Source organism: Ornithorhynchus anatinus, chromosome X5 (assembly GCF_004115215.2).
Source record: "Ornithorhynchus anatinus isolate Pmale09 chromosome X5, mOrnAna1.pri.v4, whole genome shotgun sequence".
NCBI lineage: Eukaryota > Metazoa > Chordata > Mammalia > Monotremata > Ornithorhynchidae > Ornithorhynchus > Ornithorhynchus anatinus.
This window is the reverse complement of record NC_041753.1, coordinates 40,429,594-40,549,276: the sequence shown is the minus strand read 5'-3', so window position 1 is coordinate 40,549,276 and position 119,683 is coordinate 40,429,594. Positions and strand designations below refer to the sequence as shown.

The window sequence follows — 119,683 nt, the reverse complement described above, 5'->3', positions numbered from 1 at the left end:
ATCCTGTATACGCAATTACCTTACTCAGTTACTTCTTATATGTAATATACTTTCGTATCTTACACCTCCACCCCACCCCCCACCCATTGTAAACTCCCTTAGATCAGGGGTCATGTGTACTAATTCTATTCTATTGTACTTTCCCATGTGATTAGTACAATAGTCTGCATACAATAGGTGCTCAATAAATACATTTGATTGCCTAACTGAGAGTATCCTAGTTCACCTGACTTGAATGTCCTGTTCTTATCCCCAGAAAATACTTAAAGAAGCAATCTTCATGTTTCTGCTTCCTAATATTTATTAAAAAAAACCACTTCGGGCCATGGTCAGGGCCAGCAAAAACCTATTCCCAGCTACAACGGGGAGAATGGTGAAAAGCCCATTTCCACCCTTGGCTAGAACTGGAAAAGAAGCATTTCCCAGCCTCAGTCCAGGACAGGAAAGACCAGTATCCCCACCACTTCAGAACTAGGCAGCAAGAAAAAGGGAGACTATCTTGGCCTTAGGGCTGTATGGTTCTTGTGCAGAAGAGAGAGCTTCAATCAATCCACAGTATGGAGTGCCTACTGAGTGACAAACACTACACTAAGTGCATGGAAGAGTATAACACGAGCAAGGTATATATTCTCTAGCCTCAAGAGCTTGACCTCAACCTAGATTGTGGGAGGGTGGGATGCCCCCTCCGTCACTGAGTTTGAGCTAGTGGCAGATAGCCTGTGCCTCCTGAAGCCAGTGGCATAGAGAGTTAAGATCTGTTGAGCCCCTTGAGTCAACCAAAAAGAGGTGGTGAGAGGAGAGCCCTCTCTCAGGGTCACATGGGAGGGAAAGTCAAGCAGAGGCCTATCCATTCCATTCCTAGCTTGGCCAGTGGCTAGCCAGTGGATGGCAATCTGCTACAAGTCAAAACTCACCCATGCTGGGCAGCAGCGGCACGGGAGAGTCGAGGGTGGAGACTCAAGTGTACTGCACGGAAGGAGGCAATGGTAAACCATTTCCTTATTTTTACCAAGAAAACTCTATGGATACACTACCAGAACGATTGCAGATGGAGAGCGGGGCGTTCTGGGAGAGAAGTGTCCATGGTGTCGCTATGGGTCGCAAACGACTCGGCCACGTAAGACAAGACAGGAGAGCATTCTACCATGAAGCCTGAAGACTCCATTAGTGGTGACTTGGGTTGCCTCTCAGCAGTGGGTCACTCAAATGGAGTGCAGCTTCATGGAAAAGGGCTTGGAGGGAACTGAAAGTCGTCCTCACATGGGAGAGAAAAAAGAAAATAGAGGAGAGAAAAAGACGTGAAGCCAATTAGGAGAGTGGTGGATGGAAGGAGAGAATCTTCTGCTCGTCAAGTTCTCACTTCAAGTGTTCATGCAGGGATTTCTGGGTGAAGTTTCTGAGCTAGCCTGGCCCTGCCGATCAGGTAGAACCTGGGTCAAGGTAGCTATCAACTCTGTTATAATGTACTCTCCCAAGCACTTATTACAGTGCTCTGCACACAGTAAGTGCTCAATAAATGACTGACTGACTTGAGGAGCAGAGGTGTATTTTTGCCACGTTGTCAATGGCACAGGTGATACTGATTGTCCTAGTGCCAGTTGTCCATCCAGAAATGACCAGGATTTAGGTTCTTCTGGGCATTCACTAATCCCTCTTTTTATTATCAATTTAACTTTTAGATGTTTAAGTCTTAGAGTCATTCCTTAATCTGTGTTTTGGAATTGTCCTTGTTTGCTCAGTACAGTGCTCTGCACATAGTAAGTGCTCAATAAATACAGTTGATTGATTGGAGTGAACATTTGTCTGATCTGTCTGTAGAGGCAGCCCAAATTCTCCCGGTGTGTTAAAAATAAAATGTTATGCTTATTTCCTAAAAGAGTTAATAGATCTTCCAAAAGGAAGCCATTTATGAGAGTAATTTTTCCTGTCTGGACCACCCAAATTTGACCCAGCAGAGTCTGAAGGGTAAGGGAGGAGCGAGAGTTGGGAGAACTGGAAGATAGGAATTGCTGGCAAGGAAGTGAATTTTGATATTAAATGAGTGATAAGAAAAATGTAAACAAACCTGGCAATAAAGCACAGGCCTGAGAGTCAGAAGGACCTGGATTCTAATATTGGCTCTGCCACATGTCTGCTGTGTGACCTTGGGCAAGTCACTTAACTTCTCTGTACCTCAGTTACCTCATTCTGTAAAATGGGGATTAAGACTGTGTGCTCCATCTGGGACAGGGACTATGCCCACCCTGATTAACTTGTATCTATCCCAGTGCTTGGCACATAGTAAGCACTTAACAAGTATTATTATCATTAGTAGTAGTAAAACATATGACAAGAATTATAAAATACCGGAATCCTAGAACTGGAAGGAGACCCCTGACAATTCATTACCTTAGGAGTGGAGAACACCAAAGGCACAGTTTTTCAGGTCTTGTTTTGGGATTATTTTGTTTTTGGTAGAATTAAATTTTTTTTTTGACATTTTCTCTAAGGAACTGCCATCCTGGAGGAAATCTGTAGAGAAAACCTCTGAGAAGCAACATTAATTTTTTTCCAAAAAAGCAGAAGGCCACCTCTCCCCTCTGCCTTTCTATGAATAATTCCAAATTTAACTTATCTTTTCTGGACTAAACAGTTGATATTCATAGAATCACAGACAATGTATGTTTTTCAGTCACTCCTTCCTGTGAGGGGGACAGGAGGGAAGTTTTGCAGGAACCGTCTTTAATCATATACTCCCAGTGCATAATTTCCTCCCTGGAGGTGAACTAGGCATTTTGAGAGTGGCATTAATTCTTTCAGCCCAGCAGGGCACCATTTAGTGCACAGCAGCAGTAATTCTTAAAATGGTATTATAGGGGGATTAAAACGAGCTAATATATCTCCCCAAACTCCTTTCTCCTAGGGCGAAAGTAGGGAGTCTAGCTCTATATACCTTAATGTCCATCAATTTTATCACACATGCAAGGCAAGAATAAAAGCATTGAAAGTCACAAGCCCCACACACTTGAGCCCACCATACCCATAACAAACTACTGTAGAATTGGAATGGAAAAAAAAGTTCACAAAGAAAGCCAACTTCCAATTCAAATTTTTTAATTAAAATTGACATTTAAAGAGTATAGCAGAATGGGAGGTTTGCGATTCCAAATGTTTTCAGTTCAAAAGCATTACCATCTCTCACCCTTATGTTTTGTGGAGCCTGCTGGATTATCGTGGGCTAGAAGAATACCTCTTCATTCTTTCAAATCCTGGGGAAACTGCAAATGATTAGTAATTAAGGGCTATTTACCTGGAGAGGTGGAAAGTCTGAGAATTGTCCCTTCCAAGTTCCTTATGTATACTGAGCTATCATTGTGGTTTTGCCTTGTTGACTATTTCTCCTTGTTGTAACAGTTGTTAACCATTATCTTTATTTGTCTACCTCCACTTAGATTTTGAGCCTCATGTGAGACACACAGGGACTCTATCAGATATGTTATATTTGTATCTACCTCAGGGCTTAGCTTTTTTTTTTTTTTTTTAACATTACACACTTACTAGATGTCAAACACTGTTCTAAGAGCTGAGGCAGGTACAAGTTCGTTAGGTTCCATGCAATCCCTGTCCCGGATGGGGCTCACAGTCTAAGTAGGAGGGAGAACAGGTATTGAATCCCCATTTTACAGTTGAGGAAACTGCGGCACAGATAAGTTACATGTCTTGACCAAGGCTACACAGCAAGTATTTGGCAGAGCCAAGGTTGGAACCCGAGTTCTCTGACTCTCAGGCCCAATGTCTTTCCACTAGGCCACACTCAGTGCTTAGCTCAGTGCTTAGAAATACTATAATCAATCAATTAATGGTATTTATTTAGTGCTTACATTGTGCAGAGTACAGTGCTAAACACTTGGGAGAGTACAATAAAGTAGACATGATCCCTGCTCTCAAGGACTTTACCTGAGGAGACAGACATTTAAAGAGGTACATTAAAATATACTACAGACTCCATCCAAACTACTACCTTGCTGGTACAATCTCTCATAATATCCCGACTGGATTATCGCATCAGCCTCCTCTCTGATCTCCCATCCTCCTGTTCCTCCCCCCTTCAGTCTATACTTCACTCTGCTGCCCAGATTATCTTTCTCCAGAAACGTTCTGGGCATGTCACTCCCCCCCTCAAAAATCTCCAGTGGCTGCCTATCAACCTTTGCATGAAGCAAAAACTCCTCACTCTTAGCTTCAAAGCTCTCCATCACCTTGCCCCCTCCTACCTCACCTCCCTTCTCTCCTTCTACAGCCCACCCCGTACACTCCGCTGCTCTGCCGCTAACCTCCTCAATGTGCCTCGTTCTCGCCTGTCCCGTCGTCGATCCCTGACCCATGCCCTACCATTAATCTAGAATGCCCTCCCTCTTCACATCCACCATACTAACTCTCTTCCCCTTTTCAAAGCCCTACTGAGAGCTCACCTCCTCCAGGAGGCCTTCCCAGACTGAGCCCTCCCTTTCCACCTGCCCCTCCTCCCCTCCCCATCGCCCCTACTCCCTCCCTCTGCTCTACCCCCTTCCCCTCCCCACAGCATTTGTGTATATTTGTATATATTATTTCTTATTACTCTATTTTATTAATGATGTGTATATATCTATGATTCTATTTATCTATTTTCATGGTATTGATGCCTATTTGTTTTGTTTTGCTGTCCGTCTTCCCCTCTTAGACTGTGAGCCCGTTGTTGGACAGGGATTGTCTCTATCTGTTGCCAAAATGTACATTCCAAGCGCTTAGTACAGTGCTCTGCACACAGTAAGCACTCAATAAATATGATTGAATGAATGAATGAATAGGGGAAGCAACTGATTGTGAAGATATATACGTAAATGCTGTAGTGGTGGGGAATGGGGGTTCGTATCTAAATGCTTAGGGAGTCAGGACTCAAGTATATTGCATCTAGCACATATTCTCCAAAACAAAAGAAGAATTCAGAAACGGAGCTCCTCAAAGATGGACAATAAGACAGAATATATCCGAGTGAGAGAGAGAAAGAGAGTATATCTATCTGGATCTGGTCTTTTAATTTCCTGCTCTTTCAAGTATCACAGTAGTAACAGAAAGCTAAGTAAACTAATTTTAATAATATGTTAATCCATGGTATTTACTGAGCAGTTACTGATTGAATTAATGAATTAAAGTGTGTAGAGTACTGTAAGTAGTGTTTTCATTCATTCATTCATTCATTCATTCATTCAATCGTATTTATTGAGCGCTTGCTGTGTGCAGAGAACTGGACTAAGTGCTTGGAATGTACAATTTGGCAACAGAAAGAGACAATCCCTGCCCAACAGCGGGCTCACAGTCTAAAAGGGGGAGACAGACAACAAAACAAAACAAGTAGTCAGGCATCAATATCATCAAGATAAATAGAATCATAGATATATACACATCACTAATAAAATAGAGTAATAAATAATATAAGCAAATATGCACAAGTGCTGTGGGGAGGGGAAGGGGATAGAGCAGAGGGAGGGAGTAGGAGGAATGGGGAGGGGAGGAAGGGCAGAGGGAAAGGGAGGGAAAGTCTGGGAAGGCCTCCTGGCGGAAGTGAGCTCTCAGTAGGGCTTTGAAGAGGGGAAGAGAGTTAGTTTGGCGGATGTGAGGAGGGAGGGCATTCCAGGTCAGCAGTAGGACGTGGGCCAGGGGTCGACGGCGGGACAGGTGAGAACGAGGCACCGTGAGGAGGTTACCGGCAGAGGAGTTTGAGTGTAGGGGGTGGGCTGTAGAAGGAGAGAAGGGAGGTGAGTTAGGAGGGGCCAAGGTGATGGAGAGCTTTGAAGCCAAGAGTGAGAAGTTTTTGCTTCACGCGAAAGGTTAATAGGCAACCACTGGAGGTTTAGGAGGAGGGGAGCATTTCTGGAGAAAGATAATCTGGGCAGCGGAATGAAGAATAGACTGGAGCGGGGAGAGACAGGAGGATGGGAGATCACAAAGGAGGCTGATCCAGTCGGGATTTGATGAGAGATTGTACCAGCAAGGTAGCAGTTTGGATGGAGAGGAATGGGCGGATCTCGGCAATGTTGTGAAGGTGAGACCGGCAGGTTTTGGGGACGTATTGGATGTGTAGAGTGAATGAGAGAGCAGTCAAGGATGACACCAAGGTTGTGTGCCTGTGAGACGAGAAGGATGGTAGTGCTATCCACAGGAAAGTCAGAGAGAGGACAGGGTTTGGGAGGGAAGATAAGGAGCTCAGTGCTTGGGAGAGCACAGTACAACAGAGCTGATAGACATGTTCCAAGCACACAAGGGGCTTACAGTTTAGAGCACTTACAGTTAAGTGCTTAATGTGTGTCAAGAATTATACCAAGTGCTGCGGTAGATACAGGATAATCAGTTCAGATACAATCCCTATTCCACATGGAGAATAGGTATTTAATCCCCATTTTGCAGATGAGGAAACAAATTCACAGAGAAGTTAAGTGGTTTGCCTTAAGTCACCAGCAGAAAAGTGGCAGAGCTGGGATTAGAACCCTACCCCTCTGACTTCCAGTCCTGTGCTCTTTCCACTAGATTTTATTTTGCATTTTCATTATAAATCATGAAAATTCATAAAAACATTATTTAAAGAAAACTTGTTAGTTATTTTCAAAATAAATAAATAATGATACAGAACTGTGGTTTGCTCAGTCTGGGGTTGTATTTAGCATTTTCATTATTACATCTTGAAAATCCATGAAAAACTATTAAGAAAACTCGTAAGGCATCATTTCCAAAATAAATAGATACAGAACTGTGATAACACGACCAGTTGTTGCCCTCTGGTGGTTGATATCTGTTAACGTCTTGTTTATAAAAACCAAATGTTTGGAAGAGGAGATGTTATTTCATTTATGCATTCCTTTCCCCTTACCCAGATGATTTCTTTGAGAGTTTCTAGGAAAATGAATTGCTTTAACATCACCCCAGTCTCGTCATTCAGAAAGATAACATGGATGAATAAATTGGCTTGACCCTGGCAGAGCACACATCCACAACCTCTCCCAAATTTGTCTCATTATTTCTACGACTATGAAAGAGAAGATTTACATAGAGGTGGAGAGAGGGCAAGTTGGGTCATGTGTCACCTCTAGCGTATTGAGACTAAAATACCATGTCAGTTGCCATTTTCTGGTTCTCAGTACTCCAGGTGCCCACCCCTAGAAGGTCCGAGGTGCAAATGATCTTATCAATAATCACTCTCAGTTTCACAGGCCTTCCACAAATGAGCTTCCCTCCCCTCATTCTCCCACTTTAAGCCCTTAGGCCCTTTTGAGTTAGGTGTTATTAAAATACTTAATGAGATCCTTGTAACCCTTGAAACTCCCCTCAGTCAATCAATCATAGTATTTATTGAGTATTGAGTATTCATAGTTGAGAGAGGGAGTTTATCATTGTGAGCCTCCTGAGGGCCAGGGCAGTGTCTAATTCCCACCTGTGTATTCTTTCCCAGTGCTCAATACAGTGCTCTACACACAGTAAGCGCTTAATAAATTGCATGACATAGTGGAAAGAGGATGGGCCTGGGTGTCCGAGGACCTGGTTTCTAATATGACTCCACCATGTGTCAGCTGTGTGACCTTGGGCAACTCATTTCATTCCTCTATGCTTCAGTTACCTTACCTATAAAATGGGGTCATGTGAGCCCTACTGCTATGACTACTATTACTTGGGAGAGCAATAAGGGTATTTGTTAAGAGTTTACTTTATGCAAAGCGCTGGGATTGATGCAATATAAGTAGATCAGACACAATCCCTCTCCTGCATAGGCTCATAGTCTAATGGGGAGAGAGAACAGGTACTGTAGTCCCATTTTACAGGTGTCAAAACTGAGACAAAGAGAAGTTAAGTGACTTGCCCAAGGTCATACAACAGGCAAGTGGTGGAGTCAGGATTAGAACCCAGGTCCTCTGATGCCAGAGCTCGTGCTCTTTCCACTAGGACACATTATAATACTGTATTGTATCGTGCAATACTATAGAATCAGTGGATAGTATCCCTGCCTTCAAGGAGCTTACAATCTAGCAGGAGACAGACACTGACATAAGTTACAGGTAGGAAGAAGCAATAGAGTGTAAGTATAATAATGTTGGCATTTGTTAAGCGCTTACTATGTGCCGAGCACTGTTCTAAGCGCTGGGGTAGACATAGGGGAATCAGGTTGTCCCACATGGGGCTCACAGTCTTAATCCCCATTTTACAGATGAGGGAACTGAGGCACAGAGAAGTTAAGTGACTTGCCCACAGTCACACAGCCGACAAGTGGCAGAGCTGGGATTTGAACTCATGAGCCCTGACTCCAAAGCCCGTGCTCTTTCCACTGAGCCACGCTGCTTCTCTATCTGTTACATAAGAGCCATGGTAAGCTCAATGAGTACTCAAATGCTTATATGATGAAGAAGTGCAGAAGTGGCAGTTGCAGGGAGGAAATAAGGGGCGGAGAGAAGAGATTAATCAGTGAAGGCCTCCTGGAGGAGGTGTGATTTCAGAAGAGCCTGGAAGATGGGGAGGCCAGTGGTCTGCCAGATGTGAAGGGGGAAGAAGTTCTTGTCAGAAGGGAGGGTGTGAGCAAGATGTCAGTGGCAAGAGAGATGAGAATGAGACACCTTGAGTAGGTCGGTATGAGAGGAGAGAAGAATGCAAACTGGGGTGTGGTGAAAGAGGAGTGGGGGCAAGTTAAAGGAAGAGTAATGACAGTTGCTGCAACCATGGTCAAGGGGCATGGCTGCTTAGAGAAGGAGAAACTATGCTCACCACATGTAGGGGATAATTACTATATCTCTTCTGCCCCAGCTAGAGTGGAAGTGCCTTGGAATCAGTGAAAACTGATTGCTTCTGAATGGTTGTAAGATTAAGGAGGATTTTGAAATAATCCAGGGTTTAATGGACACAAGATTACTTCAGAAACCGATTTATCTAACTATGGAAGAAACGAGTAGCTTGAAATGATAGTAATTAAAAAAAACCACTGAAAATAAGAAAAGTTAGGAAGTAATGGGGTGGTTGAAAATGTAAACAAGAAAGAGAGGACCAGTATTAAAATGAATGGTGACTTTAGGAGGTAAAGTGCCAAAGCAAAGAGGAAAATGGTAAGGAAAATAGTTCTGAAGTAAACATAGAATAGCATGGTAATGATCAAACATTCTTGAAATAGAGTACTGCATAAATTAGAAGGCAATTAGAAACAAGCTGACATTTTAACTTCAAAATGATTCAGAAATGCAAAAAACCTCTTGCCCCATTTTATGTAAGCAATAAGAATGGGCTGGAAATGCATTTGGGGGCACTTATAACATGCCTTATTTCTGCTACCAGGTATGATAAGGCCAAAGATTGTCCAAAATTAATCACCTAATAATGTATTGCCTAAAGCATTTAATCTCTAGAAGATAATGAAGTGAAGATAAAAGCAGTTATGAGCAGTTTTCCAAATTGTATAAAGCACTTGAAAGCCTGAGAGTCACTACTTCTTCAAACACAAATCAAAATTCCTTTGATTAAGAACACATTACAAAAAGGAGAAGCCTAAATTAAAATTGGGGTTTCCAGGTGAGCCCAAAGAAGGGGGCTCCCCTTAATAGGACCTTGGAATGAAAAGGTGCCATTCCTTACATTTCCCATGTTCTGGAATGCTGTTTTGCCACTTACAATGCTGTTCTATAAAAATATCCCAGAAGCCCTGATGATTGAGGGAACTGGCACTTTGAAACCACTGTCCATCAAATGTGCAGGGAAGGGGGTAGGACTAAACATTGAACCCTCTTCTTCCTCCCCGCCCCCCCCCCCCCCCCCCAACTCACACACACGCACAGACTATGGGAACTGCTTGTTTGGACCACCACTTCAGTGGATATTGAGCTATGCTGTCAAACCCCTTGTTGGGGGATGAGGTAAGGAACTAAAAGGAAGAGGAGTTTGGACCAAAAGCTAACATTTTCCAAAAGGCACAAGGCTATTTCTAGTCTGGTTCCTATGTAAGAAACAGAAATAGCAAGCTCTCCCAGAAGACCTTTCCCTATACTTTTTGGGATGGGAAGTTTAAAAATTGCTCCTTGGAATCATTTCAATCAGTTGATCAATCAGTCAGCCAATCAATAGTATGTATTGAGTGCTTACTCTGTAGAGCATCATTTCTTCCTCTTCTTGTTGCTAGCATCTTGGCAATTGATTTATTGATTGATTGACTCTCTGCAGTTGTTCAGCCTTTGTCCCTGACAACAGGCCTCTTAATAGTCCCCATCCACTTGGTAAATGTTCCTTTAACCACCTTGATCAATTGGTGATATTTTGTGGGCAATCCTAAAATGAGCAAACAAAGGTTTGAACTTTCTGTGCATTTCTTCCTTGTCTCTATTAATTCCAGTCCTCCTCTTATTAAATGATTGCTTGTGAATCTCGTACAGGAAACCATCCTCTTGAAATGCATGCTGGGATGTTTAATTCTCCTATAGAGCAAATCCCGGAGCCTTTAAGAGATCTGTTAATGTTCATTTTTCCTAGATTGATTTTCACTTGGGACACTGAAACAAGATCATCTGATCCAAACAGAGGGAAGGTGGGACTTCAGATCCCCTGTTGCTTGGGATGGGAAGGACAGGGAGCCTCATTGACCAGGTTTTTCACAGTCCTCAATAGCTTTACTGGGGAAGGAGGCTTAGGTTGTGTGATGTCGATTAGACTGTAAGCCCATCGATTAGACTGTAAGCCCGTCGATTAGACTGTAAACCCGTCAAACGGCAGGGGCTGTCTCTATCTGTTGCCGACTTGTTCATTCCAAGCGCTTAATACAGTGCTCTGCACATAGTAAGCGCTCAATAAATACTATTGAATGAACTTATGTGGGCCTTAATCACAGCCTTAATTCCCATTTTACAGATGAAGTAACTGAGGCACAGAAAAGTGAAGTGATTTGCCCAAGGTCACAGGGAAGACAAAGAGCTGAGCGGGATTTGAACCTAGGTCCTTCTGACTCCCAGGCCCATGCTCTATCCACTAGGCCATACTGCTTCTCAACATTCTGCTTCACCCACATCCATATTGGGACCACACTACTGAGGAGGGGTGGAGAGATCCGCCTCTGGGGAAGAGCTATCAGCCCTCTTGGAGAGTAGACCCAGATAAGAGAATCAGTCAGGACTTTTCAGCAGGCTATGACATTAAATTACAGGATGATGGTGGCAATATTTCTGAGTGATCTTGGGATGCTTCACCTGAGAAGCATTCCTGAAGTAATGTAGAAGGCCAAGGTTCTTGTCATTTTAATAAACACTGATTGTTCTGGTCAGGCTCTGGTCTGGCTGGGGCAGGTGGGGAAAAAGCCTTGGCACAAAGCAAATGACCCCTTTGAGGAGTTTCTAACACAGAAAACTTTAGCAGTGTATTCCAGATGTCACATATGCCACCCTGAACTTCCAAATCTTTGCCTACTGAAGTTAATAGAGCTTTATGTTCAATGGTTGCCGAATCAGACCCACAAACTAGTACCCTCTTTCCAGGGAAACCTGATTGACATTGTTGTAGGTTACCTTCTGGCATCTGCAGGCCAATAGCTGCACTGACCTAGAAGTGAGGAACGGTAGGACTATTGCTAACATAGTCTCTAATGGTAGCCTCTCAATGTCTCAATTTTCCCACGTGTAAAATAGGGGCAATATTTTCTGCATAGGGACCCGGTAAAAGTATAATGTTTCCTGGGATTTCTCTGGGTTATTTAGATAAAATACATGCTAGTAACAGTGGATAGCAGTGACAATGGAATTACAAATATCTGCCCTTCTGTGCATCACACGTTCAAAAACTACTTTTGAAAATTTAATCATGTCAGAAAAATCACATATGCAAAAAGTCTCCAGAAGGACAGCTGTATCAAGGGTGAAGCTTGTGAACAAATTCCCCTTGGAAGAACGGGGCAAGTGGAAATGCCCCTGCTACTTGGCCTAGTGGTCAGAGCAGAGGCCTGGGAGTCAGAAGGATCTGGGTTCAAATCCCGCATCCGCCACATGTTTGCTATGTGACCTTGGGCAAGTCACTTAAATTCTCTGTGCCCCAGTTACTTCATCTGTAAAATGGGGATTAAGACCGTGAACCCCATGTGGGACATGTACTGTATCCAACCTGGTTAACTTGTATCTATCCCAGTGCTTAGTACAGTGACTGGCACACAGTAGGCATGTAACAAGTAACATGTAATGAGCTTACAGTCTAGGGACCAGATTCAACATCAAATGACAACAGGACAAAATTAAAAATTACTAACAATGAGGTCTTGGAATGCAATCAACTCACCAGCATTAAGGCATTCCTCACAACAATTCAGGACCAATGGGTAAAACATGTGAGGAGAGCAGATATAAATAGGATACCCAAGCAACTGCTCTAGGGGTAACCAAAGGGTTACCGGGAAGACAAACAGGCAAACGGAAGGTGGAACCAAATTGTCTGCTAACTCTATTATACAATGCTCTGTGCAGACTAAGTGCTCAATAAATATTACCAATTTATCCATTAATTGAAGACTGAAACACAATCTCAAAAATATGATATAAAGGTGGACTGTTGTGAGATCAGAGTGACAGACAATAACTGGGGAAAGGGTGGCTCTCCTTTAGCAAAGACTTCCAAAATTGGGATACTGTTGTCTCTGGAAATGGAGGGGGCGATCACATCAGTACAGCCAATAGCCACCTTTACATGCACACAAGGTAGCCTTTTCAGCCACATTCACATGTATGGACAGGATATTACCCTCAGTAATATCATCTTTGAGAACGAAGGATTGATATATGTTTATGTCTAGGCTGCAATTGGAGTTACCTGCTTGCTTTTGAATAAATGTCCATGCTCTATCAAACAGTCTTGCATTTGGCTTCCCTCAGCTAAGGTCCTTGTGTAGTTATTGAAAAGGTGCTAGGGCTAGAGCTGTGTGGTTTTGGCATTACCTCATTAGGCACCACCTTTTGCTCTCCATCTGTATCTCAAAATATACTTTTCCCTCGCCTCCATCCTTGAGTTCAGGGCATTTGAATGACTGGAGCCCCCGGAAATTTGATAGGACATATTGAAACTCTTGTCCAGCATTACTGGTATTTCAAAGAATGACTTTCCTTTGTGTGAAATTAAACCCAGAGAACTGTCTTTCTTTGAGAGAACAACTTAATTCGGTTTCAGTCAGAATCATTCTCAAACATCTGGCATACGGTAGTTTTGCAGACTGGGTTTTACATTTCACAGCCCACACATTTCTTGAAGGCCTTAAACATTTTCAGTAATCCTTCCTGCACTTCCTGGTGTCACAGCAAAGATACTATCAAACACAGCAAGCATCACGCTGAAGATGTTAGAGAAGCAGTGCTGCTTAGTGGATAGAGCATGTGCCTGGATGTCAGAAGGGCCTGGGTTCTAATCCTGGCTCTGCCACGAGTCTGCTGTGTGATCTTGGGCAAGTCACTTAACATCCCTGGGCCTCAGTTACCTCATCTGTAAGATGGGGATTAAGAGTGTGAGCCCCCTGTGGGGCAGGGACTGTGTCCAACCTGATTATATTGTATCTACCCCAGCGCTTAGAACAAGTGCTTGGGACACAGTAAGCACTTAACAAGGACCATTATTAATACTATGTACAGTTCCTCACCCAAAGGGCACCCAAAGACTTAATGAGCTTCCCATTAATGGAGACTTAGCCACTGGGGAGCCTCACTCACGTTTTATATTTTATAGCTAATCATTTTCACATCGAGAGGCTTTGAATTGATCTTAGATTAGGGAATGCATTACTCCTTGCTTGCATCGCAAAATAGCCTAACTTTTGATTGGCAAAAATCTGTGGGAATAACCTGCTTGTTGTCACACATTAACTTGAAATTATTCCTGAAGCAATTCATTTATTTTTATAGCAGATTTTAACTGAGCTCTCTGAATGGCTTCTGAGCAGAGCCATGACAATATAATATTGTCTGATATAAACAGAGTTCTTCATGTGCAGACATTGAATATTCCATTTGTCAGGGTTGAGGTAGCACAAATCACTTGTGTCTTCTTAACTTAAGAGTTATTTAGTCATCCCTATCTCATGGAATTAAAGGGCATATTCAATCTCTCCACCTGGACTACTTTGTATTTATCTACATAAAATTCCTCGTATACAGATACATTCATTTATGAGCTTCCAATTCCCCAGTCGGAAGCCTGAGAAAGTACCTTTGAAAGAGGAATGAAGAGAAGTTTTGAAGTATGTGTTTTCTTTACTCTAAAAACAGAAAAGCAATTGACAGCAATTTGATCAACTGAGGGGCTCAGTCTTTTGAGGCTCTTTTACTTCAAGGTCATTGGTGTGAATCCTTTCCAGGTAATGACCCAAAACAGTTACCACTAGGTGGTGGTTAAGTGGCCTATCTGAAATGAGTCCCCTTCCAGTTGTTAGCAGACAGATGTCCCCACCCCACAAGCCACCATTATTTACCTTCTTGGCAGCCTCAACAGGGAATGGTTTGCAGTGTTTCATTTGCCTGTTCTCTCGCCTCGTTTCTGAAACACTCACAATCCAACAAAACCAAATTACACACACGAACCCCAAACAACACCTACCAAAGACTCGTAGTGGAAAACAGAAATACTTCTCACTGAGTGCATAGAAATTCCTTCCCTACGAATGCCCTTGAGAAATATGCCCTCAACCACCTTGCGAATGGTTTCGAAAGTCATCAGGTCCCACTGCCCCCTCTCCCCCCCAACTCCTAAGGAGTTCATAAAATTGGCATCAGTCCTCCCAACAGTTGCTAATGTGCCTTACCTCCTACCCTGGACATCTTCACTTCCTTTTAATGTCCTCTCATATCACTTGACTGAAGATCAGGCGGCAAAGCAAAAATAGTGTCAGATGCTGCAAACAACAAACGCGACAGGAGCGCAAAACACAGTGTATGTGTGTGCAAAAAATGATGGGGATGGTGGTCTCGCATTGGCCTTTTCAGCCACATGTGCATCTGTAAAAGAATTTCACCATCAGTGATATCTCTGAGTATTTAATTTAATGTTGCTATTTGCTAAGCGCTTACTATGTGCCGAGTACTGTTCCAAGTGCTGGGGTAGATACAAGGTAATCAGGTTGTCCCATCTGAGGCTCACAGTCTTAATCCCCATTTTACGGTAACTGAGGCACCGAGAAGGTAAGTGACTGGCCCGAAGTCACACAGCTGACAGGTGGTGGAGCAGGGATTAGAACCCATAACCGCTGATTCCTAAATTAGTGTGTTACAGTAGCCTCTCAATAAATACTATTGATTGATTGATTGTTGGACTGTTATAGAGAGTACATTGCCTAGGTTAAAATTAGACTGTATGCTGTAAGGCAACCTTAGCCGCAGCCATGCCTGGTGGTTTCGGGATTGGCCTAGTGGATAGAACATGGGCCTGAGAGTCAGAAGGACCTGGGTTCCAAGTCCCAGCTTTTTCATTTGTCTGCTGAGGCACTGAAAAATGCCTCAGTTACCTTTTCTGTGCCTCAATTACCCCATCTGTAAAATGGGGATTAGGACTGTGAGCCCCATGTGGGACAGGGACTGCGTCCAACCCGATCACCTTGTACCTACCCCACCACTTAGAACAGTGTTTGGCAGAGAGTAAGCACTTAAATAACATGATTACTACTTTAGCTGGCCTTAGGGTTTGCTTTCTGCTCCCAGGCCTTGAATTGAAATCACTAGAAATATTCTTGAGATCTTTAACATTCTATTAAAGTTAATTCTTTATCATTGCTAGAAGTCATTTATTAAGCTTTGTGTGCTCTGAACTAAACAGAACAGTATAAAAAGATTGTGGTTTGACCTTATGGGAGTAAATTGTATTATGAATGGCTAAAGCATAGAATAAATTGTCTAAGGTCTTCCTAAGTTACCCAAACACTCTACTCAATTCCAATCGAAACATGGTATGGGAATGCCAGTCTGCCTTCTTTAATCAAAGATGCTAGAACCAGAAATATAAACAAAGCTCATCAATCTGGAAGAGTCAATCATTTTTTCCACTTATTTATGTTTGTTTGCCACTGAAGGTAGAAAGGTTAATAAGATATTTTTAATGCATAGGAGATGGTTAATTATTCATTTTGAAAAATTTTCAGAGCCCTATTGGAAAAATTTCAATCACGATCACCAGAGCACTGGAGCTCTGGGAGCTATTTGTTGCAATATATTCCACGCAGTATTCATTCACACCATAAGGTGGAGCAATTGTTCTTCTTAATGTAAAAATAGGGGCTGCGACATTTCTACAAGGAATTTATGAGAATTGTGGTAAAGCAGAAAATGTATTTATCTAATAATGAAAGGATGAAGCATGAAAACTGGGTTACTTATAAAGTTTAACAACAAATGCCATGAACAGAAGGCAGAAACATTAGTAATTCCATCTTCCCTTCTAATGATGATGATAATGATAACAAAAATTATTTCATTGTTTGTTAAGCACTGACTATGTGCCAAATACCATACTGAGTGTTGGGTAGATACAATACAATCATATTGGATACAGTCCCTGTTCCACAAGGGGCCCACAGTATAAGAGGGAAGGAGAACAGGAATATCTGTCTTTCTGTTTTCATACTGACTTAGTACTTTAAAAAACAACCCCTAAACTCCAGGAAACTGAACCCCAGAGTTTTGGAGGTTTATTTATTCATTTTATATATTATATTTATTAAGCACTTACTATGTGCTGAGCACCATATTAAATACTGGGGTAAATACAAGATTATCAGATGAGAGAGTAGCTCACAAACTAAGAGGTAGTGAAAGTGGATATTTTATTCCCATTTTACACATGAGGGAACTAAGGCACAGAACAGTGTAGTGACTTGCCCAAAATCATAGAGAATGGCAGTGGAAGAGCTGGGATTAGAACAAGAAGCAGTGTGACCTGGCAGTCAGAGGAACTAGGTTCTGATCCCATCTCTGTCACTTTTATTATCATCGTTATTATTTTTATTGCATTTAGTGTGCACTTACTATGTGTCAAGCACTGTTCTAAGTGCTGGGGTAGATGCCAATAAATAGGTTGGACACATGGGGCTCAAAGTCTTAGTAGGAGAGAGAACAGGTTCTGAATCTACATTTTACAGTTGAGGAAACTGAGGCAAGTTAAGTGACCTGCTCAAGGTCACACAGCAGGCAAGTGGCAGAGTCAGAATTAGAATCCAGATCCTCTGTCTCCCAAAGCTGGGCTTTTTCCACCAGGCCAGGCTGTTTCTTGTCTTATCTGCTGTGTGACCTTAGGCAAGTCACTTAACTTCTCTGTGCCTCAGTTACTTCATCTGTAAAATGGGGATTAGGATTTTGAGTCCTATGAGTCACAGGCACTGTGTCTAAGCTTATTATTTTGTATCTACCCCAACTCTTAGTTCAGTACCTGGCACATAGTAAAAGCTTTACAAATACCATTGAAAAAAAAGAAAAAAAATTTGGGTGTCTGACTCCCAGCCATACATTAAATACTTTTTTCCCCACATATAAAGTCTCTGAAATAGGATTATTCTCAATCAATCAGTGATATTTATTGAGCACTTACTGAGTGCAGGGCATTGTACTAAGTGCTTGAGATAGTAGTAATAATAATAAGCATGGTATTTATTAAGTATTTACTCTGTACCAGGGGCTGTACAAAGCATTGGAACAGATACAAGGTAATCAGTTCCCACATGGGGCTCACAGTCTAAATAAGAGGGAGAACAGGTATTGAATTCCCATTTTTCAGATAAGTGAACTGAGGCAAAGAGAAATTAAGTGACTTGCCCAAGGTCACACAGCAGGTAAGTGGCAGAACTGGGATTAGAACCCAGGTCCTCTGACTTCCAGACCTGTACTCTTACCACTAGGTCATGCTGCTTCTCTACATTACAATATGAAAGTACAGTAGAGTTGGTAGACATGTTCTCTGACCACAAGGATTTTGCAGTCTAGAGGGGGAGACAAGCATTCATATAAAACATATATTTTCAGATCAATCAATCAGCCAATAGTATTTATTGACAATATTATGCACATAAGTGCTGTGGGGCCGAGGGTGGGGTGAATATCAAGAGCTTAAAGTGCTTGAAGTGTTTATAAGTGCTTGCCTCTTGGAGGAGATGTGGCTTTGAAGGTGGGGAGAGTGTTGGTCTGTCATATATGATGGGGGAAGAAGTTCCAAGCCAGAGGGAGGACATGGGAGAGAAGTCCGTGGCAGTATAGGTGAGATCAAGGTACATCGAGTAAATTGGCATTTATTCTCCTCACCATGATTTGCTTTAAACTAGTTTTGATGATGAATGCTTATTCTCAGGTGAACTTTGAGAGGCAGTAGGGAGTGTTAGTAGCCCTGGATTCTATTTCTTTGATTTGTGTGTACTTGGGCAAGCCAAGGAATCACAAGAAGCAAAGGGCTGGAAATAACTTTAAGCTCATTCCTCTGCCTCAGAGCTTCAACTAGATTGTATTTTCTAGGAATGGAGATTCGGTATAGTTTTTATATTGGTGCAAGGTATAGGTGGGGGGGTCTCCTCTCAGGGTTGCACCTGGAGAGTTTCCAGTAGTCTACCAGTCTCGACTAGCGGAGGAAGAGTCAAGCAGAGGCATATCCATTCCATTCCTAGCTTGGGCAGTGGCTAGCAAGCGGAAGGCAAGCTGCTACAAGTCAAAACTCACCTGTGCTGGGCAGCAGCAGCATGGCAGAAAGTCGAGGGTGGAGTCTCAAGTTTACTGCGCTGAAGGAGGCAATGGAAAAACACCTCTGTATTTTTACCAAGAGAACTCTATGGCTCCACTACCAGAATGATTGTTTTAATGAGATGTTCATCCCCTCGATTCTATTTATTGCTATTGTTCTTGTCTGTCTCCCCCGATTAGACTGTAAGCTCGTCAAAGGGCAGGGACTGTCTCTTTCTGTTACCGATTTGTACATTTCAAGCGCTTAGTACAGTGCTCTGCACATAGTAAGCGCTCAATAAATACTATTGAATCAATGAATGAAGATGGAGGTGGGGCATTCCATGGCGTCGCTATTGATCGGAGATGACTCGACGGCATAAGACAAGACAATAGGTGGGGGTAAGTTATGCACTTAGGCATTGGAAGAAGATGATAAAGGAAACTAATTTCTGTCAACTAAAGCATTACTCTCATTGAAAATGTCAGCATCTCTCCAAGCCTTAGTTTATTCTCTCCAAGCCTTTCCCTTTTTGTAAAACTGAGGGTGAGTATTGTATGGATGAATGATATTTTGAGTTCCTTGAAGTTTTGAAATTGCTCTGTCAGCCCAGATGGGGCTGGGATCCTCCAATCCTATCCACAGAGGGATTTAGTCTCCTTGAATTCAGCCCCTGCTCTGCAAGGTCCCCCTCCCCCCCATAACTCCTACTCCCAACCCCCAATCACCTGTTAGTGGACCATGGAGCCCTGGGACTGATAAGAGCAACCTCATACCAGAGCTGAGTTGTCTTCCTCCACCTTATTACTCCTCAGATGGATGCCTATGGCCACTATCTTGGTAGCCATATATTTTAGGCAGCCCTCAGTGGAGAGCATATCTTTAAGATGTCTGCCAGAGTGAATGCTCTGGAAAGAGGTTCTTTTTGGGTTCAGTGTATTCCATTAACAATTTTCAAAGAAATTATTGACCCTGAATATTGCAGCCACAAATGGGTCCTTTAACAAGTATTCTGTCAGGAATAATATGTGGCTTTTAGTCTGCAAGTCCATCCTCTTAATGCATCAGTTCTCTTAAGAAGTATTTATTTGAGAGGTTTCCACTGTGTTAAGATTTGGGAAATAATTTCCTCCCCTTCAGCTTTAGGAAACAGGTTAAAAGGATTTTAGAGTTCACATCTCTTTACAGCTGATGGTAGCATTTTCAAATACATTCCCTGAACCCTTGACTCCTCACCACCTTCCCAAATCACCGAGGCTTCTTTGGCGTTTTTCTCCCTACGCTCATTTTTCGTAACCCATACACTTGACTTCAAATGAGATATTTGTATCCTGACAGATTTTGCATGTTCCTGTCATCATGCAGAAAATCATGCAAATGCTTTCCTAGCAGTATGTAAGAGCTCAACATGAAGTGGAGTTGCACAACTATCATTTACTCTCAAGTTGAAGACTGAGTCCAAAGACCAGGCATCAAAGCTATTTAATTCCATCTTTTCAAACAGTATCCTCCGTGAGATGTCCGTGTAGCGCCAAGGTGTATGAAATCAGAGCTCAACAGAACTGTCAGAAGAGAGGCTAGTGTCAGACGATTCTTGAAAGCAAACCCAGCCAGCAGCAGAGAGCATGTAATCAATAGCTCATCTCTTAATTTCCTGTTCACCCCTCCCACCACTTCCAGATTTGAAAACGCAGTGTGTCTGCTCAACTTAAGCAAACCAGCTCCACAGTTCTGCCTTCAGGACATTAAGTGGATTTTGATTGCCAAGTCCCAATAGGTGACCTCTTGGGTATTTTTTTCTTCCCCAACCAGGTCTGTCTTTCTTTAGAAAATAAAGAAGGGGATTTTAAGTGTCATTATGGTCAGAAAAATGGTCCTTTAAAATGGATTGTTATTTCTGTCAGGATCTGCTTCCTGGAGGTCCTCTGAGCCAGAGCGGCTCATATTTCGGATGAAGGAGAAAAAAAAATCTACTTATACTGAAAATCAAGCCTTTTTTCTAGTTTCACTGCGGAGGCAGTACAGCCAGTGCTGAGGGAATTAGATTCCAAGCTGCCCCTTTTATTGCCCATCAAATTGACATAAAATTCTGATTCCCAAATCTGTGTTAGTGGTGTCAGTACAATAAAAGCTCAGTTTCCAAGTAGCATGTTGGGCTACAATGAAAATACTCCAAATGCCCTATCTTATGTCAGGAAGCTAATGATATCTGACTCCAGATGGTACCTGAAGGATATATAACAATCTTTCTGTACCACATTATTTGCATTTCCATTAGCAGAGTATAATCGGCTGTGATGCGAAATGCTGGCCGAGAGACTTATGTGAAAGATACTTTATCGTAGCAATAGTGACTAGGTTTTAGTTGTATGCTGAGCAGTTGTGACATGGGAGTCATCCAGAGAGAATGTATATGGATTGAAAGTGAGGAAAATGGCATTAAAATTGGTGGGGATAATGAAGAAAGAGAAACAAGTAAATTTATTCAATTACGGTTCCATTTTACAATCACATGGATTTGCATATTCAATGACATATCGAACCTACACAGTTGCTCCTCAGGTATAGCTGTCCTTCATTTTCACAAGTGATGCTACTGATGGTGAGGTCCTATCCATGCGTGTGAGTGTGTCTGAAAAGACTGATGCTTGACTCACAGACCCTTAATAATAATAATAATGTTGGTATTTGTTAAGCGCTTACTATGTGCCGAGCACTGTTCTAAGCGCTGGGGTAGACATAGGGGAATCAGGTTGTCCCACGTGGGGCTCACAGTCTTAATCCCCATTTTACAGATGAGGGAACTGAGGCACGGAGAAGTTAAGTGACTTGCCCACAGTCACACAGCCGACAAGTGGCAGAGCTGGGATTCGAACTCATGAGCCCTGACTCCAAAGCCCGTGCTCTTTCCACTGAGCCACACTGCCAATGGGCCCAGGTAAAGACCCAGATCTCTGTCGTATTAATGGGTTTGACCCATTCAGGGCCTGCTTCTTGACATCATTAGCAGAAGAGAAGCAGTATGGCCTTGTGGAAAGAGCATGGGCCTAGGAGCTAGAGGACCTGGGTTCAAATCCTGGCCCCACCACTTGTCTGCTGTGTGACCTTGGGCAAGTAACTTCACTTCTCGGTAACTCAGTTACCTCTGTAAAATGGATATTAAGACTGTGAGCCCTATGTGGGACAGGAACCGTGTCCAACTTGATTTGCTTATATCTACTCCAGTGCTTAGTACAGTGCCTGGCACAAATACCATAAAAAAAATCCTGATTTTCACAAAGCCTGTGCTTGAAGAGAGTGCTTTGCACACAATTAGCGCTCAATAAATGCGATCGAATGAACTTCCTGTCCAATTGTCGCCCACAAGGCTGGTCTGTCTGCTGCAAGTAGTATCTAGCAGTCTCCTATGTCAGTTTGTTTGAGAATGTGCTTCACTATATATTTAAATAATTAATACTGCCTTCATGCCTTGAATGTGCCCACTTTCCCTTTAGCAATCAGCAGCCAGACTGCTCCCATTCATTCTCCTCACATACCCCACCCAGTGTAGATGCGTTGCTATGAACATTGCTCCAGTGCTGAGGAGGAGAAGCAGGGTGGCTCAGTGGATAGAGCATAAGTCTGGGAGTCAAGAGACCTGGGTTCTAACCCTGGGTCTACCACCTGCCTGCTATATGACCACAGCCAAGTCACTTCAACTTCTCTAGGCCTCAGTTTCCTCATCTGTAAAACGGAGATTAGATAACAATCCTCCCCTGCCCTGAGAACTTTAAGCACATGTGGGACAGCAGTATCTGACTGTGCTGTATCTACCAAAGTGGTTGGCACATAGTAAACGCTCAATAAATACCACAGTAATTATCATTATCATTGGTGAGCTGACAACCTCATTGCTAGTAAACTTCTTCTGCATATTGATGTTGAGTAGGGTTCATACTCTGCACTGGTGAAACTGCTCTAACAGTTGGATGTTCTAGTCCTGGTTCAGCCCTTACCTGCCTAACATGGGTGAAGATATGCACTTTGCAACACGCTGCATTCCTGTCCACCTGTTCACTCACTGTAGTCCATGGCCCCAATGGAAATGTGTCTGGCAATGACAAAAGAGTGTGAGTCCATCTTTGATGACACCCATGGCCATTGTCCTCGCTAGTTGTTCCAGACATTTTTCCTCAAACTCCCTATCCTCCTACTTCCCCCATCTCTTGCTCCCGATGACCGGGCCACCTACTTTATTCAGAAAATTGAAACTAGCAGGTGTGATTTCCCTAAAATCTCCAGTCCCTCCTTCCCCCTTCCCTCCTTGGTCAACTCTCCCATCTTTCCCAGCAGTAGCTCAAGAGAAGATGTCCTGTCTTCTCTCAAAATCCACCCCCTCCAGCTGTGCATCTGATCCCATCCTTTTGCATCTTATCAAAACTCTTGCCCCTTCCCTTCTTTCCTCTCTGACCACCATCTTCAACTGTTCACTCTCCAAGGGCTTCTTCTCCATTGCTTTTAAATATGCCCATGTCTTCCCTATCCTAAAAATACCCTCCCTTGACTCCACCGCTCCCTCCATTTATCTCTGTATCTCCCTCCTACAATTCCTCTCTAAACTCCTTGAGTGAGTTGTCTACACCCGCTGTTTCAAATTCCTCTCCTCCAATTCTCTCCTTGACCCTCTCCAGTCTGGTTTCCATCCCCTTCCCTCCACGGAAACCACCCGCTCAAAGGTCACAAATGATTTTCTTGCCAAATTCAATGGCCTCTACTCCATTCCTAATCTTCCTCGACCTCTCAGCTGCCTTGACACTGTTGACCACCTCCTTCTCCTGGAAACATTACCCAATCTCAGCTTCCCTGACACTGTCCTTTCCTGGTTCTCCTCCTACCTCTCTGGCCACTCAGTCTCTTTCACGGGCTCCTCCTCTGCCTTCTACCCCCTAACTGTAGGGGTTCCTCAAGGTTCAGTTCTGGATCCCCTTCTATTCTTCATTTACATCTGCTCCCTTGGAGAACTCATTCACTCCTGTGGCTTCAACTACCACCTCAATGCAGATGATGCCCAAATCTCCATCTCCAGCCCTGATCTCTCTCTCCCTCTCTGTAGTCTCACATTTCCTCCTGTCTTCAAGACATCTCTGATTGGCTGTCCTTCCTTCACCTCAAATTTAACATGTCCAAAACAGAACTCCTTATCTTCCCACCCAAACCCTGCCCTCCCCCTGGCTTTCCCATCACTGTAGACAGCACCACCATCCTTTCTGTCTCACAAGCCTTTAACCTTCAAGTTATCCTTGACATTTCTCTTTCATTCAATCCTCATTTTTCAATCTATCATTAAATCCTGTTGGTTCAACTTTCACAGTATTGTTAAGCACTTACTGAGTGCCAGGTGCTGTACCAAGCACTGGGGTAGATGCAAGCTAATTAGATTGGACACAGCCCATGGCCCACATGAGGCTCACAGTCTTAATCTCCATTTTACAGATGAAGTAACTGAGGCACAGAGAAGTTAAGTGACTTGCCCAAGATCACACAGCAGACAAGCTGGGGATCCAGGATTAGAACCCAGGTCCTTCTGACTCTCAGGCCTGGGCTCTATCCTCTAGGCCATGCTGCTTCTCAAGCGTTTATCCCTTTTAACTAATTTCTAATTATGTGGCAGTTCTGATAAGAAATGGCTGTTAGCTAAATTAGTCTTCCAGGTGGTTCACTGGCGCAGCTGCTGTGGACTGGTAAATGTGAGAAGGAAACTGGTCATACATATGAACTCCCTGTGGATAGCTGACAATTCTGAAAACAAGGATTTGTTAGTGGAGCAGTGTTTTCTAAGGAGTCCAGTCTGAAATGGAAGGTGTCACACTGTATTTCATTGTGTCTCCCCGGGCACACTAATTAGTGTTGTGTGCTACGTGGCACCCAATGCGAGTTGGTGTTTTATTTTTTTCTGGTGTGGTAGCGGGAGTCCAATCTGAACTGATGCTAGAAGGATAGGAGTGATAGGAGTGATAGGAGGATAGAAGTGAGTGAATAGTTAGGTGCCTGCTGTGTTTGGGAACTGCTATTAACTGCAGTTTAGGAATTCACTCAAATTGTGTTTTGCTTTGGCATTTTTTTGACTTTGGGCAGGAATTCAGTATCTTTCATGCTGCCAAAGGCTGAGCATGTAATACAGACATCATGCAGTTCACGAAAGATTGAGCTGCCCTGGAACTAATAAAATATAAACATTCTCATTGTAAAACTAAGAGCTGTTTTATTTTTTCATCACAGTGCTAATATTCCAAGTCAGATGTTTTGTCCAGGAAATGTTCTGGGCCATGTTCTACCCACAGTTGATTCTCAAGAGGCCAGATCTTCTTAAGTGTAAAGTGGGATAGGGCAAGGCTTTAAGACAACAAAGACAATGGCCTAAGATATTGTGGGGAGGAGAGGTGGATCTGTCATTTTGCCTCCCATAGGCACTAAGTATAGGCACTTTGGGATTTTTTAAAAAACATTCCTCCATGTACACTGCTATGCCACTTGTTCTAAGCTCAATCCTCATTTGTGCAAGGAATCCTGCCACAATGTGCCCTATGAATGATCATGTTGCAATGTGCTCAGAATAATTTGTAGGGTTCATGGTACAGTTGACAAAAACTATTTATAAATACCTTATAATAGTATAAAAGATTTTAGCTTTGTTTTTTGTTCCCTGTAAATTACTACCTTCCTCCTCTCTTTCCCCACTAATTCGCCACTCTCTTTCCCCACTAACTCACTGTACCTCATTCTCTCCTCTCCCTCCACCAACCTCTTGCTCGTGCCCTCCCTTCTGCCTGGAACTTCCTTCCCCTTGTACTCTCCCAAACACTTAGTGCAATTTTATGCACACAATAAGTGCTCAATAAATACTATTGATCGGTTGATTCATTGTGGACTGCAGTCTAAATTGTTCAGTCTAGACTCCCTCTAGACTGGAAATTCATTGTGTGCAGGGAATGTGTCTCTCAACTCTGTTATATTTACTCTTCCAAGCTCTTAGTAGAGTGCCCTGCACCCAGTAAGTGCTCAATAAATGGGATCGATTGATTGATTGGATAATTTGCTACTGACAAGGGAGCAAGAGGGAGGAAAAGGAGATGGGGTGAAGGGAGGAGCAAAGAGACCCAGAGACCCACAGAAAAGGAGACACAGACTCATAGAGTGAAGTCGCAGTGAAATACAGGAGACAGAGATACAAAATTGTATACCATTACTAAGCTGATACATTTAATTACCACATTCATTCCATCAAGATGGTTGCACTGTGAACATTTGCTCACTTCTGTAGTAGCACTGATTCTTTAAAGATTAATAGTATATTACAGAAACACACAGTTTGATAGGAATGTTAACTCCTGACATCTTTTGAAATTTTATTCTGTAGTCCATTTAGAAAGCATGACTTATTACAAACGATTGCCTCTGAGCATTTTGAGTCACTGAAAATCTGAAACAAAAATGTGGAGAGCAGGTGTAAATGTTTCAAGAAAATTTGAATTTTTGTTATTCTTTGCATTTTCTTCAGGTCCATCTCAGCTGGATGATTGATCTAAATAATCCCCCACATGCACCATATTTGCCTTTCCTTCTCCGAGGGAGAAGCAGGAACCATCGGAGAACCCGAGAGGCAGAGAAAACACCACGACAAAAAGTGTAGCAGCATTCCAAGTATAATGGCCGCAACCTGGAATTGAGCTTGCCTCAGGAGGGTGGTGGTTGCATACACAAGACTTCTTTGTTTTTGTCTGTAAGAGAAGCAGTGCTGCCTAGTGGAAAGAGCATGGGCTTGGGAGTCAGAGGACCTGGTTTCTAATTCCGGCTCTGCCACTTGTATGCTGTGTGACCTTGGGCATTTCACTTAACTTTTCAGTATTTCAGTTCCCTCATCTGCAAAATGGGGATTCAACATCTGTTCTCCCTCCTACTTAGACTGTGAGCTCCACATGGGGCCTGATGATCTTATATCTAGTTCAGTGCTTGGTACATAGTAAATGTTTAACAAATAGCACAATTATTATTATTGTTATATAGTTTAAGAATTAGTGATCAGTACAATTCAATATAAAATAACTTCATTAAATCATTTTAAAAACTAGCTAAAGAAAAATGTGATTGAAGATATGTTGTGAAGGATGTATTGTCATTAATCTCTTATGATGTCATTGATTCCTTTGCTGCAAGGAAAGCTTAAACTGTAAGCTCTTTGTGGGCAGGGAACAGGTCTACCTACTCTGTTGTATTTACTCTCCCAAGTGCTGAGTACAGTGCTCTGCTCACAATAAGTGCTCAATACTTACCATTGAAGGAAGGTGAAATGCTGAGCTGTGTAAATTAAAAATAAATGATAATCATGGTATTTGTTAAGTCCTTACTATGTACCAGGGACTCTACTAAGCACTAGGGTAGATACAAGATTATTATATCAGACACAGGCCCTATTCCCCAAGGGGCTTATAGCCAAAGTAGAAAGGTCAACAGATACTGAATCTCCATTTTACAGATGAGGGAATGGAGTCACAGAGAAGTGAAATGACTTACTCAAGGTCATACAGCAGGCAAGTGGCAGAGCTGGGATTAGAACCCAGGTCCCCTGACTCCAAGGCCTGTGTTCTATCCACATTATATAATCCACATAATATAATGAAAACAAATTTATAATCATCTAAATTTTAGAATTAATAACCCAGAGGCCACAATAAGCTTAACGCCTATGGTGGCAAAATGATATATCTACCCCAGCAGGTGAGCAAACATATGGATGCCTTTTGACTACCAAGAAATCAACCTACTCTTGTTGTGAAAGATGAAGTTTTATAAAGTTCTTTGCAAAGAGTCACAGAATAATAATAATAATGATGACAATGGTATTTTTAAGTGCTTACTATGTGCCAAGCACTGTTCTGAGTAAATAGCCAACAGCAGAATAGAGAACTGGCCCTGGCCCCTCAGTGTCTGTATAGGTTGGGGCATTTTGCCCTTTTTTTAAATGGTATTTGTTAAGTGTGGTGAGCCCACAACAACTGCCTTTTCAATGACTGTTTGTGATCCTGCGAACAACAAGAAGGAAGAGACTGGCAAAGGCACTGATGGGCTATACCTGAGAACAGATGATTGCTGGCCTGTGGGGGTGGAGCATGGAGGGAGGCGTGGCTTTCTCTCCCTGTTCTACCCGGTAACAGGCCTGGACCAATCAATGGCTGCTACATATAGGCACAGCTGTGATGCTTAAGGCAGATAAAAGGTGGTGGATTGTTGGGTTTTTTTTTTTTTTTTAAAGCATACACAGAGTAAGAGAAGGTATGCTGATGTAGTATTGAGGTACCTGGAGCAGCAGAAGGGAGCAGTATGCGGCAGCAGTTGGCAGCAGTTGGCAGCAGAAAGAAGAAGCATTGATAGAACAGGCTCCCTTGACCAGCATACTGGTATTGGACTTTGGTTGAGTGAGTGTGTGTGTATGTATATCATCCCCTTGCATGATGGTAAAATTAAGTAAAAAACTTTCCACAGTAAACTTGGAGATCAGAGGTGTGGTTGACTTTAATATGTGTCACTGAGGCTTTCCTGGTCCAGGAGGGTCCTGGTTGGTATGAACTGGGGGCCCATTATGTTAAGCACTTACAATGTGCTAGGCACTGTACTAAGTGCTGGGACATATACAAGCTAATCAGGTTCCACACAGGGCTTGCAGTCTTAATCCTCATTTTGCAGATGAGGTAACTGAGGCACAGAGAAATGAAGTGGCTTGCAGAAGATCTCACATATACCAGATAAGTGGTGGGCCTGAGATTAGAGCTCAGGTCCTCTTACTCCCAGGCCTGGGCTCTTTCCACTAGGCCACACTGCTTCCCTCCCCACCTGTTCAAGCCCTGCAAAATGGTGTGTTCTTCACAGAAGTTCTACTGCCACTCAAAAAGGACAATCCCCTGATTGCTGACCCATGGGAACAATTGGCTCTGGAACCTGTTGATTTCTAAGAGTTGACCAAAGTCACAACTTCTCTGTGCCTAAGCTTCCTCAACTGTATCGTATCATGGAGATACCTGTTCTCCCTCCTACTTAGACTGTGAGCCCCATTAGAGACAGGGACTAATTAATTTGTACCTACACCAGTGCTTAGAAAACTGTTTGACCTGGGGTAAGTGCTTAACAAATATCATTAATGTTAAAAAAAAAAAAAAGGCAAGAGACTGGCTTTTCTGTGAAAAGATCATTTTGGTTGTCTTTGAACCTTAGACCGGTACCTGTTTTAGCTCTCCCTAATAGAGATAAAACTCTTGTGTTCCATCAGGACCACACAAAGCCATTGTGCTGCTCTTTCAGTCCTATCAACCTTTCTAAAATTAAAGGATCAAAAGCTTCTAGCTTGATTTGCTTGATAAGTTTACTTTTTCACTGTTTTCATCAATAACGTATTATGCCCTTTCAGTGTTGTACTTTAAAGCATGTACTTCTGAGGGAATTGGCAGAACTACTCCTGATCTGAGTGGTTGGTGGAAATTGACTCTCATTTTTAGTCATCTCTTGAGAGGTAATGTGCATTCTCATTCATGATGCACACCGAGTTAAGAACACTTAGCATTTCCCTTAGGACAACTATTTAACTCCTTGTTTTAGAGCAAGTGCCTAGTCTGCTAGGCTCTGTTCCAAAATTTACCTGAATCCCTCTTTTCCACACCCCTGCTAATCTTCTATTCCCACCTAATCCCATTTATGCCCAAAGACAATATTTAGTTTTTCTGGGACAGGGCTCAAGAGGTCTCCAGTTGATGCCACTTGTTGAATGAGTTCTGGAAAGCAGACTAAGGAGAGAAGGCCAATTATACTTTAAGCGTACATGATTTAACTTAGAAATTTACACTTAAGCAAATGAAAGCCACTACTAGGATAGTGTACCAGAAGAGGCTGTTTAATGCCTTGAAGTAATTAATGCACTTCCAAATGGGGTGTGTTGGTGTGTGTGTGTGTGTGTGTGGGGGGAATGAACCCCCTACTCCACTGATCAGGTCTCTTATCTGTAAACTCACATTTTTTGGGGTTTTTTTTTTCCTCAGGGACCTAGAAAGCTGGCCCTGGTAATTTGCCCTTGGAACAAAATTGGCCTTTTGATGACCAGAGGTGATTTTCAAGCTATAAATCAGGCTATCTGCTGCACACACAGAGGCAAATTAATGATGACATAAATCTAATGGGTTGTATAGCTCCAGCAGCAGTAGAAGTCAGAAAACCATGACAATAACAGATGTAGTAGTCGATGATATGAAATAGACTTAACATTTGGCAAAGATAGGTTGAAAAAATGATGTGTGCCAGACAGGCCAGAAGTGTTCACTGACAACCCCATACAATTCTCCCTTTTTCTCTAAATTGAAAGGACACTGGTTAGCATAGGCCAATAGCAGGAGGCAACAGTGATGCTAAGGTGGGCAGAAGCTAGGAACCACATGGTTTCCATACCCCTGAGGCACCAGGTTCTATGTCAGACCTTTTGATTACTGGGGGCATCCTCCTTCTTCCTGTCTGCCACCCTGGTGGTTAAAGCCTCATACCCTGTAGGAAGGAATCAGATGAGCAGGAGCTACAACCCACCCAGCCCGGAGCCTCTAGGCCACTGTGGTTCTTTGGACAGACTTCAGCAACTTTTAAAATTTGGAGATTGTTGAAACAGTTGCTTACTGAGGACAGTTGGACAAGAAGGATATAGTACCCGAAGACCCTCCAAGTATAGGCAGTTCTGGATTTAAGACGTTTCAAATGAATGACACATGTATTTCAGTTGTTTCAATCACTTGTATTTACTGAGCACTTACTGTGTGCAGAGCACTGTACTAAGCTCTTGAGAGAGTACACCACCACAATATAACAGACGCATTCCCTGCACACAATGAATTTACAGTCCAGAGGGGGGAACAAGATTAATATATATAAATAAATTACAGATATGTAAGTGCTGTGAAGCTGGAGGGGCAGGAGTGGGGGGTGGTGAATAAAGGGAGTGGGAAAAGAAGAAATGAAGGCTTGGGGAAGGCCTGTTGGGGGAGCTGTGCCTTCAATAAGGCTTTGAAGGTGGGGAGAGTAAATTTCAAATTTAGAACACATCGACTTTGACTTTACAATACTAGTCCCATTCAAGAACCTCTAATGGTTGCCCACCCACCTCTGCATCAAACAGAAACTTCTTACTATCAGCTTTAAAACACTCAATCACCTTGGCCCTCCTACCTCACCTTGCTAATCTCCTAATAGAACCCAGCCCACACACTTCACTCCTCTAATGCCAATCTACTCACTGTAACCCGATTTCATCTATCTCACTGCAGACCTTTCTCCCACATCTTTCCTATGGCCTGGAACACCCTCCCTCTTCATATCTGAAAGACAATTACTCTTCCCACCTTCAAAGCTTTATGGAAGGCACAGCTCCAAGAGCCTTCTCTGACTAAACCTTCATTTCCTTTTCTCCCACTCCCTTCTACGTCATCCTGACTTGCTTCCTTCATTCATTTCCCTCCTCCAGCCCCTTGGGACTTACGCACATATCCATAATTTATTTATTTATTTTAATGTTTGTCTCTCCCTCTAGACTGTAAGCTCACTGAGGGCAGGGAATGTGTCTGTTATATTGTTGCGTTGTAGTCTCCCAAGAGCTTAGTACAGTGCTCTGTACACAGTAAGTGCTCAAAAAATATGATTGAAAAATCATCTACCCTATCATGGAACTTCTCTGACTCAATACAAATAAACTCATGTAGCTATATTACGTGCCTGCAGTTTATTGAGAACATAATTCTGGGTAATTTTGGTTACAAACAAGATAATCAATGGGTTTAAGAACTTCTCCCCCATTTGTAGCATTGTTTCCCTGAGCTAACTGGTTCTGACTTATGTTTTGGTATAATCAATGGTTTTTCTTGAGCACTTACTGTGTGCAGACAACTGTACTAAGCACTTGAGAGGGTAATAATAATGATGTTGGTATTTAAGTGCTTACTATGTGCAGAGCACTGTTCTAAGTGCTGGGGTAGATACAGGGTAATCAGGTTGTTCCACATGAGGCTCACAGTCTTCATCCCCATTTTACAGATGGGCACAGAGAATTAAAGTGACTTGCCCACAGTCACAGAGCTGACAGGTGGCAGAGCTGGGATTTGAACCCATGACCTCTGGCTCCCAAGCCCCTGCTCTTTCCACTGAGCCACGTTGCTTCTCTACAATACAATGGAGTTAGTAGGCAAAATCCCCATCTTCAAGGAGTTTGCAATTTAGATAGGGAAACAGACATGAAAATAAATTACAGGTGGGGAAGTTGCAGACTATAAGGATATGAACGTAAGTGCTGCGGAATTGGGGTTGGGGAGTAGCGGGGATAGGATATCAAAGTGCTTTAAGGTTATGGATCCAAGTGCAGAGGTGATACAGGAGGGAAGGAGAATAGGATTTAAGAAAAAAAAAAAAGGTTAGTTAAGGGATTAAGGGAAGGCCTCCTGGAGGAGATATGATCTTAATAGGTTTTGAAGATTGGAGGAGAGTGGTGGTTGGTCTGATATGAATATATGAATAGGGAGGGAGTTCCAGGCCAGAGGGAGGATGTGGATAAGGGGCCGGTGGTGAGATAGGTGAGATCGAGGTACAGCTTTCAAGAGCTCATTATATTGTTCATCTGAGGACTGCCTGTACTGATTACCTTACACATTAGTATTGGACTCATATTTTATGGTTGATAGTTGGACTGAATTTTGACTTGTTGATTAGATTGTTACTCTTCTACTGTTCTCCTCCCCCACTAAGATTGTGAGCCCCTTGTGGTGCCAGAGACCATGTCTTAATTGATTTTTATGCAATTACTCCAGGGCTTAGTTCAGGTCTTTGCATATTGAAAATGCTTAATAAATGTAAGTAATATAATATTTAAATGTCTATTCAATTCTTCCATTACAAATGCTGTTTTTTTCATGAGTTCTAAATTCTGTAGTAAAAGTCACTAGGGCTCTAAAGTCTACTCTTCAGAGGGTTCCTCAGGAGCCTTTGGAAAATTTTCAAGGTAAAGGTATTAACAATTTCCTTTAAGCTACCTGTCATTTTCTGGAGAGAGCAAAGTGTTTTACAGATGTCAAATCAGATTCTTCCAGGGGAAAGTTATGTCCCCTTTTTAAAGTGCCACTATCAGATAATGGTACAATCAATGAGATGACATTGTTTAGACCTTGGAGGCATCCATGATGTCTTTCTTTTTTATGGGAGGCAGAATATAGTGTTTGTTGATAATGAGCTCATGTCTGGCATATTCACTGAGCAGAAGTAGAAGATTGTCATTTAGTTTTCCAACCCCAGAGTTCTGATGACTTTGTTCCAGATTTCAGCATTTTCTACCCCGCTATGCATTGAAATCCTCCATGATCATCAGCTTGTCAGATTTCAGAACCTCTGTAATGAGTCTCTCCAGATTCTTGTAAGATTTTTCTTTTTCTTCATTATTTGTCAATTGGTGGGGTGAGGACTATTCACTCATTCATTCATTCAGTCATATTTATTGAGTGCTTACTGTATGCAAAGCACTGTACTATGTGCCCATGACAGAAGAAAGTACTTTGGCTTTTAGAGGCAGGCATAGGTTGGTGAGTTTGGTCACTTTTATGATGCTTGGCAGGCTTCAAAGGCCAGAGGCTAAGGATTATCAGATTGCAAACTCAGCATGCAGTGATGGTACTTAAAAAGGAAAGACCTCTCCAGGAGAAAGGATGCCCAGCCCCTGTCTCAACCTTCTGGTTATAGTCATTGCAAGTGCCTCACTCAAGAATGACCTGTTGACTGATCAGACAAGTCCCTTTAGAGTGTGAACCCCGTGGGGGACAGGGACTGTGTCCGACCTGATTATCTTGAATCTCTGCCAGCACTTAGTACAGTTCTTGACCCCTAGCAAGCGCTTAACAAATACCACAGTTCTTAGTATTATGATTAAACCCGAGCTATCAATGCACCTAATGTATCAGAAAGTGGCATCCAAGCCACTGAGGCTAAGGTTTTTGACTTATGGGGTGGGAGGGAGTGACAGGGGTGAGGATGAGGGAAGCAGGTGGCCTAATGAAAAGAGCATGGGCCCAGATCTGCCACTTGCCAGTGGACCATAGGGAAGTGAGAAGCAGCATGGCCTAATGAATAGGGAACGGGCCTGGGAGTCAGAAGGACCTGGATTCTAATCCTGGCTCCACCTTTTGTCTGCTCCCTGATCTTAGGCAAATCACTTCACTTGTCTGGGCCTCAGTTAACTTATATGTAAATGGGGGTTAAGATTGTGAGTCCCATGTAGGACAGGGACTGTGTCCAACCTGGTTAGCTTGTACCTACTCCAGTGCTTAGTACAGTGCCTGGCACATAGTAAGCGCTTAACAAATACCATTAAACCCCCCCCCCAAGAGTTGAGCTGTAAGCTCGTTGTGGGTAGGGAGACTTTCTACTACCTCTGTTATAGTGTACTCTCCCAAGCGCTTAATACAGTGCTCTGCAAACAAGCACTTAATACGATCGATAAAAAGGAAAGTACATATTGGACCTGTTCCACTTAGGGAGCTGAATGGGTTTGGATGGGAGAGATAAAAACTGAAAGGAGACATGAAAGACTGGTGAGGGAGACACTTCAGACTTGGGCAGAATATTTTTTAAAAAATATAAACTAAGGGCGTCCGAAGCAAAACCCTCGAGAGCGCCCCCCCCCCCACCTTTTTTTGTGAGCGAGAAAGGGGTGGCAGCTAGAAGATGAAAATACCAGTTTGGATTTCTCCTGGAGATGGAAATAGAAAGCTAGGGGTGTTAGAAGGAAAAACCCTAAGAGACCAATTTGCGTGGGAGAATGAGGCAGCAAGGATACTTCAGACATCAAACAGCCAGAAGTGTGCATGGCTTTGGGCAAGAAACCAAAACAACAACGCTCACAGGAAAATCACTGGAAGAATCTGCTCAGGTGAGAGATGAGACAAAAACCTGAAAGGAAAGAGAGAATACTAGAGAGAGGGTAGTTTGGATTTCTGCAGAAAATGGAAAAGCGCATGAGGATGGGGGACAGAAGCTTTGTATGGGAGTAGGGGTTGGGGGAAGGTGAGTAGGGCAGATGGGGGCGGGGAAGATATGAGCAGGGAAGGTATGGAAGACTGGAGAACGAGTGTAAAGAGGAGATTGGGAAAGGAGAGGAGTACAGATTATGGAACGATGAGAAGATATCCTCTGGGTGTTTCAAGGTCTCAGCTAGTACTTACTGCAAAGTGATCGGAGCTAGTGCCCTAAAGATGATCTATTCAGAGTAGAGCTGCTACTTGGGAAAAGGATCACAGTTCTGCTGCAACAGCTGGATAAAGACAGGAGTGCTATTTGTCTAAGCAACACGTGATTGGGTTATGGATGTGCCTGGGAGCTCCTACCTGATCTACCTCCACCTAGTTCAGAGGGTTGATTTTCCATTTACTGAGCTTCCTCCTCTGATTAGTTGCTAATCCTTCCTGGAACTCCCTGGGCTTCGTTGACACGTTTTAGTGGGGCTGCACCAGTGCGTAGGAGGGGTAATCTTTCCCTAACTGTGGTATTTATTAAGAGCTTACTATGTGCCAAGCACTGTACTAAGCACTGGGTTAGGTACAAGGTAATCAGGTCTCACATGAGGTAATCAGGTCTCACATGGGCTTCTCAGTCTAATAATAATAATGGTGGTATTTGTTAATCGCTTACTATGGGCAAAGCACTGTTCTAAGCGCTGGGGGGATACAAGGTGATCAGGTTGTCTCACGTGGGGCTCACAGTTTTTAATCCCCATTTGACAGATGAGGTAACTGAGGCACAGAGAAGTGAAGTGACTTGCCCAAAGTCACACAGCTGACAAGTGGCGGGGCTGGGATTTGAATCCATGACCTCTGACTCCCAAGCCCGGGCTCTTTCCACTCAGCCAACTGCTTCTTGGAGGGAGACCAGGTAATGATAATTGTGGTATCTGTTGAGTGCTTACTATGTGCCAGGCACTGTATTAAGCTCTGGGGTGAATACAAGCAAATCAGGTTGGACACAGTCCCTGTCTCATGTGGGGCTCACAGTCTCAATCCCCATTTTACAGTTTGAGGTAACTGTGGCACAGAGAAGTGAAGTGACTTGCCCCAGGTCACACCGCAAACAGGTGGCAGAGCCGTGATTAGAACCCAGGTCTTCTGACTCCCCAGCCCATGCTCTTGTTAAAGGACACACAAGCATCTTTATGTGTTGGCATGTAAACCCACTCCCTCTGTGCTTGGGGAGACATGGGACCAAATGGCATTTAAATTAATTGTCATTGTCTCTTTACAACACACTCCCATCACACACATGGAGTCCTTGACTTCTAGACAGCTTTATAGCAGAGGAGTAATAGTTGATTGTCTCCAAAATAGCTGTTCCCACCTTAAATGGAGGAAGCCTTGGTAGCTCCTGGTTGCAGGGTAGCCTCCAGCTGGCTGTGTTGTCAATATTTCTCTGGCTGCCAGACAACTCAGGATGAGATAAGATTGCAAGTGCTTCTCAGGTTATAGCCAGAATTTACAGCCTTGACAGCTCTGTGCAGGCAGAAGACCCAACAGCTCTGTGTACATTTAAATAATGCGAGGGACCAAGTGATATTGCCTCCCGAAGGACCTTTCAAAATGTTACAGTAATGCAATGGACAAGAAGCACTGAGACTAAGTGTGGCAATCTTCCGGTACAGCACCTCCAGGGACTGTCAATGAATGGAAGAATAGGAAGAGAACAATTACGTGTGATGTTAAAATCGGGGAAAATGTTGAAACAACAAACCAAAATCCAAGTAGAAAGGGGAACAGTCTGCAGAAATTCCACCTCCATTAAGGGCTGGTCCCTTTAACCCACTCTTCTCCCACTCCCTTCTGCGTTGCCCTGACTTGCTCCCTTTATTCATTCATTCCCACCTCCCAGCCCCATTACACTTATGTACATGTCTGTAATTATTTATATCAATGTCCGTCTCCCCGTCTAGACTGGAAGCTTGTTGTGGGCAGGGAATGTCTGTTTATTGTTATACTGTACTCTCCCAAGTGCTAAGTACAGGGCTCTGCACACAGTAAGTGCTCAATAAATACGATTGAATGAATGAATGAAGAACCATCTGATTGGGGTTTGACATAAGTGTTGGTTTTTTTATGGTTCATTCATTCATTCATTCAATAGTATTTATTGAGCGCTTACTATGTGCAGAGCACTGTACTAAGCGCTTGGGATGAACAAGTCGGCAACAGATAGAGACAGTCCCTGCCATTTGACGGGCTTACAGTCTAATCGGGGGAGACGGACAGACAAGAACAATGGCACTAAACAGCGTCAAGGGGAAGAACATCTCGTAAAAACAATGGCAACTAAATAGAATCAAGGCGATGTACAATTCATTAACAAAATAAATAGGGTAACGAAAATATATACAGTTGAGCGGACGGGTACAGTGCTGTGGGGATGGGAAGGGAGAGGTGGAGGAGCAGAGGGAAAAGGGGAAAATGAGGCTTTAGCTGCGGAGAGGTAAAGGGGGGATGGCAGAGGGAGTAGAGGGGGAAGAGGAGCTCAGTCTGGGAAGGCCTCTTGGAGGAGGTGATTTTTAAGTAAGGTTTTGAAGAGGGAAAGAGAATCAGTTTGGCGGAGGTGAGGAGGGAGGGCGTTCCAGGACCGCGGGAGGACGTGACCCAGGGGTCGACGGCGGGATAGGCGAGACCGAGGGACGGCGAGGAGGTGGGCGGCAGAGGAGCGGAGCGTGCGGGGTGGGCGGTAGAAAGAGAGAAGGGAGGAGAGGTAGGAAGGGGCAAGGTGATGGAGAGCCTTGAAGCCTAGAGTGAGGAGTTTTTGTTTGGAGCGGAGGTCGATAGGCAACCACTGGAGTTGTTTAAGAAGGGGAGCGACATGCCCAGATCGTTTCTGCAGGAAGGTGAGCCGGGCAGCGGAGTGAAGAATAGACCGGAGCGGGGCGAGAGAGGAGGAAGGGAGGTCAGAGAGAAGGCTGACACAGTAGTCTAGCCGGGATATAACGAGAGCCCGTAATAGTAAGGTAGCCGTTTGGGTGGAGAGGAAAGTATTTGTTGGGCGCTTACTATGTGTCAAACACTGTTCTAAGCACTGTGGTAGGTACATGTTAATTAGGTTGGACACAATCCCTGTCCCTCATGGGGCTTCCAGTCTAAGTAAGAGAGAGAACAAGTACTTAATATCCATTTTACAGATAAGGAAACTGAGTCATAAAGAAGTTAAGTGACTTGCCCAAAGTCACATAGCTGGCAAGTGGTAGAGCTAGGATTAAAACTCAGGTCCTCTGACTCCCAGCCCCTGCTCTTTCCATTTGGGGGGCTTGTTCTAACCTGAGGCTGAAGTCTGGCAGATGCTTTAGATTTTCATAGCATTTCTTGAAAGCTATAATCTCATTGCATGTATCTGGTAGAATGAAAATTTTTTACTTCTCTATGACTGAACCTGCCATCTCCACTGTCTGTAATTTGTTTCAGTGCCCTTAAGTTGCTTGAGGGCAGGGATCATGTCGACCAATTTTATTGTACTGTATTCTCCCAAGCACTTGGTATGGTGCTCTGCAAGCAATTCTCAGTAAGTTTGATTGATTATTGAACCTCCAATGACTTTAGTTTTGGACATCAGTATGTAGTGCCAAGTGAAACTTGCAGAGCACATCTTATAACTTGCAAAGGGAACAGACCAGCTTATGTCCTCAGTTTCTAATCAACCCTATTGCCTGTGGGATTTGCAGTATCTCTCCTGAAGTTGTAATAAAATTTCATATGACATGAGATTAAATGAAATCTCTCCCATTTGAACACTTAACTCTCCCTATCCCCCTTGCAGTTTTGACCAGGTGCCTCTAGAGTAATGATTAAGTAGTTCTTCCTTAAGTGACGTTTCTGAGCAAGTATTCCTCTTCACAACAGCATGATTTAAAAAAAATCTCCAGCAAATAGAAATCCAGATTGATTACCAGGATCAAAACCCAGGGAAACAGAAATGGTGCTTGAGCCCACACCTACACTTCCCTTCACTGAACCATTCCTCATCATAATCATGAGAAATCATTTTCAAAGAAAAGAGTAAAGCAGCTAAACTTTGCCAAGGTGTTACATGTACCATCAGATTCCTGAGTTAAGGGAGATTAGGGAAAATTACTCTCTTACAGGAGCTGTGAACTGGGGACTGGATCAGTGCTGCCCTAGATAATTGCTTGGAGCAATTAGAAGATCAGCTGATGGAAGTAGCAGACTTTCCACTTTTTAACCTTTCCCCAACTCTAAAACATTCAGACTGGGTTTTCCTGGCAGTGAATTTTGGAACCAGCCTGGCCCTGGTTCTCTCCTGCCCACCCAGGGCCAATTAGAGCTTGATTAAGATTACTGCTCTGTGTCACAACCAAAATGGGTAGAAAGCTCCAAAAAAAAAGATGAAGTATGATTTGGACCAGAACTCTTAAATCATCAATACCTCGGTTCAAGTGCCCACCCCTTATTAAAGTAAGTTAAACTCCACATACCATGGAAAAAGTACTCCAACCTCCTGCAGGAATGATAAGATCAGGGCATGCTCTAAGGGTGCTTTTAAGGGGGCAGTGACTGGTGATGGGGAAGCAGGTATGGTTGCTTTTGCAATAAGATTATCAACATAACCAGCTCTGCTCCATTTCCCTTATGTCCTCTTCTTGACGTGACTCAGGCAAGTGCATTGGAAAGAAGCAGTAAAAGTAAGTGTGGTATTTGTTAAGCTCTTACTTCATGCCAACCACGGTAATAAGCACTGGGGAAGATATGAAATAATCAGATTGGACTCAGTCCCTGGTCCACATGGGGCTCACAGTCTAAGAAGGTGGGAGAACAGATATTGAATCCCCCTTTTACAGATAAGGAAACTGAAGCACAGTGAAGTGACTTGCCCGAGGTCACATAGGAGCAAATGGCAGAGCTGGAATTAGAATCCAGGTCCTCTGATTCCCAAGGTCTGTACACTTCACTAGGCCATGCTGTTTTTCTGTGATTACATGCCTGAAGTAGGTGCATTACTGCTACAAGTAGAGAAAAAGGCATAGAAGATGGGGTGTGGGTTCTGTTTTTCCTTCCAGTGCTTGTCGAGGGTGTTGTTCTGCCTCTGGAGTTGTAAGCAGGAACATTTCAGCTTAATATTACTTGGTATATTGCCAGAACAACCTTTAAATACCAGGCATATGGGACTTCCATCCCTTCTGTAAATGCTTTCCACTCTTAACTCTGGTGGGATGAGGGGAAGGAAAGGGGAAAGGAGGAGAGCCTGAATGAATGCTCTAAAAGGAACACTAATTCTGTCCAGCAAATATTGAACACTGTGGTTAAAAGTGGTAAAACCAAGGCTGGATTAATGTAGGGGTGCAAGGTGTTGAAGCCCTAGGCCATCAACCAATCAGTGGTATCAAAGCACTTATTGTGTACAGAGCACTGCCCTAAACACTTGTAACAGAGTTGGTAGACACGGTCCCTGTCCACAGCAAGCTTACAATCAAGAGGGGGATTCAGAGGAGGAGCAGGGGCTGGGCCCTAGGCTAATGAGGACCCCTAAACATTCCACAGTGTTGATCTTTAAGCTGCGGTTCCTGCAGAAATTACCCTCAAGAACAACCAGATAGAGCATGTTTTCCTCCCCAATCATTCCCCCTTCCCTGGTGTAACTCCACCCCCTCTCTGCAGCAGAACCTGCTTTTGGGCTCAATCCCAGCATATGATTGGAAGCTGGAATGGCCCTGTCTCAGGTGAAAAGATGTGGGTGGGGCAAATGAGGGATGGTAGCTACAGAAAGTGCAGAAGCTGCAGGGAACCAGGAGCACTGTTGGTGTGTATCTCTTTCAGTGAGTTGAGTATGATTCCAGCCAGTGGAGGCTACTACGAGGTGGGTGGAGGGAGGAAGAGAGGTCAGCATCCTCACTTGAAAAGCCTGAGATTGTTGGGAGAGGTGGCTGGAGGTAATGCCATTTGAGGAGGGCAGGTTGCATGCACTGTGCTCTGTAGCTCTCCTTGCACTGTCCATTTCAGCCTTGTCCCTCAGTTCTGGCCTAGCCCCCTGCCCAGCCACCCAGGTACTGAACCCACTGGCAATCCCCAGCCCTCACCCCTCCCCGAGGCTGGAGACGACACTCTTTCTGTGATGGAAGTGACGGCTGCCAACTTACTCCTGCCTCTCTCCTTCCCTCCCGTCACTGCTGCAACTAGGGTGCTTGAGGAGGAAACTGGGGGAGGAGGTCTCAGGGCAGAAGAGATTGGAGAATTTCCTGTGGGGGCTGGGAGACAGGTGGGAGAAGGAGGGAGGAAGTGGCTCTGAGACTCGTGGAGCTGTCACTCAGGAACTCCTGCTTTGGTTCAAAACCAGAGTGGCCTGCCAAGCCCTATAGTCCTAATGAGACCTGGGCTGTGGCCGCTTTCTGTATGGATATTGTGGTCCCTTCCTGAGAGGTGCTGTCCCATGATAGACAGGTAGGTGTCCGGGGTGGGGTTGGAGGGCCCCGACTTCCTCCTCCCACCCCTGCTTCATCTCACACTGCCATTTCAATTTGGGGCCTTGTGATAATCCAATCCAGCTCATGACATCATCGCGTTACACTGTGTGCCTGAGGTAAAGCGTGTGGTGTCATGGGAGTATAGTTTAAAAAAGTTTTACTAACTTTGCCCCTTTGAATAATACAGCTGTTGCAATCATTATTGAGATGTGTAAATAATCTTTACACATTAAATATCCCTCAATCATATTATTGAGATATGTACTAAGTGCTTGGAGAACATACAGAAAAAATAAAAGAAATGCGTAAGAGAAGCAGTGTGACCTAGTGGAAAGGGCACAGGACCTGGGTTCTAATTCTGACTCTGCAATTTACTTGCCGTGTGACCTTGGGCAAGTCACTTAACATTTCTGTGCCTCAGGTCCCTCATCTGTAAAATGGGGATTATATACCTGTTCTCCCTCCTGCTTAGACCTGTAATCCCCATATGGGACAGGGACTGTGGCAGACCTGATTATCTTGTATTTACCCCAGTGTTTAGCACAAGATAAGCACTTAACAAATACCACAATTATTTTTTATTGTCCCTGGAGTTCATCATTGATCAGTTGGTAAATGCGGTCTCAAAATCAAAGGAACTCTTAAAAGTGCTGGAGGAGACTTTCTAAAATGATGTGTGTATGTAGAAGTATGGTGCTCTAGTGGAAAGAGCCTGGGTCTGGGAGACAGGAGGACCTGGGTTCTAAACCCAGTTCTGCCAATTTCTTGCTCTGTCACCTTGGGCAAGTCACTTAACTTCTCTGTGCCTCAGTTTCCTCAACTATAAAATGGGGATAACTGCTCTCCCGCCTACTTAGACTCTGAGCCCCGTGCGGGACAGGGACTGTGTCTGACCTAATTAATTTTGTGCCTACCCCAGTGCTTAGAACAACATTTGATACATAGTAAGCCCTTAACAAATACCATAAAAAAGCCATAAGAAATTAGTCTTGGTGTGCATTACCATTTAAGCAGGAAACCTTGCAATCAACTCTTTGCTGGAGTAGCAGATGGCTAAGTTACAACCTTCGCAGCTATAAGGCTTAATAGAGACCATGATCAACTTCAGTAATGGACTTGCCTCGTAGCATAAATTGGTGCTTTTATTGTGGTTTGATGGGCATGTCATGCATTCTGCCTCTCTGTTAATGGTAACAAAAATCACCATAATTATGCATATTATACATTATATTGATGGCCAATATCCTTTGGATATGATTTGTGCCACCATAACCTCCTCTGAGTGTGACTTGCATGACTGAAAATCAGAAAGATAAATAAAAGTATCTCTGGCCAAACCAGAGGATTTCCAAATAAGCACTCCTTTTTATGAAGTGGATTCTAATAGACTGCAATAAGACAACTAGAAATTCTAGCAGAATTCTTCATGCTCTGTAAAGCTCTTTTGTGCCCTGCTAGTCAAGAATGCCGTGGAATTCTGGCTACTCCAAACATATAGATTTTGCTCCTACATGTTTTAATTTATACCTTGCCTATTGCTAATAGGCCTATTACGGATGTGGCAGGGCAGTGATGTCATTATCAACTCGATTTCCTCATGCAGAAGTTATAGATCCCAGGAGCTGCATATTTCATTTCAAACACTTCCTGGATGGAAAGCCTGCTGACATACTCTAAATGAATGACTGCATCGTCAATGAGAAGTGCATGCGATTAATAGAAAAGCCTGCATTTTGTCAACTAAGCTATTATAATCAGGAAGATGAAAGTTTTCGCTTTAATGCGGCTTCTACTTCCAAGACATGGCAATTAAGGTGCTGGTCAGAGGATGGGGGCATGAGTAATGGTGTAGCACAGCATTAACAAAACACTCCATTCATCACTGCTGAAGGGCAAAGCACTGACCTCAAAAGCAATGCCTCAAAAGGAGGGAAAATGAGAGAATGCTGTAATCACATCAGCAAAGAGGCTCCCTATTATCCACTCAGCACAAGATGTTCCTCTCTGTAAACTGGAAAGGAGGGGATCTATCTGCCCATTAATATACACTGCAGTTATGTATAACAAGTACCGTTGTGGGGTGCTACTTAGCAACATGATAGAAAGAGGTATCGACATTTCAGCTGCTGGGGATTTTTATCACATACTCGGTACATATTCAGCAAGTGCTGAAAGTAAAGGAAAGGACTAGGTATTCAGACGCTTTTTGTTCAATGCATCATTTTCTTTCTTGCTTTAATTTTCCTTTTGAGGAGGGATTACCACCTAATGCTATTAGCATATGCTGTGGCCCAGGATGAGGGCACAGTGACTCTGGCTTTTACTGTGTGTTTTCCCTTTAGCAAGATCATTCTTGAATGTGATAAGCATGGGAGGAGCTGGGAGAACTCTCATACTTCATAATAGGTTTAGAAAACCTCAGCCTTGATTTTTTAAAGATGTTATTTGGGATCCGATTCCCCTGACATAATTCGGAACTCAGATAATTCCAAAAAAGTGGTCCTGTGCTAAATGTCCCCAGATACCTGCCCTCGACTTCTGCTTCAGACATGTTGGCTGTAGAAGACAGGGAAATGTATTTTAAAAACCTGCTCACTTGGTGTGAGTCTAGCCGGCACATCTCCTCTGAAGTCGGGAATTGTGATAGATACATGATCCTCAAATGCCATGTAATCAATCCTCAGCTGTTTGAGGAATCAACTGATCAATAAATCTATAGTACTGAACAATGGCCTATGTTGTGCAGAGCACTGTGCTAAGCACTTGGAAGAGAACCAGAGAGTTAGTAAACACCATCCCTACCTTCCTGGAGCTTGCGATCTAGTGGGGAGACAGACACAAAATAATTTACAGTTAGAAGGCATAGGAAAACTGGATCTATAGATGAGGAAGTGCTTATGTAGTAGGTTCTAGAGTAGCAGCATGCCCTAATGGAAAGAGCATGGGCCTGGGAGTCAGAGGACCTGGGTTCTAATCCCAGCTCTGCCACTTACCTGCTGTGTGATCTTGAGCAAGTAGCTTTACTTCTCTATGCCTCGGATTCCTCATCTGCAAAATGGGGATTCAGTATCTGTTCTCCCTCCTACTTAGACTGTGAGCCCCATGTGAGATCTACCTCAGTGTTTAATACCATGCTTGGCACCAAGTTAAGTGCTTTACAAATACTACAATTATTATTTATAAGTCGATATGTACAGAAAAGCTACGGGTGGGTGGAAGTTGATAATGGAATTGGGATGGGAATGCTGAGGTGGTAGTTGGAGATATGACCTGGGATTTGGGCCAGGTTTTATTTTCCCCATTTTACTGACTAGGACCCTCAGAAAAAGAGAGAATAAATGTCACCTCATTAGAGCAATGTTGGGAATGGAACCTTGGATTCCTTTGCCTTACGGTGCATTATTCTCTGGAGAACACTCCCTTACTCCCTGTGAGCCATGGGGCCAAGGGGACTAGAAGTCACAGCAGGAAGAAAGCCCTTTATCTCAGCTAGTGTCCCAAAATCTAAAGGATATTGCTGAGATACCGCTTGCCTGTTGGGCTGCCAGATTTTCCCAGCATCGGTCAATCAATGGCATTTATTGAGCATTTACTCTGTGCAGAACACCATGCTAAGCACTTGGGAAAGTACAGTATAACAGAGTTGGTAGACACGTTCCCTGCCCACAAGGAGCTTACAGTCTAGAGGGCTGCAGTAGTGCTAGACAGCATCTAGCACTTCCCCAGGGTGTGGTACTTCATGAATATTAAATATTATTCATATATCATGGGGCAATTCACCTGTCCTATGAGCAGTCATTTTTTTTTATAGTATTAAGCACTTACATGTGCCAGGCACCATACTAAGTGCTGGGGTAAATACAAGCTAATCAGTTGGACACAGTCCATGTCCCACATGTGGCTCACAGTCTTAATCCCCATTTTCCAGATGAGGTAACTGAGGCACAGAAAAGCAAAGTGACTTGCCCAAGGTCACACAGTGGACAAGTGGTGGAGCCAGGATTAGAACCCAGGCCCTTCCGACACCTAATGCCATACTGTTATCTGCATCCTCCTAGAAGCAGTTTTCTTCTGCATGTAACTTTCGGGGAAGCTCTAGGAGATGAACAGCTGTGGAAAAGAGAAATCACAAGCGCACATAAACTTGGCTGCTCATGTTAACAGAATGCATCTATAGCTTCCTCTGCAGAGTTCTTTGGCATGTGCCTGGCCTGAAGTAGACGGGTGTTCCACTTTCGGATCAATAGTCTTGGGATATGGAAGGGCTCCAGGAAGGTGCGGAGTTTGCCGGGAATTCATTACCATGCCCCATATTAGAGCAATTCATTCACGTGGTTTCCTCTTTTCCTTCTGATATCCTCTTCTTGCCTCGAGTTATCCTAGAGGACTGTTTGGTGCTGATTCAACTGTAGGGAGGAGTGGGTCTCCAGGCAGCCTGGGCACCTTCCCAACAATAGCTGGCTGGAAATTGTCAAACATATTTTCTGATTCAATCTCCCTTTAGGCATGTGGTGACTTGAATGAACCCATCCCAAGAGGTACACCCTTTTGGATTCACTGTGGTTAAAATGATATGCAAACTGCATTTGTGGGCCAAGCCTGGAAATCACTCATTTTCCTTTGCAAATCTGCCTCTTACCGCCTGCGTTACAGAGCACTCTCCCTGCCATCGTGACGCAGCGTGGCTTAGTGGAAAGAGCACAGGCTTGGGAGTCAGAGGACGTGGGTTCTAATCTCGGCTCCTCTGCTTGTCTGCTGTGTGACCTTGGGCAAGTCACTTCATTTCTCGGTGCCTCAATTACCTCATCTGTAAAATGATGATTAAGACTGTGAGCCCCATGAGGGACAACCTGATAACCTTGCATCTACCCCGGTGCTTAGAACAGTGCTTGGCATATAGTAAGCGCTTAACAAATACCATCATTATTATTATATGTATTGATTTATTGGCAACTCTCTGATCCCATCAAAAAGAAAGATGCATTGTGTTAACTCTTAATATTTTAGGAGTGTCTTAGTTTGAATAACTGACTGCCTGCAGAAGATGGTTTGCAGCAAGTCTTCTGGCTTCTCAGTGCTTTGGGGGGAGGGTTTCATCTGAATCAGATTTCTCCTTTTCTTTGTCTTTCCTGCTCCGTTTGTAGGTCTGTCTGCCTGCATGCCTGTGTATGTTTGTGTCTGTCTCTCTTCCTCCCTTTGTCTCCAAGCTCTCAGTGCATTTTCCCTTCTGTCCACATGCTTCATTCCTTTGCTTCTATTGTCAACAAACAAATGCTCTTGCCCTAGAAGTCCAAAATGCTGTTTGGGTGTGCATTGGGATAATATATTTGTAATAGAGGAATGTTCTGTAAAACACAGGAAGTCCTGGGGCAGAGGGGAGAGAACCGAGCACAGACTATAAGCTGCAGAGCAAAGCTTGTAAATAGTCTTATCTTATAATGTTGTATTTCCTAAAACCGGCAGTGACTGGATTTCTTCTCAGGAAGACATATAACAATGAGTCCCCTAGGTTTTGGATTGGGATAGGTCAGGATTCTTTCCCAGAAATATTTTTGCAAAGGAAATTCAGATAATGAAATATTTTTACCCTTTCAAGGGGCTCTTGGGACTCTCTTTTGATTTTCATGTTGTTTTAAAAAATATAACCAAAGCCTAATGACCTCTGTTGAAAATATTTAATCTTAATACTTGCAACCATTTACAGCTCATTACTTTATGATTGATAGTTCCACCCGCTGTCTCTGAACACTGACCTGAGCTTGTATAATATGTTCCGGGAGTATATGGGGTCTCCTAGACCCTTCCCCTGCCCTCACCCCCATGAAGTTTGATTTACTTCCACAGGTCCATCGGGGTGAGTGGGTTGGAGGCTGCAGAGGGAGAAGGGAGGGGAATGCTGAGAGAAGGAGAGGAGGGCCTAGAAGGTCAGGGGAAACACAGGGGAGACTGGGAGGAACAAGAAGACAGAGGGGAAAAGAGGGAATAAGAACAGGAGGAGAAAAGAAAACCCTAAATTCACAAATTTATCACAGTTCCCAACTAGTAATCGGTCATCCCTGCCAATGAAACCGAGCCTCATGATGCAGTCTGTGGCTCCTGGGCCCAGAAATGCACTCCAGGAGCTACAGAGAGCAGAGAGCACATTCTCTCCACCCCCTCCCAGCTTCTCTGGTTTAAGCGGGTCATGAGTGTGTCAATGAGAAAAACCTTTTGGCTCCCACTCTGCTGCATTACCTCCCAGCAAAGCTGAACTGCCATCAGCATGTGGCAGCCACCCTGCACCCAGTCTGCCTGGAGGCATCCCTTTCCAACAATCCTAGTTGCCATCAGGGGAAGAAACTCTGTGTGGCTTCTTTGGTGACAGGGACTAGGGGAGGGAGATAATCTACTTCCTGCCACATGATACCACAGAGCTGTCCCTCTTAGGCTTACAATAGTCTGTTTACCAACTCAGCAGGAGAGGAAGTCTAGTTGAATGGGCCTAATTTTAGCTATAAGAGAGAGAGGGTAAATAATTCTTCTCCTGGGTACATTAACCTTTTCAGGCCAATGGGGGTGCCATTAGGGGAAAGTCCTCTCCCAGGACATAAATGTAGCTGTCTGGCCTGACGAGTGAGGATGCTTCCAATGTATTTCCTTCTCCCTGGTAAGGATCGAGTCCATCATGATCACTGTGGATGTAAGGAGATCACTGTTACAGACCAGCCTGCCAAGCAGAAATCAGGAGACTGGTTGCTCTTCTAGAACAAAGGCTTCTTAAGAGAGGAATGCAAGGAAGCAGAGTTGCAAACAAACGGGACCCCTGTTGGCACAGGTAACAATAATAATGATAATTGTGGCATTTGTTAAGTGCTTACTACGTCCCGGGTATTGTACCAAGCACTGGGGTGTATACACAGTCCCTGTCCCAAGTGGGGCTCACAGTCTCAATCTCCACTTTACAAACGAAGTAACTGAGGCACAGAGAAGTGAAATGATTAGCCCAAGGTCACACAGCAGACAAGTGGCAGAGCCGGGATTAGAACCCATGACCTTCTGACTCCCAGGCCTGTGCTCTATCCACTATGCAATGCTGCTTCTCAATAGTAATAATGGTAACTGTTAAGTACTTACTATGTGCCAAGCACTGTTCTAAGCACTAGGGTAGAAACAAGATAATTGGGTTGGACACAGTTCCTGTTTCACATAAGGCTTACAGTCTAAATCCCCATTTTACAAATGAGGGAATTGAGGCACAGAGAAGTTAAGTGACTTGCCCAAGTTGACATAGACTAGTGGCAGAGTCGGGATTAGAACCCAAGTCCTTCTGACTTCCAGGCACAACAAGGATCTAGCCTTTCCTGTCAACCGGGCATGAAGATATCTTTTCACATGCAAGGATAGGATCTGACCAACTGTAGTTTTCTTTGAAAATGAAGAGCAATGATATATAATATCAAATAAATGGTAATGTAGAAAGCCTTACTGATTTGTGTATATATATATATATATATATATATATAAAATATAATTACCAATCAATGGTATTGAGAGCTTGTGTGCAGAGCACTGTAGTTAGCACTTGGGAGAGTACCATACAACAGAGTTGGTAGACATGTTCCGTGTTCACAATGAGTTTGCAGTCTAAAGGGAAAGTTTATGGCCTAGAGATTACAGTCTAATTATGTATATTATTTGGAGTGACACCAGAATGAATAATTCCAAGAATAAGTATCAACAAAGGAGTATTTAGAGAGTCCAGAAAAATAAACTTAAAAACTCCTAAAAGAATTCCAATTTTCCCCATCTCCTCTCCCCCAACCCACTTCATTGGCTTTCTTGTATTTTTTTATGGTATTTGAGTGTTTACAACCTGCCAAGCACTGTACTAAGCGCTGGGGTAGATACAAGATAATCGGGTTGGACCCAGCCCCTGCCCCACATGGGACTCTCAGTCATAATCCCCATTTTAAAGATGAGGGAACTGAGGCATAGAGAAGTGAAATGACTTGCTCATGGTCATACAGCAAAGAAGTGGCAGAGCTGGGGTTAGAACCCAGGTCCTTCTGACTCCCATGCCCCTGCTCTAAGCCATGCTGCTTCCAGGGAATCACATACCTCATATTCAAATTATTGGTCTGAGTTTACAATACTTTTTATTTCAGAGGTTTTGGCAATATTCTGCTCCCTATCCAGGCCTAGTGCTCTACTGGCTGTAGCAGAAGGTTTGGACAGCAATGCCTGAGAGGTGGAGTAGAGGAAAAGCAAGGCAACTGCTAGATGTTTATTTAAAACATTGTGAGAGACAGGGTTAGGAAAACATGCTAGTCCATTGGGGTCTCTTCAGGACTTTCCCCTCTACTGAGTTGATGGGTAAAAATGTTGTTTAGGCTTAAAAATTATTAATGTTGTTATACCTTTTGTGAATTCCCTAAGGGTAGGGATGGGGACTTAGTTCTTATCTTTCTCTTTCCAGTACAGGGCTTGTCCAGGGCATTTAAGAAATAAAATAGGGCAAGGCACACTAAGCACATCAAGGCAGAACCATTTTGGGGGAATGAAATGTCATGAAAACCAGGGCAAAGACAAATATATATAAATGATATATATATGTTGTGACCCTGGACAAGTCACTTCACTTCTCTGTGCTTCAGTGCCTCATCTGTAAAATGGGGATTTAGACTGTGAGCCCCACAGGGGACATAGACTGTGTCCAACTGATTACCTTGTAACTATCCCATTCTTAAAACAGTGTCTGGCACTTAGTAAGCACTTAACAAATGCCACAGTTATTACTATTATTATTATTTATTGAATGCTTACTGTAATTGCAGAGCACTGAATTAAGCGCTTTGGAGAGTACAACAGAATTGGAAGACACGTTCCCATCTATATAAATGACCAATAATCTCTCTAATATTGAGCCCACAGGTCTTGTGGCTTTTGCCTGCAGTTGGTATTTGTAGTGCCTGGCACTATTTTGAATTCTACTTCTTAGTCTCACAGACTGCTTGAAGCTTGTGGTATTTAAGCACTTTCTATGTGTCCAGTACTGTACTAAGCAATGAGGTAGATATAAGATAATAAGGGCAGACACAGTCCCTGTCCCACATGAGGTTCACAGTCTAAGTACGAGGGAGAATGGGTATTTAATCCTCATTTTACAGATGAGGAAGCTAAAGCACAGAGAAGTCAAGCAACTTGCTTAAGGTCAAACAACAGGCAGAGTTAGGATTAGAATGCAAGTCCTCTGACTCAAGGGCATGCTCTTTCCACTAGGCCATGATGCTTCTCAACAGAATAAATATAGGTACACCATTTTAGATTTTTCAACACCAAATTGGTCTATTTCTGATATTTCTTAGCCATCCACAGTTACGAGGTATCATTTGGGATGGTGTTTCACTGCATTTTGCAAGCATTTCTTCTGTCCACCATGCCTGTGATTGTCACACTGCAGGAAACCAAAAACTGTTTGGCTATTCTGTTGTCATCTATAGTCCCCTGCCAGCAGAGTTGTGATGTGACAAGCATTGCTCTCAATCTCAGAACAATTCACTTCTTAAAGTCTCTGCTCTTGAGTACCCATGTATGAGTCTTCAAACATACGTTAGTTCAGGGATGTATTGCATATTTTATTTACACGTAAATGCGCACAGGCATGCAAATTCTTTTTTCCTAGGAAAATAGTTTCCAACATGCTCCAAAGCATTCCCATAACCCATTCAGGTTATTAGGCAATGGTTCATCTGCACCTTTCCTAATGACTCAGCCAATAAAAGGAAACAGCTCAGAGCCTATCAGTATTAGTGTTCCACTTGTGAAGTGACACAGGAATTGTTTTCTATTCTCATATTTTGAAAGATTCTTGAGATTCTTTTTGAAAAGGAAATATCTTTCCAACCAGATTGAAATGTAAGCCAAAGAAAATGAAAGAGATGGAATCAGAAGACACAATTTTATGAAGCTTCACAGAAAACAATACTATAAGGGCTTCATATTTTTATGGCATCTCACTAAAAAAAGTGTGAGTATGTATCTATCTATATAGATAGATGTATATATTTACAATATAAATGCAACAGAAATGTTCTGCTTAAGAGAAAAAAGTGAAAATTCATTTTATGAACCTTCACAAAACTCATATATTCCAAGTTTCATTTCTTAAACGATTTTTACCATAGGATGGTGCAGGCTGAGCAAACACAATTAAGAACAGGAAATCATCCAAAACTTTGGCCTTATTTTTCTTATTTTGCTTTGTTTGGGGTACTGTTGAAAGTTCAGTCTTACATCCAGGAAGTGAATGATACTAAAACTCAGCAGAAAGAAGTCTGCAGTAATGCTCTGGAGTTTACTTGCCATTATTCCTTTTTAATCATAGACCATCTCAGAGATCATGGAATGTACACAGCAATCACTTTGCCACAGTTACCACATCAACAATATTCAACTCTTGAGCAAAGACACTTTTGTTTTTCATCCAGCCCTCCTGGACTTGGCAGGCAGCTCCGTAGCAGATGTCTTTGGTGGCGGCGCTGACATCTCACCCTCCCCTCCTCCCCTCCACGCCCTACTCCCCGCTTCCCACCCACACATTTTCACACATAGGGTGGTGGGAAGGAGAAAAGAAAAGATGACAGAAAGAAAGATCCATAAGAAAGAAATGGAGTCTAAATGGTAAGAGAGCGTAGAATGTGGCTTCTGAAATAAATGCTTCTACTCATAGAGGATTCTCTAGATCTTATGAAATTCAAGGTCAAAGCAGAGAGAATCCATTCAATTGTATTTATTGAGCGCTTACTGTGTGCAGAGCACTGTTCTAAGCGCTTATGTATTGAGCGCACTTGAACACAAGCCATTTCTTCCGAAGCCCTACATGGTCGCAGAACTGCTCCTGTTTGTCCATCATCAGAATGGGTCATAGTTGGAGCCTACATGCTGATGACAGAAGGGTTGTGTGATTGAGTAACCTCTAGATATAGCACCATCAAGCAACTGTTGATTCTTCTTGGAAGAGACTCAATCAATCACATTTATTGAGCGCTTACTATGTGCAGAGCACAGTACTAAGTGCTTGGGAGAGTACACTATAACAAAGTTGGTAGATATGTTTCCTGTCCACAGTGAGCTTACTGTCATGTATAGAGGCTTGGAGGAATGAAGACGGTTTTGGGGGTTTAGGAAAAATTGGGAAGGAGAAATTGGTAGGTTGCTAGTCTAATACAACTTTGGCAGGTTATTCAGGCTGAAGGTAGATTTTTGAAAACTACTAAACAGCAACTGCATAAAATCAGTAGTAAGATCTCAGCAATTCTAGGGGAAAAAAAGATTCTTTGTAGTTCACAGTTTTGATTCCCTCCAGTTCATTCATATTTTCATTGATTAATAAAAATGCTTAGAGAAAGTTCAAGGAGACTCCAAAGCCTTACTGAATCAAGGCATGAAATGGAGGAGAACATTGTGTAAGTGGTTTAAGCTACCACAGAACAGCCAGAATTTTAAATTGCAGATTGTGTGCACATTATATTTAGCCTTTTATGAGTATTTATGACTAAGCATACCACTGTTTTATAGAGCACCATAACAACTAACACTGAGAGTCAGCTCACTAGGTGTAAAATTGAAGAAATAAACTAGAAGAAGCTCATTTAGTTTTCTCTTTACGTTAGAATATGGATCTCCCTAGAATTCACAAATATGGTCAACTATAATCAGGGGTTTTTAATCCATATTAACCTCCATTATGAGATGCTTTTCCTGGGTCTGCTCTCACAGGCACACATGTTTATTTGGCACTGAATCCATAATTCTTTTCAAAGGTGATGCTCTGATAGTGAGATTTTTTTTTTCCTTTCAGAGTGTGTGAGTGAGGTTGATAAGGTTGATGGACTTGACCCACAACCCTTCCACCTCCTCTGCCTGCAATGATTGTTATTTGCTGCACTGTTGCATTTACTAGTCCCTGGTAGCTTTTTTGTTACTCTTTCTTTGTGTTGTCACCTTCCTGGGACTTCTATTATGGCACAGACACCCCATTTCTAATTGTAGGAGTCCAGAAAGATTTGCTTTCTGTGGCTGTCTCCTATCTCTCTACACCTATGCTGGTGAGCAAGGATCATGTCTACCCACTCTATTGTATTGTACTCTCCCAAATATGTAGTACATTGCCTTGCACGCAGTAAGTATTCAATAAATACCACTGATAGATTGAGTGCTTACTGACTGCAGAGCACTGAATTAAGCTCTTGATTGATTGGTTTCCAGACTGTAGATTCTTAAAGGGCAGTAAAAGTGATTTTTATTCAGTGGTAGTCTCCCAAATGCTTAGTATGGTGATCTGCAATCAATCAGTGGTATTTATTGAGTGCTTACTATGTGTAGAGGACTCTACTAAGTGCTTGGGAGAGTACAACAGAATTAACAGACACGTCCCTGCCCCTAACAAGTTACAATCTAGAGGGACCAGCTTACAGTCTAGGGGGAAGTGCTTCGGAAGCAGCACTCTTGAAGTGCTAGAGAAGCAGCATTGCCTAGTAGAAAGATCACAGGCCTGAGGGTCAGAGGGCCTGGGTTTTAATCCCACCTCTACTGTGTGACCTTGGGCAAGTCACCTAACTCTTCCATGCCTCAGTTACCTCATCTGTAAAATGGGGATTGAATCCTCCTCTGTCCTACTTAGACTGTGAGCCTCATGTGGGACCTGATGATCTTGTATCTACCCCAGCACTTACTACAGTGCTTGGCACATAATCTACACTTAACAAATACCACAGTTATTATTGTAATTGTTATTAGTAGTAAGTGCTCAATGAATTCCACTGATTGATAGATGTTGGACGTTTTCCTTCACTGTGTATTTTAGAACTATTCTATCTGCCCTGTTTACAGTGACTCCATTTTATCTCACCCTAGAGCACGTGTTTGAATATCTTGCTGCCATCCTTCATCCCTTAGACTGTGAGCCCCATGAGGGACAGGACCTGTGTCCAATCTGCTTATATGTCTTCTGTCCCAGTGCTTAGTATAGTGCTTGATATGTAGTAAGCACTTAACTAATTATTATTATCATTATACTATTACTATTAGTAATAATAACAATAATGGTAGTTTTATGTGCCAAGCACTGTTCTAAGCACTGGGGTAAATTCCAGTGCTCAGTACAGTGCCCGGCACATAGAAAGCGCTTAACAAATACCATAATTATTATACAAGTTGATCAGGTTGGACACAGTCCCTCTCCCATATGGGGCTCAAACTCTTAATCCCCATTTCACAGATGCGATAACTGAGGCACAGAGAAATTAAGCGACTTGCCCAAGTCACACAGCAGACATGTGGCATTACTATTATCTTCACATTTCCTGTCAGTTGAAGGTAGGATCTGATACTGGACTTCATTGTTTTTGATCCTTTTTGTTTTTTTAATTTGATTTTAAGTATGGCTTAGCGATGGTGTTGGTGGAAGTCTGCTGTGGCATCTAATGTAAGTCTAGGTCTCATGGCCAAAAAGAAAATTAAACAGCACAATTTCTCTATTTACCTTCATTTTAGTCCAAATCTCATTGCCATATTGGCTCTACACTGTCAGTCTCCCAAAGGATCTATTAGCCTTGCTTTAGTTTCCCACATCTTTGTCTATCCTTGCATATCTTTCTATGTGTTTCTACAGCACAATCATTAGCATATAGGAGCTTCTTTTTAAGGAGAATTATTGCAATTTATTTGACCTACTTCACTGAAACCTGCATATTCTTCTACAAAAGTCCCTCCTCAATAAAGATAGTCTCTCTAATTTATGCAGGCAACATTTCTTTAGCAAATGCACACAAGAACACCCGCACACACATACAAATGAAGAAAATTATTCTTGTTCTCTTTTTCATTTACACGGTGGATGGTTTTATCTCTTTGTTTTCTCCTGTGCCTCAGTAAAAGAGAGGGGAAAAAAAATCAGCCGCAAAAAAGAATGTAGGCAGATATGAGGGCTATCTGGCTCTTTCATCATTATATTTCTTTCCAAGTAGAATAAGTCAATTTGCTAACTCTTGACATTAGTGACATTTTCACCCATATTCTGGCAAGGGACCTGCCACTTTGGGGCCAAGAAATCTTTTGCTCACAAGATAACCAGTGTTATGTAAGGAGATTCGTGCCCAGGTCTAGTAAGCATTCCCTTTCTCCTGCTTTTACTATAAAAAAAAGTCTGTCAATATTTAATACAGTGCTTCACATTCAGTAGGTGCTCACTAAATATCATTGATGAGATGATGATTGATGGGGATGAATAAGCAATTCGAGTTTTTTTTCCTGTATCATGAGTGACTCTAGATAATCTTTGGGCAAAGACAGCTTCTCTGGGTTCCAGTTTTTCCACCTGTAAAACAGGCATAACAAACACCTCACACTTAAAATATGAGCATCTTATGCTCTTGCCAGGGAAGAAGCAGAATGTAGTCCTATAGAGGAAATGAGAGCTTTTCCCTGAGTGATACTCCTTCCCTATCTCTACTTACTGGGCCACCGAGAAGCCTACCTTCCACAAGCTGTCCCTCCTTAGTGGGAGAAGTGATCTCTCAGCCCCTAGCCTCTCCCCTTTTCGGTCTCCCAAGTGCTTAGTGCAGTACTCTGCCATTGTTCTTGTCTGTCTCCCCCGATTAGACTGTAAGCCCGTCAAAGGGCAGGGACTGTCTCTATCTGCTGCTGACTTGTTCATTCCAAACACTTAGTACAGTGCTCTGCACATAGTAAGCGCTCAATAAATACTATTGAATGAATGAATGAATACTCTGCACATAGTAAGTACTCAGTACATAGGACTGATTGAGTTTATTCACCATTCATCTGCTCATTCCATCATTCATTCATTCAATAGTATTTATTGAGCGCTTACTATGTGCAGAGCACTGTACTAAGCGCTTGGAATACACAATTCGGCAACAGATAGAGACAATTCCTGTCCAGTGACAGGCTTACAGTCTAATCGGGGGAGAGAGACGGACAAAAACAAAACAACATAAACACGATAAATAGAATCAAGGGGATGTACACCTCATTAACAAATTAAATAGGGTAATAAAAATATATACAAATGAGCACAGTGCTGAGGGGAGGGGAAGGGAGAGGGGGAGGAGCAGAGGGAAAGGGGGCTTAGCTGAGGGGAGGTGAAGGGGGGAAGGTGGAGGGAGCAGGGGGTGAAGGGGGAGCAGAGAGGGAGCAGAGGGAACATCTCAAAGATGTTCATAACATTGTTTCCTCTCCAGAAGCTCCCAATGACTCCCCATTTCTCTTCAAACATCCCATTATTGGTTATCTTACCAAGCACTCTCTCCTCCCACTTCACTGCAATTTGTACTACTCGCTCCTCATAAGCTAACTTTTTGTTCCTACCCTTCTCTCTGTTCGGAATTCCCTTCTCCTTTTAAATCCATCAAACCATGTCCCTCCCCAACCAATCAATGGTATTTATTGAGCACTTACTGTGTGTATAGCACTATACGAAGCTCTTGGGCGAGTACAATACAATCCCTGCTCATAGTCTAGAAGAGACTACACCTTCAAAGCCCTCCTGAAAACTCACCGCTGCCATGAAGAGGCATTCAGTGTCTGTCTTCCCCTGTAGACTGTAAGCTCCTTATGGGCAGGAAACATGTCTACCAACTCTATTGAATTATACTCTCCCAAGCACTTAGTACAGTGCTCTGCATACAGTAAGCACTCAATAAATACCACTGATTGACTGATCAATCAGCTACCCTAACCCCTGTGTGTAACAAGTTAATTATTTCATTGCTTTGTTTTGATCATTTGTACCTATACTTTTATTCTTTACCCACTGTATCTTTGGCCATTAATTTCCACTTGTCAGTCCTATTAAATTTTCAGGTTCTTGACGGCAGGGGCTACGTCTGTTACTTCTGCTATATGTTCCTGAGAGCCTAGAAGAGTACCCTGTATGCAGTAGGTTTCAGTAAATTTTGCTGTCACCGCTGCTGCTGCCGAGTATGTTAGAGTGGTGGGCACATAAAATGCATAAAGAGTTTGGAATTTCTAGGCTTTACCAGGTCTAAAGTTCTAATTTATATGGCATTCAGGAGTGGAGTCAGAAAGAACCTATGTTTGGACTAACTTTCTCGGTGCTCATGAACCTAGTAAATGGGAACTGGGTCTATAACATTTGACTGAGCTCTCCTTGTCTAATAACATCTTTTTATTTTCATTGCTATTTTCAAAACAATTGAAAAACCCTTTAACCTCCCACTTTATTTTCATTGCAATACAACAAATCCCTATGGACTATGGCAGAGTAGTCATTACTGAATAGCGTGCTCTTTTTGATCAGTGAAAATTGGCTTCAGATCCCAAATTTATAGTTACCCTAAATTGGACAATTAAATGAACAAAGCAAATAAATAAAAGAGCTGGGTGCCTATATTACCTTTTTATTATTCCACTGTCTTCCAAGACAAGATTTCAGGATTAATTATGTCCAGTACTACATTTTTTTAAGGTAGAAATTTACCATTTATCTTCTCAGATTAAATCTGACTTCATTTTCTACCTGCTTTCAGGAGTTTGGCTTTCATTCTGCAGATGAGACTCTTGGTATTTATTTCATGGTCTTCAAGCCTTTTGGAAAGAAATCCCTCACTTATGAACAAGCATGATGTCTATTACTGTTTTGGGGAGTTATGTGTGCCAGCAAGAGACTCTCCCCCTAAAGCTGTTGCATTTCATTTCACCAGCATTTCAAATGAAGATTAATAGTTTTAGAGGCAAAAAAAAAAGCCTGGCATGTGAGTTTGAAGTTTACCTGGAAAAGTTGCAACAGCAGACAGAAGATAGCCAGAAAAGAAACTCTACAATGAAGAGAGAGGTTGCTGTTGGGCTACCAGGGGAATTGATGTCAGAACTGAAGCTTTGATGAATTACATAGATACTGATATTGATAGAAAGATTTTAAAGTTTGCAGTTAACTGTAAACAGAGAAACAGAAAATAATGAGGGATAATATTCACTGATACTGGGGCATGTAGAAAATTTGTTTTTTCCAAGAGAATAACAGGCTAATGCATTTCATTGGGTTAAATTCATTTTCCCTAATAGGTTGAGAAAGAAAATTGAGCTGAATATAAATGGGAGGGTGAAAACTATCATAATTATACTGCCAATCCTAGCCAGATCTTTCACTCTGAAGCTGTGTACATCTGGCAGTGTTTATAGAGGGAATTCCATACAAAAACATACATACACACACACACCTACACCCACAGCCATCAGAATCTAAGAAAATTAGCCTGGAAGAGCAGTGGACAGTTAAATACTTTTCAGTCTTTGATGCCTCTGCCTCATGTCAACCCCACTCTTCCCATTGTAAGCACAACCAATCAATAGCATTTATTGAACACTTACTGTATGCAGAACATTGGATTAAGCACTTGGAGGAGCACAATATGAAAGAGTAGGTATAGATGATCTCTGGCACAAGAAGCTGACAGGCCAGAGGGAACCCAGGAGTTGGTGTAAACAGTAGTAAAAGTATCGTCAGTCCAAGAATACTGAAGATGCTGTAAAAGATGTTCCACACATTTTTGTGTTGCTACAGTTCTGGACCCAACAGCCTTGTGTGGTTAATTATGATAATGATGGTACCTTAAGCCCTTATACTATGTGCCAAGCACTGTAGTAAGTGCTAGGGTAGATATGAGATCATTGGGTTGGACACAGTCCCTATCACATGTGGGACTCACAGTTCAGTAGGAGGATTGAATCAAAGATGGTGGCACACAAAAGAGAGCACAGAATGCTAGAGAGTATGCCTTGGCACATCATCTGGAAGAACTGTAATGTGGGCAACACACCTTCCAGACTCTATTCTGGAATTCTGTCTGCCCTACTCATTAGGATAATACACCTTTAAAAGCAGAAAAATTTCAGAGAGGTATGGTAAGTATGAGAGAGCCAGCATAAGCCACTGAAAAATAGTTAAAGCCTCCCAATAGATAAATTTTCTAACTAAACCAGCTCTTTGTTTAATAAAGCATGCAATGTCTGGATTGCTTGTCAGTGAGGGAAACGTAAAGCTACTGATTCTCTTTTTGGAAACTCCCATCCTCTTATTTTTCTCATTTGTTTTTTTACCATCCAAATCCCCACAGTCTTATTGAATGTGGATGGGGGCACTCTAAAGCTTCTACTGGACTGAAGCAGAGAGAGGTATTTGTTGCCCCTTGTGCCTTTCTTTTTTCCCCAAGACTAAGGCTTGAGAAAATGAATACTGATCATCAGTTCTTGAACCTAATTGCATTTAATCCCATTCTCATCTTCTTGGCTCTTGGAGGGCCAGTGGTGCTTAATTTATGTTGGTGCGTATCCACACTTCTGGGTTTGACAGTTCATAGTCAGGCCCCTCTGGACTTGTCATTTCCTGTTTTGTGCCTAAAGTGGTCATTTTCTACTACGTGGTTTGTATCGAGTCCAATATGGACATTAGATGCCTTGAGGTCAGTATTTTTACTTGATTTGATTTGATTTTAAACTCCCAGCTTCTCTCCTCCTCGTCTCCTGCTGCCTGGTCCCGTGGTATGGAAGCAGAACCATTGCTTATAGGGATGTGGAAGGGGGAACTTGACCACTTTGGAGCAGAGGGGAGCAGGGAAGATCTTAGTCCTCCCAATGACGTGGTCTGGGTTCTGCACAAAACCTTTCCTTGTGTCTTATGACATTGTTATGCTATGTGACCTATGCAGTGTCTGTAGTTAAGGTGGCCATTCATCTGCTTTTACACTGGACAGACCGGTTTTCAGTGGGTCTGTCTCCTCTCTGATACTGTTATGGAACTGGATTTTTCCTTTCTTTTTTTTATGGCATTTAAGCGCTTACTATGTGCCAGGAACTGTACTCTTTTCCTTTGTTTTTAGGTTCTCATCAGTAAAGCCAAGAATTTTGTAAAATGCTTTGGTATAGTACTGGTGCCAACAATGTGCTTAAAAAATGAAGTTGCCTACCAGTCTGTGTGTAAGATTTAGAAGGAAAGGGGCCGTTTAAATTAAAAGTGGCTTTGTTGAAATGGTCATGGCCGATTTGAAGTGCACTGACTAAAACTTAATCGAACTAACCCAAAGTTCCTTCAAAAGCAAAATGGAATTGCTAATCTCCTTTGGCTGTAGCCCATTGCAGAAACCCATGGCTGCGATTAAAGGAAAGTTATTTAATATCCTGTCATTCAGCCCTCTCTCCTTTCCCCACTCTCCCTCCCCTCCAGCTCCAGCATGAAGAGAGGAAGCTGCTGTTCATGAACTTTGTTGGTAACCTCACTAATAAGGAAGGATAATATGCATGTCCTTATATACTTTAACAAATGGGCCTGAACACCTGGCTTTCGCTTCCTGTCTGGAATAGCTTGCTTTCCAGCCTGGTGATGCTCCAAGGGTATCGAAGGTATTATTGCTCCAGAAGAACATTTAGGCATTTCAGAGTGAGTCATATAGTGAAACATCTGGAGAAAACAGCCTGGACTAGAGGAAAGGGTATGGGTCTGGGAAACAGAGGACCTTCATTCATTCATAGGTTTTGATTGCTTACTGTGTACAAAGTACTGTACTACACTTGGGAGAGTACAATATAATAATAAACAGACACATTCCCTGCCCACAATGAGCTTAAAGTCTAGAGGTCCTAATTCCAGCTCTGCCACTTGTCTGCTGTGTGACCTTGGACAAGTCACTTCACTTAATAATGTTGGTATTTGTTAAGCGCTTACTACGTGCCGAGCACTGTTCTAAGCGCTGGGGTAGACATAGGGGAATCAGGTTGTCCCACGTGGGGCTCACAGTTTTAATCCCCATTTTACAGATGAGGGAACTGAGGCACAGAGAAGTTAAGTGACTTGCCCACAGTCACACAGCCGACAAGTGGCAGAGCTGGGATTCGAACTCATGAGCCCTGACTCCAAAGCCCGTGCTCTTTCCACTGAGCCACGCTGCTTCACTTCTTCATGCCTCAGTTCCCTGATCTGTAAAATGGGGATTAAGACTGCAAGCCCCAAGTGGGTCATGGAATGTGTCCAAACTGATTAGTTTGCATCTACCCCAGTGCTTAGTGCAGTGCCTGGCACATAGTAAGCGCTTAACAAATACCATTACACCTGATGAAGTCGACAGTAGGGGAGTAATGTTAAGGGATGTGAGGTTTATGCAGCTGTTAATATGACTGAGTAGTGTTAAAAATGAAAATGTTAGCAATGCATGGGTTATGTCACTTAGAGAATCACACTGGAATCTTTACTAAAGGCAGACATCAAAGTATTTCAGATGTGTCATAAACTAGATATTCATCAATCATTGAGAAGCAGCATGGCCTAGTGGACAGAGCACAGGGACAGCGATTGAATAATGATGAACACCATGACTGTGGGAAACTAGGTATTGAGTTCTCATTTTACTTTTATCTTTAAATGCTTACTGCAGTGCTCTGCACAAAGTAAGCACTCAACATATGTCTCGACTGATTTTACAGAAGAGGGAACCGAAGCACAGAAAAGTTGAGTGACTTGGCCAAGGTCACACAGCAGGCAAGTGGCAGAGTCAGAATTAGAACACAGGTCCCCTGGCTCCTAGATTGTGCTATCTCCACTAGGCCATGTTGCTTCTATCGTTGCACTGCTTAGCTACTCCATTTTCTGGATCATTTTATGAGAGGGCATAGTTGAAGAGGTTCAGGAGAATACAGAGAACAACCTGCTTTCCAAATTCCTCCTGATTCAGGCTATTTCAGAGAATCCTGCTATTTAGGGATCAAAAATATACTCTGATCTTCCTCCGGAGGAGTTTTCCCTAGTATGTTCTGCCACAATATGGACACCAATCAAACATTTAAGTACATTCATCTTTTGGATCAATACTCAGCTAATAGGAAATGGTCTGACTGCTAATTTTATTGACAAGACTGAAAAAAAAATCTAAGCTGTTATAAAATACTAAGAAAAGTATGTTAGATCAAACTAAAGGTCCTTGCTCTGGGTAATGGTTAAATATTTATGTAGGACAAGGAAAATAGGATCATGAGAATGATGGTTAGCCGTTATTAATCTCCAAAATAAATATTTACAAATATTAGCTAATTAATCCTCCTCATGTCCCCATGACATAGAAAAATTATTTTGTTTTTTTTTGAGGGAGTAGGTAACAGTTTTATTTGCAAAATGCTTCAAGAAGCTGTGATTTCTGACCTAGTTGATGCCTTTAGTTGACTGACTCATCACCAGTCTATGGGAGGTGAGAGGAGTGCTTCTGTCTGATGATGTGCCAGGTACCAGAGAGAGAGAGAGACAGATGGAGAGGGCAAAGCTGATCAAATCAACCAACCATAGCCTTCTTGACTGCTGGAGTCAAGAGAACACATTGTTTCAGGAGATTCTGGATCCTGGCAAGGGAAAGACAATCAGTCAATAAATCAATAAGGGAGTATCAGTCATGTACTGGTCTTTCAGGACACAGTGTGCACAAACTTGGGATGGATGCACAAGTTTGGGATGGAGCTTGATGCTTCACCATGAACACATTCTGTCTTGCAGTCTGACAAAAGCCATGCTAACCTTTTTGATTCTGTTTTTACTCTTTTGCAAATAATGATGATAATGATAATTGTGTATTTAAGTGTTTACTGTGAGCCAAGCACTATGCTAATAAAATCAGATCAGACAGAGTTCCTGTCCCACAAGGGGAGCTCACAGTATCAGCAAGAAAGAGAACGGATATCTAGTCCCCATTTTGTAGATGAGGAAACAGAGGCACAGAGAAGTTAAGTGTTTTGCTCATGGTCACACAGCAGGCAAGTGGTGGAGCCAGGGCTAGAACCCAGGTCTCCTGACTCCCCAGCCTGCACTCTTGCCACTAGCCCCTATTGCTTCTCCAATGCCTCAAGAGCACAGTTTTCTGCATCTATCAGTTCCTAGAGCATGACTTCAAAGACTTTTGATGGTATCTGTACCCTGTTGGAATAATTGGAAGAGTTTCTCAGTGGTTCAGAGCATATTCTGACTCCAACTTCCAGATCCCTTGTTGCATCTTCAAGCACAGCAGCAAGTTGAACAGTACTGGATCTACCCCATAGCCTCTTGCTTTACTCCTTCAGGACACCTTCAACTCGGACTCAACTGACTCATCAATCCACGGTATTCAGTCTTGGTGAATTGGTGAACTTCTCAAAGAGGCCAATTTTGCGGAGCAATTGCCAGTGTCCTGGCCTGCTGCTGATGTCAAATTCTAAAGTAATGAGGTTGAAGGGGATTGACAGATCAGAATTCATGATACAAAATGGTCCTGGCTCATTTTCAAAACATCTGGTAAAAAGATTTGTTTGATTGTCTCATTTTATTAATGATGAAAAAAATGTTTCCCACATAATGTAATTAAGGCTCTAATCGTTAGAACAGATGAAATGATAAAAAATGAAAATCACTGATGAACTGGTTCTTGGTGGTAGGATTCATCAAGAAATATCCCAGGTCTCTCTAGAGGCTCATCTCAGAAGATCCTTAAAACAAATGGACTTTTAAAGAGCATAAATCCCCCCAAATGTTATTTGATGCTCCAATAATGTTTTGAGTGGCATGCCTCTGGGCCAGTGTTTTCAGAAAATTGCTACCTGCTCTTTCATTTACCTTCCTTAGGACTAAAAGAAAAACATCAAAGATTCAGCCTTTAAACTCAGACATCTGAGAGTCAAAACAAGCTAGCAAAGTAGCAGGGTGGAAGAGAATGGATGGGCAGAAATGATGATGGAGTATCTGTTGTTCAAACTCCGGTTCTTATGTATGGCTTATTGCACCCTTCTTCCAGAAAGGAGGGGAAGAAAAGGAAGGAAGGGGAATGTGGAGTAAAGTTAAGCACTATCAGCTTTGGTCTGCCTTCTCGTGGGGGAATCAGCACTGCAGGGTAAAACATTTTTCGAATCAAACCTTTGCTCATGCGATTTACAATATTGTCACAACTCCCTGATTGAATTATAGTCCAACAATTTTCCCTTGGCTATTCATTATCCTGTGCATATTGTCGATGATTGTGGCCATCATTAGCATCAGGGATGCGAACAGAATGAAAGTAGAGAGAAAACAAAATCAGTATCTCACAGCACCCACGGTGTACTGGCAATTTCCCAAGTGCCCTCATAAAATGCTGCTTACCTGATTGTTATTTAAATAGTGCAGAGACAGCGGAAATGAAAATCTTATTGACCAGAAACTCCATTAACCAAGCAAGGATGTCCGGGATATGAACAAATCATATCCTTAAAGTTAGGAAGGTAAATGAGTGCTATTAAAACACATTGCTTTTTCAATAAGAGTAAAATCTCCACCACATCATTATCAGTAGTTTTGACTATGGGAATTTAGTACTTTGGTATTTTAGTACTTTAGTATTGTGTTCCTAGACACGATCCAAATAAAAATAAGCTTGGCTCTCTAGAGAGGGCACTGAATGTGGAGAAGCAGCATGGTGTAGTGGATAGAGAATGAGCTTGAGAGTCAGAAGGTCATAGGTTCCAATCCAAGTTCCATCACTTGACTGCTGTGTGACCTTGGACAAGTCATTTTGTTGTGCCTCAGTTATCTCATCTGTAAAATGGGGATTGGGACTGTGAGTCCCACATGGGACAGGGGACTGTGTCCAAACCTATTTGCCTGTACCCACCCCAGTGCTTAGTACAGTGCCTGACTCATAGTAAGCACTTAACACATACCATAATTTTTATGTCAGGCACTGTTCTAAGCGCTGGTGGTAGATACAAGGGAATCAGGTTGGACACAGTCCATGTCCCACCTGAGGCTCATGGTCTTAATCCCCATTTAACAGATGAGGTAACTGAGGCACAGAGAAGTGAAGTGACTTCCCCAAGGTGACACAGCAGACAGGTGGCAGAGCTGGGATTAGTTGCCAGGTCCTTCTGACTCTGAGACCCATGCTCTATCCACTATGCTAGGCTGCTTCCTGACATGAGGGAGGGCATGAGCAAGAAGTTGGCAGAAATCCACATATCAGGCAGACTTCATCCATCTCGAACTCATCCTTGCCTCCTTTAATTATGTCTCTTCTCCATGCAGTGATAATACTTCTCCTACCTTATTTATTCCCATGCCCATGGTCCATGGCAGCTGTTTCAGACTTTTAACTAGCTACTCAAACATCCTCGCCCCCCCCAACTCTTGCCCCAGTGACCTTGCCACCTATTTCATCGATAACAATGAAATCATCGGGCATGAACTCCCTAAAATCTACCCTGCTCCTCTCTTGTCCCACCCTCCTCCTGCTCCTTCTTCTAGTCTCCCATCTTTCCCAGCAGTAACTCGAGATATCCCCTCCTCTTAAAATCTACACTCCCCACCTGCACCTTCAATTCTGACTCTTTGCACCTTATTAAAACACTTCCCCTCTCTTCCTCCCTGACCATCTTCTTTGACTACTTACTTTCCAATGGCTTCTTCCCCACTGCTTTCAAACCTGCTCATGTCTCCCCTGTCCTAAAAAAACAAAAAACTCCTTCTTTGACACCGTGGTGCCCTCCAGTTATTGTCCAATCTCCCTCCTATCATTCCTCTCCAAACTCCTTGAATGAGTTGTTTGTACAAAGTGCTTCCACTTCCTCTACTCCAATTCTCTCCTTGATCCTCTAGATTGTAAGCTCATAGTGGGCAAGGAATGTGTCTATCAACTCTCTTATGTGGTACTGTCCCAAGTGCTCAGTACAGTACTCGGCACATAGTAAGTGCTTAATAAATTTGATTGATTGACCCCCTCCAATCTAACTTCTATCCTCTCTATTCCACAGAAACTGCCTTCTCCAAAATGACCAATGACTTCCTTCTTGCCAAACCCAATCATCTAATCTTATCTAATCCTTCTTGACCTCTCAGCAACCTTTGACACTGTGGACCATTTTCCTGGAAACACTATCTAGCCTTGGCTTCAGTGACTCTGTCCTCTACTGGTTCTCCTTCTTATCTCTCTACCTGTTCCTTCTCAATCTCTTTCACTGGTTCATCCTCTGCCTCCCACCTGCTAACTATGGGTGTCTAGGAGAAGGGAGTGGTCTACAGTGTAGAAGGCAACTGAGGTGTGTAAAAGGATTAGGATAGAGTAGAATCCAATAGATTTGGCAAGAAGAGTCATAGATGATTGGAGAGAGCAGTCTCAGTGGAGGGAAGGGGGTGGAGGGTCAAGAAGGGAGTTCATTCATTCAGTAGTATTTATTGAGTGCTTATTATGTGCAGAGCACTGTACTAAGCACTTGGAATGTACAAATCGGTAACAGAGACAGTCCCTGCCCTTGGAGGAAAGGAAAGGGAGGCAGAATATACAACCCCTTCATGGAGTTTGTACAGGAATAAGAGGAGGGAGAGGAGGGGATAACTGGATGAGGCAGTAGGGTTCAGAGAAATTTTTTTGGATGGGGAGATTTGGGTGTGTTTGAAGGTAGAAGGGAGCCATCAGAGAGTGAGTGGTTGAAGATCACAGTCAGAGAAAGAAGAAATATTTTTAGAATATAAAATATATTTTATATTCTCCCTGGAACACAATTGAAATTCCTTCAAGGTGCAATTTGCTCTCTTCCTTGCCCCAGTTTCCAGACCACACTGATAACCAGGTAAGACATTGTTCAAGAAACCTAGTGCAAGACAGAGGCTTTTGATTTCTATACTTCTACTCCATAAGGTTTGTGTTCTGGAACACTATTGTGCTGAGGAGAGATCTTGTTGAATTACTCACACCGGTTTAATATCCCTCATGTGTGCAAATCCATTTCTTCTGACGCTAAATTACATTGTATGCATTTTGGGATGAATGTTCCCTATTTCTACAACAGCATTCTATCTAAAGTATATAGTGAAAACCTGTGTTATGGCAGAGCTTAGCACTCTAAGAAGCAATGCTAATGTGGGCACTTTATTATAATCTCCCAAGTACTTAGTACAGTGCTCTACCCAGTAAGTGTTCAATAAATACCATTGATAGGTAGAGGGCACATCTGTAGAGGCTCTGGAGATTGCTGTTTGGTTGGGTTCAGGGTCCTCCTACTTTAGTGCTCCATAGATGAGGTACATAGCTAGAGTCAGCAATTTCTAGTTAGTGCTCCTTTGGATGCTAATGTGGTTTTCGGTGCTGTGGATCGAAAGTTTTCCCTTGAGATGCGATGGATTCCTTTTAGGCCTGAGTGTACCACTGCAGGCCCGAAAATTACAGGGTTTCATTTTTTGGCTCTATGATTCTCCTTTCTAGTCATTTCTAGGAACTCCTGAGCCGACTGGTCATCATCTATGAGCTGCAACTTGCTTATTCCCTGGGGCAGCTAGCAGTGTAACTAACTCGAGTCACTGTCAAAAGGTTTCAGAAACTTTTGCAATTAGTAGCCTGAAGTTGTCCAGCAATTGGCCATCATTGTTTATTAAGCTGCCTGTGAGTTTAGCTTACTTAATGAGAAACAACCAATTGCCAATAGGTTGCTGTCTCTTCTGTACATCTTCTTGTCACCAAAAGAAGCAGATTCTCTCCACATTTTAATAGCTTCATGTGCATCATTGCAGCTGGTTGATTAATCACAGCCTGGTGGGAAATCCACTCACTGTAACTTGCCACCCAGACAGATCAAACTGAACTGCTCAGTGTGACACAGCTTCTCTCTAATGGCCCAAATTTGTGAGCAGCTTCACTACCACGTCAACCCCCTGCCACCCGTTTCCCCACTGAATAATATGCTCTTAAGACAGAAGCTTCTCCCTCTGCACTTAAAGCAAGGATAGTTTTCCAAGTTGTTTACTAAACCAAAGCATACTGCCCCATACTTTACTTTTACCCTTTAAGAGTGGTTCCCAGAAGCTTCCCTTTCAGAAATTTCGTGACTCTAGCAGTTAAGATACATATTGAATGAGTGGGCTTTTTCAGTTGCTCATCTAACCTGCAATCATGCTACTTGCCTTGAGGACATCATCATTTGGTTGTTCCACTGGTACCTCAAATTTAATATGTCTCAAACAGAACCACTCATTTTCTTTCTAAATCTACTCCTCTCCTCAACTTTCCTTTCTCAGTCAATAACTACCATTCTGGCCCCAGAAGCCTGCAATGTAGGAGTCATCCTTAAGTCCTCTCTCTCTCTTTCAACTCTCATGCTCAACCTACTGCTAAAACCCTGCTGGTTCTTCCTCCACAATATCTCCTGATTTTTGATTAAGCTAAAGAGCTACCATCTTGGTACAAGCTCTAAACTATTGCATCAGCTTCCTTGCTTGTATGCCTAACTCCAACCTCTTCCAATGAAAATAATGATAATAATAGTATTCATTAAGTACTTTCTATGTGCCAAGCGCTGTACGAAACACTGGGGTACATACAAGATCATCTGGTCAGACACAGCCCTCTTCCACATGGGGCTCACAGCCTTAGTAGGAGGGAGAACAGGTACTGAATCCCCATTTTACAGATGAGGAAACTAATGTTCAGAGAAGTTAGTGATTTGCCCAAGGTCACACAGCAGGCATGTAGCAAAAGTGGGATTAGAATCCAGGTCCTCTGACTCCCAGGCCCATGCTCTTTTCACTAGGCAATACTGGTTCCCAAATAAAAAAAAGGAGTGAGCAGGAGTCTTCTCCTTGGGGGTTCCATCTTGTTGCAGTCCTCCAGGACCACAGATCCCTAGGGGAGTCGAACTTGGTGACAGAAGTAGTGGCAGCAACCCTCTCCTAGAGAGAAGTATGCCTAAGTATGGGGAAGCAGCGTGGCTCAGTGGAAAGAGCCTGGGCTTCGGAGTCAGAGGTCATGGGTTCGACTCCCAGCTCTGCCACTCATCAGCTGTGTGACTGTGGGCAAGTCACTTAACTTCTCTGTGCCTCAGTTACCTCATCTGTAAAATGGGGATTAACTGTGAGCCTCACGTGGGACAACCTGATTACCCTGTATCTACCCCAGCGCTTAGAACAGTGCTCTGCACATAGTAAGCGCTTAACAAATACCAACATTATTAAACAAGAAGTGGTAGTAAGAGAGGGTGGACCTTCTGCTTTCTTCAGCTGTCCTGAACAGAGGATTTTTGTGGTGTGGATGACTGTAGGATTGTGTGTGTGTGCCTGTTGATAATTTGCATTTTGGAAATGCTGGTCATTTTAGTGGATGAGGGTGATTTGAGTATATTTGTACGTGGATATACAAGTAGCTGTGTGTGAGGGGTGGTGAGTGGTGTGTATGTGAATATGAGTGTCTGTATTTTAGCAGGCTGCTGGAAAATTCCACTAGTAATAACATAAAAAGCTAATCACCACCAATGTGATCATTCACATTTTTATTTTAACAATTCAGTTTATGAATCAGGAAAAATAAATCTCTTTGTATGAGAATTCCATTGAGAGTACGATCAGAGAAAGCAGTCCAAAAACATTTTTCAACCCACAGATGACTGAGTCGAAAGAATTCTCTTCCCGTCATAGTAAATTTGAATAATATTAAATTAACATTTTAATAAATATTTAGTTTACTAATGATGGAATGTCTGTCACAAATGATGGATAAGTCTTGGTTCAGTGGTGAAGACTTTGGGATTGAGAACCTGTAAAAAGGAATGAGTTATGGGGCATCTCTCGTATTCTCTTGTCCTTATTAGCCATATTCCCACTGGCACCTGGAGTGTGTAATAGGCAGGGCTGCATGTGAAATGCACACAAGAATCTGACATACAAAACTGATTTTTTATGGTATTTGTTAAGCGCTTACTGTAATGTTGGTATTTGTTAAGCGCTTACTATGTGCCGAGCACTGTTCTAAGCGCTGGGGTAGATACAGGGGAATCGGGTTGTCCCACGTGAGGCACACAGTCTTCATCCCCATTTTACAGATGAGGTAACTGAGGTCCAGAGAAGTGAAGTGACTCGCCCACAGTCACCCAGCTGACAAGGGGCAGAGCCGGGATTCGAACTCATGACCTCTGACTCCCAAGCCTGTATTTCAACGGTGTTCTAAGTGCTGGGATAGATACAAGTGAATTAGGTTGGACACAGTCCCACCTTTTAAATAGAAGGAAGACTAGGAGAACTGAGGCCCAGACAAGTGAAGTGATTTGCCCAAGTTCACACAGCAAGCATGTATGTCCTCTAACTCCCAGGCCTGTGCTCTTTCCACTAGGCCACGTTGCTTCTTTATGGCCAAAATGACTGCATTATAGTGGTATGATGTGCTACAGGACCATAGACCAGCAGGCCGTTTCCTGAGTTACCAACTTGGAAGCCGCTGCAGTCTTTGCCGGCCATGTTAGCCACCTACTTTCAGGATTCCCGCTGAACCCGCCCACCACGTGAGGCACCCTCTGTCGCTCTGGTGAGAAGCTTTCCCCACTTGTCTAAGTACCCCAGCGGGCCCTCCCCTATAACTGATGGTTTCACCCCACCTCCTACACGTCAAGGTGTGAGTAGGATTGGGTGTGCGGGCTAGTTTGCTAAATAAATAGCATGACTGCATTGTCTAGTGCATAACATATCCTATGCATAATAATAATAATGTTGGTATTTGTTAAGCGCTTACTATGTGCTGAGCACTGTTCTAAGCGCTGGGGTAGACATAGGGGAATCAGGTTGTCCCACGTGGGGCTCACAGTCTTGATCCCCATTTTACAGATGAGGGAACTGAGGCCCAGAGAAGTTAAGTGACTTGCCCACAGTCACACAGCCGACAAGTGGCAGAGCTGGGATTCGAACTCATGAGCCCTGACTCCAAAGCCCATGCTCTTTCCACTGAGCCACGCTGCTTCTCCGCATAAGGTGCTTCTCCGCATCTTCAGCATAAGGTTGCTGAAGATTGTCTTCATGGGCAAATACAGTGATGAGGACTTTTAGAAAGAAGGAGGAGGAGAAGATGGAAAATCTTGAAACCATGTGTTACAGGTTTCTGTTTGCTGTGGAGGGAAGTGGGTAGCCATTGGAAGTTTTGCAGAACATTATGTGTTCTGAATGGCATTTTAGGAGGACGATCAAGGAAGCAGAAAGTAGGGTAGACTGAAAAAGGGAGGAGCTGGAACCAGAGAACCCAGTGAGGCAGCTGATGTAGTGGTCCAGCTGAGAGTGGGAATGCCCCTTGTTGGTGATAAGGGACAAAAGAAGTGGTGGATTAGGGAAATATTGTGGAGGAAAAACTGACAGGACTGTCGGATGAACAGACTGAATGTGATAGACAATCAGAGATGCAATGAAGATTGGGAACTTCTGAAACAGAGAGGAGAACAGTCTTGTCGTCATTGGGGAAAAGGTTGGAGGAGGAGGAATTAATTTAGGAAGGGAGATGAGTTCAGTTTTTGCCAGTGATTGGAGGTGCCAGAGGGTCATCACTGTGGCGATATTCTGGAGGGAGGCAGAGTGTTAAAATTATACAGTAAGTGAAAGGTCAGCAACTGATTAAGCGCCTGCTGACTGTGAAGCATTGTACTAAGTACTTGGGAGAGAGTACAACAGAATCAAGACCCATGTTCCCTGATAATAATAATGATGGTAATCTATTAGGGAAGACAGACTGAAATTATTTTCAAATAGAAGCAAGAGGAAGAACAATATAATAATGTGGTATTTAAGCGCTTACTATCTGCAGAGCACTGTTCTAAGCGCTGGGGTAGATACAGGGTAATCAGGTTGTCCCACGTGAGGCTCACAGTTAATCCCCATTTTACAGATGAGGTAACTGAGGCACAGATAAGTTAAGTGACTTGCCCACAGTCACACAGCTGACAAGTGGCAGAGCTGGGAGTTGAACCCATGACCTCTGACTCCGAAGCCCAGGCTCTTTCCACTGAGCCAAGCTGCTTCCCCTGAGCCAATAGTACAGATATGTGTCAGGATGAAAAGGCCAAATAAATAGGTGAATGCACAACTGAATGATATATGTGTATATACATATGCTCAGGATATACACTGAGGATATCAAAAAAATCTTTGTCCTAAGTGTAGCTGTTGGGTTAGTCCAAATTAGCGTGCTGTGAATTAATCAAGGAAGGCTTTCTGGAGAAGATGAGATTATAGAAGGACTTTGAAAGTAGGTAGAACAGTGGTTTGGCAGATTTGTGGAGGGGGGAGTTATAGGTCGGGAGGACAGCGTGAAACTGAGGGAACGGCCTTTATTGTAAGTCATAAATGTGTGCTTTTTACAACCCTGTAATTTTCCACAGAAAAATTTCAGATTATCCTTAGACAATTTTTTTTATCAGTTTTATAGGTGTAATTCTTGAAGTAGCCACAATCCTTGCCAAAGATTTGCTTTTTAGTGATGTGGGTTTTTTCAGTCTTATAGTTACTTTAATCACTATAGATGTTTGGCAGTGCCAAGGATCTTGAGAATTCAGATTATCAATCAATGGTATTTCATTCATTCATTCATTCAATAGTATTTATTGAGCGCTTACTATGTGCAGAGCACTGTACTAAGCACTTGGAATGTACAAATCGGTAACAGATACAGTCCCTGCCCTTTGACGGGCTTACAATCTAATTGGGGGAGATGGACAGACAAGAACAATAGCAATAAATAGAAATAAATAGAATCAAGGGAATGAACATCTCATTAAAACAATAGCAAATCAATAGAATCAAGGCGATGTACATTTCATTAACAAAATAAATAGGGTAATGAAAATATATATAGTTGAGCAGACGAGTACAGTGCTGAGGGGATGGGAAGGGAGAGGGGGAGGAGCAGAGGGAAATGGGGGGAAAAGAGGGTTTAGCTGCGGAGAGGTGAAGGGGGGCGGTAAAGGGAGTAGAGGGAGAAGGGGAGCTCAGTCTGGGAAGGCCTCTTGGAGGAGGTGAGCTGTAAGTAGGGTTTTGAAGAGGGGAAGAGAATTAGTTTGGCGGAGGTGAGGAGGAAGTGCTTACTGTGTGCAGAGCATTGTACTAAGTGCTTGGGAGAGTACAAAACAACTGAGTTGGTAGAAATGTTCTCTGACTATGAGTTTACAGTCTAGGTTACCTTAGAGGTCTTGAGCTTGCGAGGTACGGGTTGCGCTAAACTTTATTTTAAAGTAAAACATTTTCCAACAACACTGGTTAAAGTAATGTTGTGCAACTGTCAGTGAATTTCCAAGGCAATGGCAACTGAAGAAAATGGAGTTTGGTTTGTGGGGGAGAAAAGGAGAACTATCACAATACATTACAGTATTCTATGCTTAGAAAATGGTTCTGGTAACTCAAATGCCTGTTGTCTTATTTGTAGATCGTTATAAGAGCTGAAATATATTTGAACTATATTCAATTCAGATGGCTGGGTTATCTGGTAGAAAGAGCCTAGGTCTGAAAGTCAGGACACCGAGATTCTAGTCACAGCTCTGCAACTGACCTGCTATGTGACACTGGACAAGTTGCATGAGTACTCTGGGCCTTAGTTTGTTCATTTGTAAAATGGGAATGAGGTACCTGCTTTCCCTACTTCTTACATGGAGAGCCCCTTAAGTGAAAGGGTCTCTATCCAACCCTATTATCATGGATCTATTCCAGATCTATCCCAGTGCCTAGCATAGTGTTTTTTTACAGAGTAAGCACTTAATACATACCATCAATAAAATGTAAATATAGGAAGACACAGAACCAAAGCACAGTTTTTACTTGTAGACAATAAACAATGTGTAGATTGGGAATTTAAACTTGGAAGCTGACTTGCAAGACTCTGCCGGCACACACAAGGACAGGCTAATGCAGGCCAGCTTAAAATGCAGCCCATAGATTGTCTACCATCAGTTGCTATGGAGAAGTGAGAGAAGAAACTACTGAAACCATCCCTCCCTTCTTTCCCTGCCACCAGATGCAAGGGGTCCTTGTTACTGCTGCTGCCGTTGCTACTACTGAATCTGCTTTCTGTGGTCTGGAAATGAAAATGCCAGAGAGCAGCCTGAGACAGCGGCAAGGGTGACAGTGACTTCTCCAAGGTCAAGCAAATGCCAGATTTGACTTTTCACCTTTCTTCTACAAACTCTTGGAAGATGTGTATATTCATTTTTTATACATGCAGGTTTCATGTATTCAGTGTGTATCACATGGCTGGTTCTTTGTCGGCTACTTCAGCCCTCATCTAGATTTCACTTGGTATCTTCATGAGAGTTCTGCGTTCAGTGCTATCATCTGCCTAGCTTTGCCTGTGGTTAGTCTGAAGTGACTGTATTATCAATCAGTCAGTCAGTAGTATGAATTGAGCACTTACTGTGTGCAGAGCACTATATTATAGCTGGTTTTATACTCTGTGTTTGCAGATTGATTGAACTGAGAACGCTGAAGCTCATTGTTTGAATTTCACACCTGGAGTGTGTGGTGAGCCATAAAATTTGACCTTGTCTGGAAATTTCAGTGAGATTCTGGATGAGTTCGGGGTTATATTGTTTCCCATCTCCATCAACAACACCACCATCTCCCTGTTCCAGAAACCCGAAACCTCTATATTGCCAGATCCTATTGGTTTTCCTGAGCAACCTCTCTCTGACCCACCCTTCCCTCTCCACTAAAACTGTTACCACCACTGCTAACAGTACAAGCACTGACCTTGCTAGGGTTAGACTATTGCATTAGTCTCCTTCCAGCCTCCAGCTTCTCTCCCTTTCCATGCATACTACAAGCTGTTGCACAGATCACCTTCCTGATGCATTACTTGGGCCACACATCTCTCCTCCAAACTCTCCACTGGCTCCCTGGTTCTCTCAGCATCAAAGATTCCTCTCAATTGACTTTGAGGCTCTCCACCCTCTGACCCCACCTTCCCTATCTGCTCTTCTCACCCGCCATTCCTCAAATTACTATCTTCCTTCTTCCCAAGTCGACCTTCTAATTATACCTTGCTCTTGACTCTTGTGCCTCCATTCCTCACTCAAGCTGTTCTTCCAGGCTGGAACTCTTTCCCCACAATAGATAGACCACAGGTCTCCCTATATTCAAACCCTGCCCAATATTCCACCTCCTCTAACAAGTTTGCTCCAGTGGATTTTTCAGCACCCTGAGCCATATTGTCCTTTCAGTCAACTCTAAATGACCTAATTTCTACCCTCCTCAAGCACTTGTGTAGATAATGTGTGCTTAATCATTTATTTTAACCACTGTAAATAGTTTATATTTGTCTCCCCTGTTAGAGTGTTAACTCCTTGTGGGCAGGAAACATGTCATTTCTTTATTCCATACTTCCCAAGCACTTGTAGAGTTCATTTCACTAAGTGCATGCTCAATAAATCTTTCAAAAGAAACAAGGCACAGGCTTGGGAGTTACAGGTCATGGGTTCTAATCCCAGATCCGCTACTTATCAGCTGTGTGACTTTGGGCAAGTCACTTCATTTCTCTGTGACTCAGTTACCTCATCTGTAAAATGGGGATTAAGACTGTGAGCCCTATGTGGGACAACCTGATTACCTTGTATCTACCCCAGTGCTTAGAACAGTGCTTGGCACATAGTAAGTGCTTAACAAATACCTTCATCATCATCATGTGGAGACAGACATTAAAATAAGTTATAGAGAGGGGAGTGGGAGAGTATGTGGAGATGCCTTTGGGGCCGAGGGTGGGATGAATATCGAGTGCTCAAGGGGTACAGATCTAAATGCATTGGCAGCATAGAAGCTAGGTGGGTTAAGAGAAATGAAGGTTCAGTTGGACAAGGCCTCTAGGAGGGCCCTGAAGATGGGGAGAGTGGTGGTCTATCAGCTATGTAAGGGGAGGGAGTTTCAGGCCAGAAGGAGGGCTTGGGCAAGGGGTCGGCAGCGGGAAAGACAAGATCGAGGTACAGTGAGTAGGTTGTAGTACTCATTGATCCATACTCCTAATGGAATCTTTTAAAAGTAAAAGAAATGGAAATGACTTTCTAGAAATGCAGTATGTATCACCTTCTGTGTCACTGAGGCTTATAACTGGAAATAAACCATGTAAAGAAATTTAAATTTTCCACAAACAGATGTGGTTATCCACGCTATAAGGCGATTGTTCTACTTTGCATTTCTCTACACAGCTATTGCTCCCTGAAGACAGCATGAAAACGTCTGCTGAGGGGGAGATGAAAGACATTTAGGCTAATTGTTGGAGGATGGAGACATCAGAACAAAAGATGTTCATATTTTGGATTCCAGTAATAGGACTCCTGGATAGAAATAACATATCTGAGTGAAGGATGAACACCAAACCTTCATAGCAGCAGAGCTGGGAATCAAATTTTGGAATGATCAAATTTTGGAATGCTGATTTTAATAGCTAGATAATATTAATGGTATGTCCTGTAAGAACGATGGCTTCCAATTTCACCCACATTCCTCTATCCTTTTGTTTTTTAACTAGCCATTTGGCTGAGGAAGGGGGCAAAGAGATGGGATGCTATGGGAATGGGGAATACTCATTAAGGCATTTCCTTGGCTGGCAAATTACTCCTTGGTTATGTAAAACAACACATTCATCTGGAGGCCATTTTCAATGAACATTGCATTATAATGAATACTAAATAAAATTGATAGAATACAGATTAATTTTTAATGAGTAGCAGTTGTGTACTGTATGTAGTAATATTGAAATTAATACATAATTAAAGTAGATTTGTATAGGATGGTTCACTGGAGATTTGAACAGTGGTGAACTAAAATGAGCATCACTAAACTAGGCATATGGCTCTTGATCATGTTTTTTTCAGTCGCTGAGAGAGTTGGGAACCGTACCTACCAAGGTGAATGAAAATCCTACTGGGATCTCAACCTTGGCTGAAACCCTTTTCTGTACCTTTCTTAGGTACAGTTCGATTTATTTTGGAGTATCAGAGAGTGGACCTACCACAGATAGTTTCACTAAGGCTGCCCATGTGGGATACTTAACACCGAGCAAGGAGGCAGGATCACAAACAAGGAGGTTTCCAAACCCAGTCGATTTACTAGCATTCAATCAGTATTTGTCACGACACCTGCTCTGGGTGGGCCTTAAGAGAAGGGAGAACAGCAAGATACACAAACAGCTGCTCCATGGTAAACTGAAGGGGGATAAGATTAAGCACTCTTTACTGTGAATTCAGTGAAACTCAGTGAAACTGACACAGTGAAACTACCCCTCATATGATGAGACAGCAGCAACAGAAGGCAGTTAGCTTGGTGTGATCATAATGGAGTCTCTGACTAGGAACAGTGGGTGTGCCTTGGCCCTGAGTTTTCAGGTTAGAGAACCTGAGTGGAAGAGGTTTTGTTTTTTTTTAATGGTATTTGTCAAGTGCAAGGCACTCTACTAAGTGCTGGGGTAGATACAAGCTAATCAGGTTGGACACAGTCCCTGTCCCATGGGGCTCACAGTTTTAATTCCCATTTTACAGATCAGGAAACTGAGGCCCAGAGAAGTTAAGTGACTTGCCCAAGGTCACACAGCAGTCAAGTGGCAAAGCAGGGATTAGAACCCAGGTCTTTGACTCCCAGGCCCCTGCTCTATCCACTGGTGTTAATGGATTGGGCAGAGCCATTTTGCCCGCTCTCTTCTCTGCCAGGTGGGTTGCTGTCGGGGCACAGAGTGCCACAAGTAAGTAGGTGGGCAGGAGTGCGCCCCATTGCCAAGTGCAAAGCAATAAACAATGAGGTGAGTCTCTTGGCTTTGAGAAGTTCCTGACCAAGAAGGATCATTCAACCAATCAGAGGTATTTAATAATAATAATAATGTTGGTATTTGTTAAGCGCTTACTATGTGCCGAGCACTGTTCTAAGCGCTGGGGTAGACACAGGGGAATCAGGATGTCCCACGTGGGGCTCACACTCTTAATCCCCATTTTACAGATGAGGTAACTGAGGCACAGAGAAGTTAAGTGACTTGCCCACAGTCACACAGCTGACAAGTGGCAGAGCTAGGATTCGAACACATGACCTCTGACTCCAAAGCCCGGGCTCTTTCCACTGAGCCACGCTGCTCCTCTATTGAGGAGCACTGACTGTGTGCGGAGCAGTGTACTAAGCACTTGGGAGAGTACACTACAATGAAGTTCCATAGACCCATTCCCGGCCCACAAGGAGCTTACAGTCTAAGGGGAGACGGACATTAAAATGAACTATGGATATGTACATAATTGCTATGAGGCCAAGGGTGGGGTGAATATCAAGGGCTTCAAGGGTACAGATTCAAGTACTTAAGGGATGCAGAAGGGAGAGCAAGAAGGGGAAATGAGTGCTTAGTTGGGGAAGGCCTTTTGTAGGAGATGTGATTTTAATCTTAGAAGACTATGAAGGGGGAGGGAGACCCGGGCCTGAGGAAGGACATGGACAAGGAGTCAGAGAGATAGGTGACCTTGAAGGACAGTGAGTAAGTTGCCGTTGGAGAAACAAAGCGAGCGGGCTGTGTTGTTGTAGGAAATCAGTGGGGTAAAATAGAAGGGAGTGAGCTGATCGAGTGCTTTAAAGCCTCTGGCAAGGAGTTTCTGTTTGAAGCAGAGGTGGATGGGCAACCATCAGAGGTTCTTGAGAAGTGGAGGGATGTGGATTGAATTTAAAAAAAAAACTCTCAAAACCCAAAAACTCTGGGCCGCAGAGTGAAATAAGGACTGGAGTGAGGAGAGACAGGGAAGCCAACAAAGAGGGTGATGCAAAATGGCGCCAGGCAAGGTGGGGAACAAATACATTGGTAGCAGCTGGAATCTCTAACCAAATGTCCAGCTCTATTGCTGCTCCTTTAACAGTCTACTCTGCTGACTCTGGCTATAGAGAACAAATAACATCAGTAGGTGTATTCCTGCTGCTGCTCTCTTAGGAGGAGCTGGTGGGAACATAGTAGCTAAGGTTTAATCAGGTACCAACACAATTACCATCGTTTCTGACATGGTCTCCAACCTCCTGCCCAGAGGAAATTTTCAGTACCAGGACAATTAGGTGGTCTGTTATTTCCAAAATTGCTTTGATATACCCAAGCCCAGCAGGCAGGGAGATGAAACTAAAAGTATATATTTCCTCCCATTGAATTCCCTCCGGCCTGGACGCTACATCATCACGGTGACTGATTCCCCTAATTTACTTCAACCCTTTGTGTGTACCGTTTTATCCACTGAGGTACTACTGAACAGCACTTTGATGGTCTGTGAGTGCGTACTTGAATAAGAAACTCTTACACCTCTCCTACTACGATGTGTTCAAGGGAGAGATGTCAAGGAAGTGGAGGGAAAGGCCAACAAACCCAGTAAGTTCTAGGGGTTGATTGAATGATTTCCAATTCTGCCACTTGCTAGAGGTGTGACCTTGGGCAAATCACTTAACTTCTCTGAGCCTCAGTTTCCTCAGCTGTAAAATGGAGTTTCAATACCTTTCCTCCCTCTTAAACTGGGAGCCTCATGTAGGACAGAGGTTGGCTCTGACCTGATAATCATGAACTTACCTCAGCACTTAGTATGGTGCTTAGCACTTGGTAAGTGCTTAAATTCCATAATTACTGGTACTAGTGATCACATTTTCCAAGAAGTGCTTTATTGGTTCTGATAATAGGCAGCTCTGCAGGACTCAGTGCTCAATTTTGGAAGCATCTCTGTATATTCAGGAATAGCACATAGTGTTTTAAATCTGTTGAAGCTGTAAGTGGTCACTGTGGTGGTTGTATATGTTGAAACTCTATTCAAGTGAGCAGGTAGGGGAAAGGTTAGAGTATGTGTGAAGGAGGGTGAGAGAAGATGTGGATATATATGTGTTAACTGCAAATATAATCAGTGTAAATGATAGCTCAGAAAGAAAGGTGTCTAGGGATTCATCACAAGGCAACTGTTAAGTCAATATGGAGAATTGCTAATTGTTGCGATTTCCTCTACTGCTATTGGGAGCATATTCAGGATGCAAAAGTTTCTTTTCTTCATGCATTTTGCTGAATGTTCAGAGTTTATTTCTAAAAGGATGAATAGTTTTAATTTACCTTTCCATATTTTCTTCAGCTTTTTTTTTTTGTAGACCCAATTATGCTGATGATTCTAAAACTGTCCTTCGTTATTTTGTAGAGCTGTGAATCACATTTACCTGTTAGAGGAGACTTTGTGGACAGGGAATGTTTCTGTTCACTGTTGTATTCTCCTAAGGACTTAGTAGAGTGCTCTGCACACAGTAAGCATGATTGAATGAATGACGTCAGGTGAAGTATTTCATTGTATACGGTATCAAAAGCTTTCCTCAGTGGTCTCCTTGTTTCAGAGGTCCACAGTGGTTGTCCATTCCTCTCTGCCTAAAGCAGAAACCCCTGACAATTGGCTGAAAGGCATTCATTCAGCTCTTTGCCTCCTACTATCCATTTTCTTATGCCTCATTATGCCTCACTCGTTATGCCTCCTTCTTGATTCCCCTGTCACTGCCCTCTTGCTCACACCCTCCTCCATACCTGCAACTCCTTACCCCATCACATCTAATAGACCATGGCTCTCCCCATCTTAAAAGCCCTTCTGGAATTCCATCTCCTCCAGGAGGCCTTTCCTGATTAATTTCTCATCTCCCCACTTTATATCCCCAACTTCCACATCAGCACGTTCATATCACCAAATCACTTACATACTCTCATCTACCCCGCAGCACTTATGCACCTATCTTTTATACTCTACTACTTCCCCCAACCTGTAATTTAGTATAGTGTCTGTCTCCTCCCAGATTGTAAGCTCTTTGAGGTAGGAATCATGTTTACTAATTCTATAGTTCTCTCTAAAGCACCTAGCACAGTGCTATGCACATAGTAGGTGTTAATAAGTACTATTGATGGATTGTTCGATTGACTCGTTATGTTATATATTGAAAAAACTGCCACCATGTGCCTCCAAAAGGGATATCTTAAATTTGTCTCCTCAGCCATGTATAGCTCAATATGAAATGCCCACTGGACCACTAATTCTATAGAGTAACAATACTTAAGTTCAAGTTTTACACATTATAACCATACTATTCTCTCTTGCTATTTTTCTCCAGAAGGATCTCTATTATGTCTTTTTCTGAATAATTCCTTCAAGATGCTCAATGATCCGTTCTTCCTGACTACCTGAAAAAGCCGCCCAAGGGAAAAGAAGTGAAATTACGAGTTAAGATGAAGAAAGTGAGGGGAGGAAAGAGGAGCAGAAGAATTATAATTATGCCTTTCTGCAACTCTCCCCAATCCCTGGTCCAAGCAGAAAGGTTTGAGAATTAAATATAAAGTAAAACCTTTATCAAGGCTTGCCTGTTCTCCCTTCTACTTAGACTATGAGTCCCAGGTGGGACATGGACTGTGTCTGACCTGATCAACTCCTATCTACACCAGTACTTAGAACAGTGTGTGACACATAGTAAATACTTAGTTAATTAAGTAGTTGCTAGTTAGTTAATTCTAATTGAAACAAGAGGCAGAGCTAAGTAATTCATTCAATCATATTTGTTGAGCACTTACTGTGTGCAGAGCACTGTACTAAGCACTTGACAGAGTACGATACAACAATAAAGCAGACACATTCCCTGCCCACAACAAGCTTACAGTCTAAAGGGCTATGACCAAGGGTCTTTGCATGATCATATGGGGCTACAGAGTCATTCCTCAGGACTGTTTGCTGATCAGATTAGGAACTCACTTTGTGCTGCAACTATTGTTTAGAGGGAAAAGATTATTCAGAATGCCTCTGAGGAGCACATATAACCTAAATTTGGAAGAAGAGTCCGTGGGAAGGGGCCCTAAGGAATTGGCTGTGATCTGAAGCTGTTTTTCTTCATACAAATGTCATAGGGGAGCCACATAGCTACCAGACACTGTCAACTCCTTTTCTTCAAGGGCTCATTTGGCTAAGGTTGCCCCTTGTATAGAAGATACTTGAGGTAAAGATTTCTGTTAGGTAAAGTGTCTGATTAAATAGCTTAGTATATCAATACAGTGATGGTAATCTAGCTTTCCTGTAGATATTTCACAGAAAAGACAGTGAAAAAGAAGCAGAGGGGTCTAGTGGAGAGAGCATGGGCCTGGAAGTCAGAAGGACCTGGGTTCTAATCCCAACTCGGTCAGTTGCTTGCTGTTTGACCTTGGGCAAGTCACTTAACTTATTCATGCCTCAGTTCTCCTGTTCTCTCTGCTGCTTAGGCTGTGAGCCCAGGTGGGACAGGGCCTGTGTGTCCAACCTAATTCACTTGTACCTACCCCAGCGCAGGCAGGATGTGGACAAAAAGTAGATGGTGATATAGACAAGATTGAGGTACAGTGAGTAGGTTGTCATTAGAAGAGTGAAGTGTGTGGGCTGGGTTTTAGTAGTAGAGTAAGGAGGTAAGGTGGGAGGGGGCAAGGTGATTGAGTGCTTTAAACCCGGTGGTAAGGTTTCTGTTTGATGCGGAGGTGGATGAGCAACCACTGGAGGTTATTGAGTGGGGAAAGATGGACTGAAATGAAATGGGGCAGGGAGGTTATAAACCAAATTTTCAATATAATGCAGTTTATCTGCAGAATGCCACGAGGCAGTCACAGTTCACAGACCAATCTGGCAGGCAGGCAGGCACTAATCAGGAGAGAGGTTGCTTAAACTGTGAGCCCTCAAAGGGCAGGGCCCATGTCTAATTCCCAACTGTGTATTTTCTCCCAAGACCTAGTACAGTGTTCTGCACACAGTAAGCATGGAAGCAGCATGGCCTAGTGGAAAGGGCGTGTACCTGGGAGTCAGAGGACCTTCTACTTCCAGCTTGGTCACTGGTCTGCTATGTGAATTTGGGCAAATCACTTCCCTGTGCCTCATTTGCCTCATCTGTAAAATGGGAATTATATCCTACTCCCTTCTACGTAGACTGTGAGTCCTATATGGGAAAAAGACTGTATCCATCCTGATTACCTTGTATCTACCCCAGTGGGTAGAACAGTGTTTGACACATGGTATGTGCTTAACAAATACCATAGTTATTAATATTAGTATGCACTTAAATACTTTTACTTCTATTATTATATTGACCCCACCCATACAGCACTTATGTATGTACCCGTAATTTATTTATCTTAATTCTTGTCTCCCCCTCTATATTGTAAACTCCTAATAATAATAATAATGATGGTATTTGTTAAGCACTTACTATGTGCCAAGCATTGTTCTAAGCCCTGGGGGAGATACAATTGTTCCGGACCTTTAACTCTCTCTTTAGGCCCCCTGTTCCTCCCCCTCCCTCATCTCTCACCCCCAATGATCTGGCCACCTATTTCATCAGAAAAATCAACACAATCAGGTCTGAGCTCCCGAAAGTCACCCCTCCGCCTCTCCCTTCCCCCCCACCAACCCTCTCCCCTACTTTTCCATCCTTCCCTGCAGTATCCTCAGAGGAGATCTCCTCCCTCCTCGCAAGTGCCACCCCCTCCACTGCGCCTAGGACCCCATTCCCTCTCACCTTATTAAAACCATCGCCCCTGCCCTCCTCCCTTCCTTAACTTCTATTTTTAACCACTCAATCTCCAATGGCTCCTTCCCCTCTGCCTTCAAACACGCCCACGTCTCCCCCATCCTAAAAAAACCCGCAGATTTGAAAACAGCAACAGGTGCTGCAAGTGACAAATGCACCAGGACAGCCTGGACTGGATGATCTTCAGATGGACAGTGTGGATTGGATTTCAACCACACTCACCTTTTTGGAGAGTAAATTTCCATCAATAACATAGTCTTTGAATATGAAGTAAAGCTACACCCAGAAAATAAAAATGTTAAAATGTAATACATTTTCTATTTTTGAAGCCAGGACCCAAAATTTCATAGACTGGGGAAAGCAACTGACCCATAAATTGTAGAAGTGGCTGATGATAGGTTAAAATGAACTTTTCCAAACATATGACAATAGCTTTCCATACAAACAATTTCCTAAGAATTGCCTAGTACTTTGCACTTTCGTTTCTTATTTCCATGGAGTTTGAAATGCTTTAGCACAATGATCTCTTTAATCCTCACTTACATTTCTGTCTGTAATGTTGGTTGGTAGTATCTAGAGATACTAGAAAAAGGGGGTTAAGTGACTTCTTTAATATCATACATAAGAGCAGAACTCAAGCAGTGTTGTACTTAGAACAAGAGTCCATCCAATTCAGTATTTTATCTCTCATAGCGACAATGAAGGATGCTTGGAGAAACAGATTAACTCATGATTATGGATATTTCTTCAACCATCCCCATCTTTCCCTCTAATATTATATTATGAACATCTGTGTGTATTGATGGAATTCCTTCTAGAAACTATTGATATTCTCTGAACAGTCTCCTGAGCTAATAAATCCATACTCCTCTTACCTGCTGCATGCACAGCTTTTTTCTATTGAATCTTGTTTTTGAGTCTCTCTACTTTTTGAGGTTCAATAGACACTCGTAGCTTTGGAACTGCAGGATTTGGGGAAAAGAGATATTGGTTTTAGGTCACCTGATTCTGGGTCTCTTGACTCCCATGCAGTTTCACTCCTAGTCATTTCATTCTTGATGAATATTTGAGGCAAAAATTGATTTCTGTCTAAATAATCATCATTAAACACTTGCCATCTAATAACTCCTGAAGTTTGATTTCCTTTAAATCTTGTTCCCTCTCAGAGTTCATCTTTCCAAACTGAAGAGCCTATACATTTTTCAGTCTGTTCTTGTATGGGATCTGCCCCACCTCACTGCTCATTTGGGTCATCTTTCTTTGTACCTTTTCCAGCTTTCTTATAGCCTTCCTATGTTATGGGATCCAAACCTGCCTGCAGCATAGCAGATGTAGGTATAGCATAGCTTTATGTAATAATAATGATGATGGTATATAAGTGCGTACTATGTGCCAGGCACTGTACTAAACACTGGGGTGGATACAAGCAAATCAGGTTGGACACAGTCCCTGTCTCATTTGGGGCTCACAGTTTCAATCTCCATTTTACTGAGGCACAGAGAAGTGAGTGACTGGCTTAATGTCACACAGCAGACAAGTGGTGGAGCCAGGATTAGAACCCGTATATACATAGTGGCAAAACAGTGTTTTGTTCATTATTATTGTTATTACTAATATTTTGCTCACTTGACTGCTGTATGACCTTGGGCCAGTCATTTAGCTTCTCTGAGCCTCAGTTTCCTCGTGTCAAAGGAGAACAAATTACTTGCTCATCTTCCCTTTTAGTCCGTGAGCTCCACATGGGACAGTTTGTGTCCAATCTGATTCAGTACATTGCACAGAGTGAGCACTTAACAAATACCACTATTATTATCCTCATTATTATTGTGCAAAATACTGGGGCTAGTACTGGAGAAATTATGAGAAAATCATCAAAACCCAGTCCCTAGTCCCGAAAGACCCCTCAGTCTTAGTGGAAAGAGACAGCCACATAGAAAACTGTGTTTCTTGTCAACATAGGCAAGTAAAAATTCAACAGTAAAAATTGTGAAAATAAAATATGTTTGCATATCAGCTTAAAATTACTTAGATGGTGCAAGCTCTGGATACCTTCCCACCTTAGGCAAAACGTACTTACTTATAAACCATCCTAACCTTCATCTACCTGTTGGGAAGATGGGTTTAGCTGTTCATTCATTCATTCATTCAATAGTATTTATTGAGTGCTTACTATGTGCAGAGCACTGTACTAAGTGCTTGGAATGTACAATTCGACAACAGATAGAGACAATCCCTGCCCATTGTCGGGCTTACAGTCTAATCGGGGGAGACAGACAGACAAAAACAATAGCAATAAATAGAATCAAGGGGATGTACACCTCATTAACAAAATAAATAGGGTAATAAAAATATATACAAATGAGCGGACGAGCACAGTGCTGAGGGGAAGGGAGGGGGTAGGAGCAGAGGGAAAAGGGGGAAAAGGGGGCTTAGCTGAGGGGAGGTGAAGGGGGGAGCAGAGAGGCAGCAGAGGGGAAAGGGGAAGCTCAGTCTGGGAAGGCCTCTTGGAGGAGGTGAGCTCTCAGTAGGGCTTTGAAGAGGAGAAGAGATTAGTTTGGCGGAGGTGAGGAGGGAGGGCATTCTAGGACAGCGGGAGGATGTGGGCCAGGGGTCGACGGCGGGATAGGTGAGAACGGGGGATGGTGAGGAGGTGGGTGGCAGAGGAGCAGAGCGTGCGGGGTGGGCAGTAGAAAGAGAGAAGGGAGGAGAGGTAGGAGGGGGCAAGGGTATGGAGAGCCTTGAAGCCTAGAGTGAGAAGTTTTTGTTTTGTGCGGAGGTTGATAGACAACCACTGGAGGTTTTTAAGAAGGGGAGTGACATGCCCAGAGCATTTCTGCAGGAAGCTGTTGTACTCTTGGGTGGGAATAAAGAGACTAATCTAGGCAGCATGGGAGCCTATACATCTCCTGGAGCACCAGGAAAAGAAGCAGCAGCAGTATGCTTAGTGGTTAAAGCACAGGTCTGGGAGTCAGAGGAGCTGGGTTCTAATCCTGCTCCACCACTTGTCTCCTGTGTGATCTTGGGCAAGTCACTTCACTTCCCTGAGCCTCAGTTACCTCATCTGTAAAATGGGTATTAACATTGTGAGCCTCATGTGGGATATAGACTGTGCCCAACCTCATTAGTTTGTATCTACCCCAATGCTTAGTATAATGCTTGGCTCACAGTAAGCAGTTAATAAATACCTTAAAGTGCCGGCACACCCATTCTTGTTTGAATGAGGCCAAACCAGATGTCTTCTTTTAGGTGAGTTGAGCTACCTGGTCTGCAGGGATCTCCACAGTGATATGAGCCCTGGGCTGTCCCTAACCAACATATGTGACAAGGGGTTGGAGTTGGCCCCAAAAGAGGTACCAACCCCATCCACCTCTCCTCCTCCTCCAACTCCCCCCTCCCCACACACACCTCCAAGGCTGCAGCACAGGGCCCAAACTGCAATGTGCCATGCAGAGTGAGCTAGAGCAGCTCTTGTTAGTGCTGTCATGATTTGAAATGCCTTGCCTGATTGTCTTCTCACCCTGCTGCTCAATGTGTTGTGGGATCATCCAGTCTGCTGCTGTCCCAGTTCCAGTGTGAGTCAATTTTTAATAATAATGTTGGTATTTGTTAAGCGCTTACTATGTGCAGAGCACTTTTCTAAGCGCTGGGGTAGATACTGGGTAATCAATTTGTCCCACATGAGGCTCACAGTCTTAATCCCCATTTTACAGATGAGGTAACTGAGGCACAGAGAAGTTAAGTGACTTGCCCACAGTCACACAGTTGACAAGTGGCAGATCCTGGATTCGAACCCATGGCCTCAGAGTCCCAAGCCTGTGCTCTTTTCACTGAACCACACTGCTTCCCCTGAGTCACTCTACTTCCACCTCTGATTATTACTGTTTATGTTGTCCCTCTTATACAGTGCAATACCCCTATTTATCTAACCATCCTGACTTTTCCTTTCTAGTCCATAGCCTAATAGCACCTCATCCCACCGGTTTTCTTCCTCTCCCAAGTCTCTGAGGGGTCAGATACATCAAGAATCTCATTAGATGCCATTTACCCATTTCATTCTTCAGTCATCTAGCACGAATGCAGAAGCAGTTGTATATTTTGACTGCATTTTTGGCAACTTCCTAATCAGCTAGATTCCTCAATCCATGAGTGATCTAATTCATCCTTCTTGTTTCTTTCAACTGCCCCAGTGAATTCCCTACAGATCCCTTCAGCATTCTCATGTCCTCGAGTCACTTTCTTCCTAAGAACTGTGCAGATCTGGTCTTGCAGTTTTTCACAGTCAATGACTTTGACCCGGTTTTTAGTTTTAAAATTGCCCTACCACTTTTTTGATTTATTACGCCAGGAGCCAGATATTGGTTTGGTTCAGATGGAGCCAGTTCCTCCTGAATAAATTCTGTCTGTCTCCAGATTGGAAGCAGCATGACCTAGTAGATGATGAGTCTAGGAGTCGAGGACCTCAGTTATAATGTTGACTCCTCCACTTGTCTTCACTTCTCTATGCCTCAGTTCCCTCATTTTGTAAAATGGGGATTAAGGCGGTTAACCCCCTGTGGGGCGGGGACTGTGTCCAATCTGATTAGTTTGGATCTACCCCAGCACTTAGTACAGTGCCTGACACATAGCAAGTGCTTAACAAATACCATAAAAAACCATCCCCCATCTCTTTTGTAGTAGAAAAGGACCAGAATTGACAGGACAGTCTATACATGAACTCACTTTGCTTCTCTCAATTGAGGTCATGCTTAGAGTTGCACAGGTTCACTGGGCGGGACAAGTGAGTGTCATGGATGATAGTAGAATACCCTATTGCTTTGTATGGTTTACAGAAATGAGGGACCCACAAGCAGGGAGAGAGTAAATATAATGACATACTACAACACCTTCAAGTGTATTATGGTCTATCAGCATACAACTGCAGCATAAGCATGTAGCTCTCCTTCAGCAGGTTTTGTGAAGCTACAATTACTCTAAAGATTTTCAGTGGGGTTTGAATGGTGATTCCATGTTGGTGCCAAACTCTTTCAATCTCTCAAGAGACCTAATAAAGTTATTTTTTAATGGCACTTGTTAATTGCTTACAATGTGCCAGGCATTGTAGTAAGCACTGGGGTAGATATAAAACAATCAAATTGGGCACAGTCCATGACCCACATGGACATAATCCCTATTTTACAGATGAGGGAATTGAGGCACAGAGAAGTTAAGTGCTTTGCCCAAGGTCACACAGCAGACAAGTGGTATAGCTGGGACTAGAACCCAGATTAGACCTTCTCGATATTATTTTCTAGCTTCTCATCTATCCTAGCATCATTGAACAATGAACTGCCAAAGTAGCCGAAATCAGAGAAGAAGCATTCAGCTCTGTTTTACCAATGGAGATCCCTGGATGTGAACAGGGCATTCTAGGTGTGAATTACTGCAAAACCTTGCCCATCCCTACAGCTTGTATAATTCTGAGAAGCAGTTTATAATCTCATGTGAGGGATATTTTTCTGATTATCTTTCCCACTGCTTTCTCTCTCTCTTTCCCTCCCTCCCTCCCTCCCTCTCTCTCTACTTCTCCTTGAACACACACACTCAACTCAAAGAGATTATTTATTCATGATTTGAAGCTCCATTTAGTCTGCTTCCTCTTCTAAGGTGTTTGAATACTTTAACTCCAGTAAACTAAAGTAGTAAACAACTTTAAAAAATAACCCACGGTCAGAAAGTATTAACAGAACCAAAGATAAGGCCTCCAAGGATATTTAATCAATCTATGCATTAGTTTTTTCACGAATTACTAATAACTTGATTGCACGAAACCTTTCCTTAATGATCAAGCTAACTTGTTTCAGGTATGCATATCAAACAGTCAAAAGGGTTTCTTTTAATGGAAAGAGAGAGAAGAGGGGAGATGGAGGGGAAGGAGCAAGGGAAGGTTGGGGAAAGAAAAGAGAGAGGAAGAGAAGGGGTGGGTGGAGAAAGACACACAGAGAGAGATTTTGGAGCTCAATTATTTCCTGGAAACTAAGGAAAATGGATATAGGGAGTTGTTGCTGCAATAAGCAATTAGTTCTTAAATTGCTCACTTCACCTCCCTAGTTTGAAAATCATCTTGACTTATTTATCTAACACTTTTAGTGCTCCAGAGAGTGAAAGTTCTAAAAAGCCATAAACAAATTCAAAAAATATGTGATTAAAGATGTGATTAAAGATAACACAGAGTATATCTACATTTGAGATCAGGAGCCTTTTGAAATGGAAAACAATAAAGCAATCCCGAATATACATAAATGACATAATTAGTTTGTAATCATTATGCTTATTTCACTTGGTGGGTATAATCTTTTAGGTCCGGGTATTTTCATTTTAACTTGAACATTTCACTAACAGCTTAGCACATTTGTTCTCTGATGTGTTTTTTGATCATATCATTGTGAAAAGGCTTCTTCTTTCAAGTTTGCAGAGATTTAGAAATGCAGTTGCTATGATAACACAAAATGTAAATATATTCATTTAACATTGTTCTCATGATAGGACTGGGTTCTTCTATGTTGAACTACTATCTACTGATAAGAGATAACATAATGAATGCACAGATGAAATATATGGAGAAGTTAAACCTTCAAAGAAGGCCACAATGTCAGACAGGATATATAATTAAGAAATCTCTCTAGGGGATAGTATTGAAAGCATTATGCAATAACCTTTGCCTGTGGAGATCTGGCAGTAAATGAGGGCATACAGATAAATTTGTGTGCAAACTGATCAAAGTTTTCTGTTACAGGGGGCTTCATCTAGGTTCTCAGAAGGATTACTGTCATTATGAACTACGAGCCCTTCATTTGGCAAAGTCCTACAAGTTGAGCTGGAAAACGGCTGTAGTTTCTTGCTGTCTCATCCGTTTTCTAAGTTGTTTAAACTATGTTAGTACCCGACCTAGTGACCACGGGGCAGAGCCATGAAAGAGAGAGGTGGGCCATTCTGGTGAACATAGCTTCTACTTCTCCCGGAGTGGCCTCTGGGACCCCTCCATTGACACCACTACATCACCACCCTCCTACCTCACCTCACTACTCTCCTACTACAACCCAGCCCGCACACTTTGCTCCCCCAATTTTAACCTTTTCACTGTACCTCAGTCTCATCTATCTCACTGCTGGCCTCTCGCCCACATCCTGCCCCTGGCCTGGAATGCCCTCCCTCCTCATATCCGAGGGACAATTACTGTGCCCCCTCCTCCCCTCCCCCGCCCCCCAGCCCCGGCCACCAAAGCCTTATTGAAGGCACATCTCCAAAAGGCCTTTCCTGATTAAGCCCTCCTTTCCTTGTCTCCCACTCCCTTTTGTATCATCCTTTGTTCTTCCCCTCTCCCAACACCACAGCACTTATGTATATATCTGTAATTGTATTATTTGAATTGATGTCTGTCTCCCCCTCTGGACTGTAAGCTTGTTGTGGGCAGGGAATATATCTGTTTATTGTTATATTGTACTCTTCCAAGTGCTTAGTACACTGCTATGCATACAGTAAGCACTCAATAAATATGATTGACTGATTGGCTGACACTCCTCCTGGAGCCCCCTTCCATGTCTTTTCTGTCTCCGGAGGGGAGGCAGCTGTGGGGGTGGGGGATTATGGAGGAGATTGCCTTGGCTTGGCACAAACTCTCCCAAGGAGCCAGGACTGAGACACCTTGGTTTTAACTCTGCCTCTTTTTTGTCTGGGGTGGCGGCAGCAGACGTGGCCCAACCACGGACATGATTAAATTCAAAGCAGAGCTAAAACCCAAATCTGGATCACACAGCTCCCTTTGCTTTTGTTCCATATCCAAGCCATTCAATCAACGGTATTTATTGAGCACTTACTGTGTGCAGAGCACTGAACTAAGTGCTTCCTGTCCAAACTTATTCCAAGTGATTGTATTCACTTGCTGCCTTGATTTTCTCACCACTAAAGCTCTTCTTTGACCCACTGAGTCTACAAGGAAACAAATAACCTCTTCATAGCCAAGTTCTTTACATATTTACATTACTCACCAAGCAGGAGGAAGAGGAGGAGGAAGATGGAGATGAGGCAGAGGAGAAGTAGCAGGATAGTGGCCATGCCTGCTAGGGGAGGAGAAAGAGGAGGCCCAAGCTGAGGGCTTTAGAGAAAGGGTGTGGTACAGTGTAGGGGGACCTGTCCTCTGGGGCTCAGGCTCCATTATGGTAAGTGCTTATACCACATAATAGAATTCCTATTAGTGCCACCAGGCAGGCTGCTGCTCTCAGACCCGAGGGTGGTTTTGGTTCCAGGGACCAGGGACATCTCTCCAGAACAGTTGCTCAGTGTTTCTCCTCAGCCTCAAGGATCATCTCTCTTATGCTGTGGGCAGACTCAACTCCCAGATTTTCCCAGTGTGTGGTATTTCTGAGGGCCTGGGCTGGGAATAAGGTTACCCTGGTATGGCCACTTAGGTGGCCATCTGTCCAGGTTTTAGCTGGTCTGTTTTCCACCTGGGATGGGTATGGCATTGAATAAGAGAAGCAGCATGACCTAATGGATAAAGCATGAGCCTTGGAGTCAGAAGGACCTGGGTTCTAACACCAGTTGCACAACTTGTCTGTCGTGAGACCTTGGACAAATCACTCCACTTCTCTGTGCCTCAGTTATCTAATCTATAAAATGGGGATTAACACTGTGAGCCCCAAGTGGGATATGGACTGTGTCTAACCTGATTAGCTTGTATCTATCCCATGGCTTAGTATGGTACCTGGCACATAGTAAGTGCTTAACAAATACCATAAAAAAATTGGTACAGTATCTGGTACTTTTATTTTAAGCACCTAGCTTTCCTTTGCCTTGGTACCTTCTGCTAACTCTCATGGTTTGGAAGCAGGGTCCGTGTTCCCAGGAACCTGGGAAGGAAACAAAACAACTCTGCAGGGGTCAGGAGTAACCTCAGCAACAATATAGATTTGAGTGGACTTGTGTGAAATGTTCCATTTGATGTTATCATGTTAACCTTGGTGCCTAACATAGTGCACATGATGTCATGTACATCTCCAATTTCAGTAACTAATCCAGTAATTAATTGAGGGTTCTTGTTGGCTGCCCAATGGGCTTCTGTGCTGGGTAATCAATCAGTCAATCAACTGTATTTATTGATCATGTACTGTGTGCAGGGCTCTATATTAAGTGCTTCAGAGAGTGCAGTATATCAGAATTGGTACTCATGTTCTCTGCCCACAAGGGGCTTACTGTCTAGAAGGTGAGACAAATATTAATATAAATAAGTAAATTATAGACAAGTATATAAGTGGTGTGGGGCTAAGGGTGAGGTGAATAAGGGGTGCAAATCCAAGTTCCAGGGCAACATAGAAGGGAGTGGAAGAAGAGGAAATGAGGGCTTACTCAGGGAAGGCCTCTAGGAGAAGATGTGATTTTAATAAGACTTTGAAGGTGGAGAGGGTTATCGTCTGTTGGCTATGAAGGGAAAGGGAGCTCCCAGCTAGAGGCAGTAGATGGGCAAGGCTTCGGCCATGAGATAAATGAGATTGAGGTACAGTGAATAGGTTGGCATTAGAGGAGCGTAGTGTGCAGACTGGGTTGTAGTAGAAAAATAGTGAGGTGAGATAGGAGGGGTAAGGTGATTGAGAGCTATTTCCATATGCTTACTTCTCACAGATTCTTCTCCAAGCTCCCAGCTTTGTTGACTTCCCAAGAAGGAAGAAGGAGAAGGAAAAAGTCGAAGGAAAAAGTCCATCTCACCCTTAGGGTAGTTCAGAACTGATGAAGAACATTTTTTGCCATGAATTTGTTAGAGAAACTACCATCCCCTTGGCTCTGTTTACCTGCTGGTCTGCTTGAAGCTGGAGGGCCATGAAATCACTTGTGCCTTTGTAAACCTTAAAATAGCAGCCAGTGCTAACTATATGGTAAAAAAAAATGCATGGTGCAGTTGTGTTATCAAAACTGTCCAAGAATTACTAATCAGTTAATGAAAGCAGAATTTAGGCCCTAAAGGTAGAAACTGTGATTACAGAGACTATAACAGCAGCCAAGGCCTTTTTTCCCTAGGTTGTGGGAAAAACAAATTGAACTAATTTTATTTTGCACATGCGTGTGCATGTTTGTGTGTGTATGTGTATTAGAGGATAAGGTAGGATAAGGTAGGGAAAGCAGCGTGGCTCAGTGGAAAGAGCCCGGGCTTGGGAGCCAGAGGTCATGGGTTCGAATCCCAGCTCTGCCACTTGTCAGCTGTGTGACCGTGGGCAAGTCACTTAACTTCTCTGTGCCTCAGTTACCTCATCTGTAAAATGGGGATTAACTGTGAGCCTCAAGTGGGACAACCTGAATACCCTGTATCTACCCCAGCGCTTAGAACAGTGCTCTGCACATAATAAGTACTTAACAAATACCAACAAATACCAACATTATTAATATAAAGTCACTTTGATTTTTAAAAAATAGATTTTTTTTTAGCCATGTGTTTAGTAATTGATTAGACATGCAAATTGAGTCACAGAGAGACAGGTCATTAAGGAATAAAGGTGTCAGTCTTTCATTTCAACAGGAGAGTTAGGACCGGGAAAGACCAGGGAAGGTAAAGTGGGAAGGCAGGGGGAGGAATGTTTGGGACCACCACCCTAAGACAATCTAACCAAGGAGACTGTGCTGGCATGGAAGGTTCCCTTGGATTAAGTAGAGTTCTACTGCCACTTAACCACTTTGCCAGCTCCACAGACTCCTCTGGCCCTGGCTGGGTTTCAAGGCCATAGAGCTAGGGGAGGCCCTCCCCTCTCTTGCGGACTGCATCAGTTCAATCCTGCCCAAGATCAGAATCGTCTTTGAGGGAGGGCTGGGGCCACAGTGCTGGGGGCTGGACTCACCCTGTTTGCCCTCAAGATGCTGGGACTTCATGCCGGATGCAACTTCTTGATGTCCCCACCAGGGACCCTGCTTGGGTTCTAGGCAGTTTTCAGCAGTCATCTCAACCCTACTGGTTAACCAAACCAAGGCTAGGGGGAAAAAGTTAAGTGACCTGCCATCCAGATGGCTAGGCCCGATTTCGTTTGGTTTTTGGAATTGAATTTGGTCTCGATTAGTTTGGAAAATCAACTTTCCACTGAATTAATATGGCCATTATCTTCTTGATGGAGCAGCAGGTGAATTACATGTGATTATGTTTCTTTGAATTTCTGTCACTGGTAGGACTTTTTATAAGGGATAACGCACCTGTTAGATAGAAATAGGCTGTTAATCAGGCAGCCAAATTGAAACCAGTGGGGGTAATTTTTTTTCCACTCAAGTGATATTGCATTTATTCATTTCTTTCAGATAGAGGGAGATGTTTTTTGGAGTGAATAATCCAACCGACTTGTAATGAGGCTTGTGAAGGATAATTTAAGGGTAAGGAAATAGTGTTCATATTTACTCGTTATTTGGTCTCGAGAGTTGGCTTTATTTCATTTGATCACATGAAATATAGTTATCTTTTGAACAATAAATAACATTAGCCTCCAAAAATCTAGGCGTGAGTGGCAGTACATCTTTGCTGAAGGCAATTTAAAATCTCTGGTGTGAACTGATCAAATTAAATAAAGCTTCTGTGCTGTCAAGGTTCAGAATGTACTGATATGCCAACATTTATTCTTCAGCTCTGTATTTAGCTTTTAAGGCAGGCAAGGTCAGCTGTATCTGATTGATCTGGCATCTATCTTGTGGGAAGATCAACTATTTCATCTTCCCTCCATTCTTCCACCAGGTGGCATTCTTTATCTAACAAAGCTCCACACACTTCTTGCCACAGTTCTCTTACTATTCTTTGGCTTATTTGTTTGGATTTTACTTTTATTTTAAAGAAACAGTTTCACTTGCACAACCTTCCCTTCATCTTTGGAGAGGAAATTGGAATTTCCAAAACCTAAATGAACATTCCTTGCCCAATCTAGCTAAATGGCAGGTGCCCAAATGAAGAAAACTGGAGCTCAAATGAAATCGAGGAAGACTGACAACAATGTGTAGAACATTTCTCAGTCTCTTGAAATCAAAATCCATGAAATCATGAATGCATCTGCTCCACTCACTAGTCAAGAGGTGTGCCGCTTTCTGAATCGCCACTGCCGACGGCTCGGGCCTGAATGCCTGGCCGTGACCACTCTGCCTCTAACATTAGAGAGATTCCACAATATCAACCTCGCTGACAATTTTACTGATGATGCATGAGGCTGAACAGAGCCTAGCTCACTGGTCCATAACTATATAGGCTTTGCAGCACTAAAGGCAGTAAGAATGAGTTGAATAAATTGGTAAATTCTGGAGTCTGGCTCAACCCACAGGGACAGAGAATTGAGGTGCCTAGTGAGAACCTTACATAATATAAACTGCTGATAGGTGGATGGTGGGGTTCACTCTACTCAGCCCCAAGAATCCTCCAGGTCATTTTGCTTCTGGTTCAACCTCAGGGCCATAAGGGTCAGATTTCGGTGGTAATGGGAATTGGCCCTTAAGTGGCCTATTGAAAAGAGCACGGGCCTGGGAGTCAGAGGACATGGGTTCTAATCCTGGTTCCACTATGTCTGCTGTGTGACCTTGGGCAAGTCACTTCACTCCTCTGTGTCTCTGTTACCTCTTCTGTAAAATGTGGATTAAGATTGTGAGACTCAGATGAGACATGGACTGTGTCCAACCTGATTAGCTTGTATCTATCCCAGCACTTAATACGGTGCCTGGCACATAGTAAACGCTTAACAGATACCATTAAAAAAAACCCACATATGAAAAAAAATATAAAAAATAACACCCTAAACTATAACATATAACAGACATTCCCTGCCCATAACCAGCTTACAGTCTAGAGGGGGAGACACACATTAATATAAATACATAAATTACAGATATGTACATAAGTGCTCTGGGGCTGGGCGGAGGGATGAATAAAGTGAGCAAGTCAGGGTGATGCAGAAGGGATTCTAATTTTAATTCTAGAAATTCTAATCAAGATTAGAATTTCTTTTTGCAGCAATAGTTGACAGAAGGAAATTCCCTAAGCTACTTGAAAATGAAGCTCTTATTTCTCTAGCTAATATGTCACAAGGGACAAATTGGCATGAAGGTGAGTGTTTCCAAACTCAGGTAATCTTCTTTCATAAAGATAAAACAGATAACAAGAAGTTACAATTTAAAATTCAAATTTCAATTTGGGGTGCCTCAAAGAGCCTGGGCTTGGGAATCAGAGGACATAGATTCTAATCCTGACTCTGCCATTTGTCTGCTGTGTGACTTTGGGCAAGCTATTTAACTTTTCTGTGCTGCAGTTACCTCATCTGTAAAATGGGGATTAAGACCGTGAGCCCCACGTGAGACAACCTGATTGTCTTGTATCTACCCCAGTGCTTAGAACAGTGCTTGGCACATAGTAAGTGCTTAACAAATACTATTATTATTATTACTTAAATCATTTTCAAAATGTAAAACATAATACCATGAAGGATGAAACAAGTCTGAACATACCCACTAATGGCAAGACTTGTAGCAGGAAAAATATCTCAATAGATAGCATGAATCTTCATCAGGCTAAACTGGCACAACTTGAATACTGGCTTTGGGCTCAAGGCATCCAAGACAAATATATGTTGTGTGTTTAAAAAAAAAACCAAAAAAAAACCCAGTGCCCACACTGGAGTTTTCTATTGTGCTTTCTGAACACTGGGGCCCATCACTGGGCAGGAATTGTCTCTATTTGTTACTGAATTGTACATTCCAAGTGCTTAGTACAGTGTTCTGCACATAGTAAGCGTTCAGTAAATACTATTGAATGAATGAATGAACACTGGGATTATGTCTTCCTTGGTTCCTAAATCACTCCATGTTACTCCTTTGGTGGTTGCAACTTTTAAAGTGAGGCTAATAATGAAAATGTAGTAGAAACCTGTAAAACCTTCACAACTATTAAAATAAACTTAATATCTCACACTTGGTAGCTGTCTTTTGGGGATCTGATTTCATCTCTACCTGGATCTCTCAACCTATCTTTGGGTATGTATGTCTCTTTCTATTTTTCTTTTTTCTAGAGTTGTGTCTGCTAGGCATCTCTCTTGACTTTGAAAAAGTAAACCTGAACAAAATTCTTCTAGTTATTGCAATTGTAAATGCTACACTCAGAAGCCCAATTCACATGTCACAAAAGTCTTGGTGAATTCTCTTTTAGGATTTCACAGGAAAGGAACATTCAAGATGTATGATCTTGAATTATTTGGAATTTTAAAAGAAAAATAAACCTCAGAATTTCCTTTCCCTTAGAGAACCCTGGGGAAATAAAGGAACTTAAGGGTGAACCCTGGAACTTGAATCCTTTTGTAAGATGTGCCCTGGGGAATTAGAACCCACATAAAACATTGTGTGTGTCCCTTGACCTCTTAAATGCCTGCTAAAGATATTTGCCACCAAATAACTTCAATGGTAAGCACTGTATTCGGTCTCAGCTACAGAAAAGCCTGGAATTGCTAATAACAGAGGGTTTAGGGTGAAAATGAGTTGACCAAGCTTAATGAAGGAACTTATATTTGCTTGTTCCAACAAGTTAGAAAGCTCTGTTAATCTCTCATTTCCGGAATACTTACAGCTCTCTACTGAATAGAAGCATACCACAATTCTCCTGCCATCTCTAAATCAATCTGGGCTTCTAACTCAGTGCCTGAAAAGACAGGGATATTTATTTCACAGCAATTTCCTTCTTCTTTCTTTCAGTGAAAAACAGGGAAGCCACTTCCAAATCTGCCTGCTCAATCACTAACCACCTGAGACCAGCAGTCCTGAGCAGGAGTAAGAAAGTCATCCTGAACCAAGAGCTCTCCAATGGAGTCAACTACTAGGTGGATGGGTTGAGAAGGTGTTGACAGTTTGGTAGAAGAGAAACTTGTGTGGATATATAACAACCAACTACTTGCCTCTTAAGGAAGCACTGCTTTAACTCAGATGAGAAACGGAATTATTAGTACGAAAAGGTAATTAATTGCAATTGAATAGCCTGCTTGAAATCACTGGTTGAACTCGGGAGAATTCAGGAAAAGAAAACAATACAAAGTCTACGGACACCATTTGCAAGTTATTTCCTCTGAAGATTTTAAAACCAAGCCCTCGCATGGCTATATCCATAAAAAGGCAGATGCTCTGTCATTTCAAAGGGACTCAGTTTTCAGTGAATTGACCTTGTAATTGCAGTGCTTATTAAAATGACTGGTTATTTTGTTCCAATGATAGAAAGTTGGTAGAAGAACATGAATTGCAAATAGAAATAGAATTCTGAAGCACTAAGTATTTGATTCCTTGAATAATTTATAAGAGATCTGCCACACATCCTTTTTTGGCATAGCTAATTCTAGAAGCAACAAAAAAGGATAATATGCTTAGTTCTAAACTGCAGAGTCACTGGCTCGCATGAGCAAAAGATGCTTCTGTAAAAGGCTTTTTATAGTACTTAAGTGCTTACTATGTGCCAGGCACTGTACTAAGTACTGGGGTAGATACAAGCTAATCAGGTTGGCCATATTCCATGTCCCACATGGGGCTAACAATCTTAATCCCCATTTTACAGTTGAGGTAACTGGGACACAGAGAAGTGAAGTGTCTTGCCCAAAGTCATACAGCCGACAAGTGGCGGAGCTGGGATTAGAACCCAGGTCCTCTGACTCCCAGGCCTGTGCTCTTTCCAGTGGGCCACAATGCTTCCCTGTGTTCTCCACTGTGTGTGTTGTTGGACAAACGTTCCCTAATTCTCTTGCAACATCCATGGCAAAATGTATAATTGAAAGCATTAATTATGGCAGAAATGGGTGAAATACTGGTTACAATTCTGGACAGTGGACAGTACCTGGTGTAAGAGGATATATGTGGGAGAGCCACTATTCAATAGGTGAAATTGAATCTTCTTTTCAGGGCAGGGAACTCAAACTCAACCCAACAGTATTTAATTGGAGAATAAGGAACTGAAGAAATGCAGACCTTAATTAAAGAAAAGCTGAAAAGATACACTAGTGACTTCCTAGTATCTGGGGGCTTTTGAAGAAAACACACAGGGTTAAAAAGGTCATCGGAGGGAAAAATTATTTTTTAAAAGAATATAAAGCTCTCCAGAGTATCAGTAGACAAGTTCATAAAAAATGCCAAGTCAGAGACAAACAGGAAATTAGTAATAATAATAATAATAATGGTATTTGTTAAGCACTTACTATGTGCCAAGCATTAGATGGCCAAGAAGAAATTTGAAGAGTAACTTGTCAGGTGTGGTGACGCTAATAAAACATTCTTGAAATATATTAAACTATATTGAAAGCAGGGAGTCAGCTAGGGGATCAGTGGCAATACTTTATGCTTATGAAGTAAAATGTGATGAGGCAATCTACCCACTCTACTGTATTGTACTCTCCCAAGTATTTAGTACCAGTGTTCTGCTCGATAAACAGAGTGAATGAATGAATGAACTAAGAGCTTCAGTATAGTCTTAAATTCAGGCAAGTTTTGGATTTTTTTTTTTTTAAGAAAGGTCAGAGTAACTGAATCAGATTTTGATGATCACATATAGGGTAGGTTTCAGATGATAAGTGCCCCAGCCAGGGTTCATTACCAGGATTCTAAAGTATAGGAGTTGCACTTTTGCAAAATCCTGCATTCATCAGTCAATCAATTATATTTATTCACTGCTTACTGTGTTCAGATCACTGTACTATAACCAACTGGGAGAGTGCTTAAATAGTGCTTATATAACAATATAACGATATAACAGAGTTGGTAGACACCTTCCCTGACCATAGTGTGCTTACATTAAGAAAATCTCCCAGGTTAAGCTCAAGGTGACCCCATGATATCTCATGTCCAAATAGGCTTTCTGTGTCTAAATGTTCCCTGATTACCTAACAACATTCTAGCTAAATGCATAGTGAAAACACACATGTGGGTGTGGGTGTGTGTTTAAAACAAGCAAAGGAAACACTTCAACAGAGGATGATAAGCATGTGAAATTTGTTGCCATAAGACCTTGTGCAAGTTGAAAATATGAACGGGTTATAGATAGGATGGGATAAATGATGGCTCAAGAGGTTTAGCAGAGGGGAAAGTTAGGGATGTAGAGGGAAATGTTAGATCAATTAATCATATGTCTTGAATGCTTGCTGTGTTCAGAGCATTGTACTAAGCACTAGGGAGAGTATACTATAACAGAGTTGGTAGACACATTACCTACCCACAATAAGCTTACAGTCTAGAGGGGGAGGTAGACATTCCTAAAATTAGGATGGATGTCAAGGAATAATAATAATGTTGGTATTTGTTAAGCGCTTACTATGTGCCGAGCACTGTTCTAAGCACTGGGGTAGATACAGGGTAATCAGGTTGTCCCACGTGAGGCTCACAGTTAATCCCCATTTTACAGATGAGGTAACTGAGGCACAGAGAAGTTAAGTGACTTGCCCACAGTCACACAGCTGACAAGTGGCAGAGCTGGGATTCGAACTCATGACCTCTGATTCCCAAGCCCGTGCTCTTTCCACTGAGCCATGCTGCTTCTCAAGGAAGGCAACTGTGACATCATTTCACCAGAAATCCTGTTGCTGCTAGCAGAGACAGAATACTAGGCTGGATGGATTATTTTAGATAGTGCAGGAATCACATTTCTTATAAACTCATGTTCCTATGGTCCAATGATAGGGGCTAAATACTCTTCCTGTTGCATTTTCTGAGCTCTGACTGATTTCACCGGAAGTCTCTAACAAGTTGGATTCTTACATTCAGTGCCCTATTTGGAAAGCATTATTTCACACAGTTACAAGATGAATTGTGTTCTGCTCGTGAAAGTTTCCATAAGTGTGTGTGTAATTGGTTTATTAATATGATAATTATTCTAGTATTTGTTAAGTGCTTACTATGTTCCAAGCAGTGCACCAAGAGCTGGGGTAGATACAAGATAATCAGATTGGACATGGTCCCCGTCCCACATGGGACTCACCATTTAAGTAGGAGGGATGAGTTTAATATATGGAAAACCTTTTCCACGTCAGATATTGCTATCTGCTCTCCCTTCTTATCCAGCACTTCCATTCTGCTTTAGACATTTTCCTAGCTCTTAAAGGTATATTATGAGGGTAACATTTGTGACTTCATCAGTGTAAGACTCACTTTGCCCAACTAGAAAATGGGAATGATGTTTACCACCTAAGTAAAACACACCTACTTGCTCCTGTGCTCAAATCATGCTATATTTTGGACAATATCATCATACAGTGAGCAGGCCTGAAACTCTAAAGGTGGTGAGAGCAATGAGAGGAGCTGAATGTTGACCTGATCACAGAACAGCATGAGCCATTTTCAACTTCCACTTAATAATAATAACAATAATAATAATGTTGGTATTTGTTAAGTGCTTACTATGTGCAGAGCACTGTTCTAAGTGCTGGGGTAAACACAGGGGAATCAGGTTGTCCCACGTGGGGCTCACAGTCTTAATCCCCATTTTACAGATGAGGGAACTGAGGCACAGAGAAGTTAAGTGACTTGCTCACAGTCACACTTCAAACGTGGCATTGTGAAACAACTTGAAAGTCTATAAGAAAATTTGATGTTGGGAAGTAATAAAACAAACCACACTAGGCTGTATCGATCTTAAACATTGACAAAGCAACATCTTGCTGTCTAGTCATTTGTAATGATGTTAAATTTGGCTGGCAGCAGTTACATGACACTACTTTCTCAGCAGCTGAAGATACTGTTGGTTTTGTCAAGCACAAGAAGAGAGACTGGTTCGATGAAAATGATGATAAAATAGCTCACCTCCCATCCAAGAAAAATACAGCTTTCAGAAAATGACTCAATCATTCATCAAAAGCAAATCATTGTGATTTTCTCAAGCTGCAGCAAGAAGCTCAGATCAAAATGAGAGCCATGTAAAACAACTGATGGGATCTCCTTGTAGATGAGAAGCAATCCTATGCAGACTGGCATGCCTGCAAAACATTTTACTTAGCATTGAACCGGGCATATGACCTGAAAATAGCACTAGCAGTCCTGATAAAGAAATCTGATGGTGCAACTCAGCTGAAAGATGTCAAGGTACATCCTTGGCAGGTGGTGGAAACATTTCTGTGACTTCCTCAATAGGCCATCAGCAGTGGAATAACGATCTTCCACAAAATTCTATCACTGCCAACATGGAATGGGCTCCTGCTGGGCATGAAGTCAGCTAAAGGGTAGAAAGCTCATGCTGAAATATTTCTTTGCCTACATTGTTGACAAACAGCTACTGGAATATCAAGCTGACTTTCAAACAGAGGTACAACTGACAAGATCTTCTGCTCGAGGCAACTGTGAGAGAAATGTCAGGATCAAAACCCCTTTGACTTATCAAAGAGGTTTTTGACATCATCAATAGACCTGAAATATGGCCCATAATGGGCACACCTGGCTGTCATTTATCACGGTCTTACAACTCCACAGTGGCAGAATGGGCCATCTTTCTAGTGGTGCCTACTCTCAGAAGCTTTTGTGATAGCAGCAGGAGTGAAGGAAGCAATTGTCATTGAGCTGACATGGTACCTAACATGGCCATCACTGTCACTTTGATGCAGCAGCCATCATTATCATTAATCAATCAATGATATTTATTGAGTGCTTACTACCTGCAGAGCACTGTACTAAGCACTTGGGAGAGTACAGTATAACAGGATTAGCAGACATACTCCCTGCCCATAACAAATACATTTCAAAAGGTGCTCTATTGATCCAAGACTGGTCTAAATCAAGCATGATATTTGGTTGCAATGATTGCTTCATTATGCACTCCACTGGGAACTGGCTTTATTTATAATCATTTCATGTTTCAGGTCTGTGCATCCAAATCACAGTCTTCACCACATAACAGTTTCTGAACTGTGGTATCAAAGACTTTTGAAGATGCTCATATCCTGGTGAGCCAGAAGACTTTCCAAGTGGCTCAGAAGCATATTCTGACTGTGCTTTCCAGATCCCTCCTTGTATCCTCAATCATGGTAACATCTAAACATGTTAGATGTTAAACCTCCCTAAACATGTTAAACCTCCCACCTACCACTCTGACAGTGATGGGGAAAGGTCAGACAGGACACTTTCAACTCCAACTTGACTCAACCGTATTGCAGTGGAGTGGATCTTGAATTTCTCAAGAGAACTCTCTATCCTTAGCATTGACCAGAGCCCTGCTGTATTGATCATGTTGAATGTTTTGGTAAGGTCAGTAAAGTCAGTCATAGAGGTCTTTGTGTTGTGTTCTGCACCTGTATCTGGTGTGCTGCAAAGTCTTACCTTCTGCACCCTAATTTGTTTTGAAACTACATTGTAATTGAGGAAGTGCCCAGTTAACTATATTCTTCATAATTCTGTCCCAGAGGATTTTGGCTAGAATCTTGCCGGCAATGGAAAAAGGGTGAAATTCTCTTGTACTTTCCTCAGTTAGCTTTTTTTTTGTCTCAAAAGTCTGGTTCTGGTGGGATCTTTAAAGTCTTGTTACATTTCCTAAGTGTTGCCTATGCTGTGGAAAATACTGAGCATAAATATGAGACTTAGGGGTGGCACATTATTATGGGCCAAAAATAAGTCTGATACTTGGGAAAATCCCATACACAACCAAAGATTTTCATCAGCAACTCTGAATTTCATGAGGTACCAAATTATGCTATCTAGATTATAATAATAATTAATAATTATGGTATTTGTTAAGTACTTACTATGGGCCAGGCACTATACTAAGTGCAGGGGTGGTTACAAGCAAGCCAGGTTGGACAGAGTTCCTGTCCCACATGGGGCTCAGTCTTAATCCCCATTTTACAGATGAGGTAATTGAGTCACAGAGAAGTTAAGTGACTTGCCTGGGGTCATATAGTGTACAAGTGGCAGAGCAGGATTAGAACCCAGGTCCTTCTGACTCCCAGGCCCATTCTCTATCCACTAGGCCATGCTGCTTCTTACTAGGCCATGCTGTAGACCATTAATCTACAGGACCTACAGTCCTCTAGGGTGTAAGGGTGTTGTGATCAGGGAACTTGTCTACCAACTCTGTTATAATGTGCTCTCCCAAGCATTTAATACAGTGCTCTGCACATAGTAAGTGCTTAGTAAATATGATTAATTGATTGACTGACCAAGAAGTAGAAAACAGAACCAAACAGGCTAGCGTGGCTTTTGACAGGCCACAAGACAGAGTGTGGCAACAGAGGGGCATCAAGTCGAAGATTTCAGCTCTGGAGGGTCATGATGTTTAGTGAGAAGCAGCATGACCTCGTGGATAGAGCACAGGTCTGGGAGTCAGAAGAACCTGGGTTCTAATCCCAGCTCTGCCACCTATTTGCTGTGTGACCTCGGGCAAGTCACTTCACTTCTCTGTGCCTCAGTTACCTCAGCTGTAAAATAGGGATTAAGACTGTGACCTCCTTGTGGGACAGCCTGATTAGCTTGTATCTACCCCAGCACTTAATGCGATGCCTGACGCATAGTAAGCATTTAACAAATACCATAAAACCCCCTCTATATGCCTGTGAGACCTGGGCTTATTACAAAAAACACATCCAGCTTCTTGAACAGCTTAACCAGCTCCACATATGTACCATTCCCAACATCAAATGTCACGAGAAGACTGCCAACAATGAAGTCCTGCAATGCAGCATCAAAGCAATGCTCACAGTACCACACCTTTGCTCAACAGGACTTGAGAGGAAAAATTGATGATACAAGGCTACCGATCAAGCCACTGCATAGTGAACTGAAAAGGGTGCACACTCAAGTTGAGAGGGCAGAATAAGGTATTTATTTCAAGACATAATTAAGCAAAGTCTCAATCAATGTTTTCCTTGATCAAAGGTTGTCAAGAGGTAAACTCAAAAGAAGAAACGGGACCTGTATGGAACAGACAGCTTAGTTCGGTGGTGAACTCTCTTCAGGTGGACACAATGGAGAAGGGAGTGTTGGTCACTCATTGGTCCTTTCAGCTACATTCCCATGCTTGGATCAAATCTCGCCATCAGTACTGTCATTTTCAAAAAATGAAGGATAGCTATATTCAGTAAGTGTTCCTGTAGAGTAGGGGTGGCAGAACCTCACATTAAGGAAAATTCCGGCTGTAGTATTCTGTGCCCTATGCCACATGCTTGAGTGCCATTTCTTCCAAAACTGTATCACTCTGTATTCAGACAAGATGCCACTTATCTGCTGTATGACCTTGGGTAAGTCACTTCACTTCTCAGTGCCTCATTTACCTCATCTGTTTTATGGGGATTAAGACTGTTAGCCCCGTGTGGGACATGGGCTGTGTCAACCTGATTATCTACCCCAGTGCTTAGTACAGTGCCTGGCATATAGTAAGCACTTAACAGATACCATTTTAAAAAATGTGTGCATTGTTGGAATAACATTTCCAAATTTTGTTGCCATGTTCTATTTAAAATACATAAAGAAAATTCATGTTCTATGAAGACCTGCCTGAATTTTTATTCAAAGTCCTAGAAGATTTCTTTTATTCATGAACATGTTGTGTGGATTTGCAAAGTCTGAATTTTCAAGAAGCTTTTAATACTGCTGTCCCCATTTCTCAGCTGAAACCAATTGAGCTTCACTCACCAGCAGTCTGAAACTCCCAGAAGGAGAGCTTATTTGATTACAAGTGGAAGCAGTTGGAATTGGAGTGAGAGATACCATTTGAGCGGAAAAGCAGGGAGAAGGATTGAAGGAGGAAATAATCAGGGCTTTGTGGAAATTTGTTAGCAAAGAAAAACAGTGGTGAAAGATTGAAGTGAATCAGGGGAAGTACTCTAGGAAAACTATAGGCTATAAATCTGATATGAAACTTCATGTGTTTCTTATGCAAGTTTCTTATGTGTTTCTTATAAGTGACAAGATATCATTATCATGGTATTTGTTAAGCATGTACTATGAATTGAGTTCTATACTAAGTACTGGGGTAGATCCAAGATAATCAGTTCATACACAGTCCCTGTCCCACATGAGTTGACTGTCTAAGAAGAGATATTGAAACCCCATTTTACAAATGAGGAACAGAACAGTTAAGTAACTTGCTCAAGATCATAGAACGGGCAAATGGTGGAGCTAGGATCATTATCCAGATATTCATAAAAATAATAATGAAATTGTGGTATTTAAGCTCTTAAAGTGTGCCAAGTACTTTACTACTACTAATAATCATTATCATTATTACTGTGGTATTTGCTAAGCACTTAATATGTTACAAGAACCTTACTAAGCACTTGGATAGACCCAAGTTAATAAAGTTGGACACAATCCCTTTTCCACATAGGGCTCACAGTCTAAGGGGAAGGCAGAACAGATATTGAATCCTCAATTTTAAAGATGAAGAAATTAAGGCACAAATAAGTTAAGCTTAAGGCCACACAGCAGCCAAGCAACAGAGCTGGGTTTAGTACCCAGATCTCTGACTCTCAGGCCTGCTCTCTTTCTACCAGTCCAAATTACTAGGGTTGATAAGAACAGGCATAATTTTTGTCTCACATGTGGCTCACAGTATAAGAGGAAGGGAGAACAGATATTGAATCCCCATTTTACAGAGGAGTGACTTGCCCAAGATCACTCTGTAGATGTCAGCATTAGTTTGGAATTTAGGGCATCAGCAATGAGAAAAGGGGGTTTTGAGCACACTTGGAACTTCACAATTAAATGGCAGGTGTCAGATTGGGATTATAACTCAGGTCTCATGGCTCCCTGTCCAGTTCTGCCTACCTTGGCTCTCTAATTGATCTAAATAGTTTTCTTCATAGATCCAACCACAAAAGGCAAACATAGTACTATCATCAATAGAAGATCAAGTAAATAATAATCTGAAATTGAACTCAATCCTCAATAAAAATGTCAAATATTGAGGAGACGTCCATAACACATAGCAGCTTTCTGGCTCACTAGCATCATATGACCTATCTGAGCTGTAACCATTCATCAATCAGTTTGTAATGATTACTTGAGACAACTGAGGTACTGATATTGATTCCAAGTCATTCTTGTCAATTCTTTAAATGTGGCAGTGCTTTCACCAAAAGGAGATAAGTGATAGTGATGTATTGAAGTACAAGTGATTTCACAGCAGCCGATAAACCATTAAGAAAATTGTGTGAAATTAGGCTTCTACAATTAGATTATAAACTTCCAGAGAGCAGGAACTGTGTCATTTACATCTATTATATGTTCCTGAGTGCCTGGTCCAGTGAATAAACACTTGGGATCTATCCTCTGGTAGGGAAAAAGATTGTTTGGGGTCTTCACTGCATCATTACTGAAATTTGCCCTTTGGGTTCAAAGTCTTTTCCAGGCTAGTTTTAAACTTAAATTTATCAGAGGAAAAAGATTTCATCAAGCCAGTGCAACAGAAGTAGTTTGGCCTAGTGGAAAGGGCGTGGGCCTGGGAATCAACTTTGACTCGTCTCTCTCGTTCACCCCACACATCCTATCCGTTACCAAGACCTGCCGGTTTCACCTTTACAATATCGCCAAGATCTGCCCTTTCCTCTCCACCCAAACGGCTACCTTACTGCTACAGGCTCTTGTTATATCCCGGCTAGACTACTGTGTCAGCCTTCTCTCTGATCTCCCTTCCTCCTCTCTTGCCCTGCTCCAGTCTATTCTTCACTCCGCTGCCCAGCTCATCTTTCTGCAGAAACGCTCTGGGCATGTCACTCCCCTTCTTAAACACCTCAGGTGGTTGCCTATCAACCTCCGCTCCAAACAAAAACTCCTCACTCTAGGCTTCAAGGCTCTCCATCACCTTGCCCCTTCCTACCTCTCCTCCCTTCTCTCTTTCTACTGCCTACCCCGCATGCTCCGCTCCTCTGCCTCCCACCTCCTCACCGTCCCTCGGTCTCGCCCATCCCACCGTCAACCCCTGGGCCACGTCCTCCCACGGTCCTGGAATGCCCTCCCTCCTCACCTCCGCCAGGCTAATTCTCTTCCCCTCTTCAAAACCCTACTTAAAACTCACCTCCTCCAAGAGGCCTTCCCAGACTGAGCTCCCCTTCTCCCTCTACTCCCTCTACCACCCCCCCTTCACCTCTCTGCAGCTTAACCCTCTTTTCCCCCCATCTCCCTCTGCTCCTCCCCCTCTCCCTTCCCATCCCCTCAGCACTGTACTCGTCTGCTCAACTGTATATATTTACATTACCCTATTTATCTTTGTTAATGAATTGTACATCGCCTTGATTCTATTTAGTTGCCATTGTTTTTACGAGATGTTCTTCTCTTGACTCTATTTATTGCCATTGTTCTTGTCTGTCTGTCTTCCCCGATTAGACCGCAAGCCCGTCAAATGACAGGGACTGTCTCTATCTGTTGCTGACTTGTTCATTCCAAGCGCTTAGTACAGTGCTCTGCACATAGTAAGCGCTCAATAAATACTATTGAATGCATGAATGAATGAGTCAGAGGACCTGGACTCTAATCCTGGCTCCACCATGTGTCTGCTGTGTGGCCTTGGGCCAGTCACCTAACTTCTCTGTGCCTAAGTTCCCTCATCTGTAAAATGGGGATTAACAGTAAGACCCCTATGTGGGTCAGGGTCTGTGTCCAATCCAATTATTTTTTGTCTACCCCAGTGCTTAGTACAGTGCCTGGCACTTAGTAAACATTTAACAGATACCTTAAAAAACACACACAAAGCTCTCGCTCACCATTTAATTGTGAAGTTCCAAATGTGCTCAAAACCCCCTTTTCTTATTGCTGATGCCTTAAATACCAAACTAATGCTGACAAACTGCCTCTGCCAGTTGCCAGTTTTCAAATGGGATCTCTCTGCTTCAGATTGGACCTGTCTTCTGTCTTTTCCAAGTTGGCAAATGTAATGAAGGGGGAAGCAATTGCCTGATCATCATTTTCACAGGATTCTTCTGAGCTGAAACTCTTAGCAGACAGCATGAGGAAAATGAGCCATTGCTCTTATGAACTGGGCTGCTGAACACATTTGACAGCTAGACCAACTTTGGGAATAGAAAAATGAAATTACAGCCATACAGAAAGCTGAGCTCTACTTTTCTTAGAAGAATACTTATTTCAGCCTTTCAGGATATAATGTCCCATGTAACCAAAACAAAAATGAAAAAGAGCAAGGGAAGACAATACAATAGTTGAGAGCTGTCTGTGGGAGAATATTTAATTTCAATCCATGAATCATATTTATTGAGCACTTACTATGTGCAGAGCCCTGTACCAAGTACTTGTGAAAGTATAATACAACAAGAGTTGGTAGACCCATTCCATGCCCACAGAGCATTAGGGAGTGCAAGGAAGAGAAAGACAAAGTTGTCTTTGTTACAGAAGTGGACCAGGGAGTAGCAGTTAAAAAGGATGATTTCCTTTTTGTCTGAAATAGAATTTCAATGAGAGGGTTGTGTACAATTAATGCTTTTTGAGACTCCTTTAATGAAAGACTAAAAATTATTTTATGAAACTGAGGTTCATTTTAGCTGCCATTATGGAAGCAGTAATTGAACATTAGGAAAGGTTAATCAGATTTTCTCTCCTCAAGTCCTTTCCTAGCACATTGTTCACCTTCAATTTTTTAATTATAAAATTGTTTATTCCTTTCAAATGCTATAGGTTTATTGCCCTACCAGGTTTCTAGATGAAAAGAACAGTCTACTAAAATGGGACTAATACCCAGTGCAAAAGTTGTACTTCATAATGTAGCCAGGATAATAGAGGAAGAATGAAATGTTTATTATGATTTTTGAACCAAAGGACTGCATCTCTGGAAAGGCTCAATGTCTGCCCCTGGTACCACGATAATTTAAGGATTTCTACAGCACTGTATTTTTTACAACACTCTTAATGATGATTTGGTTATTCTTCCAGCAGGACCAGTCAATGCATACAGACAGGTGGTTTCTGCCCCAGGGGATTTTCATTCCAGAGAGTAGGGTTCCATTTACTAAATGCCAAACTCAGCACTGGACTTGACAAATTATGGGGTGTTATGGCAGGGGATTGGGAAGAGATCACTCTGGCTCTTTGAATAGAGCTGTTCTTTGTTTTTGGAGTTGGAAGTGTTGGAAAATATCCCAAGTAGCCAGTCGGGTTATACCAGCCTTTTATTCATTTTGTCGCAACAAAAGGTCAGTGGCTGTTTGGTAGCCAAAGACCTGAGGATGAGTCCATCCTTATATTTCCCGCTGGTCCCCCTTCCCTGGGTGATGCAGCACCAAGTCCCTCCCTCTAGTCTGACCCCTCCCCTCAAGTCCCATTTGTTCGTGTGTTGGATTGGCACATCACATGCCGCTCCGCCCCTGTTTGTTGTTGTCTTCGTTAGCCTCTCATTATGCACCAAGCTACTTCATTAAGTGCTGTGCAGTGTTCTAAGCGCTGGAGTAGATACAGGGTGATCAGGTTGTCCCACGTGGGGCCCACAGTTTTAATCCCCATTTTACAGATGAGGTAACTGAGGCACAGAGAAGTTAAGTGATTTGCCCACAGTCACACAGATGACAAGTGGCAGAGCCGGGATTGGAACCCATGAACTCTGACTCCCAAGCCCGTACTCCTTCAGGAATTTCACTGTTGACAATTTGGGGGTCTAAGGATTACACCAGCGGTCAGTAATTTGTTGTTGCTAAAGGTGCTGATAAGGTGGATCCTGGCCTTATCAGTCACTGTTTACCTAGATGGAACTCAACACATTGGAGTATACATATTCAGTGACAGTAATGCATATGCATGAGCTATTCACTAAACATAGTAACAGTAATACTACTACTAATAATAATAATGGTATTTGCTAAGTACCTATACACATGAGCAGGGTTAAGGCTTGACTACAAAGGCTTTCTCTCGTACTCTCCTAAGCACTTCTAGAACAGTGCTCTACAAACAGTAGGTGCTCAATAAATAATATTGATTGATTGATGATGAGTTCCTATCTGTGTGTGAGTGTGGTTGACCGGACTGATGCATGACTAACACTCCCTTCTGCATTGCGTGGCAGAGCTGAGATTAGAACCCAGAGTGGCCTAGTGGAAGGAGCTTGGGCCTGGGAGTCAGAAGGATCTGGGTTCTAATCTCAGCTCTGCCACTTGTCTGCTGTGTGACCTTAGGCAAGTCACTTCACTTCTCTGTGCCTCAGTTACCTCATCTGTAAAATGGAGATGAAGACGGTGAGCCCTGTGTGGGACAGAGACTGTGTCCAGCCCGATTACCTTGTCATAATATTAATAATAATAGTGGTATTTGTTAAGAGCTTACTATGTGCAAAGCACTGTTCTATGTGCAAAACACTGGGTTGTATCTACCCCAGCGTTCAGTACAGTGCCTGGCACATAATAAGTGCTTAAGAAATGCCACAATTATTATTAGTGTATGCAAAGATAGTTCCTTTCTTGCTGTCCCAATGCTTTGGTTTCATTCAGTGCCTGTTTCTATTTCTCAGGCTTACCTCTTTGTAACTTGATGTTCATGAAGCCTTTCAAGGTGATTAGTCATTTTCCCAGTTAATAATAATAATAATAATAATGTTGGTATTTGGTAAACACTTACTATGTGCTGAGCACTGTTCTAAGTGCTGGGGTAGACACAGGGCAATCAGGATGTCCCACATGGGGCTCACAGTCTTAATCCCCATTTTACAGATGAGGTAACTGAGGCACAGAGAAGTTAAGTGACTTGCCCACAGTCACACAGCTGACAAGTGGCAGAGCTGGGATTCAAACTCATGACCTCTGACTCCAAAGCCCGTGCTCTTTCCACTGAGCCACGCTGCTTCTCTTGCTGCCCACCAGGCTGATATATCTGCTCAGGGGATCTTCAAAGGCCCACTGTTATACTACAATGGTTGAGACTGTTTTCACTATCAGTCAATCAATCAATGGTATTTATTGAGCGTGTACTGTGTGCAAAGGACTGTACTAAGCACTTGAGATAGTACAATAAAGCAGTTAGTGGACAAGTGCCTGTGCCCCCTTTCAGCTTCCCATACATTTGTAGCTTGAGTATCCTTCTAACTTTCATTCCAGCTAGATTTTTACAAAATCCTAATTATCAATTATCCTCAACAACCTTTGTTGATAAGCTACATATTACATCCTTGTCAGGAAACTCACTGTGGGCAGGGATCATGTCTGTTAAGTCTGTTATTTTGTATTTTCCCAAGCACTTAGTACAGTGCTTTGCACAAAGTAAGTGCTTAATAAATGACTGATTTATGTATTGATTGAGATAATGGTGTTTTAAAAATAATTTTTTTTCAGAAGTAAATTCCATGTTTTCCACAATGTCACAAGGGCAAAGGTCTTCAGGAGAGGATTCCATGCTGACATTGGATGGGCTATGTAGATGCAATAAATGCTAGTGGAAACATTTCTGCGGGAGTTCTTGAAGTTCCTTGTAAATGCCCTAAGTAATTAAAAGGTCACCACAGTAAAGCTTCAGTTTTGAACCATTTTTAGCAGCTGTAACAGGAAATTGGTTTGATTGAGCCTGTATTAATGCTCTTCTTGTGAAAAATTTTGCTGACAGTCTCATATTTCTACTGGACTTAGTTTATTAGCCAGAAAGATCAGTGGTTTCTCTTAAACTCTAGAATGAAAGTATAGTCTTTCTTTGAGATGGAGGGAGGGCAGCTCAAAAAAAAAAAGACAAATTCAAAAAAAAGTTTTCAATCAATCCATCAATTAGTAATTTTTATTGAGCACCTACTGCATGCAGAGCATTGTATTAAGCACTTGAGAGACATAATAGAAAAAGAGCATTGAATGAAAGTATGGGCTGGAAAAGACAGAGGCTGTAGGCAGGGAGACCAGTGAAGAGGCTGATGCCAGTAGTCAAGCTGGGATCAATCAATCAATGGTATTTATTGAATGCTTACTATATGCAGAGCACTGTACTAAGCACTAGGGAGATTAAAATACAATGGAGTTGATAGACATGTTCCCTGCCCACAATGAGCATTCATTCAGTCTAGAGGAGTATATGATGAATGCCTAAGTCAGGGTACTGGCCATTCGGATGGAGAGGAAAGAGCAAATCTGGGAAATGCTGTGGAGGAAAAACCAACAGGATTTAGCAAAAAATTGACTGTTAGAATTGAATGTGAGCAAGGAATTGAGGATAATGTCGAGGTTGTGGGCCTTCTTGTTTTTGAAATGACACATTCTGTTGCTCTAACTAGACCATATTCATTTTTTTGCCATAAAGTATTTTGTAGAGCAGTCATTTCTGTAGTAGTGCTGCCAGGGTTGGAGACCCTCCTCTGAGAGGCCAAGCAAATGCCCATGCCAAGCTCCAAAAGCATGGTGCTTCAGAGGACCAAGGCTTCCAAACAGTGACAGATCGAAGTCAGATAAATAATGATAATAATGATAAAAAGAATTGTGTTACTTGTTAAGCACTTACTATGTGCCAAACATATATGCTAAATATCAGAGTAGATACAAGATAATCTGGTCCACAAGGTCACGGTCTAAGTAGGAAGGAGAACAGGTATTGAAACTCCATTTTGCAGAAGAGGGAACTGAGCTACAGAGAAGTTGACTTGCCTAAGGTCAAATTACAGGTAAGTATCATTGATGTTCCTAACCTTGATAGTAATGAAGAATCATAATTTTTTTCTCTTCGGTAAGGAATTTTGAGCATGCTAAATGACAAAGAATTATTCCCAAAGATCACTAATAGCATTGCAGGATAGTATTCTGTAAGCATTGGAGTAGGGTGGTTATGGCCTAAAAATGAATTATTTTCCATTTAGTGTCGATAAGGTATGTGAAACTCATAGCCTGTAGGTCACCCTTGGCTTGCTGGGAGGTTCTACATGACCCACACTGCCACATCTGAGAGGGGGAAGAGAAAGGTGTAACCTAGGTACCCTTCCTCCACCTCCTCTGAAGCCTCGCTCTGAACTTCTGCTCTGGCCTGAAGCACTAATGCTGTTGTTACTCTCTAGCATCGGGGATTTCAGGGGCCACTTTGTATATGGGCACCATGCTCCTACTGAGCCCGTCATTGGGCAGGGATTGTCTTTATCTGTTGCTGAATTGTACATTCCAAGTGCTTAGTACAGTGCTTTGCACATAGTAAGCGCTCAATAAATACTATTGAATGAATAAAACCCAGGAGACCAGTAGAAACAGCCACTTGTCCAGCTGGAACAGTGATCAAAATCGCTTGACAGAGGTAGGAGAGGATCAATCAGCTCTCTCCCTCCTACCTTACCATACAGATTCCCTGCTACAACCCAGCCCTCATACTTTGTTTTTCCAATGCCAATTTACTCACTGTACTTTGATCTCAATCAATCAATCATATTTACTGAGCATTTACTGTGTGTAGGGCACTGTACTAAGCCCTTGGGAGAGTACAACATAACTGACACATTCCCTGCTCACAGTAGCTTACAGTCTAGAGGGGGAGACAGACATTAATATAAATAAATTATGGATTATGTACATAAGGGTTGTGGGGCTGGGGGTGGAGGGTTGTGAATAAAGAGAGAAAGTCAAGGAGACGCAGAAGAGTGTGGGAAAAGAGGAAATGAAGGTTTAGTCAGAGAAGTCCTCTTGGAGGAGATGTGCCTTCAATATTTGTAGGTGGAGAGAGCAGTTGTCAGTCGGAAATGAAAATTGAGGACATTCCAGATCAGAGGCAGGACGTGGGCGAGAGGTCATCGGTGAGTTAGATGAGATTGAGGTACGATTAGTAGGTTGGCATTAGAAGAGTGAAGTGTGTGGGCTGGGTTGTAATAGAAGAGTAGCAAATGAGGTGAGAGGGCAAGGTGATTGAGTGCTTTAAAGTCAGTGCTAAGGAGTTTCTGTTTAGAGCTCATCTAGCTCACCACCGACCCCTTGCCCATCTCCTGCCTCTGTCCTGGAACTCCTTCCCTCTTCATATATGACAAATCCCAATTTTCCCCACCTTCAAAGGCTTATTGAAATCTTATCTCCAAAGGCTTTCCCTGACGAAGCCCTCCTTTCCCTTACTCCCTTTCCCTTCCATGTCACCCTTGTACTATTTGGATTTGTGCCCTTTAAGCACTTCATTCATTCAATCATATTTGAGTGCTTATTTTGTGCAGAGCACTGTAATAAGTGCTTGCGAGAGTACAATACAACAATAAACAAACATATTCCCTGCCACAATGATCTTACAGGCTAAAGGGGAGGTGAGAGACAGAGTTAATATAAATAAATTACAGATATGTACATAAGCACCCTGTTTGGACAGGGACTGGGTCTGGTCTGCAACACTTAGCACAGTATAGATTATACTGGAATATATTAAGTGTATAATAAATACTATAATTCTACTTATTATTATTAGTGAGTTAAGGTATGGGCTCACCAAAAAAGTCATCATGATAAGGTGACATGTCTTTTCTATTTTGGGCTTTCTTCTGAGATATTTCATTCCCCAAGGAAGCACTCCATCAGAATTCTCAGCTTGAACTAGATTTAGACCAGATAACCACTGGATCAGGCTCTGGCAGGGCTTGGACCAAGCTCTGAAATTCAATCTAAGTAGATCTCTAAGGTGAAGTTTCCAGGTGCTGCAGTTAGATTAATAACCCAGAAGATCTCTCATTGATCCTCAACTCTACTTTAAATCCCAGTATCTTATGAACAGTAGTAATTCATTCAATAGTATTTATTGAGTGCTTACTATGTGCAGAGCACTGTATTAAGTGCTTGGAATGTACAATTCAACAAACAGAGACAATCCCTTCCCATTGACGGGTTTACAGTCTAATCGGGGGAGACAGACAAAAACAGTAGCAATAAATAGAATCAAGGGGATGTACACCTCATTAACAAAATAAATAGGGTAATAAAAATATATACAAATGAGCAAATAAGCACAGTGCTGAGGGGAGGGGAAGGGAGGGGGGAGGAGCAGAGGGAAAGGCGGGAAAGGGGGCTTAGCTGAGGGGAGGTGAAGGGGGTGGGCAGAGAGGCAGCAGAGGGAACAGAGGGAAAAGGGGAAGCTCAGTCTCAGTCTGGGAAGGCCTCTTGGAGGAGGTGAGCTCTCAGTAGGGCTTTGAAGAGGGGAAGAGAGTTAGTTTGGCAGAGGTGGGGGGGAGGGCATTCCAAGACAGCAGAAGGACGCGGGCCAGGGGTCGACGGCGGGATAGGCAAGAAAGGGGAACAGTGAGGAAGTGGGCGGCAGAGGAGTGGAGCGTGTGGGGTGGACAGTAGAAAGAGAGAAGGGAGGAGAGGTAGGAGGGGGCAAGGTGATGGAGCGCACTGAAGCCTAGAGTGAGAAGTTTTTGTTTCGTGCGGAGATTGATAGGCAACCACTGGAGGTTTTTAAGGAGGGGAGTGACATGCCCAGAGCGTTTCTGCAGGAAGATGATCCAGGCAGCGGAATGAAGAATAGACTGGAGCGGGGAGAGACAGAAGGAAGGAAGATCAGAGAGAAGGTTGACACAATAATCCAGCCGGGATATTATGAGATCCTGGGCCAGTAAGATAGCCGTTTGGATGGAGAAGAAATGGCGGATATTGGTGATATTATAAAGGTGAGACCGGCAGGCCTTGGTGACACATTGGATGTGTGGAGTGAATGAGAGAGCTGAGTCAAGGATGACCCCAAGGTTGCGGGCTTGAGAGACAGGAAGGATGGTTGTACCATCCACAGTGATAGGGAAGTCAGGAAGAGGACAGGGCTTGGGAGGGAAGATAAAGCGCTCAGTTTTGGACATGTACATTCAGGCCAAAAGAGCACATATGCACTTTAAGAATTGCTAATTAATAGGAGGTGATAGTCAAACAATTCTAAAGATAAAAGTGAACCAGATGCAGGCTGGTGCAAGGAGTTAGGCATAGATGGACAGTTCAGAAAATGCAAATTGCCTCAAGTTAAGAAATGCATTCCTGTGATAAAGTGTTCTGGGTTGAGCAAGGAAAGATTAGTGGGTCATCAGAGAATGATGGAAAAAAAAGTTGAGGCTTATAATGATTTTAATAATAATGGTATTTGTTGAGTGCTTACTATGCGCCAGACACTAAGGGATGAGATGGTTACGTCTTAGCAAGAAATATTTAAAGATGAAACACAAGAATTATGCTTGAAATGAAGTTGAGATAGAGATTGTAGCTACCATCTCTATATATCAAGGAATCTGTAAAAATGAATCCAGAGCTCAAAAATTCGAAGCATGATTAACAGGAAAGCAGAGAAGAGACACAAAAGCTTGATCTACATTCCTGACAAACAGCAATGAAGGTGGGCTACAGATGAATGTGGGTGCTTAAGCAGTGAGCTGGCATAAAACTGCTGACTTTGTTATTGGGAAGCTGCAACATGGGGAAATGAAAAATCACCTTTATAATTAATCAATCAGTTGCATTTATTGAGCACTTAACTGTGTGCAGAGCACCGTACTAAGTTCTTGGGAGAGTACAATATAACATTTCCTGCCCACAATGAGCTTACTGTCTAGAGGGACAGTCTCACCTGTTCTTAATTCATTTGTGCTACATATATTTTGAGGAATCCTCAGCACTCTTTATTTGAGTAACATTTTTGAAGGAAGGGGTCAATCACTCAATCGTATTGAGTGCTTATTATGTGCAGAGCATGTATGAAGTGCTGGGGAAGGGAACACAAGTGGAATTAGAGCACAGACTTGGGAGTCAGAGAATGTGGGTTCTAACCCTGGCTCTGCCACTTGTCTGCTGTGTGACCTTGGGCAAGTCGCTTCACTTCTCTGGGCCTCAGCTACCACATCTGTAAAATGGGGATTAAGACTGGGAGACCCATGTGGGACAACCTGATTACCTTGTATCTACCCCAGCATTTAGTACAATGCTTGACACATAGTAAGCACTTAACAAATACCATCATCATTATTATTAAACATGGCCCATCCCCTGGGGGGATTCACAATCTAAAAATAAACAGGGGGGAGGGGACTGGTGACAGATACATGGTGAGAGAAGGAACAAAACACTAAGACAGCATAAAGACAAAATCAAAGCTCAGTAGGGCACCGTGGCTTAGAGGAGTAGAATTTCTGACTCTTTGGGCTCAGAATCCAGTCACAACTGCAGCCACAGTGGCTGCTAGACCAGCAACTGCCCAGTCTTCCCAAGGTTTTGTGGAAACTGTGCTAGGCTGTGGCTGCTTTTCTCTGTCCCGTTGGGGTGGTGGAAGACTGGGTGGTTTTGCTTGGTGACACGGAGGAGAGCCACTGTGGGATCCCAGGGAGGCAGAATGGAGGTCCTGTAAAAGAGGATACTAAAGATCCCAGGAGCCACGATGGGGGTGTGGCAGGCACACAGAAGAGCCACGTGGCTAGTGGAGAGGCCCAAGGCAAGAACAGTGGTGGCTTAAGTCCATATGGCTTGCGATGCACAGGGTATGCTTAGAGCAGAGTTCTGGGGGCTGCAATAGTTCGGGGCAACATATGCCCAGAGGCGTCATCTGGCTGTCTGCTGTAGAGAGAACAGAGTCAATTCAGAAATTGAGGAGAATGTACCACAGACAGAAATATGTGAAATAAATGACTTAAATGAAGCATTGAATGGGCCTAGTCAGGACAGTTAACATGGGTCGTCATCGTGTTTCCCAGCATCACAAAAACGCCACTCTCTAGGCAAGCCAGTAACTGTAGAGAGGGAAGCACACTTCATTACAAGAATAGGAGGAGGTTGATGGGAGACCAACATCAGTTATTGTTCTCTTGAGCCATTAATTTGCCCACTGGGACAGGGGGTTGACCAAAATGACTAAGTGGGCATAGTTTCCTTACACCTATTTGTGAGTCATATGTTCAAATTTGTTGTGTGGGGCAAGATTGAGCAACATGAGTTCTAGATGAGAGGGCATAGCCATAACTGCCACAGTTTCTTGAGGGACTCTCTGGGCACTAAGAAGCTGTTTGGCTCTCTCCATTAATTTAGACTGTGGCTAGTTGAAGAAGGCCTTTTTTCCACACAGCTGTTGGGAAAATTGGCTGATGAGTTCACTGGCAGACAAGTAACTGTCCTGCTGTTGCCTCAGAGTTTCAGCTCTGCATCCATCCAATTCTTACCACAGAGAAGGGAGGTGGAGATGGGGGGTTATTTTTTAAGTGGAAGCTTTCTTTTGTGTGTGTGCTTTCATTACAGCTGAACTAGCATTAATCCCCAATTATTAAAATGTTTGAAATCCTAAACATTTGCTAGTTA

General features: G+C 42.7%; 1 long non-coding RNA gene across 1 annotated transcript; it reads left to right on the top strand.

Moving 5' to 3' along the window:
• Nucleotides 1–27,894: 27,894 nt before the first annotated feature.
• On the top strand, nt 27,895–98,795 carry LOC114808234. Its single transcript, XR_003756077.2, has 3 exons — nt 27,895–28,136; nt 94,842–94,913; nt 98,253–98,795. It is a non-coding gene; the product is annotated as an uncharacterized LOC114808234 (long non-coding RNA).
• Nucleotides 98,796–119,683: the final 20,888 nt, after the last annotated feature.